The sequence below is a fragment of the Diadema antillarum genome, unplaced genomic scaffold, assembly GCF_040938485.1.
Source record: "Diadema antillarum isolate AM-2024a unplaced genomic scaffold, OU_Dant_1.0 seq00001553_RagTag, whole genome shotgun sequence".
Lineage (NCBI taxonomy): Eukaryota > Metazoa > Echinodermata > Echinoidea > Diadematoida > Diadematidae > Diadema > Diadema antillarum.
In genome coordinates, this window is record NW_027272282.1 from 1,138,104 (window position 1) to 1,274,217 (window position 136,114).

Below are 136,114 nucleotides of genomic sequence, written 5' to 3' on the forward strand. Positions count from 1 at the left end.
TTCTTGGTATAATTGTTGACAATAAATTGTCTTGGAAAACACATATTGATCATATATGTAAAATTATTTCACGTAATATAGGTGTTTTGAACAGATTGAAATTTTATATTCCTCAAAAGTCATTACTCATGTTATACTCCACTTTGATACTGCCTTATTTGAATTATGGAATTTTGGCTTGGGGTAATACTCATCAGACCCTCTTGAATAGAGTGTTGTTACTGCAGAAAAAAGCCCTCCGTATTATTTGTCATTCTCCTACACGTTCACATACAAATTTACTGTTTGCGTCTAATAAGCTACTAAAAATAAATGAGTTGTTTTTATTGAACTTAGGTCAATTTATGTACATGTTTAATAACAGTTCACTTCCATCTATTTTTGATTCAATGTTCCTTAAAAACCAATCATTTCACTCCTATCCCACCCGACGTTCAAATGAATTTCATTTACCTTTTTTCCGAACAATTTTAGGGAAAAATTCATTTATCTACACTGGTCCAAACTATTGGAATTCTCTGAACCACGATATAAAAACAGCTCCCTCTTTGTATTCATTTCAAAGAAAATTAAAAGCCTATCTTTTGCGATTTTACAATAACATTTGTCATGAATCGGATTAGTTTTACACGTTATTCATTTTGATACCCCTTTCATAAAATCCGCATAATTGCTTACACATTGTCGCTCGTACTAGCTGACCACCGCCAAGTTCGTGAATAAAGTTTTGGGTTAAGTTAGTCATGCAGTTGATGGATTTTTCTTCGGGATCTGCACTCTATACGCTTATACAATGAGGGATTGTTATTTTTTTTTCCGTCCGGTCTTGTCTCTGTCTTGTTTTTGTTTTCCATCGTCCAGCCCTCGTGTATCGTTATCTCCGTTGTGCTAGTCTTACTTCCTGTCGTAGTCTGTCTTTTGCGGGTTTTTTAGCCTCGTCGATGTCCCAGTGTCGTTTTATGTTCGTTTATATGTTAATGTTGTCATTTTGTGTTTTTCTTCCTTTTCTGTCTGACTCTTTATGGGCTTCCATTTCTAATTCTATTTTGTCAATGTTTTTAAACATTTTTTCCTCTTTTTTTTCTCTGCTGTTACAACTATTTTCGCTGTTGTTGCTTCAGATATTTTCGTTGCTGTCCTGATGCCGATAATTATTACCAATAATTTCAATGATTCTTTCTCTCCTGAGGGGCCCACACTCTACAAGCTTCGTCTTTTCAGTGGGTCCCTCCGTTTTTCGCCTTGTGTACGTTGATATTCAACTTTACTTTACTTTGATTTACTTCAGGCATTGAAATGTATCTTTACTGCAAGCATACAAGTACTGTTTTACTCTGTTAAACTCACTTTGATTGTTTGTTTGTTTGTTTGTTTGTTTGTTTTTTGTTGGTACGATTCTTATCACTGAAGAAAGAGTGATGTATGTTATGTTATTTTTTTACTGTCGAGAAACGAAATAAACTTGAATCTGAATCTGAAATCTGAATCTGAATCTTGGCTCTCGCAGATAAAAGGTTTCGAAACATCGTCCATCATACCGCTCTAAAACTACTCAATTTGCGCGACTAATTACAATGGCCAGGCTCGCTCACCCTGCAAAAAGTTACAGTTTACCTCCGGTTTTATTCTTCCTTGAGGACAGAAAGCAATCAGAATGATCGTGTCGTTTTCTAATTTGGAAAAAAAAGAATCAGGAGAAATGTGTTTAGCAGATTTGCCCTTTAGCTTCGTCATTATACCATTGGCATCATGAACGTATACACAATATCAGTAGCATTTTGATGTCATGGCTGTAAGAGAGTTAACGAGTGACGTGTAGTCTGTAGACTTCGATTCCAGCCACTTGTTCACGACTTTGTTTAACGACTTTATTTAACGACTTTGTTTAAAAGTCAGCCAGTCGTCACAATAACTCTATGTCCATATGAATTATTGTATAAAGCTAACAAAGCAACATCCACAGAGCCCTAAGGAACAATGAATTAACCCTCTTCCTAGGTGACCTACTAAAGCTCCCAAGTTCACGGAGCGATTAAAGGTATTCTCTGTCGATAACCTTTTAACATCGATGGGGAATATTTACGTACGTGTATGTAAGTAAGGAAATGACGGCGTAACACTCATAAATTTTGTTTAGAAACGAAATGTTTAATGAATCTTGATCGCAATTATTGTTATGATTGCAGAGATACAAAAAAAAAAACACCCTGCGACATCAAGATGACAATTATGTATTACATGATACTAATAATCCTAGTCAGTGTGTACTGTACAGGGTATCTGTCCAGGATTAGCACTACAGGCCACCGATGCATGACTGTGGAACCAGACGGACTTTAAAGGGAAATGAGGCCCAAAATGTATATGTGGATAGATTAAATGAAGCAATATTAGTTTGAACACGTTAGTGAAGTTGTAGGAAAATCGAAATAAAAGAATTAGATTTTGTGCAGTTTTGGTGCCGTCATCACTGAATGATAAGATTACAACAGTTCTTGACGTTACTGCAGGACAAAGATCTAAAGGAAATGCAAAGATTTTAACATAATGATTATTTGCATCTGTCTAGCATAATGAAAGGCACTTGACTTCCGTCTTTCAGAAAGCAAAGGAATGATATTATCCGTAAAATATGTCAGTAACAAGTTGAGGGAATATGTACTTTTCCTATTTAAAAAAAAAAAAAAATTATGAAATTCTTTTTACATTTTCGTTATATTGTTGTTCCGCACAGAAACTTTAAAGTATAGTCACATTCATGTAACTTTCCTGATGTGTTACATGGTGATAATTCTGCATTCACGCATTCCACTTAATTTTGGTATCATTCCCCTTTAAGTACTGTGATAAATGTTGGACGAGCTGGCGATGTTGGTTAGAGCAGGGAGGTCACCTCCCTGGTTAGAGTCTGTTCATTCTGAAAAGAGAAGGACACTTGTTGTGTAAGTGAAGAGTTCATCTAAGCCGGTTGACTGGTGACATATTTAAAATCACAGAGGAGGACCATTACGGCCAAAAATGTAGAAGCTTAAAGGGATGGTACAGTATTGGTGGAGCCGAGGATTTGGCTTTTAACTTTTTGCGAGATACCAAGATACCACTTATGAAATGGTACAGAGCATGCCATTCTAAGAGGAATTCAAAGTTTATTTGATGAAAATCGGTTTGGAATGGCTAAGACATCCAAAAACAAAGTAAAAAAAGCGATCGTAATGAAATGTGGGTCCCACATTTTATTAGTATTGCTCTATTTTGGGTATCTCAGCCATTTCATAACCAATTTTCATCAAATAAACATTGAATTCCTCTTGGAATTACATGCTCTTTCATATTTCATAAGAGGTTTCTCATTATCTCACCCCAAAATGTTAAAATCCTGAAGTTAGGTCTCAGCCAAAACTATATGGGCCCTTTAATTTGAATGTGACTATTATTAGACAAGCACTTACAACGAGTAAACTATCGTAATTACCCAAGAGAGAAAACAAAAGAAATCAGCTTGAATTTTTGAACATGAATTTTATTATAAAAAAATAGTGAGAAAGAGAAAGACAGGGACAGAGAGAGTGGGAGAGAGAGAGAGAGAGAGAGAGAGAAAGAAAGAGAGAGAAATAGGTGTAATTTTGACCTCCACAAGGTCGACAACTGGTTGACGAGCGTTGACCTAATGCCAAATGAAGAATTTAAATAACTGTATTTTTTTTCGACCGTGATGTTACAATGCCATTGCAAACAATAGTCTAATATTGTCTTTTCAAACTGAATTTTATCTATGCATTTGGTGTTCATATGACAATTTTTGATAGGTTACTCATCAGAAACGGAAGTGGGGTTTTTGTTGTTGTTGTTGATTAAAAAGAGAATCAATTTGAAGCTGAACAAGACATTATCGATTTATGTAATCGAACTGGAAAGCGAATTATCACATGTCCTCTATAGGCAGAGCAAACGACATACCTTTGTCTCTGCGTTCTAGAAATATATGCGAAAATAATCACAGCTAAAATCAATATCGCTATATAGATTGGCAACACGTTCTGTAGGTGATCTTCTGCTCTGCTGGGAGCCGAGGAAATGAACCAAAATATTCAACATTTCGCGCGATATCATCAGACTTCCGACTCAGAAATATCACTCGTGCGGGAGAAAAGTAAGATGCCAAGGCGGCCCACTTCTGGGCTCTGTCTCCAAGGATCAAACAGAGATGGCTGTATTGGAAAACGATACATAATTTCTTTACGATTGGCAGTCAAGATGCGGGAACACGATGTATGAAATAACAAACTTCTCCTCCTGTGAATTAGGTTCTCTGTCAAGCATATTTGGCAGAAAATATCTAGAGGTGTTATTATGTAATTCCTTCTGCTGTAGGTTAAAGTATATTATTGGCGGAGAGCAAATATAGTTAAAGGTAAGACAAGACCTACTGAATATTATCATGTTCTGTCTTGAATGTATATGTTGATTACCGTGTTTTCTCAAGACAGTTAGAATGAGATGAGCTTGGTGTTTATTATCATTCTATTTTGTTCAAGTAGAGAATTAAGAAGTACATGTCAGAAAATATGCAGTTCATCATAGGTGTTCTGGCTGACAGAAATGTGGGCGTCAGACTCAATGAACAGTGAGTGAACTGCCCTCTTTTATCTATTGTGGTAGGACATTTTAAAATAGACATGATTATGTTCTGCATTAGATATAAAAGCAATGAATCAACTTGCTTTTCCCTGGTAAGGAAAGGCTTGAATTCATTCTTTGGATTTACTCAACGCAATGATATCGTACGGCTCTTATATTCAATTCAACAAAAAGAGAGAAAGTCAATTTAATACCTTACGTCAGATTACTTTCGCAGAGACATTATCGTATCGCCATTGAGCCACTACTGAGTGCAGTAAAAAAATAAAAGATATATTATTTTTATGAGTGAGGTGTTCGTGCGTTTACTTTTGGTCTTCGTGGTTTACAATGCCTACGTTTATAACTTAATCTTCCCGTATATAATCTCTGTCGAACGGGGGAGAAGAGAGATAATGGTGTATTATGGTAAGGTGGCATTTGAGTCTTTTGTATTTACTTGATGATAAAATTATCACGAGAGATTGATTACGCAGTCACTTCGCTGCCCAATAGTATGATTCCGACTTTGCGCACACATTCAGTTTGTTTTCGTTTTGTTACTTTTTTCGTCTCATTGCTTTTCATTCTGCACACGTGCATGGCGCTTGAATGAATTATCCTCATGCTACAAGCAAATAGATATTTTGTGGTGTTCTTGTGTTTTGTTGGCAGCTCTTGAGTTTCCACGATTATTTTTGGAGTGACATTTTAGCAGAGAGAGAGAGAGAGAGAGAGAGATAGAATCACGAGAAACCACCAAGCGGCTTGAAAGAAGGACCCGTCATGGGCTCAAATGATTCGGAAAAATTGCTGCAGAGATATTACATTTCGACTCGTGTTTCTTTCCCCCCGTTGGATGTAATTGAGCAAAACTGACATTTCTACCGCCAGCAAATATCTTCCCGAGATGATTACATGCCATATGAACGTAGCATAATGTCGATACATTCGCCGACAAAGCTATTACGAAGGTTAGGACTACACGGATTTCTCAATGTAAGAGTGCATAAATCCTGCGCAAGCGGTTGCTTCACAAGGCACATTTTCATTCTGTGGATGGATTTCGCTTTTGTTTGTGGTTTGCTTTATTTTCTTTTGGGGTGTTTTACGACAGCGCTCATTTACGTTGAACTGAAATGCTGATCGCAATATCTAAATCACTTTTATTTATGATAGGCTTGATATAAAGATTACATGGACTTTCCTTGGCTGTCTGTCTCCTGTATGTATTTAACGAGGTGATTTCGGCATCTGAGTTTTTCTTTTCTTTATTCTTCAAGGGAGCTGGGCTCACTGTTCACCACAAAATAGTCATTTTTCAATTCAAAACATTGATTTCATTTGGAATGATGGAAAGATGTCGCCAACTGAAATTTTTAAACAAAATTGTGCGGTTACATTTTTCCACTTTACTAAAACATATTCATTGTGAGGTTATTGAGAACAATTTTCAAGTTGACAGTATTCAAGACTGAACGACAAATCCACTCATTTTTCTTTTCATCAATCAAGTAACAAGAATAATCTACATTTGAAAGGAGTAACGGACGGATTCACGCAGTAACTGTTTAGAGCAGGATCCGTGAAACACCAAAATGAATATTTCCTATATGTATAATATTCCTGTGCTCTGCCCACTGAAAGCAGTGTGGACAACATCTTAACATCAGTCTACCGCAAACTCACTTATTGGTGCCATTTTACACACACACACACACACACACACACACACACACACACACACACAGCAAACTTCACTGAAAATGGTAACGAACAAATAATAGAAAACTTCTTAAGAGTGTAATAGCTCGCGAAAATATCTTGATAAATGATAAATATACTGGTAGGAGGATTTAACGCATCACAAAGCTGCAGCTCGTGAACATAATAATGATAATCTTCTTAAAGGGAAAACGCGTTTGTGTCCTCTTTGGTTACTGAAAGGTGAATACAAAATGCATGTTTCAAATAGTGTGGTGTGAGAAACTTGAAAGCCAGATGGAACAAGAATTTTTCTTATGTATCATCTTACCGAGGCCGTCATCAAAGTCAAGCACATTGCTTATTGAGGACGGTCTCCCCCACTTGTATCTCGAAATATGTAATTATTCAAACGTATATCATTTCCTTTTATGTTCCTATTTATTTATGTTATGGTACAAGTAAGATTAGAAGTCTCTGATCTGGTCATTTTCATTGATAATTTGGCATTAAAGGGATCGTATAGTTTTGGTTGAGACTTAACTATAGGTTTCTAACATTTTTTGTTTTTGTTTTGGTGAGATAATGAGAAGCCTCTTATGAAATATGAAAAATCATGTAATTCTAAGAGGAATTAAACATTCGTTTGATGAAAATTGGTTTTGAAATGGTTGAGATATCTAAAACAGAGCGATCTTAGTAAAAGGTGGGACCAAACTTTCATTAGGATCATTTTGTTTTACTACTTGTTTTTGGATGTCTCAGCCATTCCAAAACCGATTTTCATCAAATAAACTTTGAGTTACTCTTAGAATGGTATGCCTTGTACTATTTCATAAGTGGTTTCTTGGTATCTCGCAAAAATTTAAAAGCCCATTCCTCATCTCCACCAATACTGTACCATCCCTTCCAATCTATCACATCCTGTGTATTTGTACTAGTGGACAACGGAAATTAAACTAAAACTGAAACTGATTTCCAAAAGCTTCGCTATTGAAACAAAAATGAATCTGTCAATTGATGCTATTATACAAACAGACAATAATTGGTTATTTTTTATGACAAAATAAGAAAGGTTAGCACAAATAGATGACTCTTCTTGAGATGTCTGTTTCATGACTACGTAGCTGACATTTATAAAGTATAGCACGTAATTACCTTATAATTGCTGTTATGACTATTACCAGTGTTTGTCTTTGATTAAGTTAACAGCTTCTATACGTTTGTGTCATGGAGACACTATAAAGATATCAAGTGTTGACGATTTCATGAGTTTATCCTAATCTGATGGCTGTCAGAATATGCAAGACCTCGCAGGAACTGTCATGTGTATTCTGTTCACTGGACAGAGGCAATAATATTCAAACATGTGATATCATTATATCTTTTTTTCCCCTTGTAATATACAGTCCTGGATAATTTTTGACTGACGAGTGCCATCAGGCAACAAGATAAATTTACAAGTTCAGGCGCATGCACGTCTAGTTTCTTCTTCTGCCCAATCTGCAGCTTCCCCCCTCTCTCTCTCTCTCTCTCTACACACACACATACGCACGCACACACACACACACACGCACACACACACACACCACATGCACACACAAACACACGCACACACACTCACACACACACACACACACACACACACACACACACACACATAAACACGCATAACAAAGAAGTGTGCAGCTGTATTATAACGAGTCATCATTTTTCTCCGTGATAATGACTTTCTAATGCCGCATGTCCCCGCAGAACATTTTTGCACATTTTTCAGTCGCACTGTTTGGTGGTAGAGCGCAGATGATCAGCATAATGTTTGTTTTGGTAATCTTATCTCGTGCGGAGAAGTCTGGTCCATTGAGAGGGAAGTCGGGTTTTCCAGCGTCCCGCGCACTGATCCCGCGCTACTTCGCTGTCTTCTCCTGATAGCAAGTTTGGCGCCACTTGCCTAGTCTTATCACGCAGACGCCGTCCCCCGAGTCACTTCTTCTTCATGTGCATAAAAAGGTCACGGTCATGTGCGCGCCGCGTGGCGTCGCACTCATGTCTTCGCAGGCTGTAAAAACCTCACCCCTGTTTTTGATTTGTTTTTCTTCTGTGTGTGTTGGTGTTTGTGTGTGAGTGTGTTAGCTAGGGAGAGTGTGTGTATATGTGTTAGTGTGTAATGTGCTACTGTGTATGTGTATGTGTATGAAAGCTAATGTGTATCTTGTGTGTATATGTTACAGTATGTGTGTCTGTATATGTGTAAATGTGTAGTTTTGCGTGTAATTACTAGTGTGTGTGTGTGTGTGCTGTATATATATGTAATATATGAAGTATTGAAACAAGTTAACGCGGTTGACTGCAGGTTCATCCGTATTTACTGCAACTCTGAGTTTCATGCAACCTCCATTAGGTGCAATCATCAGGCAATTGGATTTATTACTTCCCAGAAATACTTGTTTCAATACTTCTGTCTAAAGCTCTTCCTTTGAGGAAATCGAGCACTCTTCATAGTAGGATAGAATCACCAAGTGTATATATATATATATATATATATATTTTTTTTTTTTTTTTTTTTTTTTTTTTTTTTAATGGTTGAAATGGAGTGTCACTCTTGGCTTACCATTGTTACGTGCATGTGATGATACACGTTTTAATTTTCCCCGAATGAGTTAGTGTAACAGTATACGCTTAATAGATATTTAAGCCCTAATACTTGTGAACTTGTTTTTCATATAGTTTGATATCACATTATCAGACATACATGATAAATCACCCAATGTAAGAATTGTAGGCTTTTATGAATAATTATAATTAAATCATAAATAAATGAAATAGAAGCAACGGCATTTCAACTCCTGATAAATGGGTGTTATGTACAATTCCAAGTAGGGCATAATTTGATTCCATGCCTCCTGACAGACTTCATTATTATTGAGAAAATCAAACGTTTCATTTTTTCTTAAATGAGATTAGTCCCTATGAGCGATTTGTGAGAATAGGTGATCATTCTTATTAGTGCGTTTTGTCCTCCATTTTAACTGTGCAGTATACCTTTTACTTCATCCCAAGACATGTAAATTTCCTTTTATGCTGGTATGATATCTTTGCTATCATGGTAACAGCGCTTTTATGGACTTATCTTTTTATAGGTGTGTGTGTGTTTGTTTGTGTACGTGTGTAATTTTCTCGGGGGGGGGGGAGATTCGATAGAGGAGCAGAAAGTGACTTACCTGCAATAGAATGTCTTTATGTATTTTATTGATAAGCGTATTTGTGGGGTTTTTTTTTGGGGGGGGGGGGGGGAAGGGTCAATAAAGGTGTAAAGGGGGCTGCTTAACAGAGACTACACGCGATTGGCGTGAATCCAGTCAGCAGGTTTGTGCTAAGGGAAAGTCATTGCATGTCACGTGATACCGCATGTTCTTCTCTCCATCCTGCTCTCCTCTCTCTCTCTTTCTCTCTTTCTTTCTCTCTCTCCCTCTAAGGCTGATCCAAACTCGACATTTTTAATGCGAAAACGAAAATCCATATCTACTCCATCCACATTACTGATGTCTTTCTATGTTACTTTTAATATATTTTCACTTTTTCCCCTTCCACACACATGTTATGTTTTACATGCGTGTACCTAAATTATATATGCATTCATAAACGTATTTTGTGTTTTTAATTATGTATATATATATATATATATATATATATATATATATATATTACATGTATATATATACATATGTATATATATGTATGTATACATATATATATGGCCTATAATGTGTGATGATATTATTCATGTATACACATAGACTTGCATTAGTGTGTGTGAGGGTGTGTATCTCTGCATAGTATGTAAATACGTGGTTTTTAAAGGATATTGACGGTTATTGGCATCTTTCTTTTTCTCTCTCCTATATATAACTGCATTCATACAATCACAAACACTCTCAGAAATTCTTATCGGTCAGCAGAGTGCTTTGTGATGTTTTCGCCTTTTTTTTACCTAGTAGTCATTGTCGTGTGCTGTTATTTGCCAGGTAATTTCTCCCCAAACTCATAATCTTATCTCTCTCTCTCTCTCTTTCTTTATTTCTTTCTTTCCTTCTTTCCTTCTATTCTCGTACATCAATGCCCTTTCAGCCTATTCTCCCGGTATTTCATTCCCATTACTTACAAAGGTTCACACTGTATTTTTGTCAAGTACTGAAATGTCGCTGCATTTAAAGGGACTGTTCAAAAAGTGCCCAGTGCAATCCATGATCCGTCTTGTCGCGCAAATTGGGATGATAATATTGCGGCCGCACAATCATATCGAGTTTCTTGCAGCAGTGACGAGAATGTGGAGGATGAAATCTCAACAGAGGGATATGCATCTCTTTGAATGCTATGTGTATGTTATGGGTGTAAACGTAAATTTGCACGGGCGAGAATATACTGGGGGGGGGGGGGTGGAGAAAAAAATGCCTCGGAAAAATGAGTATTACTCTCCCGCCTTTCATCTTCATCGTTTCGTAGCTAGGCGAGCGATTCGTCTGGTGTCATAATCAAAGTTGTTGGAGAATAATTAGTTCCGTAAGCAGGGGAGACGGTGTGGCAGGTGGAAAAACAAACACTGGTTGGCAAAAAAGAATACAGAACTTCAGGCTTTAGTATCACCTTCCCCACGTGACTGTCTGATGCATGCTTTGATAAAAAAATACTTCATCATGAGCATGATGAGCAGGGGACCTAGCATCTTTTGACTGAACGTGAGCCTAAACAAAGGTCTTTTTCATCCTGGTTACAGAATATTAGAGAATTAAGAGCAACTTGAAGAGTTTATTTTTTTTCCTCCAATGAATTAGGGAACAACAGAAATAGAATATAAAACATCAGTAGCTCAGGAACCAGATTTAAGATGCAGTACGAAGTAAAATGTTAGATACTTATTACAAAAACATTGGATTGGAATGCGACAGATGCCGATTCTTGTTAAATAGCACTCAATACTTCCTCCAGGGGAATGCAGGAGCATTGGAAAGGCGTTTAGAATATCTAGTCGTCACTAGTGCTCAGTTTCAGAATAATTTAAGGCCCTTTTTATGTGGAATCATGTGAGGCAAAGAGCGCCTTTAAGACTTTCGAGTGATAGGTGTGCCTTGAATTGGTTGTTTAAGTTGGGATTGGTACTGCAATATGCCAACAGTAATCGACTTACCCTTATGCGGCAGTGCTGTTTCGGAGTATTCAGTTCGACAACCAATTCTATTAAGATACTGACATTTCAGCCTACTTGTATCTTGCGTTTCAGCCGCCGATAGAAGCGGTTGGAGGAGGCGTGTAGTCTGACTGCGGGCAGTGTAGAATTCTGTTTTCCTTTCCCATTCTTGCGCAAAGAGCGGTCGTGCCTTGCCTCTGTGATTTTTTACTGTCTACTTCGAATACAGCTCGATTCTGCTCTTCTTTGTTTCAAACGCAATATATTTGCCACACTCTACTTGTTTAATAGTTACACCAGATCTTGTGAGGTACGTTGTTATTATATACCCTGATTTCTTGACAGGTTGACTGATATGACATTGTGTAATAATGGACATTACTTTACTTTTGAATGTAACTAGTTGAAATTTCAAAATATCTTATTCTTTTTCCTGTTATTTCTTGCTTTTCCTTTTTCTTTCTTGCTTCCCTTTTTCATCTTTTTAAAAATTTTATCATAAATATATCACAATATGCTCTCCAAACAACGTTCTTTTTGTCTGGAAGGGAAACTGTGCTGGTAAGAATGATAATAATTACATTTCTTTTCTTTTCTTTTTCCATGTAGGCTAACAGGATATTCTGTTGATGAATTCGGGCATAATGCACCATCATGTATGTTGTTGTAGTTGACTTAAATGTAGTTTCATTTTGGCTGAATGAAGGAACCATAATATAGAGTAAATCGTATTCGTCATGATAGACGTCATCCTTGATGACAAAGTTGTCATTCATGGTAAACAATTACTTTTGAAGATTTAAATTATACCTTATAAAAATATCACCATCATTGCACTTATCTTGATAATGATATTATAGGATTAATAACGTTGTCTTTGTTGTCTGAAATGGATAGCAACACCAGTGTTATTTAACCAATAGGGATCATAACCAGATAATCATTAGCAGTCATTATCGCTGATCATCAACAAGCAATAGCAATAGCGTTGGTAATCGCCTCAAGAAACAAACGTCATAACTTACAGTTAAAGGGGGAAAAGTTGTCACCACCTTGGATGTATAAAGGTGTGCTGTATCTCTTTTTTGACATCAACTTTATTGAACGTGACCAGCGCCTGAAGACAGACTAACCGAGTCGTGGAGCAAGCTTTCGTGTTGGCTTGTGTTCAGCCCCCATGAGAGAGTGTCGGCTGCCTTGAGGACAATAATGGAATTGCAACGGAATGAGAACAGTGAAGTTGAGTCCATATAGGGGGGTCCTCCATCCGATCTAGCAGTCAAGCGGGGTAGTTGTTTGTTGTTCTTGTTGTTGGCATGCGTAATAAACTTGAAAAATATATGATTATATTGGGCCTGACATTACCATTTATAGATAGTGGCAATACATCGGTAATGCTCATCATTCTGGTATATTTGCAGAGGCTTTCTTCCACGGCCATTATGGCGGAGTAACGCACTGAGGCCGATATTTCAAAAGATGCAAAACCATGTTGGATGCCGTTGCCAGGTGACCACAGGATGCCAGCGTGCACGATGAATCGTATTAAGCATTGTGGAGAGAATGGTGTCTACGTCACGAGCAAAAAGCGCGTATCCTTTCACGAAGACATGGTGCGGCAACAGTCGAACGTCAATAAAACGTGTACCATTCAACGATTTAACAATATTCTACAAAAGTTGTTTTCGGCTGTTTATGTTTCGCGCGTCCCTGCGGAGTGTTTGCCGAGCGTTTTATTTTGTGTTCTATATTAGCCTTCCTACCTCTCTCTATTTAATTGTGTATGTATTTCCTCTTCTCGAGAAAATGAATATAGATACATCACCGTCATCTTTCAAACGATTTCGAACGCGTTTTCTTGTCATTATTGCCTTGCGCATTGACTACATCATAAAGAAGACAGAGTTACACAAGAGAGCAATGGTTGCCGGAATTCTCAACGTACGTGAGGAGTGTGTGTTGTGTTATAAATGTGTTCCCTGCGTAATAAGCTACTGCTTCCTTTTACGTTTGCGCTATGAAAGAAGGACAACCATTCCAAAATATTTTTTAGTCATTATTTACAAACAGGTTACGGTCATAACAGTGTTTGAATTAATTATAAATCACTCTTTACTTGGTGTCTCTGATATTGAACGGAAATGTTCGTTTTCGTAATCCCTATATTTATAAACAAGACAGCTACGGTGTTGTCGCAAGTGGATACTTTCGTCTTTAAAGTACCAACGCAGCAAAAGAAGTAACAGCCATCAAATGTTCCGTTCTGAGAAAGTAAATGTGATCATTGTGACATGGAAAACTTTCAGGATGCTCTCTTGTGAAACAACATAGAAGTCGCTCTTAATGCTACCGGTTAAACCTATGATGGCGATGTATTCATTAAAGCAAACACATATTAATTATAAACTGAACTGCGAGACAAATATCATCTATAGACTGTTTCTATTTGAGTATTACATGAGTGATGATCTTATGAACCAGCTTGTAGTTAGCGATAGTTCATTAGATATACTGAATTTTAAACCATCGAAACAAAACAGTTATAAAGCTGTGTTTTCACCGTACCGTTAAGAAACCGTTTATAGGTGCTGTATATAGCGCTCTACGTTGTATATTTATGCTATCCTGTCACGCTGAAATAATCTGCGTCCACACCCATTTGAATTGCTATAACCTAAGTTGTTTTCTTCCATGTCTTTATAAGTTAGTAATGTATTACTGATACTGTTGCATCATTTGGCTTTTCTGTGTGTTCTATAGCAACATTTGTTTGTGTGTTTTTGATTGTTTTTAAAAATAAATTTTCCCCCAATAATACCATAGACTTAGATAGTCGTACTCCATATTTCCCTACTACTGAATAAGCTCGCTTTTACGTAGGCCCCATCATATTTCTCATACTCTGAACATAGTAGAATACGACTGTAAACAAACCTTTGTATTAATTGAGGCAGTTTCACATTCAGATGAAGTTACACCTAATTTGTATTTTGTAAATTTGGTATCGTATAATTGTATTTTTGTAACAATTTAATGAGAAATATGAAGATGAAATGAAATTGTAAATGAAATTAAAAACATTGCTTATAACAGCTCTGTGACCCTATATCTCATTACGTTGTTATTTCTCAGATGATCCGTATCTGCTGATGCATAAAATGTAACTCAGAACTGGGTTATCAAACCAAAATAGCCTCTTCAGTGTCAGCGCATATATACTCTCCCACATTGCTCTGCTATCACCCTATCACCATAGGGCCTATACCACGCCCAGTTAATCTATCAATACGATTTGTCAGGTAGGGCGGCGGTGTGACCAAAAACGTTTTGTCCACGGTTGTATACGCACGAAACAGGTTTTGAACTCGAGATCCTTCATCTGGAAGTCCAAAGCAGTATACCACGATATACCAGAGTGTTTAAACGGGAGGCGCCATGGAACACCGTGAGAAAACCCGGATTAGACGCAATATGACTCATCCTTGGTCAAATAATCAGAGATGATGGAAAGATTAATATTTTAGTTTGCACAATGAACAAAATACACATGATCTCTATTGGCGAACCTAATGTAAAGCAAACAAGGAAACAATGCATAGGTTTTTATGTGTGTGGTAACGTAAGTGTGTTGTGTATATACTCGTCTGTTGTGTGTGTAACTATCTAATTTGTGCTGTGCTGAGTGTGTGTGTGTGTGTGTGTGTGTGCGTTTGATCCTAGTGTGCTTTATATGGATGTTTTGTTGGTTATGCATAAATCGCGTCTGTTCTCTCGTGTGCGTCTGGTTGTGTGTGTGTTTGTGTCTATAATGAACGAGTGCGTTAACGAGTAGATTATGGAAAACATTGCAGAATAGGACATTACCATTATGTCGTTGTGGTTAAGTGGGGGGGGGGGGGATTTATATTGTATATTGTGGTAACGTCATGAATTCAATTTTCTGAAAACGAATGATGATTGAAACTACAAAGACAAACAATTCCCTGAAATCTCGAGATACTTCATCACGTAAAGGCTGTTAGCGATTTCCCCCACAAACATTGACAAACAAAGAAAAACGCTGGTTGCAAATAAATGGACCCTTTTGGGGCCGTTTTCCACAATCTGGTACGGATCGTTGGCTCTTAATAGTGATTCGTTTAAAATGTGTTTCGTCTGAACGAATCACAATCGAAGCGTTATGACGCACATGAAAACAGGAGAGGGAAATGAGATGAAACAAATGGCGAGCAGGGAGACAAACAACCTTCGAAAATGCGTTAATTTTTACCAAACCGGATTGGACTCTCTTGGACCAAACGAAATGTAACCAGCGTCGTAAGATTTTTCAGTCACTACAAGCAAGAGTTAAAATCTATCAGTCTTAACTGCCATCTAAATCGTGCGTGACAGAGCTTTGAGCTCCCGATCGGTTGACGGCTTCCGCAGACGATGAATAACTTCGCTACTACTTTCCCTCGCGGCGCCCTTAAACGTGTACAAGGCAGGACTGAAATAGGAGCAAATAATGTGAAGAACACGCACCCAGCGGTCACGTGTGACTATTGGCACACTCCTAATTGATTTCAATGTTTAAATGATCGATGTCACCGCTAATAATCTCAGCTCTTGATTCTCAAATCTGGGAGGTTAAAAAAAGGAAAAAAGAAAAGCATTCGACAACTTTCACGTGAGGGAAACAAAATATACTGGTCCGTCAGCATGCAATCAGCAACCCTGATATCAGCATGATTCAAACTCTCCCCGTCAATATTTTTGTCAGCTCAGCTGTGGTAGGAACAGAAATTACGCCATGGCATTCACGTTGACATGCAATCATCAGCGCACGGAGAGCTAAAATGATTAGTGTAGTGCTGCATCCGTGCACTTACGCGACGCCATCCTAAGTACAATTGTATTCTGGAAAAGCCTGGATGTGAGTCTACCTAGCTAAAGTGATTTGGAATCACTTTCAATGCCTCGGTTTAGGACAGACCATTTAGAACAAGGCTGGGGATGATCCCAATGTCTCCCAAGGTTTTTCACTTAATGTCGTTAACACAAATCCCATACCATTGCGCTGACAAAAGTAGTAAAGTGCCTATAATGTCTAATTATAGTCAGCCATGAATTCAACTTTTTATCTATTCATCTATAGTTGGTGGCGCCGTAAAAAGCAAGGTAAAAACGCTCTCTATTCAACACACACACACACACACACACACACACACACACACACACACACACACACACACACACACACCGTGCGAACACGCAAACACTCACACTACATTTCCTTATATTCTGTTTGCATTAAAGCTTTTTATCCTATGATGAATAGTTAAGTCTCTCCCTATATTTCCTGTTGAAGTAATATCTTTCTATCCCAATCTCTCTCTCTCTTTCAATGTCTCTTTCTACCATATAGCCACACTATTTTTACTCGTCTCTCTCTCTCTCTATATTTTTTTTTGTCTCACAGTGATTATGAAGTGAAAATCAAAGCATTTTCCAAAGTTCTGTGTTACGTTGTCCTTTCAAAGCTCTTGATTAGAGAAGACAGAATGATCATAGGGGGAGGAGAAGGGGGGGGGGGAGAGAAATCTATCTTGCGTGACCCCATCTCGTGCGTGCTCGCTGCTCATCCCGTTCGCTTCTCTAAATCGTCCGTCGTGGAGTCATTATCTGTGCCCGTTATGAGTTCCCTTTCCTCGCTCCTTCCATAGTTCCCGAGATGACTCATCGCTCGTATCTATCATTATCAAAACAAAACTTGGCCAAGGAGAGAAAAGGCACGTTTTTAGGAGAAGATCATTTCCCCTCATCTTTGAAAACAAACTTTTCTAACCCCCAACTGGGCCTCGTTCATTTATTTATCTTTTTTTTTTTGCGGCGGGGGGGGGGGGGGGGGGGGGATGGGGGAGTTGTGTGCTGTTCTGCAAGTTACTCCAGTCATTGCGTATACTTTGAACTGTGAAAGTTTCTATGGCCTGCCCTTTTTATGAGAATGTTTCGGGGCTGAACTGACACTATTTATCGAAATGCCAAGGCTGCGATTTCTTGCGACCATCATCGTTAGTGAGAGAGAGAGAGCAGTCAGCGCCTCAATGATGTCAAGTCAATTTGCAATTTCAGTTGCCAAACCCGAACATTAAATCATGAATATCAGAATGGTTAGCGTAATTGTTACGAGCGCCAATAAAATAAACATTTACGCGTGCATTTTGATAAACATCTTGGGGGGGTGGAAGATCAATACATTTTCCCCTCACGCAGGACATGGGGGAAAAAAGAGGAAAATGACGTTTAATTACGATGATGCACTCTCATTCTGAAGTGAATATGAGTGAATGAAGAAAACTCTAATGTTGTGAGGGCGGAAGACTTTTTTACCCCTTCTTCTTCTTCTCCTTCGTCTCTTTTAAGCGACATATCATTTTATATTCTTCTCAAAGCTGCCACAGGCAAATTCATGACATTTTCGATGATTGTTCTTCATGCGTTCTTTCGTCGATAACATCAGCAAGATTATACAATTCCACTGGAGATTATGTTGTTGCAGGGAGCCATCGTGATTTTAAAAAAAATCTGCTGAAAATGCAATTGGCACATCGGATCTAAAATGAATTCTGCACCATGTCAACTGTAACGACCGTTCTTACTGCGCGGCGAATATTCATGTGCCTTTTAATGACTTTATCCCTGGAGGAGTGTGTGTATGTTCCCCATGATTTGGGAAAGAGTCTTCATACACTCCTTGATTGACATATGCAAATGAAGCCAGATGTACGATGTTTCATCCCAATGAAGTTCACCTTAAAGAAAAATATAGAGAGGAAAAAAACTCGTAGTACATTAATTAATCAAAAGAACTGTCGCCTGACGAGACCAGCTACTGGAAACATTGTTCTGATCTTGTCTCCTTGATTTGCAGGTAAATTGAAAAGTTTGATTTTCGCGTTCTAATCGTGACTGCCTAGTCTCGATTAATTGCTTTAAGTCCCCTGCCGAAATCATGTTCTTTTCTTCTTCTTCTTCTTCCTTTAGCTCTCTCTCTTAAGCTCTTCACCATTAATGGAATTCTAATCAGAGATTGTTCGGGTCCGAATTGAGAGTAATAAGCAGGGGCGTCACCAGCTTTTTTTCAAGGGGGGTGCGTTTTGATACTAAATGTTTACGAGATTTTTTTGACAGACATTTGGAATATAGGAAGCTCTCAATCCCTAGACTTTTACTGTTTTTTGAGGGAAACCAAGCGGGGAAAGGGCACCGGTAGCTAGGATTTCATCTTGGGGGGGGGGGGGGGAGGGGGTAGTATGCGAGGGAGCGAGCAAGGGTGGGGGGGGGGGGGGGTGTGGAAGTGCCGGAGAGGGTTGCACCCCTTATAAATGGATTATGGAATGACGGTGTGAAACGACAAATTACTGGCAGCGATATCAGGGGAATGGCATAACGACTACATGCGAGCGAGCGGAGCGAGCGAGCTTGAAAATTTTGACATTTTACAGTCCCAAAACTGCCGTTTGTAGCCATATTTTTTTGCTTTGTAAATTAAGGGGGGGGGGGCGCACCGGGCGCAACTGCTGGCAATTACTGGCAGCAACATCAGGTGAATGGCATAATAATTAAACGCGAGCGAGCAAAGAGAGCGAGCTTTGAAATTTTGACATTTTACAATCCAAAAACTGCCATTTGGAGCCATCTTTTTTCGCTTTGGAAATAAAGGAGGGGTGGGGGCGCAACGGGCGCAACTGCCGGTAATTACTGGCAGCAACATCAGGAGAATTGCATAACAATTAGATGCGAGCGAGCAAGCGAGCTTGAAAATTTTGACATTTTACTGTCCAAAAACTGCCGTTTGTAGCCATATTTTTTTGCTTTGGAAATTAAGGGGGGGCGCACCGGGCGCACCTGCTGGCAATTACTGGCAGCAACATCAGTTGAATGGCATAACAATTAAATGCGAGCGAGCGAAGAGAGCGAGCTTGAAAATTTTGACATTTTACAGTCCAAACACTGCCATTTAGAGCCATCTTTTTTCGCTTTGGAGATAAAGGAGGGGTGGGGGCGCAACGGGCGCAACTTCCGGTAATTACTGGCAGCAACATCAGGAGAATTGCATAACAATTAAATGCGAGCGAGCTTGAAAATTGTAACATTTTACAGTCCAAAATCTGCCGTTTGTAGCCGTATTTTTTTTTTTGCTATGGAAATTAAGGGGGCGCATCGGGTGCATCTTACTGCTGGCAATTACTGGCAGCAACATCAGGTGAATGGCATAACTATTAAATGCGAGCGAGCTAAGAGAGCGAGCTTGAAAATGTTGACATTTTACAGTAAAAAACAAACAAACTGCCGTTTGTAGCTATATTTCTTCGCTTTAGAATTTAAGGGGGCGCATCGGGCGCAACTGCTGGCAAATACTGGCAGCAATATCAGGAGAGCATAATGATTACATTCGAGCGAGCGGAACGAGCGAGCTTGAAAATATTACATTTTACAGTCCAAAAACTGCCGTTCTTTTCTTAGCCATATTTTTTCGCTTTGGAAATTAAGGGGGCGGGGCACCGGGCGGAACTGCTGGCAATTACTGGCAGCAACATCAGGTGAATTGCATAACGATTAAATGCGAGCGAGCGAAGAGAGCGAGTTTGAAAATTTTACATTTTACAGTCCAAAAACTGCCGTTCTTAGCCATTTTTTTTTTCGCTTTGGAAATTAAAGGGAAGGTAAACCCAAAGAGCAATGTGGATTGAGTGAAAGCAGCAACATTAGTAGAACACATCAGTAAAAGTTTGAGGAAGATCGGACAATCGATGCAAAAGTTATGAATTTTTAAAGTTTTGTTGTTGGAACCGCTGGATGAGGAGACTACTCGAGGTTATGACGTATGAGAGGACAACAATACAAAGAAAATATAAAGGAAATTACACAAAAATTCATTTTTCTAGCATTATGACAGAGCACTTGACCAACCGCTTTCAGAAAGCAGGGAGAATAATTGTTACCCTTAATTATGTCAGTATCAAGTTGACAGAATTTGTAATTTTCATGAAAAATTGACTTTTGTAGAATTTTCTTTATATTTTCTTTGTATTGTTGTCCTCTCATACGTCATAACCTCTAGTAGTCTCCTCATCTAGCGGTTCCAACAACAAAACTTTAAAAATTCACAACTTTTGCATCGATTGTCCGATTTTCCTCAAACTTTCACTGATGTGTTCTACTAATGTTGCTGCTTTCACTCAATCCACATTGCTCTTTGGGTTTATCTTCCCTTTAAAGGGGGCGCAACGGGCGCAACTGCAGGCAATGGTATACTGGCAGCAACATCAGAAGAATGGGATAAAGATTAAATGCGAGCGAACGGAGCGAGTGAGCTTGAAATTTTTGACATTTTACAGTCCCCAAATTGCCGTTTGTAGCTATATTTTTTTTTTTTTTTGCTCTGGAAATTATGGGGGGGGGGGCGCACCAGGCGCAACTGCAGGCAATTACTGGCAGCAACTTCAGGAGAATGGCATTACGACTAAATGCGAGCGAGAGGAGCGAGCGAGCTTGAAAGTTTTGACATTTTACTGTCCAAAAACTGTCGTTTGAAGCTATATTATTTTTTTTTTCGCTTTGGAAATTAAAGGGGGAGGGGGGGGGGGACGCCCGGTGCGCCCGGTGCGCCCCTCTCCCTGGATCCCCCATTGGTAGTCAAGGGTGTGGGTTTATGTTCATGACTGGGGGAGGTTTGACCAGCGAGGTGGCGTCGAAGTGACCAAGCGGGGAAAGGATGTCCAAAATCAGCACTTTAGAGCATCCCCTAAACTAATTGTGCATGTTTGTTTGTCTGTGTGTATTATATGTACATGGAAAAGTTAGGAATTAGCCCAGGTCAAGTCTTTTTATTGGCAATGCAAGACATTTTTACATAGACTAGTATGTAAAGCAACACTGCAAAATCAAGGATCTAGCTTTGATATAACGAAGCGTAAGGTACAAAGGTGTACATTCTACATCACATCGCGCAACATTGTAGCCACTCTTAGTTCGGATGTACTGAGTACACTGCGCACATCCTGCTTATATGCAGAATGCCAGGAATCACGCTGAATCACAATCTTTTGTCGGGTCCGGGCTTTTTGAACAATGCTTCACACTATATACCTATCTAATTATGGTTAAAAGAAATCATAGAAAAATATCTTATTTCTTGATCACCCTTTCATTCAAAAGCAGTTTACTAACACCTGAATTACTATTTCGGTAAGTCTTTTTTTTTTTAACCAGCGAATTGGGAGGGGGGCGCACCCCCCCCCCCCCCCCCCGCCCCCCTCCGTAATTACGCCACTCCTTTTGGGTGAAATAATTGGACAGATTTCTTGAATTCTAACAAAAAAGCAAGAAAATCTTTTCATCGCGGGAATTATGATTATGTGGGGTGGGGCAAATGATGCGCTCGCCTCCCAATATTTTTTATGGGGGCAACATTTTTGTTTTCTTTCAAAAGCAAGAAAATCCTCTCATTTCGGGAATTATTAATTATGGGGGGGGGGGCAAAATTAGAATATGCTGGCCCCTCCAATATTTTTATGGGGGTAACTTTTTGTTTTTCTGTCAAAAAAAAAAAAGATAAGAAAATCTTCTCGTCTCTGGAATTATGGAGGGGGGGGGTGGGCAAAATGATATGCTTGCCCCTCCATTTTTTTTTTTCATCTTTTGTTAATGAGGCTAAGGCTCGCTCTTGGGCTGGCAATATGGATTGGTCAGAAGTAACGTACATAGACCCTACATACTTGTAAGTGTGCACACATACATGCAAACGTGTATAAGTGCTCCGTATCGTACGGATGTACAGTACGGTCGATAAATAGTAAACACTGTAGATTACTAATAGATATGTATAAAATCAGTGCTGCCAGAACCAGGGGTGCGAATTGATTTTGTGTGTGTGTGTGTGTGTGTGTGTGTGTGTGTGCGTGTGTGTGTCCCTGGTGCAAAATATGAAAAAAAAAATAGAAAAGAGTAATTATTTAGCGTCCGGCGTTGAGGTCGCTCGCAGACTGATTTTTTTTTTTTTTTTTTTTTAAGGATCTGAAGGGGGGTGCGTTCGCACCCAACGCACCCCCCCTGGTGACGCCCATGATAAGTCATAGCAAGGTATTCTCTACACGATTACCGAGGAACAGGGAATATCTATTTAAATTGGGTCAGGAACGACAAGTGGAAAATAGAAAATGTTTGTTGTTGTTGTTGCTGTTGTTGTTGTTGTTGTTGTTGTCGTTGTTTTGCACGGACACTGTATATTCCTATAGAAATGCCAAGACCTCCGCGGGAAGATGGAATTTGCTACTGTATGTGTAGGATTTAATTTTATTGTGGAAATCTGTTCTTCAGTGTCGTTGTTGTTAAATGCAGCATCATATTGCCTGTGTGGGGCTAAGTGGAAAATGAACTATACACCGGCCCATGGAGACATGGCGTAGGGGTGACGTGATCAGCAGAAATGACTGTGTCAGATGAACTGAAAACTTAAAAGAAAGATATTATTTCTTTAGCCATATCATAATAAATTCTAACCTAGACTATATACCCCGTGATTTGTTTCCTATCATCATCAACTCGTATAGATCAAATATCATTCGCTGGCCAAGTCTTGGCGATTGAAAGTTGAAAGTTGAAAGTTGAAAGTTTATTTTACTCAACAACCCATATTCTGGGTATCGGAGTCCAATGTAAAAACATATATCAAATGATTGATTCTATAGTGCAGAGCTGCAAATAACTTTAAAAACACATGTATACAACACGACTATAACAAAGTGAATAAGAGTGAAATATGATTGATGAAAAGAAATGTACACAATAAAATATACAATATATACACGATACGGAATACATTATGGTGAAAAAAAAAACGATAAACAAAAAATATCTTTTCAAGTATTTCTTGAAAACTGATAATCCACAATTTAGCGTATGTATACGCAAATGGCGTATAGAAATGAGTTCAGTTTCCCTTAGCAGACAGTGCAGTATAATAAGCAATCAATATTCATGAGATATGACATAATAATGAAGCCGTCAGTTTCCTCCCCGGTCCTGGAACTGTCTCAAAAGGGTATATTTGCAGGTTAAGATATTTAAAGATGTCCTGTATTGTTTTGTCATCATATACTTGCAATTAATACAACAGACATTCGTGGGAGTATGAAAATTCAAGAAGTATACCAAATGTTTTCTCTCTCTATTTTCTCTCATAGCGCGAGCATGGCACAACACAATCTTGTCAAGGAGCAGTATGATATATTAAAAAAAAGGATGAGAGGGAGATTTGCAATAAAATTGGAAATATGTATGTGTGTATCAGTGTGTGCGTGTGTGCGTGTGTGTGTATGGTATTAGTTGGTGCAGCTGTGTTACATGTATGTGTGTGTGTGCATATGTGTAAATTGTCCGAATGTTTTTCAAGATGCGGTTAGGGGAAATCATTAAAAAAAGTGAATGGAGGTATTTTCATACACTAAAGTGACGATATAAAAAGGGCTTTGACACCGTTCTGTGACGTCATTTACACAAGAGTAGGAAATAACACTTCTCTGTTGAATGTGTGTGTGATTCTCCACAAGTTCAGTATTCAAATCCGAGAGTGGTCATGCGTTGTGGTCAACTTAATATCACTGGTGTTCTCAATGGCTTCCTCCTCTCAAATGAAATAAACAATCTGTGACATAAATATTTCACACATACGAATGAAATGCGAGAGACCTTTTACGGTATAGAAATGCTTGTCACAAACAATCATCTATGGCCCAAACTCACAAAGGTGTAGTTTCAAGCGAGATATGGGTGTGCAAAGTCATTATAGCTTGCACATCATGCGAGTGAGGGCGTGCGTTCAGCATTGGACGCGCGCATAAATTACCAAATCGAAATTAAAAGTCAGAACTATGTTCTCGCAGGCCTGCAGAGCATAGTGTCGATTTTCGCTCCAGCATGTACACGTATGCATAAAAAAATGTGTTGAATAAAGCTTTGATAACACGATTTCAGTTGGGTAACGACGAAAATGCGAAATATTAGCAAGAAAAAAAAAAAAACGTTCGCCGGAAGTCCCCAACTTCGGATTGCTACGTATTTTTTTTTTTAAATTGATTATCGATAATCGACAAATCGGGTCATGGCAATCTTTGGCCCTAGAGTGAATCGCATGCAGCTTGTTTTAAAATATAATTGCAAGGGCAGGATCAACCATAACGTAACATTCCACAGTCCCACAATGCTGAAGTGGGAGGACTATTATGGAATAAAAGCCGTGTACTACAATCAAAATTATTCTACACGTTTGGTCTCAAAGTACTCGAAAAACAACTCATCATCCTGGCAAATCGCGTCAGCCAGGTAAGTTTCTTGGTAGACCCTTTGACGTATTGCAAGCAAATTCCAAATGGTGCCATGGAGGATGAACTTTTGAGCTCCTCTGAGAACTATGTTTTAGCTTCAGATACTTGGGTGTGAATTCCACTCTGTATCTCATTTCATACAGGAGTAATGAAAAAAAGATGATGGCGATCTTATGTCCGGTTGTCTATAGCATGGCTCTCTCTGATACGACAATAAAAACTTTGCTTATATCAACGGGCGTCATTACCGTCTCCATCATCTGTAAATAGTCCTCTCAGTTTCCGTGATTGCACAGCGGGATCAGCGGGACACAGTGGATGAAGTACTAGTATCTGAGCGCGAGAAATCTTGGGGTTCGAAATACAGTACGGCGCTTAATACGATCTCTTTTGACCATCTGCTTGACCCAAAGTGTCCCCTCCTGACCTGGAATCGTTGCCTAGTATGAATGGGGTAATGGTGCCCAGCAGGAGGGTAGAACGTACACTGAAGATGTTACCTGGGTCAGTAAGACCGAGACCCCATTTCATTAAAAAAAAGTTGATATGCGAGCAACTCTTGCTGTAATGGCAATTGTCATGGTAACGACAAGAATCCAGCTTCCTGATTGGCTGCTGCTATGGGATGTTGCCATTCAAGCAAGAGTTGCTATGCCGACATCTTTTATGAAATGGAGTCCAGATAATATTCACAGAACCTGTATTGTTATCATCAGGAGTTTGGGTCAAAAATGATTTACAACCAACTGTCACGAGGATCAAAGATGCGGATAGGGAATTTGCTGTGTGTTTCCAATCTTTGCTGTCCCTTCCAAACGAACGGCTGGAGGCAACGTGTCGCATCAACGCAAGACAAATGACGTGTGAAATGGATGAGGTTTTTTTTTTTTGCTGTGTCACGGCCAGATATCAAAGGTTATGACGTGATAACCAAATCTGGCACGATGTCATCTTCTGTATCAGCTGCTTTCGATATGAGACATCCTGTAACTACCCCTTAACAACCACCATCATCACATTTTGCAGATTACATGAATTAGGGACTAGGTCCCTTGAATGTTCGTTTAACGAAACGTCATTTGGAACTCATTTTTGTTTTGTATGTGCGTGTGTGTGTGTGTGTGTGTGTGTGTGTGTATGTGTGTATATTTTTATGTTAATCTGTACAAACAATTTCTTGGCACTTAAACATTTATGTAATCAAGCAGCGTACGTGAGTGATATACTAGCTGTCATTTTTGTGTGCATTTCATCGTGAATATATGATGCTGATATTGTCGAACGAAATTCGTTTGTTTGTGTGTGTATTTGTTCAGGTATCATAGTGATGGAAACGTGATTTCTATTCTCGCAAACATTTGAAGGACTCAAAGAGTCACTCTTGCCTATAAACACGACTGATTTTAAGACCTTGAATTGTTTGAAACCCCCAGATAGTTTCCTTTAACTAGAATGATTTGAAACAGCTTCAAATCATTAATGGGTATCTACCATGAGTCAGAAAGACAAGTGTAGATCAAGAAATTTTTGAAATTAAAGACATTTCACGCTCGTAACAAATAGAGCGGTATTATCTGTGTTACGTCACAGCCACGTGATGGAGGCCGCTCTTTCGTGATGGCCGTTATAAAAAGAGTTATACCGCGACTGACAGACCCTAAAACTCGCATGTCCTTAGGAGAACCATTTCCTATTTTGCGTTAACTTGCACTTTACTTTTGATTTGATTGATTAATTTTTTTCATCAATCTTTTTTTTTTTTAGAACAAATCTCCTTTAAAGACTTAGATAGACTGGATGATATCAAGATTAGAACGTAGTGTCATCTCTTAATCCTTGAGATGTGCACTTAAATGTCTCCTCTTATCCTTTCAGCATTCCGCTGCGCATTTTCCTCCTTCAAATCGCGTTTTCATTGATACCTATAATTGCATTAGATCCCTCGGGTCAATATCCAGCACATGTGACAGTAACACAATTTGAGCTTCGTTCGCCGAATGGGATTAATACCGCGTAATATTGAATGTAGGCTCGTGCACATGTCCTCATACTCTGTCTCTGGGAACTTCGTGGGCATATAACGTATACCGGCTTTCCACTGACGCATTATTGCTTGGAAGTCTGTGACGTACTAGTATCCTGCATGCAGCTACCCCCCCCCCCCCCCCCCCCCCACCTGCCTACCTTCAGGGCCTCACGTTTACGGGGTGAAAATACTGATGAATTACTGCATAATCTAGCTGAACAATTATGTTCATATGATGATTACGATCAACCAATTGGAGCGCTCTATTCTGATTAGTGACCTAAAATAATGGCGGTACGATTCCCACGTTTTACAGATTTCCAAGCACAAAAAGAGCACTGCTTTGATTAACTGCAGTGTTTTTGTGTACACAAGAAAATAAACGAGAATGCAACATGGTGCGAGGTACCTCCCAAAGAGAGAGAGAGAGAAAGAAAAAAACACACAATAAGAACCAAATTTAATTTTCGGAATGAAAAAATTCAATTTTCTGTTAATCATCAACATTGGGGTAAAAAATGTGAGAGAAAAGGGAGAAATATTCCATGCGCTCTGATTTAATCATGCCAATAATCCAGGAAAGGCGTTAGACAAAAACGGGGTATGGAAAAACTATGACATCAATTTATATATTGCAATAATTTGGATCGAGCCTGATGTCTGAGTCATATGTTGGCTGCGAGACTGGTTGAACGCGAGGCAGCTTTCGAGCTCGTGTTTGAGTGCATCGCCCCTTGTTTATCACGTGACATTAAAGGGGCAAAACACAGCATGTATGTCATGGTTAATTACTGCATTCATTAACATCAAGTACATGAATTGTAATATTCTCAGTAAGTTGGACATCCCGCAATTGCAAAATAATAGATGTTTTTTTTAATCTGTTTTGTTTTTAAAAAGGAGTGGTATTTATATCATGACACTGAAATGAATGTATAGCTGTACTTAACCGTTTGAGTTGTCATTTCAAGTTACGACGAGCTTGTGTGTCGTTGAGACCCCCCCCCCCCCATCCATGAACAAAAAGGAGTGGGGGGGGGGGGGCTTAAAGGCCTCACAAAAGTGCCGAGAAAGACCCATTGTCTGCCTATTATGCATAGTTTTGACGGATTACGTCAAATCATATACCATTTCGTCAACACTCAACGTCAATTTCATCATTTTTTTTTAATCAAGGCCCGCCTACATGGTTCATGATTTCTCGTCCTGCTCGGCTGGCGTTGTTGCATGTAATAATTATGATTCACGTTGTTTTTGTTCTGTCCCTGTAATGTAATGTATACTGGGTTTTTTTTTTTCTATCATTGCTGTATGTTTTTTGTTTTGTTTTGTTCTTTCATTTGTATATTTGTTCATCTCTTTGTTTAAAAATATGAAGGCGATTACCGTTATAATGTAGTTTTTCACTGCTACCTGGGTCGGCCTGTTCTTAAGGAAACTTTAATTCCTCATTGGCTACTTCCCTTCAGCTTATTCTATTATGAATTTATTTATCCGTCTTTACTTTGTGCTTTGTCATGATTGTTTATCATTGCCATGATGTGATTTTTTTTTTATGCAGAACAAATGAATTCAGTTCAATTCAAATCCAAGTCCAAGTCGCAGATGAGAAGCAGCAGTCTCAATAACATTCTCTGTCCTTACTTCTTCTTTCTTTAATTTACATCCCTTTTGTTTGGTTGTTGGTATCATCATGATTGCTTGCTATGACCAAGCCAAAAAACGTCTTAAGTATAGCAATAATGAACATGGTAATCATGTTGTAAAGTTTTATATCCACCGCACAGTGGTACTTCATCGTAACGTTCGCTGTCAATCATTGCAGACGGTATTTAAGTGCCATAATTTTTTTTGAGTAAATTTATAACTGTTTATCATGAAGTTTTTATAAGATCATAATTAACTTTCTCTAACACGGAACATCCCACAGATTAAATCAAAATCGAAAATGATTAGAAACTTCGTGACAAGCAGAACATGTTGTTTCAAAATGTGCTTGACACCGAGGCCGGATTTTAGAATTCCAGTATGACAAAATTCTTCCCCTACGGCGACGTCGTGTAATGATGGGTCTAAACTATACCTTGTTTGAAGTCGTGCAAACAACCCATGTACGGGGTTTCGTGACGTGGATGAGTGCGGATCGCATCAGGAGGGGAGAGAATAGAAGGAAGGGGAAATATCAAACGGAGGAGTGAAGAGTTTAACTTAAATGAAATCGATGGATCTTTGGGTATAGTGGTTCAAATAAGTTAAACAGTTCCCAGCACGGCATTATTGTCAACCCACAACTTAATCTCAGCAGAAAGTTTAGATTTATCTCAAATGATTAAGAAGATGATGTTCTTACTTTGCCTGGAGCAATGGAGAATGTTTATGTAAAATTAGTGATATTTTACGCGCAATAAGAATGAGGATGAGACATCAGTTTCTAAAGAGTTACTGCCATTAAAGATATTATTACAATGACATAGATATACCTGAGTTCTTTTGTAACGGTCACCTTTTAACTGCATTCTTGAACTTTTATTATCATTTTGTTTTACTTCCTTTTGATTCCGTCACATTAATCTATTGCCTTCTTGTAAAAACCAATGTGAAAAACGAACAACAACAACAAAAAAGACTTACAGAAAACACATCATCAGACAGTACAAGGTTATATGTTCTTTCTGTTTGACAGTCGATGTGTGCAAAGAATATTGTGTAAATGTACATATACATATACAAAATATAGCTATGCCATGTATATATGTATGTGTGTGTGTATATATACAATATATATATATATATATATATATATATATATATATATATAACACTCGTCGATGTAAGTTACCATGGAGACATGAAACAAACCACACTGAACTGACTTGAATACAATCGTTTCAATATTTTTTTTCCCCTGCATAGTCACATATACGACGTATTTTGTTGCAAACTGACTTTCTCTTCAAAGTTAGCTTATGGATCATGTAAAGAAGTTATGCGAAACATAAATCGCAGCTACCGCATGGCAAAAGCATAGCAACAACCAATCAGATATCACCACATCTTTGATGTGGTTTTTTTTCTGTGCTTCTTGCAACTATTGATATCGACAATAATTGGCAATATTTTTATCAAATGGGGTCCTGTCCGAGATAAACTCTGAAAATGATCAGTTTCTTAGACGGTTGTAGAGTAGATGATGATTCGACTGTTTAATGGATCGGAAAGCGAGGTAAATGATTAACGGAAAATTCACGTGGAAAGTCATTAAAGTGTTATCCCCTTGTGCACAATTTTGCATATTAATTAAACGTGATATGTCGAGCAGTCTCGGCCCATGTAAACTCGGCCTTTCTGGTATTCAGTGCGCGGCCCAGAGCAGTGATTAGAAAAGCACGCATCAAATGTCTCGATGACTCACGCAAGGCAGATTTTGTTGGAACTAATACACGCGGGAATATAAAATGGTGGATAAATTTTCGGTATGTTGTAGCGATTAAAAAGCACACTCATTCCAGACAACAACAAAAACAATCCCGGATCACCGAGGTAACACGGATAATTCTTATCTCAGGTAACGCTGACTTCTGAAGAATTCATTAACATCGATCTTCATATTTTGTGAAAGGGAAAACAAGCTACCGACTCTGATTACGTGCCCCATCAAGAATTGCCTTTCTCACCAAGCAAGTCTGTACAACCACGATTTATGTAGGGCCTATGTTTTTATGTATGTATGTATATATATATATATATACATAAATATATATAATAGCTTTATATATAATATATATGTATGTGTGTGTGTGTGTACACGCATATGTGTATTTACGTGCACCCATTTTGTGGTAGATACTAGTATGTAGGTATATGTCTATATTAATATGATATATATATATAGGCCTATATATATATATATATATATATATATATATATATATATATATATATTTATTTATTTATTTATTCATTCATTAATTTATTCACACTCAAATAATGCTTTATGATAATTATGCCCTGAAGTCGTTAGCGTATGCTGAAATGATACTCAATTCATTATGTTCATTACTCCACATGGTTTGTTATATGCATGCTCAAGACTTCTATTCCATCCATGTTTGTATAAACAGACAAAAAAAGCTGAGGAAGACCTCAGGATGACAGTTCCTACTACCCAGCTGGCATCGTGCGACATCTGTTGATTTGATTTGATTTGATTTGATTTATTTCCGCATTCAAGCACATACAAATTGAATACAAATTTCAAAAGCACAAAGACAAAGAATAACAAGTGCAGTGATATAAAAAGATAATAAACAGTACACAAATGGGTATACATAAGCAATTGCGTTGAGCAGTCTACATAGATTACACAGAAACATAAGATAAAATATACAGTATTTTCCAGTAAATAACAGAGATAATTGCATGCAGAAGACCGCCATCGTGAGCGATTAAGCTTGAAATGGATGGGGTCTCATAAAAAGACTATCCGGCTACACAACACGACATCTATTGCGACATCTATTGTCTTCATTGTCATAATTACACACACACACACACGTATATATATATATGTATATATATATATATATATATATATATATATATACAGTCTGTATATATATATATATATATATATATATATATGTCAGGGCTCGACACTAACGGTGGCCCGGTGGCCCGGGGCCACCAAAAATGGAAGTCGGGCCACCAAATTTAAAAAAAGGGCAAATTTGGTGGCCCGCCTCGGGCCACCAAAATTTTTTGAAAAGTATGTCAATAAATTCGTAACTTTTTGCGCCGGAAATTAGCAGTTAAATTTGTTCAAAGGATGGATGAAAAGGACTGAATGAGTGCCTGAGAGTGAGTGTTGCAAGTTTGTTGAAGTTTATGAGTAGATATGTCCAACTTCTAATTCTTACTATCATAAATCTTAAATATTTGACTCATTTAAAAAAAAAAGGACTTTTAACGTTTTTTATTGTTTTTTTTTTCGGGACACCAAATTTTTCTCTCGGGCCACCAAAAATGTGAAATTTAGGATTTTGGTGGCCCCATCGGTCCACCAAACAAAAAAGTTAGTGTCGAGCCATGTATATGTACACAAAATACATAATCTATTCACATTGGTTTGGTCTGAGAAAACAATGTATTATTATACTACTTCATGACCACAGAAGATAAAGATCCGAAGGGACGAATATTAGACATTAATTACTTCCAAATCTTTAACTTTTGAGTGTATAATATAATCATTGTTTTGGAACTTTACCAATATTGCATTAATATGAACTTTCGTGATTCTTACTTTAATCACTATCTTTCCTGTTGATATTGCGTACTAATTAAGAGTAAACGAGGAGTTCACCGTCCTGGTGTAAACCAAAACCTTGCTATTTATATCACACTGATGATTATCGTACACGACATCCCCATACGCGCGTTTCACAAGCTCGTTTGAAGCACATACATTATGCAAATAAGCTGATAGGCTAATGTCATCGACTCACAACAAGAATTTGATACTAAGGCTGCAGACTTTCTTTGTTATTTCAGGCAAACAAAACAGAAAGAAAAAAGGAAACTTAGTAGTGAAGATCTATGAGGAGGTCCATGTAGACTAACATGGAACTTCAACATCATCACCTCTGCTAAAATGCTTCATCATGGCTACGACTTACACCATCTTTGAGTGAAAATATGTTGAACTTTAGCATTTTCTTCAGTTTGGTGTGCCAAGTTCTATATATTTTGATGCAAATTATATGTCACTCTCTTGGTTTATTACCTTACATTCAACCTCTCCCAGGGCACCGTTTCATGAAAGTTGTCAGCCCCGACAAGTTGTCTGTCTCTGTCAATTACCATAGTAACAGTCAGTCACCAGAGCTTCTCAACCAGTGAAAAAACCAAGGATTTTACTGAAATTGTCAGAGACTATGACAACTTGTCAGGGCCGACAACTTTCATGAAATGGTGCCCTGGTCGACTAGTCGAAAAAAAATGGTTAAGTTGGAGAAAATTTCTAATTTCGGGTGGATGATATACAGTAAAAAATTATTGTTATTCTCTTGTGTAAGCCGAAATTCACATAAGTCGAAGATTTTTTTTTCCGGGTTCCTTTGGATTCGACTATTAGACGAGGTTGACTGTACTCTGTCAATCGAAGTCAACGTTCGCATGGTGTGACATGGTGTGACATAGGGTGGCCTGTTCGTGTACAATATAGCAATTTTGACACGGTGATGAAATGAGGGTCAAGCATCGACCGTGTCCTGTACAGATGATCGAACGGAAAGCTATCTAACGGAGAGCAAATGACCCGTTGACTTTGCTGATTTAATGGCACATTAATTTACGACCTTAATCACTTCATTGTGTGGAATGATTATACCCACATCAAGGATATTTTTTTTTGAAAAGGCACCTAAAAGCCAATAAAAAGAAAAAAAAGAGAAGAAGACTTTGTAACGAGTCTTCTGCGAGATTCCTGTATAATCCGTGCCATATTGCTACTAATTTGCCTTTTATGTTATTTTATGACGTTAATGCGGGAATCTCGAGCAATTGTATAGTCATTACGGTGAGTATGGTATATTTGTTGTTGTTTTGTGGCTGTTGTTTCTTTATTAGGTCATCGACGTTAATGTTTTGCGTTCGCGCTGTACTAGTAATCAGCCTATTTAAGACCACTTTGAAGCATTATATCAACCTATTTCAGTGATGTGATGATGATGGCGACCTGTCACTGTACTCCGTGTAGCTAGCTTACAGAGGTACTGTCCTGCTCTAGCTGCCCTGCCATAGCATCTTACAAACCGTCACCACATGGAATCACATCGTCATCATCATGGAGTTGGACAATGATAATGACGTTGGTTATTACAATAGTAATGACAATACTAGTAACAGAAATATGAATAATAATAATAGTGATAACAATTATCACCATTATCGTCATCGTAACCATTATTTTTGTGATCACTGATGTCATTATCACAATGGTATTAATGATATATATGCCATCATTTTGCCAAATTTCAATATGATTGTCATCTTTGCTCAATGATCATGACTCCATCTTCTGATGTTAAGATGATACCTGTAAAGGAGGTATAGAGGAGAAATCATCATCAGTGTGATCATGGTTCACCAATTAGATTATGATCCGCATTTCATTGTTATCACTATCACGGACATAATCTAGGGCACTTGCTAAAATATAGCGAACATAGTAGTACTATCTGTCGTCGTGATTTCTCCAACTACAGCTTAATGTATAATCTGTCAGCTCCTTGACAGCTTCTTTGATTCGTTGGGACCTATTGCCACAGCACTCTCATGATAATTACGTAAGATTGCTATTTCCATCATATACGTGGAGTATATAAGACAATAATGCATGAACTATCTTGGTGGCATTACTGATGCATTGCATTAAACGCCAGGGAAACGCTCATGTAATGAATCAGAAGTTAAAGGGGCATTCCAGACGATTTTCATAATTTCACATCATGTAGTTCATATATCGGCAGCTTCATGTATAGATTTGTGGAATTTCCTGTGGTTCTTGAGCACAGGAACAATATCTTTAAAAACCGTAAACAAATTACACTGAACAGTGATGATGACATATGAGGCTCACATATTTCAGTAATGTGGCAAAGCAATTCCATTACAATACCGCTTGCTTGCAAGTTCACATGGTATAATATATGCATGCCTTCTTCTTTTGTTCTGTTTCCTTGAGCCCCAACTCATGCATTCTTATGGTGAGACTGCACTGTAAAAACATCGGTGTTAGATTTAACACCACGGGTGTTAAATCTAACACCGATCAAACTTCAATAAAGGACCACACCCACAGGTGTTAAAAATGCACTGTGATGGTGTTGAAAAGTGTTCACCTGACACTTCGTGGTGTTAATTTGACACTGTACCTGGTGTTATTTTGACACTGTACTGGTGTTAATTCAAAAATGACACCACATGGTGTTGATTTGATATTTGTTGGTGTTAATATCAATGGTTTAACACCCGTCCAGCTTCAATTCAATTCAATTCAATTCAATTTTATTTCCATTTCCATTGAATAAACAGAAAAAATATATACAATACATTTACAGAACAAATTTATAACAATTTCAAAGAAAACGTACAAATGGTCACGAGTAACAACAGAATTTCGTTTCTAAGGTATATACCTAATACAAAGATTAGAATGGAAATGGAGGGTCCCACTTAAAAAGCAAAGCTTGTAGGGTATGGGACCCTCAAAAAATACGTACACAAGGTCAAAGAAACCAACGTCAACTGACATGAAATTAACTTAGGAAGGGGAAAAAAAGAAGAAGAAGAAAAAAAAAAAAAAGAAAAGAACAAAAAAAGGGGGAAATAAGACTATGGTACAACACGCGCCATCGTGGACACAAGCATACTGTACTTCATGATTAAAATGCAATAACAAAACGATACAACGCTCCCTGGTTTGAAATTGCGATTGATTGGGTGCATATGCCGGTATGAATGCATAGGAACGGATATAAGAAAAAAGAGAAAGAGAATAGACTCACTGTTACTGGTACAATAAAATAAATATCTGAGGTAAACTTATGTTAGACAGATTGTTTTCCTTAAAAGATGATTTCTGTGTGATATCTTAATACTTGTAAAAACAAACAAACAAACAAACAAACGACTTGATTGAGAGAATGAAACCGAAGCTAATTTGGTTGTATATCATAAGATTTCAACAGAAAGAATTTTAATTTATTCTTAAAAGAATTCAGAGTTTGTGCTGTTATTATGTCGTTGGGAAGTGAGTTCCAATACTTAGGCCCCTCGTAGATGAAGGTTTGCTGAGCCAGCAAAGTCCTAAAAAATGGTAAATGAAATTCGTTGGATTGCCTTGTAGGATAATTATGAACAGATTGATTTTTTGAAAACATTGATTCAAATATATATGGAAGATTATTTTTATTGTAATTATACATAAATTGTCCTAAATTAAACAAATACAAATCTTTAATTTTAAATATTTTATTTTCAAAAAATAACGGATCAGTATGAGACAAATATGCAGTGTGACATATAATACGCAGTGACTTCTTTTGTAGCAGAAGTAATTTATCCAAAAGAGTTTGATATGTATTTCCCCATACAAGAATACCGTAATTTAAATAAGGCAATATGAGGGATGAATATAATGTAAACAGGGACGACAAAGGAAAACAAAATTTAATCTTATTGATTATACCGATGTTTCGAGAAATAATCTTACATATACTATCAATATGAAATTTCCATGAAAGCTTATTATCAACTGTTATTCCCAGAAATTTGATATAAGAAACATTTTCCAGTGGTGTGCCATCAAAAATAATATCAGCAGGTAGTGCCTCAATGGAGTTGCTGAAAAGCATATATTTTGTTTTTTGGAGATTGAGAGATAATTTATTAGCTTTTATCCATTGACCAACTTTTTCTAATTCAAAATTTAATGTCTTTACTAGGGTAAAATGATTATTATGCGAAAAAAAACAAATTTGAATCATCCGCAAAGAGAATGAAAGAAAGAATATCTGATGATTTACAGAAATCATTCATATAAATAAGAAACAGAAGCGGACCTAATAAACTTCCCTGTGGGACCCCACATTTAACATTTAACATTTGTGAATTGCAACCATTTAAAGAGACATATTGCTTCCTGTTCGAGAGGTAGCTCCTGAACCACTCCAAGGCCTTCCCACGGACTCCGTAATGTTGTAGTTTATTAAGTAAAATATCATGATTAATGGTGTCAAAGGCCTTGGAGAAGTCCAGGAACAAACCTATGAGATGTGAAGATTTGTCGGTAGCATGTGCTACTTTTTCAACAAAACTCAATAATGCATGTGAGGTGCTATGTTTTTCTCTAAAACCAAACTGAGTATTTGAGAGTATATTATTGAATTTCAAAAAAGTAAGAGTTCTTTTGTAAACAATTTTTTCAAGAATTTTGGACAATGTACATAACAAAGAAATTGGTCTATAATTATTAACATCTAATTTGTCACCTTTTTTAAACAAAGGGATGACTTTTGCTATTTTCATACTTTCAGGAACAATACCATAAAAAAGAGATAAATTGAATATATGAGATAAAGGATCCGCAATTGAAGATATTACCCCCTTCAGCAAAAAATTACTGATGTCATCGTGCCCAGCACTTTTTTTGGAACGAAAATCAGAAACAATATTGATTATCTCCTGACTATATGTTGGACTAAAAAATATTGAGTTTAAATTTGGTGAACCTAAAAATTCAGAAAAATGTTTATTTGAAGATGGAATTTTGCTTGCAAGATTTTCCCCAATGAAAGAAAAATGATTATTTAGAATATTACAAATATAATGAGGATCTTCATGAATTTTATCATCAGATCTAATTTTGGTAATATTCGACTTGTTATTTGATATATTCATTGCTTGCTTTAAAACTTTCCATGTATTTTGCATATCATGCTTATAAAATTGTAACTGCTTAGTATAATATTTTTTCTTTTCAATACGTATAATTTTCGTCAAAGTATTTTTATAACTAGTATATTTCAGTTTTGATTGCTCAGTAGGTTTCATTTTAAATTTGTAATATAAATTATTCTTTCTATTTATTGAACGCAAAAGTGACTTAGAAATCCAAGGTAACCTGGGTACCTTTTTATAGTTGGATGACTTTTCTCTTCGTTTTGGAATATGAATGTCCAAGAGTTGAGTAAAAATATGCATAAAATATTCAAATGACAAATGACAATGACAATAAGAGACCACACCAGCTGGTGTTACTTTGGTGTAAATTTATTTTCACATTTTTTCAAAAAATCTAGTATTTTAATGTAAAATTCTTGATCGTCTTGTTTAAATTAAAAATCAACAAGAAGTGCAGTTACTAAGAAACTCTTCAAAAAACAGTTTAAAATTTGGAAATGACACCCGGAGGTGTTAATTTAACACCATAAATGAGCACCGAAAATTTAACACCAGCTCGGTGTTCACTATTTAACAACGGACTTTTTGTAGTGTGCCATGTCATCATCCTTGTTCATTACAATTTGTTATAAATTTCGAAAACATTCTTATTCTTCATCCCAATCATCATAAATTCTTAAATTCTGTACTCAGTATAACTGATTTATACTTGTTCAAAATAAAATGTAAAAATCTGAAAATCATCCGGAGGTCTCCTTTAATCTCAGCGACGTCATAATGATAACAATAGTAGCATGTTTACGGTGTGTGTTGTTGTTGTTTTTTTTTAATATTTTCCAACAAACCTTGGTGCTCAAAGTGTTGAAATACGTAATGACATGATATCAAAACATTGTACCAGGATAAAAATCGTTCCTTTCTCGGACGCAAGTATTCCAGCTCAACCGTTTCTTTCGTCTTCCAACAGAACACTCGCAACGTAATAGAAGATATAGCGGAACAAGAAGTCGGTAGAAGCGGTAACAACAATAGTTGCAGCAGTAATAGTAGAAGTAGTAGAAGAAGTAGTTGAAAGGGTAGTGTCTGACGGTAATGTTGCCTAGTTGTTGAAGTAGCACCTGAGCCAGTACGTTGCAGGGCAGAACAAGAAGTCGTTGATGTTGTAGCAGCGATGATAACAGTGTTTACAGCATAATCTGTTATGGTTGTTGCAGTCGTAAATAGCAGTCGTAGCAGTGGTAGTAATAGATCAAGTATTCGGTATAGTAGTCGTAGAGTGTTAGTAATATTAGTATCGTTATAAGTAGTAGTTTTAGCAGCAGTGGCAGTGGTAGTAGTAGTAGTAATAATAATAGTAATAGTAGTAGTAGTAGTAGTAGTAGTAATAGTAGTAGTAGTAGTAGTAGTAGTAGTATAGTAGTAGTAGTAGTAGTAGTGTAGCCTAGTAGTAGAAGTAGTAGAATTAGGAGTAATAGTTATTAGCAGTAGAAGTAGTCAATAGTAGTAATATAGTTGTAGTATATAGAAGTAGTAGGAGTGATAGTTATAGTATTAGTAGTAGAAGTAGTCAGTAGTAGTTCAATAGGCTTAGTAGTGAGAGCAGTAGAAGTAGTAGGATAGCAATAGCATGCATGTAGCTCCATGCACGGTAGTAATAGATGTATACTAGCGGAAGATATAACAGCATCAAGTTACTATATCGTCCATGGTACTTATGTCTTTCAAAGCCCTTCACAATGTCTGATGCATCTGACATCAGATTCTGATGCTTGGAATTATGTATTACCATAAAAGTAGTTCATGCACAAGGGGGGGGGGGGCGGACAAGGAAGAAGAGAGGGTAATTTATGAACTTGGTTGATAACAGAATCGTCCCTTTCATTGGTATTTACCTATATAACGGGATTTCTATTTTGCAAGAAGGAAGTACAGGATCGTGAGAGCAAGACAGAAGAAAAATGTCAACCTGAAAGGTGTTGTCTTATCATATTCAACAAAGCTTAGTGCATAGTGCATAAAAACAGTTATATATATGGAACAATTCTTGTTAGGGTACCTCAGACTTTACTGATCTATTCCTTGTGAAGCTTTTTAATCACAAAAACAAAAACAAAAACAAAAAACTTAATCCTGTATTGAACGACCGCCCTCTTGAAATAACTTGTCACTCAGTTTGCTGGGAGAGAGTTGTTTTGGTTACCACTAAAAAATGTTGATGACCACTTTACGGGGGATTATCGATTTGCATGTACTTATCAGGTTGGACAAGATGTTAAAATCAATGCTTCCACATTGTGCGCTTATACTGCCCATAGTATACAAGGGCATACGGGCCGTGTGGTCTAAGTCTAATGTGTGTGGAGCTGCAAAACACTCTAAGCCTCACACATGCAATGTGTATAATATTGTATGCTTTGTAACTTTGTCGTTATTACATGGATGAAAGTCACTGTTGCGAACGTGAAGCACCCTGTGCACAATGTTTTAGCTCGTTTGTTGCTATGTGTTCATGTATGATGCGTTGTATTGTGTATAATCGTGTGGTGATGTAATACTTATGTTGCGTATTTAGTTAGTACGTTGCTTTCATTGCAACTGATTGACAGATTGCCCTCCATCGACGTAAATAAGCATAGAATTAATCAGCGTTGTAATAGTTTAGCCATGATGAAAAAATACGATGGGCATATAAATTGCTTTCATGTGCATGTTATTGTTTGCCAGTCTATATTTTCGTTTCTACTGGAATGTGTGTATAGTTTATGCGCGTTTTGAATTTTTGATTACCTTTTTATCTAGTACTGCAGTACCCACAGTGCCTGCCAACCTTTGTTATAATTTTGATATGTAAATGTCATTGTCTAGATAATTATGTGATTGTATGTATTCGGGGTTCCCAGACAGAACAGTAGCCCTACCTGCCCACTGGCGGGGCTTCTCTGTTGAAATAAGATTGAATAAATAAATAGATAAATACTTTTCTTTTATCGTTTACCCATTTATTCATGCTCATTGAGACTGTACGACTTTGCCTTTATAAACACATGAATAATCATATAGATATCATAGTGCACGCGCTTCTGTAGATGAACGTAAGACTTTGTGTGCTATGCTACTTGTATAAAGTCCTACGGACGTTTGCCTGTGCGTGCGCGCCAGATGGATATTGATAGGCCTAATAATTTGCTGATTTGATGGACACCATTTGCTTATGATTGTACCGCGACACTGTAAGGTAAAAGAAGTATGATTGACATGGTAAAAAGGTCGAGGTTTCTAATGGACATGTTGTCCAAACAAGACATTAGTTCATGAAGGCAAAGAAGTAAAACATGTCAACGTTACTCACTTTGATTAAAAGGGAGAAAATAATAAAGAAAAACGAAACAGAAGCTTTGCTATTGAAAGTTACATCAATTAGATTTTTTAAATCTTATTTTATTCTTATTATAACTAGTTTCATATTCATTTACTTATTTATGTATTTTCTTATCCATCTATTTCATTCTATGTCCCATTTTGTTATTGTTATTTATATGTTATTCATTCATTCATTTATTCATTTATTTATTTATTTATTTATTTATTTATTTATAGATTTTGCTTGGGGATTGGGACTAATTTGGGTACACTAATGATCTACATTTTATATAACATATATAATGTGTGTTCTGAGAGAGAAATTTCGGGGTATCATCATGATAATTATGGCATGATATCGTGTGGTATGTGTCACTTCGTTTCGAGGGCTCTGACGTACTCGTAGTATAGGTCATACTAGCCAGCTGCTTCCAAGGAGGTGAACGATGCGAAAAAGTTGTTCTTGTTTGCAGTGACAAAAGCAAGGTTTGCGAAGAATTGCGATACCCCTTTTTCTCCCACATCATTCTCATCTCATCCATAGTGCGAGAGGTTCGACGGGAGATAAGAATCAGGACAGCCGATAATACTCGCAGACAATGAAGAATAGAAGACTAGAGTTGACACTATTGAAAGAAAAAAGAGAGCGAGAGAGAAAGTAACAAAGATGCATATATACGGACCCGAGCAGTTGAGTCGCGTTCGACTCCCCCGTGCAATCAGCCAGGAAAGCCATCGGTCCCGCGACGCGGTGTGAGCGCGAGGCTAGCGACATACATGCGGGATCTTCTTGTGTAGACACAGAAAGATGAAACAGTTGAACATACACCGCGCAGCTGGGGTCTAACTCGGTCGAAGGGACAGACTCGGCCCGCGCACCGGGGCTTGGGTAAACTTGCGCAAGAATCCGTGGGGAGAAAATCTGGTAACCTGGCCCCGCTTGTTTCTGGCGTCACGAAATATCTTCTTTTGCGCCATGAAAGAAAGATAAACAAGAAGAGAAAAGAAGAAGACGAAGGAAAGAGATGAGAAATACTCCGAGACTTGCTGGGAGAATGCGGGATAAAAGTCAGAGTGTTCTGTAATACGATGAGGAGAAGTGTCTCTGTAGAATTCCTGATGGTGGCGGTGATGATGATGGTGATGACACCAATAACTTGATAACGACGGGGTACGATGATGGCGACGCGACGATGGTGCCAATGTCGGCTACAGACTTGCATACATACATACATACATACATACGTACATACATGCATATCAAAGAGAGGGAGAGAGTGCGTGTGTAAGTTATGAAAAATGTGAATGATCTATTCAACCAACGTCCGCGTGGTTTCTCAGATATAGACGAAATTATAAATAAAACACATCTTACAACCATTCCTCCTTCTAGAGTTGTTCTTCTAATCAAATATCTACAAACTCCATCACATTTTCCCCGAAACATTAAGAAAACATTTCTATCAACAAAAAAAAATCATCATTTTCTGTGCTTCCAAGCACGTGCAATTTATTTCAAGATATTATTTTTGTAAGAGAGCAGTAATAATGTCGTTCCTCATATCATCAGATCCTGCACTCCACTGCGGAAAACATAATAGTGTCCGGTAAATATTCTCTTGTATACGGCAGATGAATAATATTATCGCTTCACGTTTTTCTGTTCCTTCTGCTTATACTGCCAACATGCTGTTGTAATAGATCATATAAATTATATATATCTATATGTACACATATGCATTATATATATATATATATATATATATATATATATATATATATATATATATATATATGTTGGTGTGTGTGTGTGTGTGTGTCAGTATAAATGTTTGTGTTCACTTAACACAGTTTTGAATATATAAATATACACACACCCACATCCACCAATTATGTAGTCACAATCATACATTATATATATATATATATATATATATATATATATATATATATATATATATATAATGATTTCATTATATATATTAGAGAGAGAAAAAGAGAGCGGGCGGAAGACGTACTGAAATGAAATGTCAGTCAGATGGTTCTCATTTCTTAATCACTATGTTGTATTGATTTCCTGTAATTACAGTGTACATTGTATTCAAATGATTATTTGCAACTGCAGTTTTGTCGGAAATGAAATACAGTGTAATTGAAATTAAATTAGATGAAATGGTTATCGTGCAACTTGTCTTGAAGCATGAGTTGGAGGTTAAGTTCAGCGAGGGAGGACAAAATAACAAATTTACAAGAAGGCAGACAAATAAACATGAAAATTCAGTTTGTCTTGATGGCCGAACATCATGTCTACGTTCCTTTATTGTTATTTCATTTCATTTCATTTCATTCCATGTTCCTTTTCATCATTTCATTTCGTCCTGTTTCTAAATCTAAACAAAACGTATCAAACACAGTTGTGTGATATAGATAACATCGTCACTCACATGAGTAAGAAAATAGTCAACACAAACAATGCATTCTACATTACATGTTATTGTGAAGGAATTATAAGAAATTGTCATTTTATAAGCCGATCTCGATGATGTACGGTTGCACCATAAAAACAAAGAGCAAGACAGAACAAAAAGAGAAAGGAAATGTAGTATTTTTATATACAAGATTATAAAGATAGGCACATACTATTTTAGAAAATTGAACAACCGCGCAAAAGCGTGAAATTATATCATATTCTACATTATCTGGACCGGCTTCATAGCTTCACCCAAGGGTGTTCAGCTTCCCTCGAAGGAGTCATACACACATGTATTTCCATCAGAACACAATATCTATCTATCTATCTACCTATTTATCTGTCTATCTATCTATCTATCTTTCTATATCTCTCTATCTCTCTCTCTCTCTATGTATGTATGTATGTATGTATGTATGTATCTCTAGCTATCTATCTATATAATACATCTATCTATGTATATCTGTCTATCTACCTATTTTATATATCTCTATATTTATCTCAATCTGTTTATCTCTATTTATCCTTCTCTATCTATTATCTACCTATACCTACCTACCTACCTATCTACCTATCTATGTATACCTACAATCATATATAGATATATAGATAGATATAGATATATGCATGTGTGTGCGCGTGTCGTATATCGCTGCAGTCATCGATACTGAAATAAGAGAAAAGAAAAAAAGTCATTGTCATTGTTCGTTCACAGTTGGAATCATTGTGGTATCATTATTTTTTTTTTTTTGGTGCACTTTTGCCTTTGTGTTTAAGATTTGTTTTATGAGGCGAACAGTGTTTAAGACTGCATTTAGAACAGATTGTTTTCAGGCGCCGGATATTGACTACAGGTTATGTAAGACGAGTCAGGTGATACATGTTTTAATTCTTGGTATACCTTACTTGCAAAATAATGTTGTAATGAATTCAAGCAAAATATTAATGTAAGTTGTGACAGTGAATTTGACACTCTCTTTGAAGCGAAAATGACACGTGACATGTTTTGCTGGCTTGTACATATCAAGTGTTGTGTTCCAACGTGCTCTTTCACTTCAGTTGAAGCGCTTTCAAGCAAATAATTCGCACCTCCATTGTTAAGATTTTTTAGTTCCTCATGCAGCTCATGTTCTTCTCCTGAAACCAATATGCTGTACAGGAAATGCTGCGAAACCTCTCGTATTGTGTCGTCTAGCGCTAGGTAATTCATCGTTTGTTTCCCTGCGATGGTATTGTTTGTGGGCGCGATGATCTTTCGGTTGTTCATTAACTTTGATGAACGAGGACGCGGTGACGAAAAGAAAATAAACTAAGGCGCTCTTCTTCCCTCGCCCTCCTCCATTTTCTCTCCATCCTCATCCTCCATCCTCCATCCCTACCCTCTTTCTCTCCCCTCATCTCTCCCCCTCTTCCCTTCTCCCCCTCTTTCTATCCCTCAGTCGTTCTCTACCTCCTGCCTTTGCGCGCCCTTCTTTTATTAGCCTCTGTCCAAATTCACCTTCGTGTTTATTGCTTAGTCTGTTCGGTTTCCTTCGCCGCTGTCTTTCGTTTCCGGTAAGGATGCATACTGGTAGTGGCAGGAACTTCATGGCCTGTAAGAGAGGGAGAGGAAGAGAGATAGAGAGAGAGGGAGGAGAAATGATAATAATACGTGTCCGAAATGTATCGAAACTTCCTTCAAACTTACCGTGTAATCAAAGCACCTGTCTTGGGGAGTAACCGTCAAAGTCAAAAACATGAGGCGCTGCTGAGAGCCAAACAAGAGCGCGTTGGAAGACTCCTTTTCTCCCTGGGTGGCTCAGTCCGCATCCTTTCCTTGGGATGGCACGGGATAGTAGGATGGTTGAGGACTGGACCGAGGAGGTGAATAGGAGAGAATTCACCTCCAGGAGTGGATGTTGTGGCACAGGACATGACGCTGATGGCACAAGAAATGACTAGGAGTATTCGAGGCGCACAAGCAGTATGCAACAACGTATGTGCTCTTTAATAATGACTATGTGATGATAAACATGTCTTGCCAAAAAGATGCAGCGTGCTGGTCTGATTTACCAATCAGGTATAAATAGAAAGACTGTTTATATATATATATATATATATATATATATATATATATATATATATATATATATGCCATCTCGTACTAATAATCCTACATAAACTGAAATTCATAATAAAGAATAAATGAAAACTAATGATGAAATTGAAGCTTACAAATACGTGTATGGATACGAGGATTGCATTTATCTGTAAATATCGTAAGAGCACAAAAACATCTGTTCGTGTATATATATGTATGTATATATATGTATATATAATTATATTATGTATATATATGTATATAGCAAGAGAGAGATATTAATACATATATATTATATACATAATTATACATATGTATATACTAATAGTAACGTTTATAGGTGTACATACGTAACGTAAGTCTATCAGCATAACTAATGTGCTCATGTTTCTATATTGTGCATGGTTTTTACGCATATATATGCAATTTACAAAGCTAGACGTATCTTGGTATAATTGAACTATTACCTTCATTCTGTGTCATGGTCGATCATCTTACGCCGGTTCATATTACAGCCGCCATGACATTGTGCATCACGATAAAGCTAAACCCGCCGCTTTCTCTCTCACACAGGGATCGAAGGTCGAAAGAACAGACGTGAAACTTCGTGAATTCAAAACTCAGCCACAAGTACCTTTCAGCTTCCTGCTTCATTTACAGCAGCAATACTTGGAGTTTACGTTACGATTATGAGAGGAAACACACGTAGCTACACATTTTCATACACAGTGCGTCCACATATATATTATCATACACGTTATTTGTATACTACTGGTTAGATCATTGTTATTATCATTATTATTATTATTATTATTATTATTATTATTATTGTTATTATTATTATCATTATTATCATTTTTATATTGTTTGTATCATCATCATTGTTATTATTATTACCATAATCATACTATCATAAGTAGTAGTAGTAATATGAGTAGTACTAGTATAGTAGTAGACTATTGCTGTAGTATGTATGTGTGGATATACGCAAATTTGACTCTACATAATGGCTTAATCATTGCAAGTCATCATCAATATAACGTGAATTATAGTATTGACTGATATAATGTAAGATTATGAAATGTCAGCTTCATATGCATATAGGTTTGTCCTTTTCCGTTTGGTTACGAAAATAAAATGACGTGAAATAGACTGAACTGGACTAAAAAATGTGTTGCTTTGTTGTTGTTGTTGTTGCTGCTGTTTTGCTAAACTTTCCAACTATTTTAATGATATTTCGCCATCAACCTTCTGTGGAGAAGACTTCTCCAGGTATATGGTGTTGCTTGCAAGGTGTCAAAAAAAATCATAGTGTATGGAGACTTGATGGGGAAGGGCGAGCACAAGCTGAATATGAAACATGGATATTACTGATTTGACAGTAATTATGATCCGTGCTAGTAGTCAGGGATATTCTACTGTCTTCCAACAATAGAATATGATATTCTCAAGCAATAGACATATGAAATATGAATTTATGGAATATGATTTATGAAGTATGAAATATGGATATCCTTTATGGATTTCCTATTTTCAAAAACGATATAAAAATCCATACATTCATTACTTATGAGATATGAAATCGATATGTTTATGATTTAATTAATATAAATATTCTCATAATTCATAAATCAGATTTCATAATTCATGAATCAGATTTCATAATTCATAGGTGTATTGTTTGAGAACAAAATGAATATAGTATACTATTGTTCGAAGACAATAGTAAAAATTATGACCATGGAGACTATCCCTTACTATATTTAGTCGTGCATGAGATGATACAAAGGGGGAGAGTGGGAGGCAGGTTAAGAGAGTGAGTTGATTGGTAACATCATGCATTGAAAAATGTGACTAGAGAGAATATTTAACTAATCCTTGTTGAGTTGAGTTATCATGATACTTATTGAATTCTATTTCCACTTTGTTTATGTTTTCAAATACACGTTCAATGAAAAAAAATATGTCATTGGAAAAATTTGGAATGCAAAGCTTTGGCCTTCAGCACCAAATAACATTGCAAAGTTCGTCATGGGGGGGGGGGGGTAGGGGAATCTACTGTAATATACTTTGAACAATAATAACAGCATAAAAAAAAAACAATCAAAACAAAACGTGGTGGGACCCAATTCAAAAGCGATGCTTTTGTACCGAAGCAATTATTTTTCTTTTTAATTTCTTTCGACATATTTATAATGATAAACACTGCTTGACTTCAAGTTCAGGCTGGCTGTAGACTTCAATCCAGTCAGTTCAAAATCAGTCTGCTCATACTAGTAATCATTTTACCATTGCAAATTGGATAATGTCTTGGAAAGACCATCAAGCTAATGGGTACAATACGGCCGTTGTAATACGAGAGGAAAAGTGAGCACATGCGCAAGGCGCAAGTTTAACGCCTTGAAAAACAATGATGTAAGTGTAGGTAGGTATAGGTAGGTATTTATTTCCGTTAAAAACATATACAAAAAATATATACAGTTTAAAACGGCTGGAAAGCCCGTTGACCTTTTTTAATCTGGGAGAGAAAGGTTTAGCTGAGATTATGGTGTAAAACTCGAAAGCTAATGACCCATTTTTAAAGTAAAATGATTGGATTTTGTGAGTTGAATTGCGTGTCACCATTAGAGGGTCAAGTGCTTCTCCTTTTCACCTTTAAGCAAAAATCTCTCCACGCCAATCACCGACAATGACGTCTCTTAATCCATTTGGTAGGATGGAGAGGGAGATAGAAAAAGAGTTGGAGAGAGGGGTGGGCGTGTCATAGGTCAAAGCTATTTCACACCTCTCTAAGTTCTTGGTTACGCCCTCTGTCCTTGCGGCCGTTCAGTCGTAGTCTACAAAATGCAGACGCGTCGATCATTTTCACACGAGGAAAACTACCTGTATTTATACGTCGTAAGTACCAATGCTCTCGTCAGACAAGGAATATCACACACTTTTTTTTTGAATTGATAATTTCGGGAATTATAGTGTGCATCGTGTCAAATAGTTCATTTTATCTTCAATTGAAAGTAATCATGGATAGGATTATTGTGCTTGAAACATACATGCATAAGAACACACACTAGTTGAAAGTGGTCGGGGCACCTGCGAAACCGCGACTGCCGAGTTCGATTTGCAAGGTGTGGTTACAACAATGCGGATGAAAGGCCCGCTCCCGCTCCCCGCCGATAAATCGACCACACATTAGCGATCGATCGGCCAGACAACAGAGCCTTGTTGGCAGCGATCGAGACGATTACCTGGTCGCGGGCAATCGGAAAACAATGGCCGGATCGTTATAACAGACAGGCGATTGGACCCTTTATTCGCCCCACTGACACATCGATCGGCGGGAAAAAAGAGAAAGCAAGATGCAGGCCGATAAAGGGGTGGAGAAGGGGGAGAAGAAAAGCGAGACGTGTCAAAAATTACCTGGGGATTGAAAGGCGCTGGATGAAGGAGAAAGCAGATGAGATGTGGGATCGGAGGAAGAAATTGGGGCACGGGAACACAAACAAACAGAATTACAGCACGAAATATAGAGCGCGTGAAATCTACCTGTGTCACAAACATGTAAGGAAAGGTGGCTTCTCACCAGACTTTCCCCGTATGTCACGTACCAAAACATAAAGCATGTATAAAAAGAATGCCTAGTATCGGTGAGACAGACTTCCAATTTCTACTAGCCACGAAATCTGATGATCATTACGAGTTTGTGTCAATATCAACGAGTGGTGTTGATACAACTCGAAGATTTTGCTTGATGAAGTCCACGCTTATATGTATTCCTCTACGCTTTTGAGTCTGATTAGGTGTGAGGTCAGTAAAGGAAAGCTGTGATTTTACTAACTGGGCCAAGTCAATCCGCTCGCGATGAGTGCCTCCATGGTAACAGCTTTGCAGTAGTCGTTGAATTTATGTGACACAAGGCGGTTATGTTATGGCACACTTTCAATATACGGCTTCAGTATGCCTAAATTATTGTGTACAGTTGTACTGATGTTATTCTAAGATCCGAATCACTCACTCATTTAGTCATCGTAGTACACGTGTGAATCAATCCATTTCATTCCCCTATACTCTATAGTATCTTCTTGATGAAAACATCGGATTACATGATAATGAAAATGATAATAGTAATAATGATAATATAATATAATATAATATAATATAATATAATATAATATAATATAATATAATATAATATAAAATGATATAATATATAATATAATATAATGTACTATAATATAATAATAATAATAATAATAATAATAATAATAATACATTAATTTCATATGAGACTGTCACACTATAGTCATAATTTTCCAGCGCCCAGGAAGACGTAAATTGAAGAGAGGTCTTGTTAATCCTTTAATTGGCTTATATGGACAGCTTATATAGGTGAGCTTCTTCAGGTTGATTATAACTTCTTTTACAAATGAAATGGTACGCGCCATGGATGCTTCAGACCAATTCGTCAGTTTATTATGTCCCTTATAAAAAAGAATAACACTTTTGTTTTTCGAAGTTGCCAATGTGGCAATAAGAAAGTGATTTTTCTATTTGACTGAATCATTTCTTTATTCAAGAAAATGTTTAGCATACATAACCAGGTCAATTATCCATTTAGATAATTGCAGGTATACACATCGAAAGTTGCAAAACACAATTTTAAGATCATATAATACAGATGACATCCGTGAAATTAATGCGCCGATATCAACAATAAAGTATTTAACACCAACAATCATTACAACAATTATATCAATTCCATAAACCAAAAAAAAAATGGTCCTTATAAAAGTCAAGGAATTCACTTCTGTTTCTTGAAAGAAATAAGTTTCTTCATGAAATTGCCAAAGAAACAACTAAGGAACATTATGTTCTTCAACGTCTTGCAAGACAGAGAACCTGCCAATCAGAGTGGCATTTTGAGTAGAGCAAAGCTGAGGAGTTGTTATACTACAGTAATATAGTTGCCAAGCTAGTGGATAATTTGCATTTCTAATATGCTGTTAAAGGGGAAGTTTCTTCAAATAAAAATTGGAATGCAGAAAGATAATGAAACACACGGTGAAATTGTTAGAAAAATCGACAATCTGTTATAAAGTTATGAAGTTTTAAAGTGCCGGAAAGTGAACATTATTTTGCGGTGTCACGCCAAAACAACAGATGTAACAAGATTTTAATAATATTGATCCTGGACTTGGCATAGCTTAACAAAGCTTATTCAGGATGTGAAATGAATCATTGATATCCGCCTAAACATGATATCTCAGTTGCTTAAGTCCAGAGAAAGTGTAGCATTTTATTCAAAAAAAAATTTGTGACATTCGTTTCGTATTTTCGTATTATTGTTGTATAATTCCCAGACAGAGATGCACATTGAAATGTTAAAACTGCCTTAACTCTTGAATGGATTATCTGATTTTGCGCAATCTTAAATAGAACATTTTTTTTTCAAATTATTTGTTTGGTGTTTACTTCCAATATACAAATACATGGATTTAGTAAATGCAAAAAATATCAGAAGTATATATACTACACAATACACTTTTTAGGAATTTTTAAGAATGATTAAAATTTTGGTTAAATCAGCGTGCTGTCATCGCTGGATAAGAAGACTACACCAATGTGTGATGTCACAGAAGAGCAACAGTTATGAAGAAATTCTAAAAAGAATTCCGTATATTTTCATATCATAAATGGAAAGTGGACATTCCTTGGACTTGTTATTGGCACTTGCTAAGGATAATATTATTCCCCTTGCCTTCTGAAAGTGTTAAGTCAAGCGCTCTTTCATTATATGCTAGAAAATGACAGTGAATTTGACGAGTACTCCTCCGTCTTGGCAGATTGAGAGTCACTAACACCGAGGTGAGATCTGATGGTCGAAAGAGCTGACATACGACATCTCATTTGAACAAAGGACATGAAATGTCAAAAGCAATCCAATTCATGATAACCTGACTGTATAATCGGCTTTGAAGAGAGAGAGAAAGAGACGACGAAGAAGAAGAAATCTCAGCAATCGAAAAATCCTTGCTTAGAACATTTCAAGAAAAGGCAAATATTGACGTACTGAACAAATAGCAACCCACAAACACAAGCACACGTTCGTCCTTTGATCACACATACGCTTGAACAAACACCAAGATTAGGAATACACAGGTATACCATTACACACACAAACACACACACACACACACACACACTTTCTCATTTAGTACTCGTGTGTGTGTGTGTATGTGTGTGTGTGTCTAACGTAGTCGTATTGATAAGGTCCGATATTGATCAACTATTGCCTTCCCGCCAAAACTGTTTTACTGTGTGTATCCCCACTGATCGAGGCTGTGAGATTCATAACATTTTAGCTCTCTGATTATCTACACCTTTGTTTTACGCACGAGGGGTTATAAACAACGTCACAGTAAATGTGTATTATGTAGGCTAAAATATGATTCGTGTGATAGTCTTGCATGGTATACAGTATAGTGCTAGTCAACCCCGCCCCAAACGTTAAGGGTGGGGGGGGGGGGGGGAAGTAGGGGAATATTTTGTGTCATTCAAAGTTCATGATAATTATTCTGTATCCTGTTGTGCGATTGTCGAAAACAATTTCATTCTCATTCGCGGAAATGTAGAATTCGCTCAAGGCACCATGGTGTGGCGATAGTGTTATATCAGACTTTGTATTTGGTATTTTACGTTGTAGTCATTTAGTGGTTGATAATTTGTGGGGTTGGTATTTGCCACTATCTCATTCGGAAGGATTGGAGGCAAAATAATGATTGGCATGTTCAAGTTCAAGTTCAAGTTTGTATAACATTTATTTTCCATCTTTTTTTCATGTAGGAAATCACACGCATGAAATTATTGTACAGGAAGGCAGAACCTCAAAAAAGCAAAGCTTGTGGTGAGCTGCCTTACAAAAAATACATTACATCACAGACACAAGCACAAAAAGCAAACAAACAACGAAAACATGATAATAGTTCCCATGACAACATCAAAATGAAATATTCCTCAAAGGGAGTAGTACAGAGAGGCAACAATGAGTATGAAAATACAATTGTAGTGACAAGCTACAGGCTATGGCAAATGGTGCATATACCTGGGTTCAGCAAACCTCGCACGAGCCGAAGCTCTAGGGACTGAAAAAGAAAAAAGAAAATGCGACTTTCGCGAGAGTCGATTTTTTTTTGACTCACAGTTTATGTACATGTATAGTATATTTGCATGCATGCATGTGTGTGTGTGTGTGTGTGTGAGTGTGTGCATACATGTGCTGTGTCTATAGTGCAACATAGATAAGGTAGTGCAACATGTAGGGTGATTGATTGATTGATATGAATTTATTTCCACTTGTGTTCCCCAAAACAAAGAAAAAAATACTGAATTGCAATGATTATTACAATACAATGATATTTTGTTCTTCATGACGTTAAAAAATAGCCCAAACGCATACTTTAGCATCAAATGGTATATGGACAAAAGTGTGTGTGTGTGTGATAATGGGGGGGGGGGGGATTAAATGCAACTTTAGTTCAGCGGGTATTGACTTCCATACAAAGGATGTAATCATATTACCCATAAAAATATAAGTATGAATAATGATTGTAAAAACAGTTCTAAATGATAAAACCAAAAACATATTACAAACGAAAATGATATAGGCCTACTTATAGACATAAAATCTTTACATACAAAGAAAACAGTGACAGATTCATAAAATTTGGTTTATATGATAAGAGTGATCGAATTAACGTTCCTCGAACAATTAAAAAAAACACCAAACCACAGTGATGTTGGCTACATCTCGCGAGCACATGAAGAAAATTGATGACGTCATGTTATAGTCTCCTAACTCTCATATTGGACTTATACAAAAGTGAAAATGACTCTCTGCGAAAGACATAATCACTTCCTCTGAATTTATATCAAAGTAGAAAATATAACGAGGGGTTAAAGAAAGATAGTGTTTTATAAAACAAATTATTAAACAATCTGAAAGCTAATGCTAACAGAGCATTCTTGCTTCAGAAGAAACTTATTCATGCAATCAATCACAGATATTGACATTCCCATACTACTCCAATATGCCACCACTTTGAAAATTTAGAATTCAAGATATTTATATTTATTAATGTCCAATTTCTATTTATTTATGTTTCAACCATATTATGGTTCCTGAAAGCTTATTAGACTAAGTTGAACATTCATTGTTGATATGATATGAAAAATCAAGTTGAATATTCATTGTTGATATGATATGAAAAATTAAGTTGAATATTCATTGTTGATGTTATATGAAAAATTAAGTTGAATATTCATTGTTGATAATATGATATGGAAAATTAAATTGAATATTCATTGTTGATATATGAAAAATGTTATCATACGTTGTTCCTTTTGACAGAACCTTGCCGTCCCTTCAAAGTCATTTTTTTTCAAGTGACCTAAATATGAAACGCTGTTCCTCCAGTTTTTCTTAGAACAAAGTCATTACGATTATTTCAAAGGAGATACAAGGTTCATCTCGTTAATCAATACAATAAATTTTCTGATTGTTAGGCTGTTTGCGTGAAAGGGTGTGTGTGTGCTTGTGTGTATATATGTGTGTGGGGGATGCTTTGTTCCTGTTTGACGCACAAAAATCACAAAATAATCGAAATGTATACTATAATAACATAAACACATACATTTGCAACAAATATCAAACAAGTATTAGTTATAAGAACCATAGTGGTGAGCATGAATTAAAAGCACAGCTTGTAATACTTAGGCCCTCAAAAATTAAATCACATTATAGTGAGACAATTAAACACATAATAATAACAGAGTATAAGATATACCAGAATGACACATAAAGAATAACAAACAACAACTAAAACTGAAGCTCCACATTATGAGAAAGAGATGGTAAGAGATAGAGGGAATAGATAAGACAAGTTGAGATGAGATAATCGTCATCATTAATGTACTCTTTGTCCTATCACGAAATACTCAATTTAGCATCAGAAAGACCCTGAATAAGACCAACAGATAAGAATTAAAGAAGTCCTTGTATTACATCATGGTTCACGGACAGTAAGGATAACTCATTGTTTTTATCATCTCCACTGCATTATCATCTCTTATCAATTCAAATCACGAAGCTATAAGGATATCTTGTTCTATTTCTTGTTGTTATTATCATGATTCATTTCATATATCATTTCCAACAATGCAAAACATGCACATACACAAAATAACACTATATCAATACAACGTAATAACAAAGAAAAATACGTGAAATTAACAATGCTACGCAAAACAAAAGCACATGGAATTGAATTAAAATTAAAGTTGCAGGAAACAAGGAGACATGCTGAAAGGCCAAGCTTGTATTTTGCGGTCTCCTCGTGGACAAAATAACTTAATAACATCAAGGAAGCAAATTGCTAGATATATTTTGTATTAAAAAAGAGTGCACACACATACAGACTTATTCAAACAAACAAACAAACAAACAGACGGACAGACAAACACAAGTAAGCTCTCTTGTTAAAGAGAAAGAGAGAGAAAAAAAAACAGAGCGAAGGGAAAAAAGGAAATTATCTTGGAAGGAGAAACAGAAAGAGACATGAAGACAGGAAAAGACAGGGAAAAGGCAAGATAGTGAGGGAGAAGAGATGAAGGGTCTATACCAGCACACGCGAGGCACAAGATGCGATGGATCACCGCGAGATCAATATAAAAAAGGAATAGATAAAAAAAAAAGTATGACGAATAAGAAAGAGAACTCAAAGTTTGTAATCATCATCGCCACCATAATCTCTGGCATTGTTGTTGATGATTTTTTTTTTTCACCGATGTCTTTATCTGGAGTCAAAATGGGCCTGAGCTTTCGATCCTATACTAGTAACAGAATCTTTAAAAGAAAAGAAAAAAAATGACTCTGACGAAGATTCTGCTATATAGGATCTAAAATTTAGGCTCGTTTGGACTCCATTTTGCTCCACTGGCTAGCTACTTTTTATCCGAGAGGGGCCCACACTCTACAAGCTTTGTCTTTTCAGAGGGTCCCTCCGGTTTTTTTTTCACACAGTGCATATCGACAATTATTTCACTTTCGTTACCTCAGCAACCATTGCAATGTATCCGTACTGTAAGTTTTCAATTATTGTTTTCTCTGTACAAATTTACATGCATTATTTCTGTCACTGAAGAAAGTGAGATTTATGTTTATATATCATTTTACTATGGAAAAACGAAATGAATTTAAACTTAAATATGAACTTGAATAAACAGTTTTCAGCAGCTTCTTTTTAACATTTTCTATGTTTTCATTAAGATGATTATAATCATCACTGGCTTTGTAGAAGTCAGAAAAGTACTTATATCATTATCATTTGTACAAACGTTGTCAGTGGCGAACATCATCACAATGCACTCTGAATGCGAGCTACGTCACCATCGATGTCCAGCGAAGTCCTTCGGTGTCAAGGTACTTTCCAGCTCTTAGCTGCTGGCGAGTGCAGTGCATTCTGGGTCGTTTCCTGCTGAACTCTCCCGGGGTGACCTACTTCTACAGTAGCTCCTTGCATGCACCTTACACCAAGACTCTTTGCCTCCTTGCAGTCGTTTGAAAGGATCGTTTACATTTTATCTATCAGGCGCCTACATATTAAAAACCCGAAGCGTGCCATGTGCTAATCAATATCAGACGGGATACAAAGACAAAAAGACGAATAATCAATGTTTAAACGCAATTTTAGAACGCTGATGTTAAAGATCTAAGAATGAAATAATTTAGATAAGATAATAATGATAAAACTAAAAGTGAGAATTTACCTGAATAGCACATAAATGTATTTTAATATCTAAAACGTTATGCTCTTACGAATTATAGGTTACTAACTGTATGTATTATTTATGTTCGTTTTGTTGTTTTTTTTTATTGCGCACACATTGTAATGTATATTGATGCAGTGCTTCCTTATAAAGCAGGCATTTGTGGCTCTGAATGGGACTAACCTGCTTTTGAAGTAGACTGAATAAGTAAATTAAGAAACGAATAGAGAAAGAAAGAAATAAAACTCGGAAATAATCTAAAAAAAGAAATATGAATTGTCGGTTTTGCTTCGTTTTTCGATTTTAGCTTCAATACCACAGTTCAATATTACAACTTTTTTTTTCCTTTTCTTTCAATAATTTGCATCATGTACAAAGCTATGCGCGGCACATTTTTTTTTCGTAATTGCAGTATAACTATATCTGAATTTTAGATTTAGGCGAAAACTCAAGTAATTGTGTTTATTTTTCTTGTCGTTTTAGTAACTTTTTGGAGAGTAAAAAAGTAAAAACCAAATTATCTGACTGCCGCACTGAAAGTCACGTCATAACAATCAGACATGTTTGAAACGTATACTTATTTCAACTTCATACATTTGTTAATAGTTTAGTTTCAAGGCGATTCACTGTCAAGTGCTCTCTCGGTTTTCCTAGAAGCATTAAAATACGTGGCATTGTCTCATTTGTATTTTCATTACATCATTCTGCTATAATTTATCAACTTGTAGCCTTCTTCTCCATCAGCAGGAGTGATATATCAGGAATGATATATGATGGAGTTAACCGAAATTATAACAATTTATAATCTTTGAACGAGCCGTCCAATATTTTGCCAAAATTTCACAAGACACATTACGCAAATACTTCTGCCTTCTTGTAATCTATTTGGGGGTAAGTTTCCCTTTAACTGAAATGGTGCCCATCGCTGCACTGATGCTTAGATGACGATCAAGTGTAAAACGACCGGGGTGTCTCACATTGCAGGCAATGGTGCCCTCTATGTATGAGGTCACGAGTGATAACTTAATAATGACTCCAGATCTAACGCAATATCCCATAATGAATTTGCAGTCAGAATGCTAGCATTGCCTCTACATTAAAAATAGTATAATATCTTTTTCTCCCAAGTAGTAATTTTGTGTTATCTAACAAGATGCCATCATATTCCTATATCTATAAGTTTTCATCCTAGCTCTTCTATTCATTATCATCCTTATAGTCGCCTTCCTCAGTGCAATTATACAACCATCATCAACGTCCTTATCATCATTATCGATTTCTTCCTCGCCATCGTCTTCATTTCATTTTTATTTTATTTCCAACAATGCAAAACATCTACACACAAAATAACACAATATCAATACAATGTGTAGTAACGAAGAAAAGTACGTGATATTAACAATATTTCGCATCACTTTCAGATGATATTGAATTCATATTAAAGTCCGTGATCATCTTCATCATCGTTGTCATTTTACCACATTCATTATCATCGTAAGCATCATCATCATCATCTTAAACATCATCATCAGCTCTCTCGCAGTCATTACTGCCATTTTCATCAACATTATCTTTTTCTTCTTTTCTTTCTTTGCTACGATAATGAAAAGCATGAAGATATATCGATAATCACTGCTGTCGTTAACATCGATCACAGCATTGACATTGCTGATGTCCTTTTCATTAGGCCTATCAATATCGGTTGAGGAATGTCGACAGACCTTCACTCGTTGTGCATTACTTTATTGTCGTTTTATGCTAGTACGCCACGGTTGCGCACTTCGGAGTAACATATTTTTGGTTCATGTAAGTACTTTAGCATGTTATACAGACAAATAATGAGTATCATCGAGTTATGGGAGACTGTCAAGATTTCCGAGAACAGATTCTTCAAATACCAGAATGTCTTTATGATGTTATATCGAAAATTTAAGAAATAATAATAAGGAACAATGATGTCTTGTCTTAAAGGGATCGTATAGGCCCTATATAGTTTTGGCTGAGACCTAACTTCTCTTTTCTAACATTCTTTTTTTTTTTTTTTTTTTTAGTGGGATAATGAAAACTTCTAATGAAATATAAAAGAATATATAATTCTAAGAGGAATTCAACGTTTGTTTAATGAAAATTGGTTTTGAAATGGCTGAGATATCCAAAACAGAGCAAACGTAATAAAAGGTGAAACCCACCTTTTATTACGTTTGCTTTGTCTTAGTTATACCTTGTTTTTGGACGTCTCAGCCATTCCAATTAGAATGGTATGCTCTGTAGTATTTCGTAAGTGCATGGTTTCTTGGTATCTCGCAAAAAGTTTAAAGCCCAATCCTCATCTCCACCGACACTTTACCTTGCCTATGTATAGGTGACCCATACACCAAGCCGCCATAACAAACTATATAATCAAGCACACACTCATTATAGACATTCGACGCTTGGTATTGCGACATAGAGAGCGAATAAAAAGGCTAGTTTAGATTCCTAATTTCAATTTACAAGCCCCAACAGAACAAAATCAACAAAAGGAGAACAGAAACCGTGCGATATTTTATAGTCGGGTTGTAAATAAGGCTGCAAATTGTACTGTTATATTGTACAAAGAAGGAAGTACGAATAAATCAACAACGTCTGTAATGTGTGAGACGGGTTTTAGTGAACACGTGTACAAACAAACATCCGGGGCAGTTCATGATGTCAGCAAAGGAAAACATTGAGCTTCACTGCCTGCATGTGCTTTCTGTTTCGGAAGGTGTTCTTAGTCTCAGTTCAGGCTAAAGATGGCGCTAAGTTAATGAATTTATCTGGATTCAAAAAGCTGCATGGACGTCTACAGTTATCGCATCCACAAGGCCAGGAAGCTGGTGAAATCACAAACAAACAAGCAAGCAATAAACAAGCACGAATGTTCACGCTTGAATGAAAATTTATAGTGTATGCCAAAAGCGACTTTAACGAAGGCTATGATCTCAAATGAGATGTCACAAAATTTTGTCAGTGTACACCACCAGCGGCTTAAATAAAACATAATGGCAATACTTCCATCGCCGCGGGTTATTCCTCATTTATCATTTTCAGCATGAATTTCACATATTTCTCGGGTTTGTTTCTTTCCTTGTTTTTTTTTTCTTTGCTTATGCTTCTTACCCCATGTTCCTGTCAATGTAACCGTTTTGCATAATTATGAATGTTTAGTTTTAATGTCATATCAAGTGGGAAGAATTGTCTTAAAACAAACAAAACGAGAACGATATGAATTCTACTACACAAACATTCGAAAATGTTGGGTTGCAGTTATTCCCTTCCCTAAAAAATGCTTTCTTGACATATTGACAAGAGTTATACTAGTAGTGTACCTCAATATTAGTACATCTTCGTTTTGTGCAATTCATGATTCTCCAGGGTGTAAAAAACAGAAAGAAAGATTAAATCGACCTTTTTCAGCACCAGGAAAAAAAAAAATAGAACGAAGTAGGAGTGTCCGGAACTCCGTTGACGTCATCGACTCATTGATTATATCGCTAAGTGACCGGGAATTGACCGGAATGAACAGCCAATCAGCTGCCGAGTTCAGCCCTTCATTGCTGGTCACTGACTATCAGTTCCCTTTGTGTTTTGCCGGGTACATTGAAGCCTTGCTCTGCTGCGAGCAGCTAGCTAGTGGAGTGCCACCCACGACAAACGCGAAGCGAGTCGAGCCAGCCGAGAATCGCGTGCATACCATCGTTCGTACGCAGTAGTTCCCATACCCATGTGCCAACAAGGACCGTTCGCCTATTCTGTGTAGTATTGGGCCTTTTTTAGTTGGAGGGATTTAGTAGCTTATAGGAAAAAATGGATCCATCGAGCCAGCAAAACGCGACAACACACGATGCTGATGGAAATCATGACCCAGGGTAAGTATGGATCTTCTTGGATATGTGGAAAATAGAGGAAAAGTGAGCTTTTTTTGAGCCGCCGAGGTGGAATTTCGCATGGCATTATCTACCGCAGGCTTATGTCTCAGCGTGTGAACCTATCTCGCCTACGAACAGCTGGCTGCTGTCGGCTCACAATGGAATGCCCCTACACGTTGCACGTATAGTACGAGGTACTGAGCATTGCCAGCGAGCCAGCTAGCTCGCCGAGGAAGCGAAGCGATCATCACCGTGCTACGAATGTGCAGTGTTTTGGAAATATATTCTGTTGTGTTGTGTTCGTAACCATTAAATGGAATATTTACGTGCTGGACCTCACAGATGCTTCTAATTTTCTTTCACCCACAGGAAAATGTTTGTAGGAGGACTTAGCTGGGAGACAAGCACAGGTGAGCATAGCAAAATAAAATTATTTAGATCTAGCAGTAATTTAATCCCACACACATATCCTCCGCTCCGCCGCTAGGGCATCAACGTACACGGGCTGCACAGGTTCATTCATTCATTAATTTGCTCATTCAATATTCATCTATTCGTTTTGTAACTGACCCTTCTTACCTTTCTTATCTGATGCAGCTGTAACACGTTATTCACCTTGATATGGAGCAGGTCAATGAAATTCTAGCAGTATTATCCCAAGTGTGTAAAAAAAAGTAAATATATGTACACTTTATGTATGGAACCACATTCAATAGTAAATAGATATATATTTCCCATATTTGACATATATACAAATATATTTACATCTATTCTTAAGTTGGTGTGTGTATTTCTAGCAAGTCTCCAAATGTTGTCAACTGGTATGTTTATTAAATATCATTACCCTTTCACAACAGTCCAGGTACCAATTTATTGCAGAAGTCATAGAGCTGTATAGGCCTACTTTAATAAGAGCATTAACATTCATCCTGAAAAGCTCAAAGCCTGTATTTTATCCCACAATGGTATGTTGGTCCATAGAATACTGGGTTACCCTTGTAAATACTTCCTTATTGATTTTCTCTGGTTAATGCAAATTGACTGGAACATTTGAGCAGAGACTCCATTTTTATTTCGTCACTGAAACGCCAGATTTCAGCAACATGGCTGATCTTGTAGAATGGGAAATAGTGATCAGCAAAAAAGAAAAAAAGAAAAAAGAAAAAACCCAACAGGCAAGTGATGTAGGCCTCATGATACGTTTATACCAGTGTGATGACAGTATGCAATGTTGATCTATTAATTATAGTGTATAGGACCACACAGTACTTTAATGATCATTGATTTTACAACTTTTTTACACATGAAAATCACTGAAAATGTAGTAAGTTGAATTTAGGGGAAAAAGAAGCAAAAAAAAAAAAGAATACATGTCCTGATCTTTCAGTTTTCAAGGTACTGTATCAAGGTGTTTTTTTTTTAATACTAAGCTTGGCTGGGTTTTCCATATAATTGAGTTTCTATTAATGTTCTAACCATAAGATCACTCCATTAACATCATATTGCATAATGTAAGCCATGTTGATATTGTGTCATATGCCTCCGACCATGTGCTAAATAAAAAGTTGATGAGTACCAAAAAGTGGCTTTTGAGTCTTGATATATATTGCACTAAATCTTTCCATGAAATCCACAAAAAGAAACCATTTAAATGTTTTGCTATACATAACAGGTCTATCATATATTTTCCCAAGTTTGATATTAATCCATGTGAGGAAAATGTCATTAAAAAAAAAAAAATCTAATTTAGTGAGGAAAACAAGAATGTTGTCATTTGTAACTTTCGACCCATCTGTGGTTACTCAAGCAAGAAAAACACATTCGATATTCACATCAGTGTCATGATTAGATCGTGTCAACCATATTCTAACTGAACTACACAGTCATATACAAGTGCCTGTGAAAGGCAACCAGTTATATATTTTCAGGTAGAGGGAAGAGGAATTGGTAGACCAATAAATGGCAGCTCCTTCATTGAGATCATCAGGTGGAGAATGTGCCTGTCATTACGACCTACAATTTCGATACTGCTTGAAACACCTGCCAGCGTGGGGGATCTTTGTTTATTTAGTTGTGGCCGTGTAAAGGTTGAACGGCACGAGCTGAATTGATAAGATGGAATGAAAGATATGAAGCAATGGTTTTGCAAGGCAGCTGTATCCTTCTGAAGTATAGAAGGAATTATTAATGGAAATTGGAGAAAAAAAATACACACAACTGAAAAGTAGAATTATGATATCCACATGCTTCATGATGTTCAGTCCGTGCTTTGTGCAATAGTGTGAGAGGGATTAGGGAGGTACGTGTGGTACATACAACACACAAGACTGTTGCTGTTCTACAAAGTATGTGCTTATTCACTACTGATACTTCACATGAATCAAGGGACATTTTGATATGTATGTTAGAAAACAGACTATGAATTATGAGCTCTCCAAACTTCCATGAATGAGCTCTGTATGCACAAGGAATTCTTTTTTATTATTTCGATTTCAATGGCGTGGGATTTCTACCAGCCCACGTCACTTAACAGTCCAGTGCCTAACAAGGACCGGTATAACTGTCCGTGATGCCAGTGGCACCCTTTATGAATGTGAGGAAGTGCGTGATGCCATAAATGATGTGTAACCAATGATCTGTTTGTTAACCTCTGTTTCCAACAAGAGACTTTGAGAAAACTCCTATCAGAGTCAGAGATGATTTGACAAAATTAAAACAGGTTCATCTATAACTTGGGAAGGGAGGATATATAATTCAAGTTTATTTTCCCTTTTGTATGTCAATGTTGTTGGCTTATCGGGGGAAGAGAGAGGGAATACTGAACTTTCAAAAGTCTGCATCACAAGTAATATACAGACAGGACTGAAATACATTGTAAACATGGATAAAGTTACATTTGTAGTAAGTTGTGTACCGGAAAGTATCTGTGAGTGGATAGCTATACAGCTTCCAAGTGTATAGTACAGTTGGTATTTGAAGTCACAGTTGTCATGTTATCACACTCAAATTCATGAAGCACTCGGTGATCTATTCACTCATTTTGGACATGTAATGGAGAGTTTATCAAACATTGATAAATTGACAGAAAAAAAAGGAGAAACCCGACAAATATTACTACCTGTATATTTGTATGTAGTCCAACACTTGCAGATTTCTACACAAAAAAAAGTTATGTCAGTCCTATGGCAATCTTTTGAGCATTTTAGCATGGATGTGTAATGTACAAAGTACAAAATGTACATCTTATGAAAAATAAGTGAATTGATATAATAAAGAAATAAATATCAAACCTTGTAATTGGCTATTTAGATTGTGTTTAACGTTTATCTTATTCGGGGAGATTTATGAGTAGGCATCTTAATTTTCTCTTTTCTTTTACATGCATATCTGGATTTCACTGGAAGACAGAAACCTGAGAATGTTTACAGCAGCTTTTTGTTTCTGTTTTTGTCAGTGGATGAAATGTGCGTGATGTGCTGTGTCATCCCGTTATCCCATGCATGCGTCTCTCTCTTTTGTTGTCGTTTTTCAGATGGCCTGAGGAAGTATTTCTGTCAGTTTGGAGACGTCAAGGAGTGTGTCATTATGAGGGACACCACCACTAGACGCTCCAGGTAAGGAACGCGGACCGCAACGATCCACTAGATCTACAACGTACCTGTATCTCTCCTCACCATCACTCTCTCTTGTTGGCGATAAAGTCTAACCTGAGAAGCCCTCTTTGACACAAAATTGCATGTTTCTCCATACCCAGGGTGTTCCAAAACATTTTTCTTCCACTTGATTAAATACTCGTGGGGCAACAAGGTCCCCACAGTTGTAGCAGGCAAGTGCCAAGGAATTTTACTGGCCAAGAGCAAGATTTAGGGTGTCCCTCGGCAAGCTGGCCAAAGGGTTAGTTGCAGCATGATTTCCACACTCAGTTTTTGTCTTTTCTCTTTCTTTTTGCCTGCCATCAATTTTTTTTGGGGGGTCCTCCCCTCCAACACCTCTCTCTCTCTCACACACACGTACACATATTGCACAAAACCACAAAACAATGTTTGATTAAATCAAAATTTATTTTACTTATTCACAAAATTAATATCAGCAAGAGGCTGGTTTTCAGCAAGTCCGTGCCATAAAAACTCAACATAAATGTTACTTTAAACTCCTGATAATTAAAAGATTCACAAATATTCCTTAAAAATGCATAATCAAAAGAATTGATCAATTACAAGCAAAATTAATCATCTCAAATAATATTGCATCATATTGCATAATATTGATTTAAAAAAAATCATGTTTAAAGCTGCCAAAGAGAATATTTTCCCAATATTTACTGTTTTTTTTTTGTTTCTGCTCACATGAACTAGGGCAACATGTTATTGAAATGAAAAACGTGGGTTTTTTTTCTTAAAATTTGATACAAATGTAGTGTTGTATTTGCAGCATGGTTGTTATGGGCAATTTTGACACTGTTGCACCAAAATAATTATCGTTTGAGCCTTCAAATTGAGTTTTTTTTCTCTGTACATCAGAATGTTTTTTTTTATATAAGTGTCAGAGGTTAGTAGCCCCATGTGCTTCCTTTCATGGTGTGTTTACTAGTCATTGTGAATTGCTCAAGGCTGTAACAAAGCATTACGGCATGTTAGTTGTTACATGTAAATATGCCATAATCAATGCCAGGATGCATGCAAGATTGAGCAATAAAAAGAAAGGCATTAGGGCGCACCTCCGAACTCCGTGGCGTAGGGTAGGTGTGCCATATAATATTTAGTTTAAATTTACAAAAAAAAAGAAGATGTCAAATCATAATGGCACCTTCAGCACCCAAATCTAGCAACTGAAATACCATGTCAGAAATTTGGCAACTGAAATATCATAATTCAGAAATTTGGCAACTTTAATACCATATTTGATAAATTTGATGGTGCCCCTTGGTACACTCAGTAGTGGACAACCATTGATTTTAGCCTTTGGGAAAGATAGTAGTGACCCAGTATATGTGTTGCAAAGCAGCTATGCTAAGAGTCGATAGATTGTAAAGATGAATATATATTGAAATTTCCCCTTCTTGGTAGTAATGATTTCTTTCCAGGTTTTGTTGAAGTTAGTAATGGATGTAGTGTGCCACAACTTTATTTTATTTTCACAAACTTGAGAATCAGGAATATTTCCGCTGAACCCAATATCTTTTAAAACAGCATGAACCAATATAATGTGAAATGTTTATGAACAGTGAATTATTTTACGAAGTGAAATCCATTTGATGAAGCATGAATTTTGAAAACAGTGTATTTTTGAAAATTAGGGTGGTTATCATTTGGAAATTGTAGAGGAGATTTTGATCGGGAAGAATGATTATGATTTTGGTATTTACTAGAAATAGTACAGTGTTGAGAATGCTGGTGTTACAAACTTACAGACAACTTGAAATAGGAGAGAATTTGTTTAGAATACAGCAGCTACATTTGTATATAATGAGTGTGCCAGGATTTAGGTATAGTCAAAGACAAGATATTGATGGGAGGAAAGAGTAGGTATAGATGAGAAATGTTACTGCGTGATTGATACGGTTAAGTCGTAAGAGAGGTCATAGCGTAGCGAGTCTGCCTCGTCTCGGGCTACAGTACGTGTAGCTCACTGTCCACAGTCGGCAGTCGTAGCTGGAGGCTGCATAGCTCACTGGGCTGTCAGAGAGAGGGAGAGAGGGGGAGAGAGAGCGAGTGAGCGAGGCGGCCCGTAGAGCCAGGGAGCTGTCAAGTTCAGATGTAGTAGGGCCCGATGGGGATTTATAGTGGAATGTTTCTCCAGTCTGAAACTACAATAGGCAGTGTGGGGGAGTGAAGGGCATCGTGGGGTATGCAAGCTATCCTGCTTCTTCATCATTTCTTGGGAAAAATCATAGCATGACAGCCAAGTTTAAACCACTCCACTGTCTCTTTCTAAGATTTAAGAGAGTCATCAGCAATTTAGATTTTGTATTTTATTTTTGTTTTGTGAGCAGATACAATGTATCTCTGGCACCAAGAGCAAAAGTGGGTATTTTGATGCAGCTGCTTGCACTAACTTACAAGAATGAGAGTGAAAATTTTAAATTCATCATATATGAATGAAATCATGGAGCTATTAGTCATATCTTTGAGATGAGAGCATGAGCTATCGTACTGGATATTAAGTTTTTTGTTTTGCTCTTATTAAAGGTAGGGCCTACTGTTTACCATTGGGAGCAGTGATTTTAAAAAATGTTCAAAGATATCAAGTTTGATGCATATGTGTAAGTTCGTTGTATAGGTCACAAAACATCGTACAATTTAAAAATTTTGCAATAAAGCCTGAAATATTATTATTATATTATTTACTATTTTTGTTGCCATGGCAAAGTGCATTGTTTCTTTTTTATGACATCATTCGTGTATATACTTTATATTGTATTTGAAAAAAAAATCCTTTGTCAGACGAGTGTAAGAAAAAATGAAAAAATTGTATCACTTTGGATCATGTCAACTTTTTCTTTTCTTTTTGATGATGGAAATAAATACACCATTGAATTGAATTTTGAATTGAAAATATGAGGAGATATCACAATTTTTCTGAATAAACCATAACTAAATGGTTTAGTCTAGAAACATTTTGATTATAACTATTGTTCACATTTTGTATATCTAACAGTACTTAACATTGATTAAACTGATTCAAATTTTTACATCAAATTGGTTGTTTCTATCCCTAACACATATTTTAGAAATATTTTTTAAGCGCTAGAGCTGGGTTTTTGTTTCATCTGCAAATGGTAAATAATGCCTTAGTAGGAGACGTACAGATGTATGTGAGCAAAGAGCAGTATGTAGTATACTGTGGCAGATGTTCCTCTGTTGCCATGCATAGAGGAAACAGGTCATCACAGCGTAACCAAGTGATGAATGATCCTTGCAATGTTGTTAGGATGATAGTTTGAAAGTATGTTATTCTCCATGGAAACTAAGTTTAATGTCCAAGTGGAGCAAAATTAAAAAGGGCCATGACACAAACCACTGTTCCCATCTGTTTTCACACTTTAGAATACGATGTAAACTATCTTACATGTGACTTACTTATAACTGGTAACGCTGTATATATATTTGAGTATAATACACATAATATCTTTATCTTTCTGTCTCTTTCTAATACATACACACACACACATATATTTACAATGTGTATATGTTTATTTATTTGTATCCTTCATTTATTACAATGTAAATCCTGTTGGCGGATTGGTCTACAATGTATGTAAATACATTGTAGAGTCATGCAACCAAACATACACTATGTTGAAACAAAATGCCAGTTGAGAAAAATATGCCCTATTGTGATGTCATATTCATAAATAGTGCATTATACCATGATGTACATGTATCTGACGCCATATTCATGGTACATGTACATTCATCAATGACTTGTGTAAAGTGCTATTGGTATCAACCTCATAGGCTACTGTATAATCACATCCACTGTCCATGGTACACTGCACGATCATGTGTGCTGCAATATCATCTAAAAAAAAAAAAAAAAACCAAAACAAAAAAACAGAGCTAGAGGAATATTTATAGTACAAAGTGAAAACTTTTTTTTTCTTTTTAAATATGTATTTGAAGATACGAACTGTATATGATAAATATATTGTGCACTATTTCCAGCGTCTGATTAAATTGTGGATTCCTCGGTAACAGAATTTGCAATTTTTTTTTTTAAAAAGGGGATGCCCCCCCCCCCCCCCCCCCCCCCCCGAAAAAAGGGGTGCTATTCCTGTTACATGAGAATCTATAATTTCAACCAGTTAGGGGCTCTCGCAATGCATGCTATATTTGTTTTATATATCTCCCTCTCTCATTGGCAGTCGCTGTTATATTTCTCCTTGAACGAATATATTTTACATTGCCCATTTCATGCTGGGGACAGGTCATAGCCAGATCAACATTGAGCTATTTTTATCACTATTAAAAGCTGTCCTGTGATATCTGGAAGCTGCCAAAAAATTTGGGAATTTTTCGGTCGTCTGATGAAATTTTTGTTGGTACATTGTAAGTTGCTGCGGAGTGACAAAGGAATACTACGTGAGAGCTGCCCAGAATGAAACTGGTTTGCCGAGGGTATTTCTGTAGCCAGTGTCAGCGTTAATGAACACGTCTGGAGTTGGTTATTCCATAGTGTTGTCTGGAACCGAACCAAACAACTTCCCATGGTCTGACAATTACGTGATAAGGGCTGCCAGACATTTGGAATTGAAGAGAAGATAGATGCGGGAAAACATACAGTCCCAGTAAAAATAATCTCTCAAATGTGTACAGCAATTTTCATTTATGATTACACGAAGAACTGTGGAAGATATGGAGAGAATAGAAAATCCTTGATAATTGGAGCTCAGACTTAAAAAACATCTCATGTCCTGGATTATATTGCTGATTTGTTCAAGGCCATAGTGAAATACAAGTGTGGGGACGTACATTTGTACATGTACATGATATGTAGATATTATGATTATAGTGTGGGAAAAGGAGGAAGTGTGTTTTCTACAAATTCTTTCATTTCTCAATGGTAGTGTGGGTGTAAAACTGAGTAGTTTTGGTGGCAAATGTTTTTATCCCCATCAATTTGGGAGTTTGGTTTCTATTACCTCTTATTGCTTACTCCTGTCTGGTAAACATTGTACGCAGAATCATGTGCTTACCTCTTTTCAGATCTAATCCATTCATGAGTTTTAATAGCTGTGTTGAATCAGGGTTCCAACGGACCAAACGTTGTAGTACATCATCCCCGAGAAGAAATGTGGAAAATTGTTCAGAGCCGTGGCTGTTAACCATTGTGATGTTTTGCAACGTGACCGCCTAAATAATGACAGGCGTGTACACTGTATGGTCTTGATAAAACAATGTGAAACTTTGAGTCGGAAGTTTGTTTTGATCTGCAATTTGGAGGGGATATAAAATCTGAATGTGATGGATATGTGTATGTTGTGATTGACCATCAAGTCCGCCATAAATCATTTATAATGTATGACATTTACATTTGGATATGATAGTAGAGATAGCTAAATAGATTAAATGGATACAGATTCATGCCATAAGTAAAGGGGATGATAGATCGATGGATGATATTGGACAGTTTGATGAATGGATAAAAACGGATGGAGTGGGAGGGGTCACTATACAGTAAAGTGAGTGGACAGACAGAAGGTATACATGTAGTTGACTAAATTCCGAGATCTCCTTGATCTGCTAACTTTATGGTCTAACAAAAGGTGAGACAAGTATATTTGTGCCTCCCTTTATTGTCTTCTTTAACTAAATGTTTTTGTTGTTGTTGTTTGTTTTGTTACTGCGGGGTCCTTTTCCGAAAGCCTCGAGTTCCTTCTTCTTCCCTTGAATGAGAGGTCTCCAGCCTAACCATAAATATTGAACAGGGCCCATGCAGAGAGATAAGCCTCAGGCTTTAATGAATCGCTATTAAACGAGTAGTTGCCAAATAAAGATTCTGCGTAACCTCTGCCGAGCACCTGTTTCTCTGCAGGCTAATTGGGACGTCTGCAAAAATCAGTCCACTTCAACTATTACGCCAAGTCACTGTGATTGGCACCATTCCACGACGTACATTGCGTTTTCCTCCTACGTGGCGGGAGACCGCCATGAGTTTTGTGGATTGACATCCTCTGCCATCTTGTGTTCGTGGTTATCATTTTTCATCTATTTTTTTCGGCGGATCACCAGTAACAGAAGTCACATGTCGGGAAATTTGATCGCCTCGTGAATGACTCTCCTCTTTCAAAATCATGTGTAAAGTGGTCATGAGGTTGATGTTTTACCTCACAGGACTCAGTCCCATGTATTCATAATGATGTGTGTGGTCTTGTAGAGTCATTTGTCATACATGTAGGCCTACACATACACTATTGTACATACATGACATGTATTTTACACGAGATGTGGCACTACATCAAAAGTAGAGCACACCAATATTTTAGCTCCATAGTATTAGTGGTACAAACAACTTGAATTTCATCACTGCGATGCAGGTCATACCTTCAGTTGCAGTTTAGATATGAATAGGATTGTGAACTACAGTATTTTATTTCAATTCGAATGCTATAAAAAAGAATATATTCATTTTTGAGATATGAAGAAAATTATTTTTTTTGAATGCAAGTCTTAACTTGACGTGCTGTGCATCTGAGCTGCCATCGAAAGTGAGAGCACATCAACTTTTATTCTTTGGGCTGCGTCTCTTGAAATTGAGCATCGCCATGAATGCGATTCTGGACAGTGGGATCCAATGGGCCGTGGCCGCCTTCTTTTGGGATTAAAGCCAAACTGTGATGGGGGGCTTCCCCACTCTCTCTTTTTCTGTCTCTCTACTTATATTATGTGTAGATTTGATGGTGTACTGTATGTTGTCAGTGTGCCGTCATTAGAGCCGAAATGTTCCAAGCAATCCTTCTCCAGTCACACTGGCCAGACATTTCGCAAAGTGTCCAAAGATGTTTGACAAGCCCATCCTTGATGCTGGCAGACAACTTGCTGGATTTTTTCCAGCACCATTTGAGCCAAGTGGGACTATCACATGCTTGTAACTAGGCAAAGGAGTCGAACTTCATCTTGCACAATTGATGGATTGAAAGCTGTTCGCTCATGGTTTGACTATTTTTAACCCGCCGTGTCACGACAGTGACGACGTGTTGGTCCAGGCGCATAACTCGTGAGGCGGACAACATTTCTCCTTGGCAGCAGATTGTATTTCTATTTTACCCTCCTTTCATTTTCTCTTTCCTCTCAATTTTCCTTTTGTTTTCTTGACGGTCTAGAGAAGAGGCTAGACTGAGATCTCAGGAAGTTTGGTTATGAGTGATGCCTGGAGCGTCAGCGATATTCCTCTGGATAATGTTTGCTCAAATGACGGAGCATATTTTCTGCCATTTTAGAAAGGATATTATGTACACACAGATATTGTGTATGTCATTGTTGTGTCGGTGGCCTATACAGCACGCCACAGAGCCCCGTAGCATGCATTAGTTATCGACCACACTTTAAAGAGCACATAGATGATGGAATTGAAAGCTAATGGGACACAAGTAAAGGCCAGTTTAGGCTCTGTGGGCCTTTTTTTCCTACATGCCTCATTTTCCCTTTAGGTCCTCCAGTCTAATTTGCATTGGTTTTTGCAATGACTTGGTGGAGAAAAAACAGTGCCCCTGACTGTATGGGATGGTGTAGCCAGATGTTGTATAGAGCATTGGTTTGTCTTCCTACCAGGAAGGGCTGGCTAGCTTCATGGGGGTAATATGATCTGTGGCTGTTGTTTGGGAGTTGTGCAAGAACAGAACACTGGTCAAGTACATTGTACGGTCATTGTGCATTGTTTGGTAGGTGTGCACTTCTTGATTTTTGGACAATGGGTAATTCAGGAGTAGTGCATGTATGGGCTTATACAGATGCCCACCAAAGAAGCGTATGTATGGGTCCATGATATAACCCTGCCACAGTATGTTCTTCGGTTTATGATGCCCGCCATGTGTGCATTGTGGCCAAACTTGTGCTGAGGGTGAACATTTTGGATGAAGCTGGGTAAGATGTTAATTCATATGCCCCCTCTCCTCAAACATAGAGGCATCGTAAGAGGAAGAGAAGGAAGAACACGACAAACCCTTATGTACACGCCATCAATTATGCCAAGTCTCTAGCTGTTTGATGTTATTGGGCCCCGATTCCTCTCCCCCCTTTTTTTTCTCTCCCCAGGCGAAAAGACAATGAAGAATTTGGAGTGGCAATCCTGCCAGCAAACTATGATAGCCTTCAGAGTAATTGTGAGGTACTAATGACTGATAGAAGATATTATTAGGGAGTGGGTCTTAGTCACTGGGGCTCGGTAAACAAAAAGCTTGGAGGGACAAACAATCCACTAAAAAAGCGAGTAAACAAAACGTGTTGGGCTTTGTAGGTTGGGCATGAGGGCTCCCCTGCGTCAAACATTTACCATTAGAGCTAGGATCCTAGCCTACAACTTCATACCCAAATAAACCATGATATGCTACATCATAATGTTTAAATTATTGACAGGGGGTCAGAAATGGAGACTACCGTGACTGTGCAGAACAGGTCTATTCCCTCCATGACCACCTGGTCATGTTTATCATAATTATGATTAGGCTTGTGTATCCAGACCATTTTATGAACACATGCATCCTGATTGCATGAGTAAAAAGAAGAGTTTGTAAATGCAACTAGACTAGAGGTCTTGCAGGATTTTATTGAAAGAAGGAAGGTGCGACTCTATGTAATATTGCTGGGATACAGCATGGGGTGATTGTTATGCCAGAAGATAGAAAATGGCTGGGAAAAGAGGCTAGTGTGCACTAATAATCTTATTGTCATTTATGACAAAGCATGAATGTAGTACACTGGGAATTACTTAAAGGGATATGGAAACTGAGAGTCCATGTACGTATGTGTTAACAAAGGGGCCATTGTTGTTACCTCAGCATTTTCCACCCAATTTTCCATCCATCATTACTTAGTTTCATATTGAAAAAAAGTTGGAATATGATGCTTGCATTTACAATGTAGGGCCTATATAGCACTCACAGTGTTACATTGTAGTTTGTGTTACAGTTCATGAAAGCAATGGAGATTTCCAAACAGTTGTATATCTCTGCATGGGGGTGGGGGAAGAAAAGGAAAAATGTACTTCGTTGTTACTATGGTGACGTAGTGTTTCAGAAAGTTTGGATGCTCTGCTAAGATTTTACATCGGGTCAATGATACCATTGATATTTTGAGGCCAGATGTTTTCAAATTCTGCACGATTAATTGTCTTTACGCTAAGATTCATGATATTCTGCTACATGGAATGGGCACCTTCGGTGTCACAGTTAAAAAAGGGGATATTTTCAGAATAAAAAGATTTGTCTTAAAGGTCTTCCCCACTCCTCCCAAAACTGAAGATAATACCACCTCGCCACCTTACCACTTCACTCTTTTAAGCCCCATCCGCAACAGATATCATCAATCAGATATTATAGTCTGAAAGGGTTGAATAAGGTGTCAACTATCCTTGAGGACTCTCAATCATACAGTGTATATACAATGTATATTCATAGCATTATGTACACATTTGTGCTGTGTATGCAGTTTTGAGCCTTTGAGCACTAGCAGTTTTATTAGCATCATGACCATTCTAATGAAATACATTTATCTTTATGTTTGTTTTTTCTGTCTTGATTAATTGAACTCGTGACATTTGCAGGATATGCGTTGGTGACAAAATATCTGCCCCGCCTCACACCCCACCCCGACCTCACACGGTAGAGAATACGACAAAGAGATTAATTTGTCAACCGTTTCCTGTTCAGTTGATTATTAATCCTGTCAAAGTTGGGCAGAGTAAACAGTCTGACACTTATCACCAGCGTAGAATTAAAGTCTGCATTACGAGGGCTTACCGGTCTCATCTCAAATGCCATGGGTTTTTCCTGACTCATTGTTGCTGAGGTCACGCTGTGTTTTCGTTATTTTTCGCTGCCTTGATTCTGCGAAGGACAGGCCTGAATTTTGACTGATAAACCAGGGATATTGTTTGGATATTTAATGTTCTCTGCGGATTGTGTGAAAGTCCGATCATTTCATATCTAGCAGACTGCTGCAGACTGGCATTTGCACATGCTCAATTTGCCTGAAGCAACCAATACTCCCTGTGGGGAAAAAGAAATGTGAGATTAGTGGGCACTGGCCTGGTATATACTACTGTATGAAATTATACATTTTCCTATGCCTGCCTGAAATTTTCATGAACTTTGTGAGGAGCGAAGATTTGTGAAAGTAAAATGCATGCAAAAGTTCTTATCTACGCAGTGCACTGAATGCCAGTGGCAATACCCGAAAGAATCACGCTGCAAAAAAGACCATAGGCTCTGATTGACAAAAGTCTAATGCCACAAGGTTTTCTGGTTTTGCATTAACCCGCTGAGAACGGACCGATTTTGCTTTAACACGCATTTCCCATAGACACCTGCCCGAGTGTACTCTGGACTCGTCCTCAACGGGTTAAAAGTCATTTGTCCCTTACCCAAGAGCACTTTTGGTCAACATTATAGCAGAAATATTGTGTGTGTTATTCTGATGTGGCATGCTTTCCCTGTTTGGTTATGGTGCTATATCATGAGGAGAGGTGGTACAAACTACATTGTCACCTTTTTAATTGATTCTCTGTTTTCATTGGTAGTATTAAAAGTGATTGCTTGTCATCGTACACTTGTATTTTCACACCAGCGCTGAAGGCAGAGCCTGTGCAGGATCAAAGGCATGGATACCATCATTACACCCTGAGACAAAAAATTAATAATACGTATACAATGTGTAGTTTCAGTATTCACGGAAAGTTCTGCGCAATTATGCTAATATCATGCTTTGTTGCATCAGATGAATTTGATATACAGTTGTATGTCAAATTTCTGGCAAATTGACAATATTATGTGTGTAATTTTTGTGTGATATTAGTGTAATGTTAGTTCACTAGTATATACGATATAACAGATTAAACAAAATATACATTGTACCACCTCACAAAATGTGTGCAAATCTTTATAATCTTGCATAAGAATCATGCAGCACAAAATACACTAACATTTCCACTCCGCAAAATACTCCTCACATAGTAGGAAGTAGGTAGTTTTGAAGGAAGTAAGTTGTTGGAAGTTTCTCTTCCTCCAGCCCTTTGCAAGCCTTCTAGCTTACGCATGAGACGTGGCAGTCAGCAGCTAAATTCCTCGAAAAACACATTTCTATCTCTCGCCATGTTGCTCCCCTTCCTGCATTGACCATTCATAACGAAGACAGTGATTGGTATTAGTGCGATTATGATTAAGATAATGGTTGAGTTAATGATGATAATGTTTGTACAAAGTGAGGGTGATGGGACTGATAATCTAAAGATAATTGCTCTGCCAGTGACAGTGATGATGTTGTCAGTAATTTGCAGTTAGTAAATGAAGGGTTTGTCCCACAATAAATGTTTAGGGACACTGACGAAGCTGGTACTCAATGCCTATTAGATGCAAAACTGATGGCTTCGCTTAAGACTGAACCAACACTAATAGGCTCTCCTGGGGTTTGTCTCAGACAATTGCCACGTCATAAAAACATTTTTTTTTTTTTTTTTTTGCTTGTGCTGCTAAGTATGATATTATTTGGAAACAGTTTGCATTTGGTTATCAAACTGATGTTGTTGTTATTTCAAAAATCTCTGCCACTGAGTGAAATATTATACTTCCACATGCTCTAGGTCCAGCTTAATGGTTTTGGTTTCATATTGAAATATATGCCTGCCATACCGCAGAGAGAAAACAGCTGCACCTTGGAAGAGGAAGCGTGGGGGATTCTTTGTCCAGGATGTTGCGTATTTAGTTAAAAACGGCCTTGTTTTTCCCTTGTGTTTCTCCTTTTTGTTTTATTTGCTGGGTGATGACACCTGTACTAAATTCTGGGCCAGTATAGGTATGACAATCAGTAGCACATTATTCATCGCGAGTTAAAACATCGCGTGCTAGAACCCATCGGATTATGTACAGAGTCTATGGGGACATGAAGAGTCAAGGAGGGAGTGGGGTAATTGTGGGAGGGGAGGGTGGCTCAGCACGGAATATTTTGTTACGAAATTGGTCATTTCGTCGACAAAATGACCGTTTCGCTAACGAAATGTCCATTTAGTTACAAAATGTTGTCATTTTGTTACAAAATAATCATCTCATCGCCGAAACGACTGATTTCGTAACGAAATATTCCCTGCGACACCTGGCGCTCCATGGTTTTTGTCCATGGTTTAAACCATGGTTTCATTTGTACCACCTTTGTGAATTCGGGCCTCTGTGTTTAGGCCCTACATGATAAGAAGGTGTGCAGTTAACATCCATTCAGGTTCTTCTGGTACAATAACCACCACCTGTAGGATATTTCCATATGTTTTTCACCCCTGTGTGTGCTAGTTCTCATAAAATGTGATGTAGCCTTTGCCCCCAGTCTCTGGTATATATAATGTTTATCTCCTGAACTTCTTTTTTATTTTTATTTCTGCACCCTTGATGATCCTCACCCTGGTCTCAAGGCTATCTATTTTCAGAAAAATGAATGAGTCACAAATTTAGAATAATAACAACCCCTCAAAAAAACGTATGTTTGTTTGTCGGTTGTACCTCAGTAAGATTAAAAAAAGAAACAACATCAAGATAATTCTCTTTTTTGAACTTTTGAAAAGGACTATGTCATATTAATTATTTTTAAAAAGATTACTGAGAGAGGTTAAAGAGGAAAAAAAAAAGTTACGTTGAAAAGAGACGGAAGTTCTCGTTGTAATATATGTTTTGAGGTGATTTATTGGTGCTATTGACTGTATTTCTTTCTATAGCTCAGCATTCAAAATATTCCAAACAAGCCCCCTTTGTCCATTGACCCAGTTGACTATTGCTGAATACTGTATGATCTTTATTTGTCACGGCATTTATGACCAAGGTAATAAGTCATTTGGTCTGTAAGGCATTTCATTATTCTGGAAGCTGCATAATGCTTTAATTCCAAACAATACTACCGATATATGATCACAGAGTAATCTAGTTAGGAAGCTCTCAAACCTCTCTCTTTTTTTTATGCTCTCCTTTTTTTCTTTTTTTTCTTCAGCAGATTCATTCAGTGGTAGATGCAAATTTGTTCTCGCGTAAATGGATGCTTGTACCAGTGCGAATCACTCATTCTGCCCGTTTTATTCGAGTATTTCGGGGCAAAAGCCTATTAAGGCATTGCCGCTGCTGTTCAGCCTTTCATCCTTGGGGTTTCGGAACAAGCTTGTCATCTATTTATGGCTTCCGTCTTTTGCCTAAGCCCGCAGTGTTGTGCAGGTCATGCTAGAGCTGTTGATGGTTGGTTGCCCCCCCCCCCCCTCTCTCTCTCTCTTGTAGTCTATCATGTGCAAAGTGTATTGCCCGGTCTTGTAAAGAGGGTGTTCTGCTAATTAATTGTCCGGCAGGTGCACACAGAATGCTGTGTGTGCGTCAAAACCAAGCAACGGAGCCGTGCCGTCAAGAGCATTGTGCTCTCATGGGGGAGAAAAAAAAGAAGATAAAGAAAATAAACATTCGAAAACAAAACAAAACATGGAATGAAAATAAAACGGTACGCTCAGCCGGAGTCACCTCCAACTTTGGTGGTGTTCTTTGTTTGGACTTGCGTGTCTATGAGGGACTTATTAGTCTTTGAGCCATCCTTCGCAGGGATCCAGGTAGTTTTATACACAGATAGAAAATATATGCCATGCAAACAGGCCACAAAATATGCTACCTCTTGGTAACCATCCCTCAGAGTAATGGATCCTTGTACATATTGTAGGTAGCTCTGAAAATGCACCCATTTTGCCCCCCCCCCCCCCCAAATAGTTGTGTTTTTTCATTTGTTGTCATATGAGATATTATTTCAAAGTGACATAGTAAGTTCGTAATTTTTTTTGGCACAAATTATCCACATTTTGAGTGATGGGAAATGAAAATACACCATTATTCTTCAAAACTTATAAGCTCTTGAGTTTATATGCTTCCAATCAGGGCCCCGTTGCAAGAAAGTTGCAATCAATTGCAAATAATTGCTAATTTTGAAACAACCATTCTGATTGGCTCAGGGTCTGCCCTATTAAGAAGACATGCATGCAACAATGATTTTGATTGGCCAGTGACAATCAGTTGCAAGTTGCGTTTAAACGCAAAGTTTCTAGCAACGGGGGCCTGCTGCAGGGAGAAGAATCACATTTGTCCAGGAAATGTTCCTCATAACAATTGCTAGGATAATACAATGTGTTTGTTGTTAGAGAAATGATTTCAGCCTGCACTGTATAAATGCAGGGAGGTGGGAAGATTCCCACCTCCCTGATAAATGGCAGAACAAGTCAGTGTCCAGTGTGACGTATGCTGCCCACTGAGGTTGAATGGACGAGAGCTATCAGATGGTCACTCCCCTCAGCCCTGGGTTTTGGAAATTTTGGCGATGACGACGTGAATAACGCCCGGTGAAGGACACTATCGCAGAGATCTGCCACTGGATCTGCCCGTGGGTGAGCTCCATGCAAGGTCATGTGACCCAGGGCACACCGAGTCGCATGCAAGGAAGGTGCGTCTTGTCCACCTCTCGCTGTTAGCAGCCTTCACCCCCCTCCAACCTTTGGGTGTGACCCAACTTGACAAGGGGGGCAGGAAGCAGTGGTTGCCATTGATAACCCCATTCTGAGTGCGGTTCCCTCTCTAACCCCCAACCGTACCCACAGCCCATGGCCAGAACCAGCAGGGGAGAACCCCGTTTCCATGGTAACACACTGCTTCATCAGCTCTGTGGTAGTGGCACATCCTTATCCCTGGTTGCCATGCAGGGCAAGGTACGAATGAACAGGGTTGTGGACAGTAAACACACAATTACCCCCCCCCCCCCCCCCCCCCCCCCCCCGATCTGTCAGTCAGCATCTTAATAGATAAATTTTCATCCAATTTCTGGCAGTCAAGAGGATCATTCATTCGGAGTCATGTCTTGTCACCGAGAGCATGATATTCAGAGTTGCTTTTCAGCAATTGGCTTGGAACAAAGACAAAATATTCACAGAGGCAAAATAGAAAAAAATAAACAGCACCCAAAAGCATGGAATAATTTTCAAACTCAAATTTGATTAGCAATTTCAGCTGATGAAAAATATCTTCAATGATATCCTGTACATTTCTATGTAAGAAAACTGCTACACAAAAGTTTGTTTGTGTAGCAGTGGTGTAAAAATGCATAGCAAATTGCGATGCGATACCAGGAAAATTATTCCCTGCAAAAGCCTAATATTAAGAGAGCTCTGTCTTCATCAGTCCATTCATGTATGGTAGAAGTTATGTATTCTGAATTGCTGCAGTTTTCAAACTCGTACATAGATTATATTGAAAAAATGAGGTACAATTCTGCTTATCATAAATGCATCAATAATAAATTAATAAATAATAAATGCATCTAATAATGTAGATCATTATATGAATATATGCTTTGACAATTTTAGAGATGATACAAAATCAGACTCATTCAAGCATGTCTTAGCAAAGTTTTCTACCACATTTTAGTGTGGATAAAGACGGTCATATTTCTGTATTGATGGCAGTAAAATGCTCTTCATCAGAAGTAAGCTTGTCACAGTGGCATGATAATGAGTAGCGCTGGGACCATGCAACGCTCGCAGCGTCGATACCAGGACGAGTTACCGCATGAGTAAGCCGAATTGTGGGTCATCCACATCGGGACCACATGCTTGTTCTGGGATGCGAATTTGCAGCATAGGCTGGCTGGCTGTGCGATTCGGGCAGGGTTTTCAGGGTGCACATAACTGCTGTTGGCACATAGTGCAGAGTGCATCACGGAGCCCATAACAGGGCACGTGTGAAACTCATTAGCTGCGATCTGTCAAGACCACTAGGGCTTCGGCGTGTCTGCGCCCCGTGTTTTCCAACAAACACATTAGTTTTCCGTCTGACTTCACTGGGGCTGGATGCCCCGGCGAGTGTGTTACGACTAATAACGCTTCCGAGGCCCCTATGAGCACCGAGAGAGATGACAATAATGGAGGCTAAGGGCAAAGCATGTTATCGTTACTGCTGGGGTTTATTTCGTAATAAGTACTCCGTGCCTTCTGCAATATGAATTGATGCATGCAGAAACGTCAACATTTATTCATAGGGATGTATGAATCATACACTACAAATCTCTCTCCTTATCTATGTGTGGCCCATGGAATGGTGGATAGAAGAACTACACAAAAAAGCTGATGAAATCACTTCTTTGATGGTGCTTTTGAATTGGTATAAACTTCAAAAGCTGCGCTGGTTAGGAGGGTAACAGGGTCTTGCACGATAATGTAGTGTCGTGCAAAATACTTGATGGACAAACGATCTGCATTGAATATTGTGTTACATCCAAATCCAATGTGTTTTCATTAACAGCACCTTTAACCCTTCCCATGCTGTGTTTTCCAATTGGCTCAGATGTCTGGAATCTGATTTTAATGATATAAGGGATTACCTAATCCCCCTAATCCCTGCTGTGTCCCTATTCCCTTCCCATTGCACTGTGAGGTGAAATTGCTACACCTGAGTGAGCTTGCCAATCTAAAACTCAAGGTCAAGTTTGGATGACTGTACTAAATGCTGATTGAGAAGCTTGGCAGGTTATTTTAAGCTCTGTGCCTTGTCACGCAAAGAGTTAACATGTGATTACCAGCCCACAGATGTCATTCCAAGTCATTCGTGTATTACTTCATGACAGAAACCTTTTGGGATAGAGCAAAGCTTCATGAATTTGGGAAAATTGTTTCTCATATATCATCTATTGGGACGAAGAAGAAGATTTGATATTCATAGCCCAATTATGGAAAACTACTCGCCAAGAGAATTTAATTTCCTTTACTGAATTAAGAATAATTATCTTTCTTCATTTCTGTTTGATATTCTTTATACTGATAGAAAGAGAAAGACAGAAAAAAAAAAAATGGGGGGGGGGGAGAGGAAGAAAAATTGTGTTCCACAGAAGTGATTGAGGAGATTTTTTTTCACATTCATGAGGGACGACATTTCCATACTTACTTTGAACACAGCAAGGTCCACTGGATAAGAAATGCATTGGATGGAATTCATGTGATTAACCATTTGAAACCAAAATCAGAAATGTTTAATTTTCTCAAAAGAGACGTCCATGACTGAAGCAATATTGGAACTTTGCAATGTGAAAAGAGAAAAATGCTAACGAAAGAAAAGAGAAATAAAAGGAGAGATTTAAGGAGACCCGGACGAATTGTGTATCAGTATTCGCCTTTCAGGTATGTCGTGATGATGGGTCCCATTTTGGTTGGATTTAATGAAATGGAGAAGATGGGCCCAGCAGTTTTTCAGAGTGCATCTCCGGATTTCACCCTAATGAACTTTTGTCCAGGTTTGAGGGTGGCAAATGGGAGGAATGAATTCGGCACTTTTGGTGGTTTCTGTCACTCCGTAGCAACCTCCTCAATCCCCACACCCCCCCCCCCCCCACCCCCACCTCATCTTGAATCCTTCTCCACCGGCAATAAAATTTCATCCTCAAACACACACCTTCCTTCATAGCGGCAAGGACCATTCTCCACATTGGCGCTAAGTGCTCGGCAGAGAGCTCTAGAAAGAAAAGTGTTACATTTAGTACCTCTCATCGGGAAATGGATGATACCGGGAGAAGGGGAGAGAGGGGTAGAAACTGGAGGATGAGGGGAACACAGTGAGGAGATGGAGATAGGAGAGAGAGAGGAGGAGGAGGTGGGGGGGGGGGGGGAGTGAGGAGGAAGATGTAACTCGTTCCAGTTTAATTGTACTTTTGTGCCCTGAGTGAAACCATCACGACAGAAAGATGTCCCACCGAGGGATTCTTCTCCTGAATGGAGAGCTCCAAAGGAAAGTGCAGGAGAGGTGACATGCGCATTGTCCAGGGTCTTTCCCTTTTTTTCCCCTAACCCTCTCGCTCCTTCTCTCGCTCTCTTCCCATACTTCTCTCTCGACTCTGCCTCTTTCTTTTTTGGCTCATCTTTCTCATCCCTGGTGGCGTTCCTGTCTCTCGGCATCATGCAATTTCAATCGGGATGGGAGAAGGAGCAGGAGAAGGAGGAGAGGATGGAGGGATGGTGAGATGGAAATCAAACGGATGAGAGAAAGTACCTGGGAAGCGGGAGCCACTCTACCTCACACCACAGCCCACTCTTGGCCCCCCTCAAGCATGTTCATTTCTCATTTCACGCAATTCTCACCTGTAATCTTTTTCTCACTCTTTCGATATCTCTCTCTCCCCTCTCCCCCCTCTCTATCTCTCTTGTTATTTGCCTTTCTCTGCCTGCTATATGTTTTATATACCCCCTGTCCATTTCTCTCCCTGTTAGCCTTTTCTCAGGATAACCACATATATTTTTCTCTTACTCTATCTGTCTCTCTCTCGCTTCTTCTCCCCCTCTCTCTTTCCACCTCCTATCTCTCATTCCCACTCGTTCTTTCTCTCCCCCTCCCTTCCTCTCTCTCTCTCTCTTACACACTCGTTCTCTTTTCCCATCTCCCGCTGCCCCAGTACCGTGTGATTCATCGAACCTGCGGCGATTGAAGAAGTAGATTATATTTCATCGGCAGCATAATATATCACATTAATTATAACTTGCATCTGCACTGTGCCCCTACCCAGCACTCCCTCGTGCAGTTGTAGTTAATGAATTTCATCTCGATTTATTACCAACCAGTTTTGTGGTTTTGCCCCTACACATAATTGTGTATGTGTGCAGATGTGCATCTGTGTGTTTGTGTGTGCGTGTGTGTGAGCTTCGTCCCTTGAATTTGTTTGCTTTGGTTTTGTAGCAGTGTTTTGCATTTCTTCTTGCATTTTTTTTTTTTTTTTTTGGGGGGGGGGTAAAAGAATGAGAAGTGTCCACAAAAAGATTATGTGCATGCTGCCAACTTAGGAGAGGAATCAGTGTCGATGTCGTTCCATCCAATTTAATCGAGCTCGGCAATGGAACTCGTTCTATTCTCGCCGTTCCCTCCGCTGTGCCAACCAATTTCCTATTCATGAATGTGATGCCTGAAATATCCACATTGTGTCAGTGAACTTGGATGATTGCCAATAAAAGACTTGTTTAAGCATAGCTGGAAAGATGGGCATGTGACAAAAGGCAGATTCATCGTACATGTATTTCCATACTCGTATAAAAAAAAAACAGAAAGAAAGATGTGAGTGATAATGATTCTGGATGAAAGAAGCAAAATGCAAATGAGCAATTGGAGATCGTGAAATGATAGCGGTAAAACTGACCATGATTTTATTGTGGTATACTGATGATTCAGGTTTTCAGCAATGTAATCATCTTAATCATCATATTACATAGATGCAGCCACTACTAGCAGTGGGTGAAAGTATATTTTCAGTTGAGAAGAAAAAGAGATAAAAACAAACAAACACATATTTAATTAAAATGATATATAGATTGAAATTTTATAGATTAAATCAATATATGAATATATACATATACCATAGCATATACATATAACATATGTTTATTTATTTATTTATTCATTTATTTATTTATTTATTTATTTATTATATATTTTGTATGATATCAAAGAGGGCTATAGCACTTTGGCTGTACATTGACCCTTTTTGTGCATTTAGGACATACTGTCATTGGCTTGGACCATAATTGGATGTCATCCACACGAAACTGGAAGATAATCCCAGCAAATGCAGTATCTCTGTTATTAGCACATTCTAAAGTGACAACCCTCGCCATTGCTGTTTGGCATAATGAATGGATAATTCACTTTAGCGAGTGCCTGTGTGTCTATGGGCGCGTGTGTGCTTTGTTCATTTTCATGCCCGAATTATGTTCTTTTCGGGGGGGGGGGGGGGGGGGGGCTTGGGAGGGTGGGGATGGAATGTTAGTGAAAAAGTTCTTTGACCTCTCGGACTGAGAGATGCTCAGTCCCACATGGAGGCATTTATTGAGGCACAACACCGCTCCGCTGGGGGTCATGGTCGAAGGCATTGATTGCGCCCCCGCTGCATTCGTTCATGCTGAAACCAGAGCATCAATTTGTGGCAAAAAATTGACCATTTCCCCCTCGTTTCTTATCTAACTGGCCCCTGCACAGTTGACTACTTCTGTTCCGTAAAGTTAAAGATTCTGCCTTCCACATGTACTATACAATAATATGCAGTATGTCTGCTTCGATTACTTATCACTCACTTTAGTACATCCCTCAAACTTTGTACAGTTATTGAGAAAAAAAATAGAAGATTTAAAACGCCATTTACCGAACAGTACATTTTGAAAACTCTGATCTCCAAGGCTCCTCCCACCCCCCCCCCCCACCATGCACACACTCTTTCATCCAGGCTTAATTGTCACGATGGTTGAGAAATATCTCAAAGTAGGAGCTTTTGAACTGTAATCACTCAAAACTGAAAATGAAACATATCTGTTCTATTTTGCTGCATTTGATATGCTTTGTGCATGCGAATATTACATATTTGCTGACATGTGTGCATTTTTTTTTTTTAATTTTGTCTTCCGTGATACAGGGGATTTGGATTCGTCACGTTCTCGGATCCCGCCACCGTAGAGAAAGTAATTCAGAGAGGAACGCACGAGGTCGACAAGAAAAAGGTAAGACGATGATCACCGATCAGCATTTATTGTAGATGAAGAGAGATACATCCTTGTTTAAGTCATACAGCTGTAGCATGATATAAGCATGATAGTTGGGTATCTGTTGTGCGTATATGTGTGTGTTTGTGTGTGTGTGTGGTATCTCTGCCTAGCTAATAAACAAACCCCTCCGTTTGGTGGAAAATGCCTTCGTATGTTAATGATGTTGCTGCAAGGAGTGAGGACATGGGGTAAGGTATTGTGGCTTTTTTTTTTTTTTTGCCCCTGGAGACCCCCCTCTCAGCTCCCACATCATCAGCCTCACCAATACCTTTTGTGGAAGTATATATCAAGGGTTAAGCCAATTAACCGGTACCATTGATCAGAAAAACATCCACTTCAAAGAAAGGATGGTTTGCAAACCACAACATTACCCTTGGTTACATTCTCCGATGGTGTACAGACAAGATTCTTTTCTTCCATGCTACCACCACCGAAAAAAGAAAAGAAAAGAAAAGAAAAAAAGGGAAAGCTGAGGATGGGAAAAGAGAGATATAACAGACGAGCAGGTGCATCCGTCTCTTTCCTGCCAGACTTGATGAAAAATGATAACTGTGCAATCATAACAACTGGCTGATGGTAGTAACTCTGGGGAAATGTAACCATTTGTTAAAGGGATAGTAAAGTATTTGTGGAGATGAGGATTGGCCTTTTAACTTTCTGCGAGATACCAAGAAACCTGTTATGAAATAGTACAGAACATGCCATTCTAAGAGGAATACAAAGTTTATTAGATGGAGATTGATATTGGAATGGCTGGGACATCTAAAAACAAAGTAAAACAAAGCGGTCGTAATAAATTGTGGGTCCCACCTTTTATTAGGATCACTCTGTTCTGGATATCTCGGCAATTTTCATGAAATAAATGGTGAATTCCTCTTGGAATTACATGCTCTTTCATATTTCATGCGAGGTTTCTCGTTATCTCACCAAAACAATGTTAGAAATGTGAAGTAAGGTCTTAACCAAAACTATACAATCCCTTTAAAAACTGTCAGAACTTTGCCAGAATGGCTGCTTCTATTTTTCTTGGGGGGGGGGGGGGGGGGGGGCAGAGGGGGGCAGGGGAGGGGTTGGTATGAATTAAGTACGAATCAAGTACGAGATCATCGTAAAAACTTGCCTACATTTGACAATCGGGGGGAAAAAGCTACCAACACACACACAAAATTGTATGGAACAACTTGAGTGAATGATGTGAGTGGTTCATTGTGTCTTACTTCCTGATATTCATGCTTCTGTAGTAGATTTGTTGATGTATACATGTATAAATGTACTATAAATAGAGATGTGCCATTCAACATCTTTGTTATGGATTGATCTGGTTGTCTTACGATAACTGCCTCCGTAAGGTTTCATACCAGGTAGAGTATGCTGGGTAGTTTTGGACCAGAACAATCTTATATATCAGTGGTCAAAAACTGAAGTGCTTGTGAAGTTTGCTCAAGAAGAGAGGGTATATAGTCTCTAGCCTATGTTTTCAAAGCCAATGTTTTTGAAAGAAAAATAAAGAAAGGAGAAAAAAAAGAGAATCAAGCAAAACAAACAAATAACAAACAAACAAAATGGACCAAAGCAGTGGGGACAATGTCTACTGTCTGTGACCCTCGTAGCTTTTGCAACTCGTGTTTGCCCCAGCGTACAAAATTGTAATACTTGGCTGAGGTTTAGCCTTGTGCGGGGATAGATTAACATGTGGAATTGCGCTAGATTGCGAACAGCGGTAATTGAGATTTTCACCTGTGGAGATTAGAGAGAGAGAGAGAGAGTGAAAGGATGTGAGTGATTGTGTGTGTGTGTGTGTGTGTGTGTGTGTGTGTGTGTGTGTGTGTGTGGGTGTAAAGTGTGGTCCTATTCTGTTCTACACCAAAGTTGACAGGAGGTCAGTGACCTGACTTACAGTAGGTCCCAGGATTGAGAGAGAGATAGAGAGAGGGAGAGATAAAGGGAGAGGGGGCTTGTAAGGTCAGCCACAGGGAATCAGAGCAGGGTATGTTTTTTTTTTCTCTCTATATATATTTTTTTTATTCTTTCAGTCCAGGGCATGAATTAGCTAATTACTTACTACTAATAACTTTGTTACAGCTCATGTGTAGTTTTGGTATATAGTATTAGGCCCTATTCCTCTTCTCCCCTGCCCCTCCCCCCCCCCCCCCTTCTAAAGAAAGAGATATAAGAAATGGCCTTGCTGTGTGCCCAAGTCCAAGAAAAGACATCTGACATTGTCTGTGCAGATTTGAATTATAATCTCATAATGCAACACTGTCCAAAAAGTAGCAATCAAGCAGCAGAAATATATATATATTTTTTCATGGGCAAAGAAAATACCTATAATACATTGTCCCACACACCTACTGTTGTGTCGAGTTTAGAGAACATAGTCTTTCCACCTTGAAGCATGCTGTTACTCTTTGATAGTTTACTGTACATAGGAACTGCAGATGTATAATGTCATAATCGTTAAACGTCTTATCTTATCTTATAAAGAAATTCAGGCATTCTTTTCATTGTCACAACTACAGCATTTTCAAAGTAATTGTTTAGCATTCATATAAGGAAAGAATAATAGTAGGTCGAAGGAGACTTGTTTTTATATATTGATGTGTAATGCTGTTGTTGTTGGCACTCGTAAAACTAAAAGAAGGTATTTATCTTTGTATGGCAAAGCGTTGTTTTTCTGTGTTGCTGGGTGTGTTTTTATGATTTCATCATAATGTAATCTAATATCCTCTTCCCACCCCGCCCCCCACCTACAAGATGTAAGAAGAGAGAAAAGAATTCCCACTCAGTTCAGTTGCATGCCAGCTAACCTATTGTGATAAGTGCATTATTCAGATATTTATTGGAGCATATTTCCTGTTCCGTGTTTTCCTCTTATGTGTTAAGGATTGGGGGTAGGGAAAGATGTGTTATATTGCATTTCCTATTGGTTAAACAACAGCTGTGACCGACATATCCTAAACGATGCAATCCTCCATGTCATGTGTTAGCCCTTAGGGCAGCTATTGTGTCCATTGTTTGGCACATAAGTGGGATGGTATATGGCTGGTATACTAGTGAAATGAAATTTGAACGTCATTTGGTATACACCTTGTTGTGTGTGTGTGTGTTTTTGCGTGTGTGTGTACGAGTATGATGTGGTTGTGAATCTGGATAGATGCCTGGTATTCCTAGAAATCAGCATTCAAAATGCTGCAACTGACAAATTGCTCGCAATGGTTACCATGGATATTGTCTCCAGTGAATGTGATGAGGAGTCATTGTTATTATTTTTAGCTGCGCTTTTAGCTATGTAATGCAAAATATAAGAAAGGATGAATTACTTTTAAAGGTATATTGGGAAATTTCGTCACTGTGAAATCAATGAAGCAAAAAAAAAAAAAGAATCAGGGAAGGTGAGAATAAGTGTTTGTTGCAAATCTTATGCGAGAAATATCAAACTGCAAAATGTCAATATTTGTACCATCGTGTAACATCCAAACAGCTTTGTGCAACTCCCTTTCCTATTCTGCCATTTTGTGACCAAAAAAAGAGAAGGGAAAAATAATCTCAGCTAGTGATTCTGTTTACCTGCTATTCAGGTTGAACATTAATTCAGTGATTTATAGACATCATCCTGGTGGCAGCATCTCCCCGAGAAAGAGAAATTTCAGCCCATATTATACCCCACGATCCAAGCACTCATTAAGAGCATCACTTATTGCCTACAAGTTTTTTCTCGGTGTATGAATCCCACCGTTTCTATTAATGGTAATTCTTCAAGTGCCCTCAGAAGGAAAAGAAAGAAAAAAAAAGCCAGCATCATCTCGCTGATGCGGGGATGATCTCCTCTTGCTAGTCAAGACAGCCTGAAGCAATAAAAAAAAAGAGAGAGAAAGGAAAAATAGAAGAAGATACGGACCTCGTTTTATCATCTGTTATTGCAAATGCGTGCATCGTGGAACTAATGAGGGACTTAGAGAAATCTATTGATGAGAATGACTACAAGCATGTGCTTCACTTCACTATTACATCTCGCCCCCCCCCCCCATTTCAAAAAGAGAGAAAAATATATAGATAGAAGAGGGACATGCAAATCAGCAGAAAGACATAATCTGCAGTCGAAGCCTAGCTCAGTGTCTTACACTTGCAGCTATGAAGAGCTTGTACATGTATGAGTGTGTACAGATGGCAGTATCCTTTCTCGTGTAGAAAGTGTGCATGCATTTATTGTGTGTGTAGTTGTGTGTGTGTGTGTGTGTGTGTGCCTGTGCCTGTGTTTTAGTGCATACGTTGTTGCCCTGTAGGTTTTACGTGCAGGACAGGGCTAAAGATGGTTTTTCCCCTCAGTAAAGCGTGTGGAGTCGTTTGGAAACGTTCTCATGGAGGGAGCCCCGTTGAGTCTACTGCTGCTGTTTCCCCACAGTCACGTTTCAAGCGTGTACAGGGCAATGCCGTCAGTGCGACTCTCTCTCGTCTTTCGAGAGAGACGTTTCTTTTGATGTTGGTTGTTGCTAGGGGCAGACGCCTCAAATGACTGCTATCCAAAGTAAAGACAGGAAGTAGTGGTGAGCAGGGATAGTAAAGGATTTAAGAGAAACGGGCAGGCGATGTTGAACCTTGCCCTACATATGCTGCTCAAGGAGAAAGAAGGTGGGAATACAAGCGTAGGGCATCTGCTGTGAATTGCGCAAAAACTTCTCTCTACTTTTAAATTCTCAGCCTCGCTGAATGTAGAAGGTTTTAGTGATACAATTTCGAGACGATATCGAAGAACAGAGTGGTGTTTAGGGAATTGTGACTGTCATTATATTTGTCCAACTGGAGGATTGGATTTAGTCTTGGTCTCAGATAAGCTGAGGTATGCTGCTGCACCCCCATCACATAATGTGCTGAAACTTCACATTGTTATTACAATTCAAAACTCATTTTGAATTCTTTGGCAATCTTCAGATCTGCTATGAAAGGCAGTTTAAAGTCAACTTACTGACAGTGACCCATAAGCCAACTTGCTACCCCAGTTACATGAGCAGGTTTTTAATATGTGTGTTAAACCACTTTACCACGATTTCTTTAATACTCATAAAGTAGAGTTGGCTCCTTTACTTTCTCTACTCAGGAATGAAAATAAGCACGTGATTGGTTAGATTTCACCCAAACTATAGGCTATACAGCGGATCTGAACTATAGTGTATGTGTGAAGCTCACAAATTTGGAATCAGCAGAGAACTAGAGCACATTTTTTTGCCACAGTTAACGTCGTCGTCACTGACTGAGGGGGCTCTTCTGCAGTGCCGACTAAATGCTCGGCGGAACTGATAATAAAAGCGTCCAGTATTGATTTGCTGGAAAGTGACGCAAGGTGGCACGGCCAGTGCCTGTCCAAAAATACGTGTCCCGAGAGTCTCGACTGGCCGGTGGTATATTGGTTGTACGCGTGGCCTTCGTATGTGTGTCTCCAAATCCCACTGTCCTCAGCGATGGATTTCGACACCATGATCTGTGAAACAGAAAGATAAAGAGGAAGAGAGGGATAGAGTGAAAACTCTCACAGTAACATACAACTGAAGAGATGTACCTGATTTTTCCTATGCTTTGTGCATTGCACTGCAACATTCATCCTAGTCTGTCAGTCAGACCCCATTTCCAGCTAGTGCTTTCATAAAAATTTATCAACGATCAAACTGCTCATATAATATATAGCCGAGAGGAAGTGAGCATGACATGCTGCTATCCATAAATATGATATAAGATAGATATATATATATATTGAGTCTTCAGGTGGATAGAGTGTTGCCAAGGGGTAAGGAATAGTAATAGTATGGAAACAGGTTGTTTCTGTGGGAAGCGATATGAAGCTACTCAGCACACAGACTATCTCCAGCCTCCTCCTCCCCCCTCATCTTCTCTCTCCCTCTCTCTTCCTTCCTCCCCCTCTCTCTTCTTTTCTCCCCTCTCTCTTCCTTTCTTCCCCTCTCTCTTCCTTTCTTCCCCTCTCTCTGTCCATCTCTCTCAGTCTTTTTTTATGTTCTTTCACTAGTTTCTCTTTCTGTATATGAGACACGGTCTCCCTAATTACAGCTTTCGTATGTATTCTCGCCTGGTGGTCGCCATGTGTGCTCTGTTCAACACATGTAGCTCCCTCCTGTCTCCGCCCTGTCTCCCCCCCCCCCCCCCACCCATCTCATCTCTTCCTCTACCACAACCCACGAAATCCAATTAAATGAGAGAAGGAATATCAAAGTGAAAAAGAAAAAGAAAAAGGAGAATGATAATACGAAGCCACAGGACAAGCCCAGTCTTTTCCAGGCCTCCTCCTCCACTCTACACTAGCAATTAATCCACTTTTCAGAAATCTGCCGGGGATCAATAAAGGCGTGAGACCCGAGCGAGATGTTGCAATCGGGATATCGGTAGAGAGAGGATGGAAAGAGAGGGGGAGAGAGAGGAAAGACCGTGTGCGTTGGTGTGACAGAGGGAGATATGGAACGCCGGATGACCTTGGAGAGTGCTATGGAAAGCTGCATGCGTCTGCCATCCACACCATTTCTGCCAGCACCACCGGTCGTCGGGCGGCCCCGGCACGGCCCGGGGAAGCGGAGCGTGCCTCACAGTCCCTTCTCATATTAGTGATTACCAGCGGGCTGTGAAAATGGTTCCACGATCTCGGGAGGAATGGCAACGAACGCTTGACTTGATGCGAAAATATGACTCCGCCGCCAGTAGCCGTAGCGTGTGAGATAACCACCACCGCTGTGGCGGCAACTTGCAAAGGCGAGTCGGTGGTCGTACTGTATTTACTCCGTGCATAATGAACGAGGTCATGCGCTCGTTGAATTTATATGTGCACACAAATTGGCTGCAGAAGTCCTCCCTCATTCACTGTTGAGACCTACATGACTCACATTGCTCTGAGTCTCTTCTGCTCAGAAGAATATGAATGACACTTTTTCACATTTTATTTGTTTCAAGTCCATGTAAGCTGTTCATCCAGATGTCAAAACTGCTATAAACTGAGCAATCAACAGAATTTGCCAGTGACTTTGTTTGCTTTTCTCTGCAGATATGCTGCTGTACATGTACACTGTGTGTACATATCAATGTAAAATACTATATGATCATTGGTAGTGATGTTACTATATAAGAGGGATGCCATGACTGGAATTGATTTTTAAATTTTGTATAGAACAGCACTGATGGTGAGGAACACTGAAAAAAAGTGTAGTTGTAAAGAAAATTATAACACGATATATTCACACACATACAAATAGTAGAATGCATACATATGTTTTTATCCATTCTTGTCACTACACAATCAGAACAACTTGATTCCAAACTGTTCACTGTGAAAGTCGTCACTACAAGGTACCATTGATCTTGTGTGTGCAAAGATATCATTCATCTTGTTTATTGTGCTGGAGCTGTGAAAAAAGGGCTGCCAGCTTACAGACCTTGAAGCATAGGGAAACATGGTTGGTGCGATTAAATCGATCGTCATTCGCTGCAGGCCGGGGTACATTCGAAAACCACAAATGGCGCCCGTCAGCGAATATGTGCATCGAGGCGTACGCTCATCGGTAATGGACGACTCCAGTCAAGTTTCTTCGACTGTGTGTGTACATAGAGATCAGTGATAACAGCTGTACACAATTTGTTACAGGGATTCTCAAATTATATATACTAGCAGAGCAGGGCTAGCATTGCCACTCTATGGTATCACCATGCTATTGCGTCTTCAAAGTGATAAGTGAGAGAAACAGAAGCAGAGGATTCGAGTTTGATGCTTTACACATATCCAACGACTCGAAGAGTTTCAGGTGATGAATGGATGCAGTGTGATGTTACCTGAAGCCTTGCCTTGTCCTTGCCTTGTCCTTGCTTGACACAATTCCAAAGATAGGCATCTAGTTTTGTATTTTGTTTTTTGTTGTTTTTTCCTTTCTTGCTTGAATCCTTTATAACGACTGCTGTGCTTTTGCTTTTGTTTTGCCGACCAGCACATCCACTGGCTGGTGTCCTTCGTTCATGTACCGGCTCAAGTGTCGTGAAGCCGGACTATCAATGAAACAGATATTGCTTTACCTTACTCATCCTATCGCTCATGTACAGTGTATTACAGTAGCTTTCACATTGTTAAACCCGTCATGTCCCCTAAAACAATTTTTTTTTTTTTAATGGGGGGGGGGGATTTGGGGAATGAGGGGTGATGCTGTATCTATTTCAGTTTTTACCATCTAATGTTAGGGTTACAGAAGGGAGAGTTATAAAAAGAATTCTTCATTTGAGACCTTTGCAGCTCATATTATTTTCTTTTCAATCGGGGGATTTTTTTAAAAAGTCTCTTTACTTGTAAATGTGAAAGTTGTGCGTGATTCTCAAATTGGCAACACATCTTAGAAGATTAAAGTTCTTGTTCCTCTCTCTATGTAACTTTCTTTTTCTATGATATTTTGAAGGTGTAATGAATTAAACCACTTTCTGTTGTCTTTCTTCAAATTAAGGTAAGCAATGAAATTCAGTGATGCCAATTTGATGATAACAAGAAGATCACTTTGCCAGCATACATTCCCCGTTAATACATGACGTGTGAGAGCACCCAATTGCGCAGGCCTGGCCCACTTAGGCTAAGTTTTATTGGGGATGAATGATGCTAGTGATGAGATTGCTGGGCAAGTTGATGGTAGAGTTTGAAGGCATGATGTGTTTGAACAATTGAGAGAATGGGTCTCGACTCTGATTGGAATCTTCGTATCAAAAGAAAGAGAGTGAGTGCAGTTGTAGTGAGTAGTCTGTGTGCAGAGAGTAATAGCTGAATGTGTGATTCAGAGGTACTTATGAAGCACTGGTTTCACTTGTTAAATTTCAGGAATGTTTGGCGGGGGGGGGGGGGGGTAGAAAGGAGGGAATCCATTTCCCCCCCCCCCCCCCCCCCCCCCCCCCCCCCCCCCCCCCCCCCCCCCCCCCCGTGTTGTTGGCAGTGCAACTGTGAGGTGTGGATGTCAACATGATTGCTGGAATAATTAGTTTGATCGGCTCGGCTGACAATCGTCGATGACATGACTGGGTCACTGGATTTGAGCTGCCCTTGCCGGCAGACCGCTCACGCGCCAAAATGAACTCTAGACCATGGCAATAATGTGACAAATACCACTTCATATCGATGGTCCATCAAAAGATCATTCCCGAATGCCTGATTCCGTAAAGCAGACTGCAGATGCCCTACAAGCAGAGCCTTTAAAATGGTGCCCAAGCGCTTGCATGCGCACAGTATCCCCGCTGGATTGGCCGTCTTCACTTTATGCGATATTTCGGGAAGAGCAGCCAGGGATATTGTTTTCAGATTACTCTTGATGTAATCAAATGCAGGCATGACGCAGGTCCATTTTTCCCGGTCAGTTGACCCATCTATGGGAAAATGTCAAATGTTGTGAGCTCCGTCTCTTCCAAATGCCAATCACCGTACGAGACCTTGCGCGCTTTCCTTGTTGGGAGCAATCAGTGCGTGTGTGATTGAAAAGTTCACTCTACTATCTTTTTTCCCCTGTTTTTAACCTTCTCCTCGCACATTTTTTTCTTTCTTTCGTTGCTTTGCGAAGGTCACTGAAGTATGTCGCCTTGGATGCGTAACAGGTTGATGAGAAAATCAGAAATGAAGGAATGAGTGTAGCCAGTATGTAGTTGTTGTTGTTGTTGCTGTGATTGTAATGGTGAGGCAGTTTTCATCTTTTGTCATGCTTCCTACACGTAAAAAGGACCTATTCAGAGGAAATGTCATTAGTTTGATAGAGACAAGAAAATTTAAAGCTAAAAATGTGCATGAAGCTGAGTGTATTAACCCGATGAGGATGAGCTTATTTTGCTACAATGCACATTTCCCATAGACACCTGCTAGCTGTATGCCAGGAACCAGTCTTCATTGAGTTAATAGCTAGTCTAGGAGTAAGGATAGAACTGTCGGCTATTGAATATAGGATATCATGCTTACAAGATAAAGATGCACGATTTGCCATGATAGTAGTTTGTGAGAAAATTTGCCCTTTTCAGAACTGCGCAGTACCCTTTGTTTATATACACCAATTTCCAAATCATCAGTTTGACTCAAACCACAAGGTTTAGGGGTCCTTGCATACAAGGAAACATCCCATACACTAGTCAAATGATTCCATCAAATTTCGTCGGTTTGTAGTAGGCACATCCCGGAAGTTGATCTAAAAAAGGCATGTGACACCTTTTCAAAGGCAAGGCTTCAACAGAAATCTCTGTATGTGTATTCAAAGTTTTGAAAATCAAATTGATGAATATAATTTTTGTTTGCAGGCACAAACATTTCATTCAATGTCATTCTACATACATCGTATGTGTGTTCCTGCGGTGTTCATTTTTATTCTATTGGGCTCACGTGATTTCCTACAAAGAAGGATAGTGGGTTAAAAACTCAGCAGCATTCCCCCTCAAAAATACAAAACAAAGCAACAATAACAACAAAGAACAACAACAATGACACACACATACACACACAAACAAACAAGTGTGTTTGTGTAGATACTGCTCATTCAGGTTCTGAGGATTCAGTTCTTACTCAAGTTTTTAACTTGGGCAGTGAACATGAGACAGAGATGGACAGACAGACAGACAGACAGACAGACAGACAGATAGATAGAGTGATAGATAGATAGATAGATAGATGGATAAATAGATAGATGGATAGATAGATAGATAGATAGATAGATAGATGGATAGATATATAGATAAGTAGATAGGCAGAAGAGATAGATAAAGAGAGAGAGGGAGGAAAAGATTGAGAGAAGGAAAGTAGTACGAGTGTGGGACGCATGGCGGTTACTGTACGTGTTTCCCAAGCACTCTGGAGGTGAAATCCACAAACTAATGATTGTGGTGTAACACTTCAGGTGGGCTGCAGAAGTGGCACACACATTAGGGCTGTTCACATGTAGAAATTAACCTGGATTGTCATTGGGATCAAGAGACTTTCCACCAATGGCCAGTTCACATTAATGTAATGCACAGTGCCGACAAGTAGTAGAAGTGTTTAAATCGCCTTCATCAATCAGCATTCACTTTCAGCGACTGAAGCATATAGGGATTTTGTGCAGTTTGTGTCTCCGCACTTAGTCATGGAAATTAGTTCCCTGTGCTTTCAGATCTTGTTATTAAATCTGACCTAATTATTCATCCTGTGCGCTATTCAGCATATAAAGCCCCTTTTCTTGAAGTAATGTCTATTCTTTAGATGACGCCTTTCTTTTAGTAAAATTAAAATGTTGTAACAAATTTGCCACCTGTTTCATGCAAAGAGAGTTTCTTAGAGAGTTTTTTTTTAATGATGTTCTTATGCTATTAAAGTCGTGTTGGGAATTTATGATATGTTTTAATAGAGTTTACCATCAAAGGAGTTTTAATGACTCATGGTCCATCTCAATTCAAAGGCTATCTACAGTTCTCTTCTGTTTTCATTCATAGCTTTTCATCTTTATGTCTATTTTTGTAACTTCTTGCCACTCCCGTTTCAATATATGACAAATACCCTACTTCCATACCCTCTTGTCCCTGAGGTTTTTGTGGTTATGAGGTCAACCATAAGAAGAAATGACAGCTATTCCCACTTTGCAGTGGGTTTGCTGCCCCATGCAAGACTTTGGATGATTATTGCCCCCCCCCCCAAAAAAAAAAATCCAGTCTCACTCTATTTCTCTTTCTGCAAGGAGATGTCCATTTCCTTTAAAGGGGATGGCTAGTAACCGATCAGTGGGAATCAGTGGGAATGCTGAGGGATGATTGTTCCAATCCTTGTGGGATTTATTTAAGAGTACATTATATATCTACTGATGTGTGAAAATTACTTGCTTCAGAACAGTCTCATATTCAAGTAATGTGCAGATTAATGCCCCGTCACTGACCAGGGATGCTTACCTGGAAACATTAAACTGCACATTACTTGAATATGAGACCATTCTGAAGCAAATAATTTTCACACAAGAATAGATATATAGTGTACTCTTAAATGAATCCCACAAGGATTGGAACAATCATCCTCCAGCATTCCCACTGATTCCCACTGATCAGTCACTAGCCATCCCCTTTAACAGGGTGTTCAGACGCAAAAAAAAAAAAAAAAAAAAAAATATATATATATATATATATATATATATATATATATATATATATATATATATATATTCTAGAACAGTATAGCTATACCAAAACGATATAGCTATATGATGAATTTATATGTCTGAATGCTGACTAACGAAATGACGTATATCGAAACAATGTATAGCGAAACGACGGTCAGAGCATTGTTTTGAACTAGGACTCGATAACAAATCAGCATTCCTTCGTATCCATTGTGCGTCTGAACATATGGCGACCATAGAACGGTATAACTGAGCGGGGCTTAGTGGGAGCGTGCACGAAAGGTGACCTTAAACCTGTCACTCATGACCATAACAACATGCGCAGCGAGAAACTGCACATCTATACAATGTTTTCCGGAATGGTGGAAATTAGCGTCTGAACTGTCTGTCGGCTATATGATGATTCTTTATATACATCATTTCTTTATCGGGTTTTGGTATAAACTGGCTCGCATCTGAACAGGGGGTAAGTTGTGAGAGATGGGCAGACTAAAACGAAAGCTAGCTCTTGGTGTGAGAATTGAGAAGGAAGCCTAACTGAACGGTTCATAGATGCGCATTATAGTGGCTCGCGCAAAGATGAAGTCATTTGCAAAGAATTTAAGCATTGGATATAAGGTTGATTAAGAAGAAAAGAAGCTTCTTAGGAAACAGAAAACATTCAGTGGGAAACATTTCATTTGGCTTCTCGGTATTGACTGTAGGCACACTACATGTCACTTGTATGGATGCCCTATTTCAGTGAAAGCTCTTATAGGAATGAGTCGATGAAACTGGACTGGAGAGATAAATTGTGTGAAATTTTTTTGTGGCTGCCACTGGTGAGACAATCCTTGTGTATCTGGATCACATGGAGGGGCAAAAGTTTAAATATAAACAAATCTTGCTGTGGATATTAAGAGGTGTAAAATGTTGTAGAGGATTTTTTATGTGTCGGTGTAAACATATTATATTCCTTCTCTAGGGCTTTGTCTACACATTTCATTTGCTATGCTCTCTCATGTTAATGTGAAGTTAGAAAAGTGGCGTGTTATACTCATGTTGTGTTTGGTTTTCAATCATTTGATATACTTTCCCAGAACTCATAATCATTATCATCATCATCTTTACTTTAACAATGACAGCATTGCCAGCGATTGGTAGTAGAATGTTTAAGAAACAAACATGACCATGTGGAACATTCGAACCATATCTGTCATAATATTTTTCCTACCAACCTCGATAAAAGGAGGGCTGTTTTACAACATTGGCAGATAGAGGCTCTGGTCGGTGGTACTGTATAGGGAACGTGTGTCAAGTGTCGTGGTGGTAGGATGGCGAGGCTTGAGAGTCTGTAGCAACTCTCGCTGGGGTCAAGAAGTACGCTCATTCATGAGAAATATATACCAAAGGAAAACATCAGTGAGAATGCGAGACAAGGAGATGGATGGATAGATAGTAAGATGAAGAGTGAGATAAGGACTGAAAGAAAGAGAGATTGGAAGAGGGTGTATGTGAAAAACAACATGTACAATGTAGGCATGTGTACTATACCTACAGAATGTTTGTGTGTAGTAAAGAGCATGTGGCAGACTCATTAACCCTTCTCGTTTGACCAGCACCCTGCCCCCGTGGTGCTATTTATGGTCACTTTAGTCTGCAGTCCCAGGATTCAAGCTGCAGGAGGAAGTTGCGTCTGTGCTAGTAGACAAAAAGCCAACTTCAGGCATGACTCTGATCTGTCAAAGATCATTAACACCAGAATAGACAGAGGGCTACTATATGAAACAAGAATAAAGAGAAAACACTGTTGATGTTCTTGGCAACAGACTTGTTCATTTTCAAAATCATCGGTAGATAGGATCATAATTTTATGTTCAGAAACGTTTTACTAGTTTGTCGAGATTATTTATGAAATAAGTCCAGAATGATCTCTTTAAATTGCTAGAAATATATTGAGCACTCTCTCTTGTCGCTCCATGCTTTTACAGTGAAGTCTAGACAGGTGGGGTTGTAAACACAGTTATCAAAAGAAAAAAAAATACACACAAAAAAACCCCACCCTTGTCAAGTTTTTGACTGATTGTGTTTATATTTTGGAGTCCCTCATGGAAAAATTGTGCTTCATTCCAACATGTGCGAGGCAACCACACTCTTGAAAGTAGTGCTGGCTGTTCGTGTTTGGTGTTGGTCGACTGAATTATGTATTATTGATTCCCGATTGATTGAGTTGTGGCTAAACAGAGCCACATCCTGGACCTCACTGGTGAATTATATGTGATGTGTTTTGAGGATCGAAGGGAATCCACATTAGATGTGAAGCTACAGTGTAAGGGTAGGCCACTGCAAAAGATTCGAAAGAGTTTAAATCATGAGGGTTTGTTTATTCCAGGATGGTTTTCATCCAGAATTGATTGCAAAGGTATCCAACAAGCCTTGTATTGTTTGTGTTCAATGGTTTGAAGGTATTCTGTCATTAGGCTTGCATTTGAATGTGCATAAAGCTTTACTATGGGAAAGTTGCCCCTGGCGTGGAAATTAGAGGGTTTGGATCTAATTTTTGATACTGTTGCTGTACAAGGTGTTGGTATAGCCAGTGATATAAAAGTAAGTATTTTAGTTTGAGATTGCTGTTCAAACTTTGCCAGAGTGTAGTCTTTTTTTTAAATTCGAGAGTGTCACACTTGAGAGAAGTTCGTAGGTGTGATGCATTGTTAACCTCGTGCCCCCTTTTCACCATTCAGTCTGTTCCTATTTCCAAAACGATCATTAGGGAGTTTGATTGTAAAGACTAATAGCTGCCCCGCATTCAGAGAAAGGCATAATTAGGCTACCCTCAAGACCGAGTCATTGTTATGTGCATAAAATGCTCTCCGTTGCACAAATGGAAAGGTTATTCAGTATGTCGGACGAAGGTTTCGGGTCATTGGTGACCGTTGGGCATTTATTCATAAATTCATATCCGCAGCATCTCCTCGCACTCTGTGTGTGTGTGTGATTGATGGTTGATATTTCAAAAGTGATGATGAAAGAATAACCCAGTTAATTGAGTTGAAATAATGTGTCCTGTTGGCCACAAGCATCCACTGAAATTTATTGACATTTAATATTGTGTGACAAAACATTTTTGGTCTTTGTTATTATCATTCATGTTTCTACGTAGTCTAAGATTTTAATCCCCAGTAATGGCAGATCATGTCACATTCTGTATATCACATTCTCAAACAATTTTGACTGTTTACAATTTGTATGCCAATTCTTTTTTAATGTATCAGATATAGGCCTATATGTACAATTCTTGCAAAATATAACCTCTGTTTAGCTGGAGATTATTAACCACATCTATACATTGAAAAAGCTTTAACATACAGTACACCGTACATTTGGGCGTGTATAAGATCAGTGCAGTGGTCTTTCTAATTGAATTTTTGTGTTTGTAACTCAAATTTCATAAGTTAAAACTGTAGCATCTAAAAGCAATCGTCTTGTTGGGCCCCGACTGTGTATATTATGTACAAGATTGTATTTTATAGGTTCATATGTGTTGGTGTCTCCTCCCAATGTGCGGTCCAATTGTTCAGAATATTTCTTGGTGGCTTGCCATTTTATAATTAAACATTGGATTTTACAAAAACACTCATTGATTGAACAGCCCCGCCAGAGTTTTGCTCATCCTCGGGTCTTTTCGTGTTGTTTTTCCTCATCACTACATTGTTGTTCTGTGGATAATGTTTCTGTCGCAGACTTGCCTGAATGCATGTAGTGGTAATGGGTGTTTTGTTTTGTTATGTTTTTTTTTGATGGCACACTATCTGAGTGTGTGCCAATTTCGTGGAAATTGTGTCTTTGCCGCTGCAGCTGCGCACCCGCAGAGTGGTGCTCCTGCCTCGATTGTTATGACATCCAACTCCCGTCTTGTAGCATCATTCGTCTTCCTGGCAAGGGCCAGTTGTGTATCATCCCCCTCAATAAACTGTATCACCATAGTCCCGCACAGTTGGTCCTTACGGCAGCAATGTGTGCGTGTACAAGCGGTTGATGGCAGATGAGCAACAGACCTGCATTACTGCCTGCAAAAATGCCTCGGCAGAGGTTGGTTTACCTCTCGAAACGTCGTCCAGCGGAAAGGAGGAACGATATACATTTCAGATGTGCATGTGTTTGTGTGCATGTGTGTGTGTGTGTGTATGTGTGTTAGTGTGTGTGCGTGTTCCTTTTGAGGAAGTCTTTCCTTCAGTGATGTAGTCTACCAACCAGGAGTTTGTTTGCATCTTTGCTCATGGAAGTTTCTCTCTCGCTCATCTTGGCTCGTTGTCACATGAGGACAAACCAGCTGGGTTTATGGTAATGCGATGATTCCTGTGCTGCTTCCATCTCCTTTGCATTTCTCCAGTGTCTTTTGACTTCAAGATCATGATGGCTTTGACATATGGCAGTGGATAGGGTCTGATTGTGGAGACTAGCGGTGGCCTTGAACTCGAGGCATGGAGTTGGATTCGCTAGTGCCCTTCTGTCTAATTGTGCCTTGTGTCGGGTGGGGCTACAACATGGCACTGGAGAATTGGGGGGTTACAGCCAGTCGCTGGCATTTTGACGAAAAACCCCTCATCAAATCAAGGTATATATGGGAGCGGTGCGTTGCATCGGAGAGCGGGCTGAGAAATTATGCTATGAATTCGTGGGATGAATTCTTAGTACATGGGGAAGCAAGGCAGGCTGATATACCCATCTGGTTCAGTGAAGTGAGGTTCGGATGGGAGGTCGTGACTTGTTTTTCTTGTTTTGTTTTATTTTTGCTGTCCAGTTGGGGACAGCTTGGATGAATAGTATGGGGCGGGTTTATGAATGACAGTTTGAAGGGAATGCATACATTTAGAGCTGTTTCTGAAAGCTAAATCGGGTCCATTGATATATGTGGAGAGACATAAACACAAACAAACAAACAAACAAACAAACAAACAAACAAACAAGAAGCAAAAAGGTCGGATGCTTGTTTGGGTGGTTGGAGATCCTGGCTGTCGGCTGCAGGGAGAAGGCAGCGAGCCAAATTGTTGTCAGCGTTCAATGCACACAGCAGGGTTACGGCGGCCACAAGGCTGTTTGGTAGACATTCACAGAATGGTAGCCTGCCACGACAGACAATGTGTTCAGACCCGAGAACAGGAGGGCTGCATCTGAGAGATTTACGTAAACCCCTTAATAACCTCCTCCAAATGCAGCAAATCTCCCTCGCTAATCATATCTGCATTTTTATGAGGAGATATACGTACAGGTCTGGGGAGAATGCCTCTCACCCACTCACCAATGTGCAAGGGCGCGACAAAGTTACTCTTAGCTCTTCAACAGGATAGACATCATGCAAATCTTGACCTTCAAGTTCGGGGATATTTGAGGTTGTTTGTGTTTAAGTGGTAACCCCCACCCCCTCCTGGATACAGCTACATGTGATTTAATCACTTCACACATCAAGACTTTTGTTGGAAAGTTCACACACATCTTTATTCAGCACCATTCAGACGTAGTCTTCAGGTAGGAAGAAAAATTTACAACTAAGAGGATGGTGAAGAAAGTAAACAAGGGATTATCTCTTCAGTGCTGGGTCAAAGACATCAAACAAGATTGTGATGATAGAATAGATATCTGTACTATTCAGTGCTCTTGTCGCCAGAAAGATTAAGAAAAAAGTGCAACAAAATGAACTTTGATAGTGTAGCTCTATAGTGATAAATGTATGATGTCACAAAAGTCATGAAAACTGGCCTTAAAAGAAGCCATGTCCCTCAAATCCTATCTGTACTGTCATGACTAGCATCGTCTTCCAGCAAAGTCGTACCCATTCGCTCAAGATGGATCATTATTTCACTCTGCGAGCAAGGTGAACATGATTATGGTGAAAGAGTGCCAAATTTTGCTGCTGTTCGAATTTGCAAATTAGTTTCAGCCAAAAAAAATCCCAAACAACAACAGCAATGAGACTTTGCCCAGCCATATCAATCGCACGAATCTTTACTCGACAGAAGGAGGATTTCTTAGCAGATAGTGAACATACGTGTATACTCCACCTCCTTTCTCCATTTCGTTGCCACGGCTGCGAGATGCCAGCACTGTCGATGTGAACACAGACTTCCGCAGCTCGCTCCAGCCCCCTCCTGCCCGCATCCCTGCTGCGACGCTGGGAGAACACGGTTCCTACTGCATCTCTTTTCCTTGGCCTGTCGTCCTCCAGCAGTGGAATGCCTGGCATGTGATGTTGTCTGATACTCGCGGGCACAAAATGAAACGAGAGAAAACGTGGAGAGAGAAAAGCTGGCATCCCCCCAGTGAGACGGCCTGCTCTGCCTCTTCATTAAGATCTTCATTATTGTTTTGTTTCTCTGCGCTTGTTGTTTCTCCATCACCCCCGGCTCAATATTCCTGTCCTCTCCTGAAAATACCCAATGATCCCCAGGGTTTCTCTTTAAGCCAAAAGGGATGGGGGAATATGAAAGCGAAAAGTATGGAACCTGTGGTATTTCTTACCGGATTATGGGGGGTTCTTTTCTGTTTCCTCGTGATGAAAAATGTCTATCTTTGTGGCTCCCTGTGTGTGTCAAAAATCATAGCTGATTAGAGATATGGCAGTTTGTATTTTCCATGTACTGGTAATGTGAAAGAAAACCCTTGCATCATTTGTTGAACTGAATGATTGTGGTCTGATAGCAGGGAAGAATGGAAGTTGCACCATTGGTCCTCCGATTGTCGTGCTGTTTCCTTTTGTACCACAGCAGACGTAGAGTGTGTGTTTTATCACAGAGGTTGCTCTGTGGGCTGGCCATTGGCACACAGCATGAGAGGGGAAGAGGGGAGAACGAGCAAGATGGAGAAAGAAGGAGGGAGGGATGGAAAGAGGAGGAGAGGATAGAGGGAAGGGATGAACAACTGAAATGGCGGCTTGTACTTAAAATCGATGTCATCGACTTGGTACTCTGAGGTTAAGTCACCAAGGTAAAGAATGTTTATAGCTGTGATGACTGCTTTGCAAAAATACATGTAGGAGCAGCCAATGTTGATGTGCATCAGTGTACTTTATATCTTGATGGTACATGACAGGGAAGGCATGGGACCAAGGACTTGTCAGGATTGAATGTAATAAGCACTGTGGTCATCACTCTGTGATGTGTTAGTGTGTAACTTTGTGGTTGCCATGGCAGCAGATTGATCAATACAGCCATGGAAAAAAACGACAGGAGATGGAAAAGTGTGTGTGTGTGTGGGGGGGGGGGGGTGTTGGCGGAGAGGGGTAGAGGGATGGAGAATATATAGGTGGGGGCTTCTCTGTCTCTAAGGATTTGACAAGACGTGATGGATTGACATTGTGTATGCATAATGGAAATGTTTGACTGTAATGTAAACATGGTGCAATACACACAGGGGTGGCACCTTCAACCTTCTGTATACATGCTAAAATCTATCAAAGCTACCCTGTCTACATTGTACATTCCCTTTTAGAGAGTATGCAGACCTCATCGTGATCTGACGCCATGTTGAAGTGTTGTCTAATGATATATAAATTGAACTGTGATAATAATAGAAAGGGTTTTCATCATTCTGCAGTTATTTTCATTTCTGTCTGTGTCTTAGCAACAGCGTAGTATGCACACTCCATGAAAAGTAGAGCAAGTTGTGCTAAATGGCAATATAAAAAAAATGAAAGAAAATCTAGATAACTCTGAAATCCGGGTGAACTCGGTCATTTAGTGATTTCCTCCACAAACTAAAACTCCATTCCGCCATTCCTGCTTCATCAGCCCTAAAACAAATGAAGTAGTCTTGGAAAGTCAATAAACATAGCATCAGGTTTCATCTACAGACTCCCACCCCCCCCCACCCCCCCATTAATTTCTTTCCCAGTTTCACTTTCAATGTTCATTTAACATCCACCAGTCAGTATGACAGAAACTTGAAATGTTGCACCTTTGCAAACAAAATGGCTCTGGTTCGATGGTTTCATAGAGTGGTAGTAAGTGGCTATATGCTACTTATTCTAAGAGTTTTAACAACATTGTGAGAATGACAAAACTTTGAAGATTCCTCCTATCAAAAAAAAAGGAAAAAAGAATAAGGTATTCAACAACTTTAATGTAAGGCATTAATGTAGTTTTTCAGAGGCATCCTAAAACAATTATTTCTCGAGAAATTGATTAATTGAATGCAAGGTCACCCATTTTAGATTATGTCTTTTCATTTATGATACAAACTGATGATAAGAGAGATATAGGCTAATTGAACAAAAATTTGAGTTTATGAATTACATGTACATGTATACTGAGTGTGAGTTTGAATTTATTTTGTAAAAATACATGCAATGTAGATGCTATAAGGAGGAAATTTTCAAATTTGACCTAAATTTCAAATTTAGGTCAGAGTCAGTTTTCCTTCAAAGACTAATCAGTGATAATAAAGTGCATTGCCTAGGGGCACAACCCTGTCTGAAAGGGAGGGGGGGGGGGGGGGGGTAATGTAGAACCAGGGACCTTATGATCAAGAGTGCATCAAACTTTCTCCCAAACCACTATACCTCCTGTACTACTGTAAAACATGATATATTCGCGGCATGAATTTTTCGCGAATTGGAGCCACGAAAAATTCATGCCGCGAATATTTCAACGTTTTCCAAGCTGCTTCTTCTCTTTTATTTGTTCATATTTTACCTGATTGTCAATTTGATTATATTACGTATAGTGAAGTACACTTTGTATATGAATATAATAGCTACATGTATGGAGCTTCATCACCATTCCTCTTTAGCTAATTTGCCCATTTTTGTAAATATTTTAAATGGTTATAAATTATTTGTCCACACTTTGTCGCATATTGCATTGTAATGGTTTCTATGTATATAGCATAGTGATTATACAGTGTACATGTGTATATATATATATGCACAAACATATACATATCTACAGCTGTATGTATACAAGAATTTTGTATGTGTGTGTTGCAGCAAATTCCTGTAGGTGATTGTCCACGTTAGAAATGGTGAGATGATTTCCGTGTGTTACATAAAATGGAGCTGCTTAAATTGGGAAAAAAATGTTAATGCTCATTCTGGAATATATGTTCAGACAGGAAAGGAACCAAAAAAAAAAATTACATCCTCTTTGGGTTGATATGCAGGACCTTTGATCACACAAACATAGCCAGGAGAAGTACATGTATCATGGAATCGTGTTTTTTTTTTCTGAGAATTCGACTCCAGTGGGGCCGCAATTTGCTGCCGCTCTGCATAAATTATCTGGGACACATTTCCTGTGTGTGTGTGTGTGTCACATCACCTGCAATGTTTAGATGATGTTCTCGTTATTCAATTCCGGTGTAGTGGTTCCTGCCTCATAAATCTTGACAAAATGTCGCGGAACTGCCGCACAAGTTGCGTGCACGTGGGAGAGCTATTCGCCCATACAGTGGGCTTTGAGAGCCTTGCCTGTCATAGCAGCTTTAAAAAAAACCCCACCCTGATTATCATACTATTTTGTTTTTACATCATTAGCAAATTCGCTGGTTCTGTGACTTTTGTAAGCATTTTTACAGAAGAATGTAAGGTTGTAGACTAATAAGAATTGGGAGTTTTGATTCATATATTTGAGGTAAAAGGGGCACGGAAAGAGTTAACGTGCGCCAAAGGTCATGTGACATCATGCGAAGGAAGTGACAAACATGACCGCTCCGGGCAAACGGTATGAAGTGCAGCGTGTACTAGAATAATACTCTTGTGGCAGTATGTGACCCATTTTTGCGGCCGAAATGCAGCCCCGGGTCGTTTTAATTTTAATAGCGCGGCGATTCAAGCTGTCTTTATGTAATAATGCATGAATGATTAGTGTGTACATGTCAACTTAATCTCTCGTTTCTTCATCTCTTTCGTGGCACAGTCACGGGGCTTAAGAGCTCTCCCTTTTTCATCGTCTCCTTCGGGGAAATTGACCCATTTTCTTATCCATCCCCTCGCAATTTGCAACTCCGTTTGAAATCTGTTCGGAAATGTCATCTCGAAAAATATTTGGGTCAGCCCGGGTATTGTTTTTTAGCCTTTCCCTGCGAGTTGGAGATGTGGCCCCCCAAAATATGTGGCTTCGCAGATGACGAGTGAAGATGTGCAAAAACAAATCTTGTCGATGTATTTTTACATGGTTTTCTCTCTCTATCGAGAAAAATGAAATTGTGCTGCTTCGAGCCTCCAGTTGCCATAACGAGAAGAAATATTGCCGAATAGAGGGCAATAAATCTTCAGCCCAAAATGTCATACTGTGACCCCAACATGTCGACGAACTTCGTGTTCAAAGCACATTGGTGAATGTTGTGTGGCAGGCATGTGTGTGCGTGTGTGCGTGTGAGTTGTATTTGTGTGTAGGCGAGCAGGTATCAAGTGAAAGAGATTTGAATGCTGATCATGGTGACGATGGAAATATTGATGATGATCTTGCAGTGATCCCGATCTCTTGCATACCTAAATGTCTGACGAGATAACTTTGGCTAATTTTGAAAAATAAAGAGAAGCTATGTTCAAGATTATTGAATTGTACCGAATCATCATTTTGCAGAGGGCATGGGATTAGGGTGGGGCTCAGTCTTCCAAAGACTAGTGTGAAAACTCCAAATGCACCTTCTGCCTGAAACAACATCATGGTTTCCATGGAAACCATATTTGTTTTCTTTTGGAAAGCATTAATTTTCTTCTGGCAGGCCTCGGGCCTCTTACATGTCAATATACCCCATGGTACAACTTTCTGAGTTGTGGGTATAAAAGACCAGTGAGTATGATCGTATGAACTGAGTGAGGCTGTCCAATCATATGTGTAGGATGCTGATGAAAATCACAGGGTATCACTGATTTATCACAAGGTGTAGAACAACACCATATTTTAGAAGGGATAGCAAGCTATGGTGTAGATTAATGGTGAACAACAGGTGTATTGCAGGGTGTAGAAGTAATGTGTAGGATATACGTGTAGCAAGCTATGGTGTAGATAATGGTGAACAACAGGTGTATTGCAGGGTGTAGAATGTAATGTGTAGGATATAGCAAGCTGTGGTGCAGATAATGGTGAACAACAGGTGTAACACAGGGTGTAGAATATTATATCAGGATATAGTGAGCTATGGTGCAGATAATGGTGAACAACAGGTGTATCACAGGGTGTAGAATATGATATACACGTTGTATAGGATGTGGGGAGCTGTGATGTAGATAATGGTGTATCAGGGTGTAGAATATGATAGGATGTATAGCAAGATATGGTGTAGATAATGGTGTATCACAGGGTGTAGAATGCAGTACAATGGAGGAGATCGGGAGCTGTGACGTGGTTAATGGTGCACTACAGGTGCATGGCAGGTTGTAGAATGCAATATATTGGAAGATATAGGTAGATGTGCTGTAAAGCTTATTTACTTGCCCTCTTCCTCCCATATAACCCCCCTCCCTCTCTCTAATTAAAAAGAACACCAGCGCCATGTAAGCCCGTTCCGGGCATTAATTCCTGCTGTCACGTTCAAATATTGTATCAGCTGTTGGCGGTAAACAGTGACCCCGCATCTTCTCCGCGACACGGGGCAGGGAGAAAAGTTCTGCTCCCATCAACGATCATTAACATCAACCTGGCAGTAGCAACTTGGAGGGAGGGGGGTGGCCCTGCCGGAAGGGGGTGGGGGAGGGGGGTAAGAAGGAACAGAAGATGGGGAAGGTGCCTTCTCATGGTGTATTTTGGGACGCAATACAATCAGAAAAAGCATCTTACCCTTGTCAGGAGAACCCACTTCCTCAGCTTTCCCGTGTCAGCTTCAATCGTCGCTAGAATAGGAAGCCCGGTTCGGGAGGATGCGCACAACTTCTTCCGGAAATGAAATCTGCGGCACCGCATCTCACTCTCCCTTTCCCCTCTCTTGTTATTAGCCACCCATCACGTAAAGAGGTGAAATCCCATCAAAATTGCAAGTTTACGGGCGCAGGGCTTGGCAGGCATCTTCACTTGGTATACATTGGTCCACTCAAGCGTCATATCCTATGCCAATTTTTACGTACATGTAGTCTTTTGAAAAGAAAAGAAAAAGTGTTTCTTACTCTGTTAACATTACCTGTTTCCTTATTTTTCCTGTGAAGCTATTCGGTAAAGGGAGTTCAGAACCTTTCCTGCCTTTTTTGTTTTGTCATAATGCTTTCAATTGATTACAGGAAAAAAAGAATGAAATTATTCCATAAATTGTCTCTTTTCTTTAGATTGTAAAAATTTTAAGCTTTTGAAAACCACACTTGGGCTTTAAAATGATGTAGGGCCTACAATGTGCATGCTCTAAGTGCATTATTATGTTTCTAAACTAATGTATGCACACACACTCAAACACACACATGCATGCACACACACACATTTATGTATTTATATATATTCTTCTTTTCTTTCTTTCTTTTTGTTTGTTGTTGGTCATGATGAGAGGGATGTGGGGTAGGAAGTAGTGAGCATCAACAGGCAAACATACCAGCATGGTGGGACTCTGGTTTCCGCACAGTGTGATTGTTTTTCGTAATTCAAACCTCGGGAACGCTCACCATCTGGCCCTATAAGCAATGACCTTGCTTGAAAGGTCTTGAAAAACAAGAAGAAGAAATAGTAAAAAAAAAAAAGATGTAGAGAGAAAGGAGACAACCCTGCATGAAATGTTAATAGATCTTGCTTTCGTAGGGAAAATATGGATCATGTGTATTGCTGCCTGGGACTATGGGAGGAACGAGTTTGTATCCAGTGGGTTAGGAGTGGTGCACATACTGTCAGTATTACTACAGTAAGTGCAGAATGATTTGAATTTTATTAGGAGTTGATGTTTTGATTACAAATTTTCTTTGATTTTGAGCAAAAATGAATAATTGAACATGGAATTAAGTAAATGGATCTATAAATATCTGGATAAATGAATGAATAAATCACTGAAGATTGGAATTCCTGTGACAAAATTTGCATCCCTACACAATTTTGATATGTAATGTACGTTAATTATGATGTAGCAGGTTTGTGAGTTTGTGTCACTGCAGCCAGCACTACAGTAAGGAAAGGTAGCTGGTTGCACTTATTTGAGGACAGTGTACTAGAAGATGTATAGGGCAGTAATCACACACAACGGGACTTAATGTAATGTAATACCATGTGATGCTTGAACTCATAACTTTCTTATTAAGGAGACCATTGTCTTTACCACTTGGCCGCGCGCTTATTTTTTCTTTTTCCTGGAGGATGTTTTTATTAATTTCAAGTTCCTCGTCAGGCATTTGCCTTTTCCCTTTGTGTTAGCGTTGCCATGGAACTCGATCAATTAACCAAATAAAACTCTTAATGCACGGAGCATTTGGTCACAGCTGGAGTAAATTGACTGCGTAGTTTCCCAACCTGTTGGCTGGCTGTAAGCGGAAGGGGAAAAAACAAGATCGTCAATTAATGTTGAAAAAGCACTTCATTATGAGGGATGCGTGGAGACGGTACCCTAACAATTACAAGTAAATAACAGTGACACTACATCTGGCCTCCTCCCCCCCCCTCCCAAATAAACACACACACAGAACTTCTTGCACGCAAAGACAAACACACAACTTCCTGTGTGCACATTTTGCATTCTACACATGCTTGATTCAGGCTGACTGCACCAGGTGCATTCACACACAGGAGTTTGGGGTTTTTGCATCTGGATGTGAAAACCGTTCACACATGGAAAAAAAATTCACTTGGCTGCAAATGAAATGCTTTTAATCTTTAGATGGTGCATGCCTAAACAATGAACCAAGTATAACCTAGGCATCCGAGTGTGCTCACCTAATGTAGAGAGTTGCATTGTGGGATTCAAACAAGAATTGATGGTTTCTTCATGTGTCATTCATACACGCCGTGCAAGGGAAATTATCGCGAGAGTTTCCAAACAAAATCAAGCAGGACTGACTTTCGCATCACAATGCATATCGTGAAAGTTAACATTTGTTGTGTGTCCACACGCAAAAGCGTTAACATTTTCTTCAGATCATGTTGCAAAAATCTACTTTCAAAAAAATGTAATTCTGTGTGTACAGTCTGTATGTGTGTGTGTGTGTGTGTTTGCGTGTATGTGTGAAAATGCAACTGTACTGAATTACACCTTCTTGCCAGGCTATATTGATAACAATGACAAGGTGTCATGGAATTCTGTTTCCAAGAATGGATGTCTCTAGGGCGACATTAGTCCCAGGCACCACCGTGTCACCGAAGACTGTGAGATGGCCGTCAGTTTGTTTGATACCGTGTCAGCCCCGTGATTTATAGTTAATATCAATCTTACAATCAATTTCCACTGTATACAACATGTGGCCCCGGGCGATAAATATCTCAAGATAAAAACAAGTTGACATTCAGTCTCATCATTGAAGGATTAAAGCCACCATTACCATTTGCAGATTAAAAAAAAAACAGCTTGAGAGCTTCAAAATAGTTATAAAATGTGAGTTATAACTTATGGATAGAAACAGCCAATGTAGAAATGTTAGTCAGTATAATTTCATTTAACATTTGATCATCGAGCAATGAATGAGACAAAACTTGTAAAATTTCTCTCATCATGATTAATTTCTCAGAGTATTTTTTAATAATTTGTTTTTACTCATCATATATGTGGAATTCGTCGTGAACAGTCTTCATGGTTCTGCAATATTTTTGCGTAGTATACTAGTAGTAGCAGAAGGATGTAGTGATTTTATTTCTGTCTCTCCGCCCGTCGATCCTATTTTTGACCCCGCCCTTGAGTGCTTCCTTTCTCCAGCATAGAGAGTGTTCGAGTTAGAACAGACCCTCCACTACTTTTACCGAATGCTGCGGCGGCGGAGTGCGCAAGCTGGGCCAATATGGCTACCAGGAAGTTTGGAGGTACTAGTATACCTGTGCGCCGCTTGCATGCATCTCCAGCGCTAGACCCTGGCCACTGGATCAGGGCGCAGGGAGAGATGCCGTCATCTGCCACCACCCATTTTTTCGTTTGCCTTCTCGGAAACGATGGCACTAATTAGATAAACAAAGGGCGGGGAGCGAAGGGGACGTGTTTAATGAGACATTGTCGCCATGGTCTACATGCAGCCTGCACAGAAGCCCGGGCCAAGGAGAAATTCTAGAAGAAGATAAAGGCGGAAATGCAAAGTATAGATGCAGAGAAGGCGCAGTCACTAGTAGGCCTATATGTTTATGGCATTGTATAGGTATTCGTAGCATCGCATGTTGGTTTGTTTCTTTGGCATTCGTGAAATCTTGAGTCATCGGTTGTGTCTTTAATTCTGAGATAAGGTAGCACATTGTTTTTTTTTGTGTGTGAAGCTGTTGTTTTCCAAATTACACTCTTAGGACACAACGAAGAAAAAACTGTATTTCCATCCATATTTCTCAAAGGATCAGTCATGTAGAAGTAAAGATACTTTGAAAGGTAACAGTCAAATTGAAAAAGAAGTTTTGCGTGTAGTAGAGTAGGCCTTGGCTATGTGAAAGATGAAGATGTGCTCTGAAGTATTATGTGTAGGCCCTACAAAGTCTGAGGCTGTTGGTATGGTAGGGGATAGAATCCACCGAGCGTGAAATGATGAGTATGTAGAGTCTTAGGTGCGTCAGACTTTGTAGGAAATACTTGCGTGTCCTACCATTGTACAGACACAAGGACAAACATTTCAATGTTCGGTTAAAGGAAGTCTGTGCGCTTCGCGGCCACTCTCGCTTTCTGCTCACGCTTGGTCGGTCGTGCGATCCGCTAAGCCCGGAGTTTTAACGTCCACTCACAATAAACCGACATTGCTCCGATAGTTACACAATTGCCACGGTGCCTTTTGACCAGAAAATTGCATGATACACATAATGTCCACTTGTGCCCTGTCTCGGAGTACATGTAGGTGAACCAAATGCAATAATGTGTGGCTGATTTGAAAACAGCACTTCATAGCGGCAAAATGCACTGGAATTGTACATGCTACCTTTACATCATTTATCTATTCATGCAAAACCAACAAGCCCTTAATAGTCTTAAACTCTTTCCACATGAGACTTCCTCCTGTGCATTACCATTATTCCATAATGCTTGGTAAGTAAGTAGCCAAGACAGAGGAAAGTTACCAAAATTTCCTAACTTTGAGCGGCCATTTTATCACCGTCGCATTAGTGGGCTGTCATCCATGGTTACATCCAGTCAAAAGAAAAAAAAAAAACACAAAGTGATAAAAATTTGCAGATGAGCAGAGATGATGGACAAAGTTTAGCAGTGGTTGAAATGTAAGCGTTGAATAGAAATTCATCTCATTATTACTGCTACGTCTGACTCTGTGATAAGACCGTAAGTGTTCTGTGGGTGTCATTCATACTCTGTTCATATCTTGGAGCTGGTGTGATAGTGTTGGGGTGGGGGGGGGGTGGGGAGTGGAAAGGCTACCAGTATGGAGGAAGTGACAGGATTTTTATTTGCACCTATGTTTGTGCTGTCAGGAGTGAAATATATCCATGTCAAAACTTGTAGATCATACCTTTATGACTTTATATATCCACCAAATCTCCTTGTCTGTCATGCAACATGTTTATGGATTTCTTTTCTCTCTCTTTAGAATCTCAATTGTGCAGAATAAAGTCATATTAATGATGATTACATCATAATAATAATACTAATATTACTACTACTACTTCTACTAATAATAATGATAATGATATATCATGATGATAATGGTAAGTAATGGTAATGGTAGTAATAATAATAAAAGTAATATTTACGATCCATCTTCATCTTTATCATCTTGACCTCCTTCAATGTTCCCCTTACTAATATAGATTTGAAATGAGATTGTGGAACATTGGACAGTGACTGGAAGTCAGTTACGTGCTAACAAATGAATGAATTCTCGTAGAAGTGGTCTAGGTTTATGCTGAATTGAGATGCTGCAAGACAGCAGCGTATATGGGCTCCATCGCTCATAGATAGATTCCAGATGTGTGTGTGTATGTAGCATCTGCAAAATGTATGTTGTTGAAAACAGAAAGAAGTAAGCTTCATTCTTTTGAAGCTTGCCTTCCTTGGCGATAGAGGAGGAAAAAGAGAATTCTCATTTCCTGCTTACAGCTTCATCAGATCATGCTACCAGTCTAGTTTTCCCCCCGAATTCCTCTTCTTCATAACCAGGATTTCCTGTTATTGCAACGGTTATTAGCTCACCTGAGCCAAAGGCTCAAGTGAGCTATTGCGATCGCCCTTCGTCCGGCGTCCGTCGTGCGTCGTGCGTCGTCCGTCGTCCGTCGTCCGTCGTCCGTCGTCCGTCGTGCGTCGTCCGTCGTGCGTCGTGCGTAAACTTTTTACATTTTCATCTTCTTCTTGAAAACCCCAAGACCGATTTTCATCAAACTTGGCAGGTAGCATCCCTAGGGGGTTAGGAACTCAATTTGTTAAAATGGGCACCATGCCCCACCCAGGGGGCCCCCAGGGGGGCCCAAACCCCCCAAAATTAAGGAATCTGTAAAAATCTTCTTCTCTAGAACCAGAAGTGATAGAGCTAAGTTAATACTTTGAGTTAGTACATTGATGACTGTAGTTTCAAGTTTGTTCATGGCAGAATCAGGGGTGCCCCCCTTGGGACCCAGGGGAGGGGGGTGGGGAAGGGTTCTAATGGGGCCTAAATTGTACATTTTCATCGTCTTCTTGAGAACCCCATGACCCATTTTCACCAAACTTGGTAGGTAGCATCCCTAGGGGGTTAGGAAATCAATTTGTGAAAATGGGCACCATGCCCCACCCAGGGGGCCCCCAGGGGGCCCAAACCCCCCAAAATTAAGGAATATCTGCAAAAATCTTCTTCTCTAGAACCAGAAGTGATAGAGCTAAGTTAATACTATGAGTTAGTACATTGATGACTGTAGTTTCAAGTTTGTTCATGGCAGAATCAGGGGTGCCCCCCTTGGGACCCAGGGGAGGGGGTGAGGAGGGGTCCTAATTGGGCCTAAATTGTACATTTTTATCTTCTTCTTGAGAACCCCATGACCTATTTTCACCAAACTTGGCAGGTAGCATCCCTAGGGGGTTAGGATCTCGATTTGTTAAAATGGGCACCATACCCCACCCAGGGGGCCCCCAGGGGTCCCAAATCCCCCAAATGAAGGAATCTTTATAAATCTTCTCTAGAATCAGAAGTTATATATAGAGCTGAGATAATACTATGAGTGAGTACATTAATGACTGTAGTTTCAAGTTTGTTCATAGGAGATCCAGGGGTGCCCCTCTTGGGTAGGGGGGGGGGGGGGTGGTTGGAAGGGTCCAAATGGGGGCCTGAATTGTACATTTTCATCTTCTTCCTGAAAACCTCATGATGGATTTTTGTCAAACTTGGCAGGTAGCATCCCTAGGGGGTCAGGATCTCAATTTATCAAAATGGGCACCATGCCCCACCCAGAGGGCCCCAGGGGGCCCCAATCCCCCCAAATTAAGGAATCTTAATTGGGCCCTTATTGTACATTTTCATCTTCTACTTGAGAATGCCTGGTCAAATTTTGGTAGAGCTGTGAATAATTTAGATTAGTGACTGCGTGAAAGGTGAACTTGCGATACTCAGGTGAGCGCTAGACCCGCGGGTCTCTTGTTTTGTCATTGTTCTTCATCATAATTTTTGGGGGTATGAAAGTGATATAGATGTTCAAATGTCAGCCGTGAAGTTAGCATCCATGTAGCATTGTGAACCTTGTGGACGCTTGAGACTGCATATATTGTACGTCTGTCTGTCTGTGTGTGTGTGTGTGTGTGTGTGTGTGTTCGTCCAGGTGTCCGGGGTTTGCCAAGTCAATGCAGAATTGAATGAACCGGCGATCAGTTCGATTCATTCACAACTTTAAAGTATGACGTAGAATGGTCAGGAAATGCAGCTCATTCCTAGACCCAACCGTGTGGATTCATGAATGCATGCCCCTCTTTGCAGTGAGCAATTCCAATAAAGCAGCAGATATTTCCTGAAATGTCCTGGAGTTGCAGCCCTTAGTCAGCATGAGCGAGTGAATAGAATCGTTTAAATATTAACAGACAAGACTACTAAGGAGTAACAAAGGACTCACGATGAGTTCCTGCTATCACAGAAATGGGGCTGTTTTGTTTGACCCATCCTGCCTTATAACTGTCAATTTTGTTACACAGGCGCGATGAGGAAATAATTTTGGCGCGGTAATTGCCCTGAACAAGTTACACTTTGGCCATTGAATAACCTCCCCAATAGCCAGTTTCCTTCTATCTGTGCCTTTGGTAACATCCTGGAGAGCTTTCTGTGAAGGTGCCTAGATTATGTAGCTGTACTTCTCCAGGTTGCAATGTTTTACTGAGTCATATATGCCATTGTTTTCTTCTTCTTCTTCTCCTTCATTTCCTTTTTCTTCTCCTCCTCCCTTTTCTTCCCTCTTTTTCTCCTGTTCCTTTCTTTCTGCATCTTCCTTATTTTGTTCTATTAATTTTTGTTTTTTATCATCATATTTTATCACGCTGTCTCCATAGGTTTGTTCTACTTCTCATCCATTTTCTTTCCGTCTTCTTTTTCTTCTCCTTCAAGAAAATAAGGAGTGTTCTATGAAATGGAAATATCAGCTTCAAACTGGCCCCAGGAAGTGTCGTATTGACCCTCAATATCGAATGGAAACCAGTGCATTTGTAACCTCGGGGTGTTATATGCACTGAATGCCGGGGAATAAAGTATTGGAAATTATCGTGGAAGATATTATTGCCCAGCTGGTTGAGGGCTTGTCATATCATAATGAGTTTATTTTTCCCCCCACCTTGTGTGGAAGAAAGGAAGGAGTATAAATTGGCTCTTGTGCAAAAGAGTCTTACATACCAAGTGCAGCCAAGTGCTACTTACAGTGACTCATTATTTTGCGACGCACCAGTTTATCGTCAGAAGTCACATCTGGAGATGATTATGAAAGTATTATTTTCTCCTTCTCTCGCTCTCCCTCTCTTTCTCTTGCTCTTTCTCTCAAAACACTTTAATCACATGTCTCTCTCAGCATGAAACGAGGAAGTACTGTTTTTGTTTTTGTTTTCATGCCACCATGAATTGAGGGTTACTTTCCTATTTTTTTGTTTGTCTCTCTTATATCACCATCTCCTTTTAAAGAAGTATACCCCCCCCCCCCAGCCCCCCTCTCCTTCCAATTCCTCTCGAAGCATCCCTATGGACCAATTACTGTATAAGCTGTTATTTTTGCGAATTTTTGCGAATCACAGTTGGATCGCAAATTCAACAACACGCGAAAATGTCTTGGTGCTCTTTGGTAATGGCGCATTTACGTTAAGCTTCGGTGTCGATTCGCGAAAACAACGTATCAGGAAAGCATCTATGGCCTCCTCATTCTCGAAAATATCTGTATGCGAAAATAACAGCGTATACAGTAATACAGTGTCATGTTATCAGGAGAAAAATCTTACTTTTTAACCATATAGTATTTAGACATCCTGTCTACATTACAGGTACAATTGTGTACTGGTGATGAGGATGTTGTTGAAAATAATGATAACAGTAATATGGATACGCGTGTGAATGAAAATGATGAGGATGATAGCATATCTCCGTACGTATGAAATGAAAATGTATACTCCTGTCTTCAGACGTTACAATTCTGATAGAAATGTGGGCGTGGCAAAAGCTGCGTATCAATAACAGGAGAGCAGCAGAGAAGTGAAAGTTTGATCAAAATCGGGCAGCGAGGTGAAAGTTTGATCAAAACTTGAAAAACTGTGCGGGGTCATGATCAACCAAATCCCATGCCTTCTTGACCTGAAATCATGTCACGGAAAAATAGTCTCGGATCTGAAATCCAGGGTCTGGCTGTTCATGTGAAAAAGCTGTGTTACGTGTGTGTGAGGTCATTGCTCCGATATGATACGTCGACATTGGAGAGAGATTAGCGGTAGGCTAGTGATAAATTCCTCTAGTGGTTCCCACAGCTATAACTGGCTGGTCTACTTCCTGAATGGATCTGTTGAACGGGATCAACTCAACTTAAGCAAATCTGTCTATGCCGTGTCAATATCCAAATGGATAAGCAGATAAATAAATCAAAGTTAGATCAAATCATAACATTTTGAAGATAATTCCTTCATAATATATGAATTTGGAAAACATCTAGCGTGATCTTCCTTCCTCTAAAATTTGAACTTTGACCCAATCCATCAAAGGTCAGTTTGTGGGAATGGTGCTGACCGTGCTCTGCTCCGTGGTGCTACTGTACAAACCTACTGACCACTTGCACAGGTCAATACAACCCACTAACAGGTGCATTCACATTGGAGTTCCTGTTGTATTAAATACCACAGTAATATGTTGGCACCATTGTCATTGGCGAAATACCATGGCAACAGATACCACAGCATATCAGTTGGTACCGTTATCATTCACAGACTCCCGTGGTATATACACGCTGTAGGGCCCTTTGCTCAAATGCCCATAATGCAAGAGAGAGAAATATCTAAATTGTATATGTTCTTGGAATGCTCATATGCTTAAAGATGGGAAATTCATCTGCTCCTTTTGCGTATTATCAATAACGGATGCGAGTTGAGTTCATTCACAAATTTTTAATGCATTCACGGGCACTTGGGAGTTGAACATGAAATTTCAGTAATTGTTGGTATTGTAGATTCTGTAGTGCGTAATATCCAAATTGATCAATGCACATTTCCCTGCTCATCAAAATGAGAGAGACGGGTTTGTATTCATCTTTGTGGTGCACGAGTGAAAGGTGAATCTCGTGCAAAGGATGCTGCCGTTGTAGATTGTGATACAATTGGTGATCGTAGCATATGAAGCATCATGGTTTGGGTGAATAAAGAAAAAAGAAACAAGTAGCAAAGGATTTTTTTTCTCTTTTTTTTTTACGAAGAGAAATTGAAAAGGTGGGGGATATGAGGAGTTTTTCAATAGCTGACATCACCTTAGGTATGCCTCAAATTGGCAATTCAGCTCAATGTGCAAGTGTAATATCCTCACAATATGTTATTTCAAAGGCAATTGAAACAAGATCAGACTTGACATTTCGTAACCTCTCATCTCTGCGTTCACCAGGTAAATATCTCCGAAATGACATTTACTTTCTGGGTGAAGTGCTTTCTTTCTCTCTCTCTTTTGTTACTTTGCCTTTTTTTTTATTGCGTGTGCATTCGAGGAGATTTAAAATCGAGTGAACTTTTATTAGCTGTACAGAGAGAGATAGAGAAGAAGAGGGAAAGGTTCGACCTGAGCTGGATTCAAGGAGTAGTACTTGCAGGTTTCTCCACGAGTTTGTGTGATTGTTCTCTGGGAGAAATACATTTGTCATTCCTCTAAGTGCTTGTCACTGCACACAAACATGCCCTCTGTTCCGCGAGCTTACCGTTTCAGAGCAGGCCGAATTACGCCTCCACGTGTCACCTCGCCACGAGCCCCACCGAGCCCCACTCGCACATCCCTCTCCCGATCCTCAATTCCCATCCCGCGCCGCGCCACACTACATGAACTAAACTGGAAATGCACTTCCAGGTTTCTCGACAAATTTTGATTTCCAATCACAGAGGTATGAAAGAATCCCCCAATGAGCAGAAAGGGTGTCGAAGCCTAGTGCAACGACATTCGGACCCATTCTCATGTAACGAGGATTAAATGCTGCGAGGGGGTCTGACCGTCATAACGTGCATTCACATTTAAATTACCGTGGTATCGAATACCAAGGCAATTTGTTGACACTATAATAGTATTTTCATTGGTGAAATACCATTGTAATAGATGCTGCAGTAATTGACTTGATTCTGTTCTCACTCATAAAATAACATGGTATTTCTGGTAAATACTGTGCATGAATGTATATCCTACAGGGAGAAGACAAGAATTGTGCCAGGTTACAGCTGTACGATCGGTGGTATTTCATGACACAATTCTTACTCGAATTTTGCGTGTGCGTTTCGGGCGAAGTTTGAACCACCATCTTAAATGCCATGGTATTTCATGATGTATTTTGTGGTGCATTTTGCATTCATATTACAAAGTAAAGCAGTGTTTCACCATCAGTGTGAACACACCTAGCGATGTCACCTAGCTATGTGTTACCCACAGAGTGGGGGGGGGGGGGGGGGGGGGGGGAAGAATTGGTGCCCACGCAGAGACAACAGTATCGCAGGCCAAACAATCACGGAAATTACTTTGGTGCGCTTTCGTCTTAGTAGCACAGACAGTGTAAATAGCTATGAGCATTGCAAGAAACCCATCTCCCTCTCTCTATCTCTCTCCTGCTCTCTCTATCTCTCTCCTGCTCTATACATTCTCAAACACTTCCTCCATTTACTATCAAGTCCCCTGTGTTAGCAGGACTTGATCGATATTCAGGTTGGGTGATGTGATTCTAGTGATAGAACACTGGAAGATTTTAGAAAGAATAGCTGACAGGGTTAGTTTAGGGGAATTTTTTACTCAAATATTGTAGTGAGGTCATACAATGTGTTACAACATTTCTGTTTATGAAACGGGTCAACATTCTGCAGGATTGCGTCAATTTCATTTTCATTTCATTTTAATATGGACAGTGTAAGTGAGTGATGTAACTAGGGTATATCAAAGAGATTGGGTTGAGGATGGAGAAACGATGAGGCGTCCATTATTTAGAGTGAGAAGAAGAATGTTTCTCATCAGCTGTAAATCAAAGGAAGGTTAAAAACAAGGGAAGTGTGTGATGTGGGGGAGCAAGGGAATGGAGGGGTTGCCACGGTGATGGGTGAAAGTGATAATGGCAATGCATGGCTGGCAATGGGGGAACATAAACAGGAGGTGATGATGAGGTGAGGGACAGATGAATATGCTCCAAGAGGTTGACATAACTGGTAGAATATATGTTCACTAAGGAATGATGTACAGACTGGGAGATGCAAGAATGTGTTTGAGGACAAAAGGGGGTGAGAAAGAAGAGGAATTATGGGATGGGGCGACAAGATGGATGAACATGAACGAAGCAACAGGGAAGTGAGGCAGGGAAGATGAGGTTTTGATATGACGATGGAACTCGCGAATGATAAAAACGCCGCTGTGTCTTACTCGGGGGCCCCCTATGACATGGATATGCTCGTTCATCCCACCAAAATATTTTGATTTCCACGCCACCAGAGGGCCTTATCCTGATTAGTCAGGTGTTAGCGGAGTCTTGATCGGCAGGTGATGCGAGGGAGACAGAGAGAAAAAAACAACAACAAGGTTTTGCTCTCTCTTGCAGTATAGATCCAACAAGAACATTTTGTTAGCGTTAAAAGTTTCTTTTGGCAGGAAACTAACTCAAAAGTGTTTTTTTTTTTTTTTCATTTCATGTTCTCATGTACGAGGCATTACATCAAAGACCGGTTGGTTGTACAGACATCTAAACAGTCCCTTTATCTTGGAATTTTTTTTTCAGCAAGGAGATGTTGGTTGTTTCAAAGAACAGAGCCAAAGCTTAGTTCGAGGTAGTGTTGTTCATGCTTGATACGCAGAAGAAGAATGTTCAGGCTTTCCTTGATATGTATTGGTGAGTGAGACAACAGTTTATCATCATTTTCAGTGTTATTTCTGTTTTTTTCTTTTGCAATCTGCAGGTCGACCCCAAGGTGGCGTTCCCTAAGAGATCCCATCCTAAGGTAAGATACGATCTTGGTTCTTGCTCCTTTTTGGGGAAAAATTAAAGAGAACATGTGTTCTGTTGGTGCTTGATTCTGTTTTCTTGTACGGAATGAATGTGATGTTGAAGGGATGGTATAGTTTTGGTTGATATAGGGATTCAGGTTTTAACTTTTTGCGAGATAATGAGAAACCACTTTATGTGAAATATTAAAGAGCAGACAAATTCTAAGAGGAGTTCAAAGTTTATTTGATGAGTCGGTTTTGAAATGGCTGAGATTTCCAAAAACAAAGAGGTCCTAATAAAAGGTGGGACCCACCTACACTATTATTAGTACCACTTTGTTTTACTTTGTTTTTGGATATCTCAGCCATTTCAAAGCTGATTTTCATCAAATAAACCTTTAATTCCTCATAGAAATATATGCTCTTTATATTTCATATAAGTGGTTTGTAATTATCTCGCAAAATATTAAAATTTTAACCCCCATCTCATCCAAAACTATACCATCCCTTTAAAACAGCTGAAATTGTGGCTAGTCCTCATCATGATAGAGATAATAAGATTGTCGTCAGTAAAGATGCCATCAACAAAAGAGCCAATGTCGATTAGATATTGAAAGTCAGAATTTAGCAAAGAAACAAAAGAGGAAATGTTGTACCCAAAACCTGGAAGTTATTAAAGATGACTAGCAAAATGAAATGACTTATTATCATCGCTGCAACTGAAAGAAAAGCAGATGTGTGAAAGAAAATTGTGGGTGATACTTCACTGCCGTTGCCGTGGCTAATTGGTCTCATGGAAGAAACTGAAATGTTTTCTTTTCCCTTGCTGAGCATTATAATTTGATATAGAGGGAGAAGCTCAGTAAAATAGTAGCACACATCCTCCTCAACTCTTTAATTTCTTATCTGTGCACTTACATTTGCAAGTGAGAGCTAAGTTAAGTTTGATGGGGTGGGGCAAGGGAGGGGGATGGGGTTCTAGAATAAATAGCCTCTGTGCACACACACACACACACACACACACACAAACACATATGAAGACACACACTTTCGCATGCATACGCGCACACACACTCTCGAAACAAAAATGAAATGGAAGGGAATTGTATGAGAACAGGCATGACCTTGTTTACTCTACCATTTTAGCCATTACGGAGAGCAAATGTTTGTCTAAGGGGTCGTTTCTCCAAATATCATCTCACTGAGCTAAATGAAAGGAGAAATTGGTGGTCTGTGGAATATATATCAGTGTGTGTGTGTGTGTGTGTGTGTGTGTGTGTGTGTGTGTGCGTGTTAATGAATGTAGGTCTTCAACCACGCCCAAAAATGCTTCCTGTATATGAAACAGTAGGGTAGCTCTTTTGGAGCCACCATACCATAATATTTGAGCCTTTGATTGAAGTGTTATTACTTTGGTGTAGGGTGCATTTTAACTTGATTTATGCAGGAAATTATGATACAGCAATAACTTGTAGCTTCATGTTCGGAGGCTTCTGGATGTATTTCATTTTATATTTGTAATATCACTCCTGTAGTCATTAGCAATTGCGGTGAGTGACATGGTCGTTAAACTGTGGAGGATTTATATTGTCTCTCTTTTGGTTTCATGTAATGTAAGTCATATACCCATCGGTACAGTGATGTATTTATCAGAGCTCTTGCTTGGAAATAAACGAGTTACCAGGTATTACGGCGTCTGCAATTTGTTGGTGTACATACGTCGATACGGAATTAAGTTTGAGGCGTGTAATTCCTCGTAGATATGAAGGAGAACCGATAATACCCACTGATAGTAAGATGTCGGCATCTTCAGAAATTTGAGTCAATTGCAGAATGGTGGATTGTTCAGATTTATAAACAAAAGCGTGAGCAAAAAAAAATGTAGAAGTGCGCCATTCCAATGCATTGATGGTAACACTTCAGTACAGGCTTCGCAGTTCGTGGTTAACCACACGGTACAAATGGCTGACTGAGTAGAAATATACCTTAAATGATGAGTTGAGTGAGATTCCTTATTTTTTTTTTTTTTTGGGGGGGGGGTGGGGGGGGGTGGGGTCATGCTCAGTTTAATTTATCAGTGCACTGAAAGTCACCGTTTTGAGAAGTCACAATAAATTCCTGCCGTGAGCATGCCAGCCGCTCACCAATTACCCCACGCCTGACTAGAAACGCTCCCCAACACATCGTCTCCAGCGGGACCGTAAATGGTACCATAAATTACGTCCCTCCTCTGCTAAACCACGTTTCAAAGAGGAAGGCGAAAGTGAAGGGTTGTAAAGGGAAGAGAAGGCATCTCGTTACGTGTAGGACGATGTAGAATCGGGCAGTTCACAGATGTAGGTCGGGGAGTGGGTTCAGATTCATTTTTCCACGGCAGATTCACCCAAATATTTGCACGCGTACGGTTTAGGCTGCTATGGAAAGCGTTTTAAGGATGTGATTATTCGGGGTGCCAGAGAGGTAGTCTAGGCATTGCTACCAACAAATTTTGTGTATAGATATTGGCAAACCAATAGTTGTATTTCTAACAAACCCTTGTGAAAAGATGCTGGTGTGAAAAGACACTTGCATTAATGAAAAGTACTTCCTGGTAGATGAATAGTTTTATCGTTCTGCGCCCCCACCGAGAATTTAAACCACCTGTGTTCCACGTAGAATTTGTCAGTGCTCTGATCAATTGAACTGTGGCTTAAAGCAAGTTAAACATGGCTGTGTGGGGATCACTGGGTACGGATGTGAAGGCATTGGGGGAAAGGGAAGATTAGTATGCGAGAGACACCAGGGCCTTGTGGGTAACCCGACCTCGCAGACCGGGGTCAAATAGGTTTGGTTTCAGCCATTTTCAATCATCTCTCCCCACCCCACCCCCTCCAATAATCCTAGCCACTTAAAGGAACAAATCCCTTCGTGTCTTGAATTGAGTGTTGTTACGTGTAGGCCACTTCAAAGATAATGGGGATGTTTGTTGCCGTTACAATGTTCTTAAATATTATCTCTCGTCAAGATTTTGTATGGATTCCTTATGTGTATATCTTCATAATCTTTTTTTTTTCACGTGCTTTTCTGTAGGGGTAGAGGAAATATGATTCTATCCAGTAATAATAACATAATCTTTTGCTGACATACATCTTTTTTGAATGCATACTTATTGTGAAGCTAAACTTTTTCCAGTGTCTGATCATCCCTACATGCGGAAGCTAAGGGGTTAAACTGCGATCTGGGGAGGGGAAATAATTTGCCAGCCTTTGCCTACGTGCCACATCATCTGTTATTTGATTAGTAGAAATGAAATATTGGTTTTTCAATCTGTTTAACTCCCGGCTGCTAAGCAAATTTCAGGGCATTGTAGAGCTATGGTATTTTGTCAGAATGAAGGGCATGTCCTGACGTCACAGTCATTACAACGGAGGAAAATATTTGTGACACAAGCATCCGTGAAGAATCGGGCAACCGAAAAGTCAGACTTTGCTCGCTCAAATATTTAATCAGGGTACAGCGTGGAGCCAAGATGTTCCTGGCAACTTTTAAAGTGTGGATATAGTATTTTAACATCACTCATAAACATTTTTTTTTCCAGTCACACCCTTTGATTCATGGTGGTCACAAAGAGGGATATCACTCGACACAACTTTTAAGGTTTTCCTCCCGACGAGACATCACATGCTGCCAAAAATTTTCGATTAGAATCTAAATGAAATAAGTTATGTTTTTTTGTACTTAGAGAAAAAACAAACATACTAACCCCCTCCCCCCCCCCCCTTTACAATTTTGTATACCACATACTGTACATAACCAGAGCAGAAAGAAATTAATGTAAGCTTATCTCTTATGATGTGTTATTACAGTCTGTACTTTTATATGGTATTATTACGATTGATAAGACGAGTCAGAGGAAACATTTGATTCCATAAACATCTGAAGACTGTGTTTATGTCAAGTATGATGTGTCACCCTTCCAGCCTTGCTCATAAAGACCAGTAGAAAAAGAGAAAAAAAAATGGTGTTTATTCGCAAGTGGTCTTTGCTCAAATGTCTATCAGTGCGCAATTCACTTGTAAGAGAGGTCTTTGTATACAGGTGATCACTGATGCAGGTGGCCATGGTGTCGGCTTTGACTGCAGGTAACGGCAGCGCAGCTAGAGATATTTTCAGACACTAAAATGTGTGAGGACAGAGATTAGCACTGGCTTTTTTGTTTGCTCAGCTGATAAGAAGTTATTATATCAGCTCTAATGTAAGCAAACTAAACAAAATAATCTCTTTAGGAAGAGGTGTATGCCCCAGTGAAGGTAGTGAGGGAAAAAAAAAATCAACAAAAATATGTAACTTTGATTAAAATTGACAAATATCTCTTTGTCACATGTCTGTGCCCTTACTCGCAAAACAGCTATATTTTCCCCCCTCTTTTTTTGTACCATGCAGAATCTTAACATTATAGTCCTAGCTAAGTCAGCTGACGATGGATAATTTTTCTGATTGTTATTACACAATTTGCTTGATTTTGCTTTGACACATATTTCCCATGGACACCTTCTTGAGTATACTTTGGGCTAGTCTTCAATAATTTAATGAGAGCATTGTCAAACAGTACAATGACACTTTTATTAAAATTCCATCAGAAAACAAAAAAAGCTATTTAGATTTGGAAAGTTAGATTTGCCCCAGGGTACTTATACAAGTTGCCCAAAACATTTGTTGTGTGGTTTTAAAAGTCTTTGCAGTATTAAACAAAGAATAGAAAAGGAGATATGCCTGAGTAACCAGTTGTGGAACTTTAGCCAAGCCTGGCTCAACCTTGGTCACTGGACACTGGTCAAATAACCACTTCCTGTATTCTAAAAGTATACATTTTGAAGGAAGTTTGAGCTGTGGAGATATTCTGTCCCTAGATACCGTTGATACTTTCTATGGACAGCTATATACCCCTCCCCCCTAAAAAAAAAAAGGGGGGGGGAGTAAATCCACCCCCCTGTGGAGATGTGAGGGTTTTTATAATTATTTTACAAGATTGCCAGCAGCTTAGTCGAACATTGTACACAGTATTAGTATGTGTGTGGACGCCAGAATCAACTCTAAGAGAAGGAAGAGAAAATGTATTCATGGAGATTGACTTGTTTTTTGTTCATAAACTTTCTGAAAATATGCTCTTGTATACTTTTTATAAGTTGAATCTTGCCTTGTGGTACATGTAGAATGTATTAAATATGACATGCGTGTTTGTGTCATGGAAATGGTGTACATTTGTACAGTAAAACATTTCGCGTGAAAAATCAGCAGCTATATGTGCAGATATCTGAAAGGGTAATGAGTATTCTCATTTGAGCCTAGAATCTCATTTTATTGAGACATGTATATAGAGCAATGGTTCGGTACAAGTGATTGCACCTTTCATGTTAATAACTAAAATTGTACTCTCTGATTATCGACTGTTGCCCATCTGTTGCCATAGGAACTACAATGGGAAGATGTTGATGTTGTTGGTATTTTTGAGGAATCTGTGAGACCAGAGCTGCTTGAAAGCTGAGGAAATCTTTCAGTCATCTGTAAGGACTGTAACATGTACAGTCCTACATGAGAAGACTGTACCAAGTTGAGCTACTTTTTGAACAAATCAAGATTATTCATGCAGGCTGCAATGCAAGCAAGAAGTAAATTTTAAAATTGCAACTGCAAGAGGATTATGCATGATAAAAGTGATATTTATATGTTTGTTTGTTTTTTGTTCAACCTGGGACTACTTACATGGATATTTCGTGATGGTGGTTTCATCGGTGATTCTTTAAAGAGATCAGATTTCTTGAATATTTTCAGGTGACTGTCAACAGCTATTGGAGGAATATGTAGTGTGGAGTATACACGTATAGCCTGCACTGTAGCATTAGGTGCATGCTTCTATGGCCAGTGCTCATACTGTACAGTATGTTGCATGTGAGGGTGTATACAATGTGTAAACACGCTGCTGCGGCTATGTATTCACTCCCAAGGTTGGACTTTATGGAGAGTAATTTGGGCAAATATCAGCCTGTGCATGGAGATTTGGGTTCTCGACAGCGGTGGAGCACGGAATCCAAGCAAGCGTGTGTTCCATTATGCTTCCCGTGGCCACTCACTCAGTCCCACACTCGTTGGCTTTGTGCAATTCCTGGCTGGGCCATGGAATATTGAGTAACACTCTGTATGACCAGATGTGAATGTAGAGCACAGCTTACAATATGTGACCTTGTTCTCACAGGGTATTGCTATAGAATTGGAAGGGGGGGGGGGGGGGATAACCCTTCCAAGTATTTTCAGGGTTTGTTTATTTATCATGAATATCTTCTACCCCTTTAGCTGCTTTGCATGAATGTGAACACTATAACCCCCACAAGCCCATTTCCTGAAACTGCTATTGAGATTCAGTACAAATGAGTTGCCCATGGTAGTGACATGGTTAAAGTCTGTGAATGTCTTTTGCTGGCAGTTAATACACTTGATATTTCTGCTCCAGCGTATTTCGGTTCCTTCGTGGACGAGTTTCTGAGAAAGATTCGTAAGTGAGTCTGGTTGGTATAAACTGACTCCACACTGAAGGGTGTGTACCCAGGTACTTTGCATTAGGAGTTTGACATAGTGACGAATGAAAGTACATCACAAGGTGTGTTGCCACTGCAGTCAGTACGTGCTGCTCCCCTGGAGGACGCAGTGTAAGGTCGCTACAAGCAGGCTGTGTCGTCATGGCGTAACTAAGGAGAGCAGCGAGATGAGTACCGCCCCCGTTCTAGCTTCACATCCTTCGATATGAGGATGGATGTAGGCCTATGTTTAGCTCATGAACTACAGGCAGACCACAGCGAAGAGCTTTACGACAAGGACAGTGTGTATAAAGCCCATGTCAAAAATCAGAAAGAAATCTGCCTTTCGCTTAGATTCACATATAGCGTATGGCCTTCTTTAGCCCTTCTCAAAAAGTGTTGGGACATTCTGTATGGCTCTAGGGAGGCTGATGTACCTTCAACCGCTAGCCATGTGACCCAATCACGGGAGGCAGAGAACAGTATATTGAACCTATTGGCTGGACTTAAAGGGTGTGTACAGTTCTGGTCAAGGTGTAGATTTAGCTTTTAACATTTTGCGAGATATTCAGAAACCACTCTATGAGATGTCAAAGAGCATGCGTTCTAAGGGGTATCAAAAGTTTATTCGATGAAAATCAGTTTTGAAATGGCTGAGATATCCACAAACAAGGTGAAACAAAGAGATCCTAATAAAGTTGGGGCATGTCGCCTTTTATTATTAACACGTTTTTGGATATCTCAGCCATTTGAAAACCAATTTTCATCAAATAAACGTTGAATCCTTCTTAAAATTACATGCTCTTTCATATTTCATAAGAGGCTTTTCATTATCTCACGTAGGAATGTTCAAAACATGAATCCCTGCCTCAACCAGTACTGTACAGTCCCTTTAATACTGTCTTTGGTAACATCACCTTTATGCACTTGTGCATAGGGAAATATACCACGAAGAGAATATCATTGGAAAAGAGAATTCTGCGAAGGAAGCAAAGAGTATAGTGAAAAATTGCACAAATGTGACAATTTCAGCCAGGTTATGGGATGGATTTGCTAACGTCTCCATGCTGATTGGTTCAGTAAATTGCAGTGCAGTGTTCTCTAGACACAACTTCAATTTTTGCGATGGATTGCCTTTAAACTCTGTTTTTATATGATGCCAATGATTGTATAAGTTGATGGTTTTAAGAAGGTTAATTCCTTGGTTCATGTCTACTACTTCCACTATTAGATGATACACACTTGTATAAAGTTGGAAATCTCTCCACTTTGGTTCTTATTTTTCTGTTTTCTGTTTTATTCAGAGGCCTTCCAGCCATGTGTATTGATTGCACCAGTTTCTCGTTATTGGGATTCAAGCAAAGTGGATTACAATTTGTATGTTGTCAGACCCCCCCCCCCCCCCAAAAAAAAAAAAAAAAAAAAAAAAACAACCAACAACAACAACAAAAGACAAAGCTAGCCTACTTAGGTAAAATGGGTTAATATATATAGTGTGGAGACATCTTCATTCTTTTCTGTGAAATACCAAATGATTGGGAGGGGGAGGGAATGCCAATGCGTGGGACTAAAGATAAGGAATGGCTGAGTTCAATGACAGGATGATGCCAGAGCTTAGTATAATTTTGATGATTAAAAAAAATGCAATTTAGATACTAGTCTGAGCTGTAAACCCTGAGACATTACAGTAAGTGGTATGTGTTTCTCAGCATGACGCCGAAGGAGAAGGGAAGCCCTGCAAAACATTTGCATGGGTTCTCAACCATTTAATTGGCCTTGAGGATTTCCATAGCCCTCGTGATTGCACTGTAGGTGTGAATCCAAGCATTACCTCTAATCATGCTCACATCAAAGACTGTGCACTCTCACGCGCACACTCACTCGCGCTCAAGATTCCAATTCCTGCCCAGTTTCTCATAACGGACATCGAGCTGTCCTCAGTTTTTCTTTCTCTCCCCCACCGGTGGCACCTCTCAGGCATGAAAAGGGGTTTTGTGACACATGTTACATGGAATACTTAATGGTGCACCTACACTGCCACAGATTGAGCACTTCTGTCGGCAAGAGGCGTTTGCAACAACATGAGTGCAGCCGCCCCACCCCCTTTCCCCTCCTCACTTCCCTCTCACTCTCCTCATCTCATTCCCCTTCTCTGCCAGCTTCTTCTCCCACCCCCTCCCCCACCCTCTCCCCCCACCCTCTCCCCACCCCTCCATCATCCCACACCCCACCCCAGATGGGAGAAACATGTCAACATTGGCAACAAAGGCAGAATTGTTAGGTGGGGCTACTGTGATCATGACTGTACAAAGAGGACCTGCTCAAGTCAAATTTACCTTTCCTTGGATGCTAGCCTGGTATCCAGCATCTCACACTGCTACACGGACTAGAAATGCATGTACAGTCTAGATGCTTCTATTGTGTCTGGAATGAAGACTACATCCCCTGAGTAAATTATATTGGGGAGGGATGTACCTTGGGACTAGGCATATTGTATGAGGGATAGTCTCCACCAATGCTGAGGCATTTATCAAATAAGACAAAGTACCATTTAGAAGAAAAAATGGCTCCATAGCCCAAATGAAAGACCATAACTTTCCTTGTTGCGCTATATTTTGCTTTCCTGCTGGTAATAAAATCCAAAGAGAACAAAGCATGATGGATATACTCCTACGTTGCGCTGCATCGTTATCCACCCCATCCAGAAATCCAATGGAAAGCTTGCTTGCATGGGAACAGGGTCCGAGCATTGTATTAAGGCTATTGTGGCCATGTCACTTCTGATTGGGAATGCCTGAGATCATGGAAGTACAAACGGAATTGTGATCGGCTACCGTGAAATGTCATCCAGAACAAAATCTCTGCGAGTATGCACGCATGCAGCGCCATCTTGTAGCATACGAGACATGCAAGCCGTGTACTCGATAGTGACCAGATATGCGGAGGCTAGTATAAACAAGTTAGATGTTATAATTGATGTGATTCGGACAATTTTCAAGTGGAAAATCTCGAACAGCAGAAGATTTGTATACAGTGTTCATTGAAATGAGTTGTGTTAATGTTGGCAGCACAAAGCCAGGGTTTTCCCACATTCCAGGGTTTCGTCAGAAGTTGCTAGGCAACTATCTGAAGCTTTTTTGGGGAAAAAAACACCCTGAAACAAATATCTCACCTCCAACTTGCAGTTTCTCGAAACTCCTTTGTGCTGGTTGTTTGCCAATGTACACACTGGCTCACCTCTCACTGGTGACATTCCACTGTTAAGTCATGGTGACTGTCGTTCTGGATATATACAAATACACAGGATGTAAGCATGAAGGCTTCATAACTGGTTTCTTTCTTTTGCACCCTGCACCCTAGTTGGGAATTACTTATGCCCCATCAACAGGGAAAAGAGAATGAAAACTACTATCATAAAAATAGAGAAATAAAGTTGGAGTGCAAGCAAACTTCCACTAGTTTTACCTTTTGTTCACTTGGGTGTCTTTTTTTATACGAGTGTGAACAGTGGAACAAAAATCCAGGCTTCTTGAAATTTACTTTTGCTATGATAAGTGGGCTTGCGGACAGGGATGAGCTGATATCATCATCCTCAACAGATTTAATTTTCAGACCTTATTCAACTTCCCAAAATTGAGAGTAGGCCTATTTCTTTTTCACTCCTTTGACTGGTCTCCATGCAGACTTTGCTCCAAATGAAATACAAAATGGCCTTTGAAATTGTCAAGGTGAACTCTCATTTTACAGATGAGATATGAAAAGCAGGACAGGGGAATTAACTCTCCAGCTCTGTAGGCTGTAATTTGATCCGCCAAAACACAGTGACCTTTCTGGCTGCCCGGATTTTTCTGAGTAAAAGTATTCTCCATTGACTCACAGGATTAGATGTGTAGCTCTCGCCATTTCCCTTAGACCCACCCCTTGAAATCTATGTGATGTTAGAATGGGTTTGTCTCTGGCCTGGTTTTGCAAGGATAGGGGGAAGGGGTGGGGGATCCCAAGGGTCTCATGTGGTATAGGGATTCCAGGGTCCTGTGTGTGGGACACTAGATGGACCACACTGTGGTTGGAGCAGGGTCAGAGATTATCCTCATCATTATTCTAAAAAGGATTAGATCCTACCTTACAATGTCGCCTAGAGAATCTCTTCCAGAGACACACACAGATCTATAGGGTGATACTCAATAGCCTCACCAACATTCACCCAAAACTCAACACACATATCTATCTCAATATTAGTAGGGGAGATATCACTGGTGTTTTCTTTAACCAGTTCAAAATGATGAGTGAGGCCTATATATACCCACAACAAGGACAATCTTCACACTTGATGCATGGACACGGGATAACAAAGGAAATGAAATTGTATCCTGCAGTTCAGCGATGACAAGTGCTAATGATTTTTAAAAATAATTTTCTAAAGGACACTTGTTAAAGTTTTGTTGATATGTTGTCATGGTTACAGTCATTTGACTACATGCAATCAGTTATATTGCTGTAGGCTTTCAAAACTGTTAAGCAATTGACACAGTGTAATGTCATAGCTCTGTGTCTGAAGCCATTAGTGTATCTGGAAACTGTATAGAAAATGGCTTTCATATGGAGAGGGAGAAGGGTCTAGGCAGAGGTAGAGCAGTGAAACAATAGGCCCGTTCACAAACAACGAAAATCGAAATTTCAATCGCGATCCAAATTTCGATTTTTTTTTTCGACCGTTCATACACAGGGAAAAATCGCACTTCGCAGCAAGGAAAGAACGATCAGTGGCCAAACTGCGCATGCGCGAATCTTGCATGACCGAAGACTGACCCCGCAGTCCCAATAGAGTTTCGCACGCGCTACGAACGATGGGATTAAAAATACCGATTTCCGAATCTCGATCGCGCTCACACACACGACGCTTGGCAAAATAATCGCGATTATTCTGAAAAATCGCACTAATAGTGCGAGTTGGATTGCGATAAGGATCGCGGTAATTAGTGAGATTTTTCTGTCCACACTGGAAAAAATTTCGAAATTTTGATCGCGATAAGAAAATCGATTTTTAAATCACACTTTTTCCCTTGTGTGTGAACGGGCCTAATGTTTGTGCAAGTTTTGTCCACTGACCTGTTTGAAACTCCCACTGAGCCACTCAGCCCCCACCCTCTCCATCATGTTTTGACCCCACCCCAACCCTTTCCTCTCTTCAATCCCCTCTCAGTCCCCTTTCCTTCCCTCCTCTCCCCTCCCTTCCCCTCCATTCCCCTCCCTCCCTTCCCTCCCTCCTCTCCTCCCCTCCCCTCCCCTCTCCTCCCCTCCCCTCTCCTCCCCTCCCCTCTCCTCCCCTCCCCTTTCCTCCCCCATCCTGTCCCCACCCTTCCCTTCCCTTCTCTTTTCTTACCCCTTCCCAGTTTTACCATTGGAGACAAGCATGAGGAATTACACCCCTAGTATGGCCACCATGAGACATACAACCCACTGCTGGGGTAATAACACCACTATTCAAATCGGGACCAAAGTTGAACCACCGGTAGTCCAGGGGGGCAAATATCTGCAAGGGTTGAGATTTATACCAATTCTTTCATCCGTCTTATTCCCCTCTTGCGCTAGTGGATGCATATGAACCAGAGATTTCTTTGCAAGCTTGGCAGGTTCTCAAGCAAGATTCAAGTGCAATAGGAAAGATTTTCTTGTGTGAATACATGTTTGAATCATCCATAAAACATCGAGTCTGTGCCAATTTGATGATACCATTGTACCATTATGGGTCTTTAACAAGTGGTTGTAGAAACTACATGATACATTGCCCTTTACAAGATAGGTTTGAAATTGTATGTGAGCTTTTCGTGATTCTTTTCTTTTATCAAGGTGTGTGTGAGGGGGGGGGGGGGAGGAGTGGGGGATGGTTGCCAAAAGAAAAATTACCTGTTTTCACAGACTCTGATGATTAAAAGGAAATTTAAGAAATCCTTCCATTTTCTAGCTTGGAACTGAAAGGAAGTTGAGCTGAAATCTGACTCGTGCCAATCATGCTACAAATTGCAGCCTTCTGGTTGAAATTTGGTTTGAGATTGGAAACAGCCTCTGGAGATAGCTACTTTAGTGTAGCAGAAGAGTTTTCTGCTTCCCCCCCCCCCCCCATCCTTTGTTTCTCCTGGGGATGAGGTAGCACTGACAACCTCTCTTCCAGGAACCAATGTGCCAATAGACTGAAGAGAGTCCCTGCTTTTAGAGATAATTGGACATACCTCTTTGGCTTGCTAAAAAGGGCATGAATTGCAACATATTATATGCCTGACTCCATTTTTAGGAGATATGAAAGGACTGAAATAGGAGAAGGGGGCAGGGGCTAGGTAGAAAAGTGGGGTATTCTCATCTACAAAAATGTAAATTGTGTTGCCATAGAAGGAAACTGGTATGCATCTACTGTACTACCCTTACCCCTACCTTACCCCCTACCCCATTTCCCCATGTAGTATTGCATGCATCATGGAATGCATTGTGAAAAAAGTAATTCAAGTTTTGAGTACTTGAGAGACTCAATTGTTTCCATACAACTCCTCTTTCAGTCATGACCTCAATGCTGAATAAACACAATTTGACCAATCAACAGTCATGATCTGTTTTTTTTTCTTTGCTTAGCTTCCTGTCCATGAGAAAAACATTAAAATTGGGAGAAGGGAACGATTTTAGTGATATGAAAGAGCTGGAAGCCCAATAGTGATCTAGCCTAATTGCTGTCATGTCTATTGATATGAGGAAAAGTGGTTAGAGTTTGTGTGGTATTGGATTTAGAATCACAATGATCAGAAGGGCAGCCTAATTAGAACTGTACTGCTATTGGAAGTGAATCCTCCCTAACCCCTCCCCCCCCCCCATTACCACCACTACCACCACCTCGCCCCCAGCCTAGCGTCTGCGAACAATGTTCTGCGAGTGAACGACCTGCACCGTGTGTGTAGGGCAGTAATGATGCAAGCACTTAATTACTGTCGTTAGCCAAATGACGGCAGCTGGGGATGATGGCGCTGTGGTGAAAACTGCTGATGTCATTTATCGCGCACGCTGTACGCAATTTAACATTCTAGTGGATATAAAAGCTTGTGATCTCTCCGTGTCTCAAGCGCAGAAGTGCATGTCCTCCCCCCTCCCCTTTTTAACCCGTTGAGGACGGACTGATTTTGCAACAACATGCATTTCCCATAGACACCTGCCCGAGTATACTCGGGGACTCGTCCTCAACAGGTAAAATGGAAGAAAAAGAATTTGCTGTAAAAAAGATAGAAAACTGGATATGAATCACATGCCATTTTGTTTGCTTGTCTGTTGTTGTTGTGTAAAGTGGTGGAGAGTGCTTTAAAGGGGGGGGGCAGAAAAAGAGCGAGGCACAAAAGAGAAGAGAAAGAGTTGTTTAAATATGACAGGAGGTCTCTAGGGGGTCATTTAATTCTGTATCGCACTCCACTGTCAGGTAGTTGTTGTGCCCTTTGCCGACTTTGACCCCTGACCCCAAGGAATGGAATCAAGGGGCTGTGGAGAAGAGGGTTGGTATGTGGTGCTCTGCCCCCGTCATGTCAAATTCCTGGTGGGAAAGTTGACGAGGGATTTCCCAGTCATGTTGGACAGGAGGTTTGGAAACATTAACCCTTTTCTTGCTGTCAGAGTTTGAGATATCTGGGCCCATTCATACAGCCACCAGTAAGTCACAGTTATTTGTGTTGCGACTCAAATTGTCTTGCAAAAAGTGGAAGGGGGGGGGGAGGGAATGGATTGACAGAATTTGGTGTTTCTAACAAACATAAACTTGCATCCCTTTGCCCCTCACCTCCAATCAATCTACCCCATCATTTGTCATCTATTTTGTTCCCGTTCCATCTCTCCTTTTCCATCCTATCTGTATATTTCTCATTGCTATCTCTCTCTCTCTTTCCACTATTTACTCTGTATAGTTTTGTGTCCTTCCTATGTCTCAGATATATGTTCATGCTTATGTACATCCTCTCTCTCTCCCTTTTGATATTTATACATATATACACACTTATATATATATATATATATATATATATATATATATATGTATATATATATATATATATATATATATATATATATATATATATATATATATATATATATATATATATATATATATATATATATATATATATATTTATATATATATATATATATATAGGCCGTTATATATATATTTATATATATATATTCCTCGTATCTCTCTCTCTCTCTTCATCTGCCTCTGCCTTTTTATATCTCATTCATGTTACTCCTGTATCTTTCTGTCTTAATCTCTTTCCTCATAACACTAACAGTATCCTTTTCTTGGTAATGTTTATAAAAATCTTATCAAAGTGCTCTTATCAAAATTTGAGCGTTGGGATGGGGAATTGGGAGTAGAGGTTTATTTATTCATTTTTTTTTTTTTTACTTGAAATGAAGGTTACAATTCAGTATCAGGCTTTCATTCTAATTGATTGAGAGTAAGTATTGTACATCCCAGCATGTGGAATGGCTAATTCTGGCAAGCTTGCGATTCAATAT

General features: G+C 39.1%; 1 protein-coding gene across 1 annotated transcript; it reads left to right on the forward strand.

Annotated features, from left to right (window-relative positions):
• The first annotated feature begins 59,746 nt into the window (after positions 1-59,746).
• Positions 59,747-121,280, forward strand: LOC139710692 (RNA-binding protein Musashi homolog 2-like). Its single transcript, XM_071622612.1, has 5 exons — positions 59,747-59,987; positions 60,357-60,397; positions 63,520-63,601; positions 84,134-84,218; positions 120,995-121,280. Exons 1-5 carry the CDS (start codon positions 59,926-59,928, stop codon positions 121,079-121,081), a joined length of 357 nt encoding a protein of 118 aa, XP_071478713.1. The 5' UTR covers positions 59,747-59,925; the 3' UTR covers positions 121,082-121,280.
• The last annotated feature ends 14,834 nt before the right edge of the window (positions 121,281-136,114 follow it).

What these genes read in the sequence shown, in the direction of transcription:
- LOC139710692 (XM_071622612.1), top strand. Translation starts at nt 59,926, where the DNA reads ATGGATCCATCGAGCCAGCAAAACGCGACAACACACGATGCTGATGGA. An exon ending in ACCACCACTAGACGCTCCAG is followed by an intron (nt 63,602 to 84,133) that starts GTAAGGAACGCG and finishes TCCGTGATACAG; the next exon opens with GGGATTTGGATTCGTCACGT. An exon ending in ACGAGGTCGACAAGAAAAAG is followed by an intron (nt 84,219 to 120,994) that starts GTAAGACGATGA and finishes TGCAATCTGCAG; the next exon opens with GTCGACCCCAAGGTGGCGTT.